This window comes from Thunnus albacares, chromosome 8 (assembly GCF_914725855.1).
Source record: "Thunnus albacares chromosome 8, fThuAlb1.1, whole genome shotgun sequence".
Classification (NCBI taxonomy): domain Eukaryota; kingdom Metazoa; phylum Chordata; class Actinopteri; order Scombriformes; family Scombridae; genus Thunnus; species Thunnus albacares.
The window spans coordinates 15,770,559-15,885,346 of NC_058113.1; the positions used below are offsets into that span (position 1 = coordinate 15,770,559).

Consider the following 114,788-nt stretch of genomic DNA (forward strand, 5'->3'; position numbering starts at 1 on the left):
AGTCACACACACACATACAGACACCAACGCTGCCAAAAGAAAGGGAATATAGAGAACAAACAAAAGACTCCTGCAGAATCTTGTTAATAATGACATGAGACTGTATGTGGTGATTTAGAGTTGCAGTTTTTCAGTCTGTGTTGCTGTGAACTGCTGGTATTTATGGACGTTTTATTGATCTTAAACACACTGACTCACAGGCTGTTATGGCTGTAGCGCTGGGGTCAAAAGAGCGCTGGGTGTGTAAAAGGAACTGTGTTGGACTGTTCTTTGAAATTGAGATGAATCACAGTTTAGGCCAAATGGTGTCAGTTCCTTGTGAAATAAAATAAATAGCTGCATTGACCTGAAAACACATCATAGCAGAATTTTTTTAGTGAAACTACCTTTTACAGTTTTGAATAGTCAACTGCAGTTCTCAAAGAGCTTCACAACCCTGATTTTAAGATGAAACAAAAAATCAGGCTCCATTATGTATAAAGAAAACCACTGATGGAACGTAACTAAGTATATATTTACTCAAGTTTTATCAGTTATAACCCATTAGTAACAATTTGGGGGTTGCCACAAAGAAAAATCTCTTTGGTTGGTGTTTATTCTCCTTCACTGTGATACTTACTTTGTCCTTTTAGTTCCTGAGGAAAACCCTTCCAATGGACAATTTGACCACTTATCATCTGGAAAAGAGGAGCACAACATTCAAACTAAAACCCATTTGACTGGACTTGATAGATTATGGTAAAAACAACTCTTTATTGATGACCTACTAACATTTGGAACTGCAGATTTTGATGGCGTATTGGAGAGTGAGAAACTCACGAGTATTTATTAATGAAGTACCAACATTTATAACTGCATTATTGCTAAAAAATAAAAATAAAAAAGCGGTGGTGGAAAGTACATATACTCAAGTTATGTCTCTAAGTACAGTTTGGCACGTTTATGTGGGCAGATAAACCCAAAAGCAGAAGCAACAGGCAGGCAACAGGAACTGAAGAAACAATATTTATTACCAGACTCAGGTTGCAGGCAGATGAATGCAACAGAACTGACTGGCTTGAAACACAAGGAGCATAACACAAGGAACAAAAACAACAACTGCAAACACTGGGATACATCAACCATGAACTGACAAAGAACAGAGAGGTATAAATAAACAAGGAACTAATCACAGAACAAGACACAGCTGAGTGGGGCAGGAGCTGGAATAAAGAGGGAAACACAAGGATTGTTTAACAATGAAGACAATGAGGGTGTGGCAGGCAACAAACAGGGTAAGGCTAACAAGACTAAACACAGAACAGGTGTGCAGGGGAAAACAGCCTGAGCAGGACGACGGCAACACATGAGGAACATAGGAAGTTACAAACTGACAAGAATAAAACCAAAGCAAGGCAGAGCTAAAGCCAAAGAAAACCCTGCAGTCAGAGGAAAAAAACAACACCAAGTTCAAGCACTACACAAAGAAACAGAAATGGCTAATGCAGTTATTACAAACAACTTGTAAACCAGAGCACAGAAAACACACACGGAGCGACACTAAAAAAACACAAAACACAAAAAGTCCAGAAACACAGAGTCAATGACACAGTTTTAAGGTACTTATAATTTACTTGAGTATTTTCACTTTAAACAGGGAAATATTGCGTATTTTACTCCATAATTATCTGGCAGCTATGGTCAGTAGATACATTGCAGATTAATTTTATTGTATATTTTTCATTTACATTTTACCTTCAAACCATGTGATTCATTTATAAGAACAATGCTAAAGATGAGACTTGGAGTATATTCAGTACATAAATGCATAGGCTTATAATAATCCAATAATAGGCTATAATATAAAAATTTTACATGAGGAAAGGATTTATTCTGCATAGTGAGTCTTTACTTTTCATACTCTCCATTCATTTTGATCATGATACTTCAGAACTTTCACATATACCAAATTTTGAATGCAGGATTATTTTTTGTTAGCGGCCTGGTTTTATTGATGGCGATGCTGATCTGTTGGTCTGACGACCGCTTTGGACCAGATTCAAATATCTCAACAACTACTGGATGGATTGCCATGAAATTTTGTACTGACATTTATGGTTCCCAGAGGACGAATCTGGGAACCATAAATGAGTGTAATGTGTGTGTGTGTGTGTGTGTGTGTGTGTAGTCTGTCCCTTTTCTGTCCTGTCTGTTTGGTGGTACAAGGAAGTTGCTTTATGTCCTCCTGATCATATTCTTTATATATGTTATTGGTTTATTTATAATTTTGTTGTTCTGTTTGTCCATACTGTAATTTTTGGTATTCTGTACATACAACATCTATTGCATGTCTGTCCAAATGAAGAAGTGGAAGAGTGAGTGATCCCTCCCCTGTTGCTCTTCCTGAGGTTTCTTCCATTTCAACTTTTCCCTGTTAATTATTTTTTGGGAGGGGGGGGCTCTAAGAATAGAAGATGTTGTATATTGGTCAGACTGTAAATCCCCTTGAGGCAAGTTTGTGACTCCTAAAAACTTTGGTGTTCCCCTTACTTTTCCTCTAGCAAACCATAACATTTGTGCTTGTGAGTGAAACCTCTGGACAACTATTAGATGGATTTCCATGAAATATAGTACAGAATCAGGCACTAATTGGCCCCCTTGTTTATGAATAATCATAAATATGATGACTTTTCCTTTAGGGCCATCATCAGGTTGAAAGTTTTAACTTGAGCCAATGACATTCCTGTCAGCCTGAGGTGTAACCTACTTTCTGTTATAATCAGAATGAGATCATAATCATCTTTATTGGCCAAGTATGTTAATGCATACAAGGAATTTAACTCTGGCTCTCAATGAACTTAAACACAACACAACAATCTTCAGAGACATACACAAGGAACCATTCTTAACATGCTAAACTAAGATAGTGAAGTAAACATTATGCCTGCTAAACATCAGCATGTTAACAAAGATTGTCTTGTATTATGGTACCGTATACATTACTTTTAGTTACATTTACATTGCTTTTTTACGTTATCAGAGTTCTTCCTCAAGTGCTAATAACAAGCAAAAGGATTTTTTCACAATCTGAAAATCAAAATGATTGAAAGAACCAGTGTGTAGGATTTAGTAGCATGTAGCAGTGAGGTTGCAGATTGCAACCAAATGAATACACTTCCCCTCCCCCTTCCGTTCCAAGCGTGTAGGAGAACCTACGATGGCCATGAAATACGCGAAAAATGCAAAAGGCCCTCTGTAGAGCCATCTGCTCTGGGCTACTGTACAAACATGGCGGTGTAATATGCTGTGCTCTGTTGGAAGAGGACCCACTCCCTATATAGATATAAAGGGCTCATTCTAAGATAACAAAAACACAACAATTCTTATATACAGGAGATAATGCACTAATGAAAACATACGTATGAATATTATATTCCATTTCCACAAATAGATACCCCTAAATCCTACACAATGGTTCTTTAAATTGAATGTCAAACCTTTAATTAAGGAATGAATTAGCCTGCAACAGAGGTTTTCAAAGTGGGAGGCAGGCCTCCAAACAGTTTCAGGTGAAGCTCAGTGAATGGAAATGAAAAAATATTACATTAGTTATTACATTACTTATCAAAAGGAGCTCACATAGAATAGCCTAAATGTTTGTGGCTTGGTAAAAGAAATAGTTCAGAGATACAGTAGTTTTGGTGAATTTTACTGTTTTTCCCACTTTCACAGAGTCAGAAAGTAATAAATGCCTTCAGAAAGACCTTTTTTATTTATTTGGTGTAGTCTGAAGTAGGCCTATATCAAAAAGCAATATCAGGCTATCTTGCCTCAACTGTTGAGTGTCTATGGGATCAAATAACATAATCATGATCCCATAGGTATCCAGGAATTGAGCGAAACTGAGCAAGTAAACTAAAAGAGGGTCCTTTGTCTTTGAGAAAGGGTAACCAAAATAGGTAAGAACAATAGGGTCGCCTTACTGTTGCTCGCTATATCTGTCACAGACAACCCTCTGACAAAAATAGCTTATTAAAAAGTTACAAAAAGTCACAACAACACTAGTATTACATCGGATGTCATCACCGGACGGTAAAATGATAACTGATTAGTAGGAATTGGTGAACAATAAACAGTTGTGCTATGTTGAAATCCCCCAGTCAGCTGTTTACCTTGACTGACCATATTTGGGCCAGGCGGGGTGTCGCTCTCCCCGGCAGCCAGTCAGTTCTTGCTCACGCCGCGATGAGTAAAGGAAGTGAGTCACGCTGACGGTAATGTTACGTCTCCGTTGCAGCAGCAGAGAACAAGAGAGAACAAGGAAGCAACATGTGCTGACCATAAACTCCCAACACATCAGCACAGACAGGCAGGCAGCTACGATAAGAGACAAGAAGCCGAGGACTGAAGACTGGACTCTTTTAGTTTTTAAACTGTGAGTCACTGTTTGTTAACTTTGTAGTGAATTTAACATGATTTAAATCACTTTTACTGGGTTGTTAATCGAGCTCGTGTTTGTTACATTGTCACAGTTTTGATAGGGGTTATAATTATAAATCTGCTACTCGCTTTTATATCTTAAGGTTCATTTATTGTATTCCTATATTTTATTTTAACAGTGTGTTTATTTGACCCGCAACAAAAACTTTTTCTTGCTGCTTCTAACTATTTTAAAATGGGGCTTAATTTTTAATGTATGACCTACAAAATAATAGAAAATTGCCTTGTCAAGTTGGGCTAATCCACAGTCTTTTCTACCGAAATTTTAACAGTCATGGCCTGTTGCTACTAACTTTCTAAATTTCCACTCGGGGCTTTCCGCGCTGTTAGAAAAACCAAATGCGTTATTTCCAGCCTGCCGCGTGAAGTTTCCTTCATCACAGCAAAGACCGAGAAACAGACTTGGGGGTGAAGAATAAATTAGCTGTAGTTTGATCTTTTTGTTATTTTTCTATCCACGACCAGGCATACGCTAACACGTGTCCCCTCCTTGGATCACACAGCTCTGTCTTTACTGCTTTGTTGTGTCCTTTGTTTCAAGCAGATGCGAAAACAAGGTGGTTTCGTTGTCGCTTAAATTAAATATCGACGAAACCACGGGAAAGACCTCAACATGTTTCACTTGAAACTGTCTGTCAATCACATTTGGAAATCTGTTCTGACCTGATTCCACTTATTGGTATGTGACAGGGTGTTTGGGATAAATATGTGGTGTTATGGGAGAAACATCAACATGCTGTCAAGTAACATACAGAAGTAAAAGCTCCAGTCTGCCCTCGCATACAAGACCAACACTCAGGTAGTTTTCGGGTATGAAAAAAACTGACACTACAGGACACATTCATGCTGTGTAAGCAGAAGTGGGGGCAATTCTGTTTGCAAAATGGGTCAAGTTGTTGTCTTCACATGTAGGATCCAAAACAGTATCTGCAGAGCCTGTGATAATGGCAGTGTATCACTGTTCAGTGAAAAGACAGTAAACAGGGTTTGCAGATTGAGAAGCTGCTGCTTGTCACGTTTGGAAGCTTTTGTATGGTATCACTCACCCTCTGATTAGATCAAAGAAATGACACTTAGAGAATCAGTGAAAACGAGCACCATCAGTCATGTGAATTTCTTTGAGTTTCTCTAGTATCTACATACATGTATCATTAATTTGGTATGATGCAAGCCAGTTGAAATCATGACTCATGGCTGTTTACAGTAAAATACATTACACTGAGTCAGTAGTGACACAGTTACATGCTGGCACTGAACACCTGGCCATATGGGCAAAAAGTGACCTCACGATAATCTGAAGAAATCATTTTAACAATGTTACATGTTGTTATTGTTGAGTGAACTGATTTAAAAAAATATTTATGTCAATTTTTAGGCAAAGTGCCAATTTGTTTGCTGGATTTCTTTGCACTCTATGATAGTAAACTGGATACCTTTTGGGTTTTGGACTGTTAATTAGACAAAACACAGAGGTTTAAGAAAGTGAGTTTGTAATTTTTTACTATTTTCTAACATTTTTAAAACCAAATGAGTCATTGATTAATCAAGAAAATAAGGGTCAGATTAAATAATGAAAATATTTATCATTTCTTGCAGCTCCACTTCAGTTTAACTGAAAACTTTAGCAAATTTGGATATCCTTGGGTTTCACTTTACAGCAACGATGTGCTAACATGCAAAATAACACCTTAAATATAAAAATTAATGTCATGCCATTAAAGGGGACCCATTATGCTTTTCTTTATTTTCAGTCATATATATATATATATATATATATATATATATATATATATATATATATATATATATATTACAATGTCGGATGTTCATATTAAACGTAGCCAAAGTTTCAAATAATGAGGTAAACGTATGTAGAAGTAAATCCTGCAACATGGTGGCCTCCGTGGAAGAGGACCTGCTCCCTATGTAGATATAAAGATCATTCTAAGGTAACGAAAACACAATGATTCTTATTTTCAGGTGATTATACGCTATTAAAAACATACTCATATTATATTCCATTTCACTGCACCTTTAAATTATTTCCTGAAACCTTTGAAGTAGCATTTGCTTTTCATCACATATTTAGATCAAACAAATGTGGATCATGTCAAGTCAGTATCATTTTTCTGTCAAAAAAACAATTCTGCTGAAAGACAAACACTGAGTTTTGAAAATCAAGAAGGAAAAAAATAGTACGAGAGTAATATTCATAAACAATTTATTAAGCTTTAATGTCTTCTAAACCCAGAATGCTTCGAGACATCTGCTAAAAGCTCTGCCAGCTAAAACACCTTATCTGTTTTCAATTCCTGTGGCCTCTTTAACACAGCATTAAGAGGAATTCATGTCCAAGGCCGCTCAAACATTCTTCAGAGTCATAGCAAAAATCTGAAACGGGAAAACCTACCAGAAAAACCTGTGTTCATGTATGAGTGTCAGACGAAGGGACAGGCTAGAAGTTGCAAGATATATAACCTAGTGGCGGTGGAGACTGTTGGAATGAACATATTTAGTTTCTGGGTGAGTGATGGAGAACAGCATAACTGAAGAAGCAACAACAATAGCCTGAGGAATACATACTATTTGACTCTGTTTACCTTGCAGACTAATAACTAAGTGTGATATCCAAGTAGCTGTTTGAACATAAAAACATAGTATTGAAAACACACAGCTCATGTAATGGCAAAACATATTTGTAAGGGATTTGAAGTTACTACTGCTTTGGATGGTTGTGTCACTGGCTGCTCTGAAGAGGTGTGGCTATGTCTACCAGAGCAAATAATAATTTTCTCTCACAACACATTACACAGACTGAGGCAACGGTGGTGTGTTTCAAGCCACAATAACAAATGACTGTCTGCACCTCAAACTTCGAGGCGTGACTTTCTCGTCAGGGACATCAGCCGCAACATTTGCCAGCTCAGCTGCAAAGTTTAAATTGCCTTGGCCTTTATTAAACACACTCTTCTTTTCTGGTCAGGCTGACATTGGCACCCAACTCAAACAGGCATGCTATCGGAAGATAAACAGCACAGTGAGCTCATTGGATTTGCATGTTGAAAAAGTCAACATGCCAGTGCTAGTTTGCATCTTGTTTGCCTGTATACAAACTCTTTCCTTTTGTCAACACGGAGCCATGTAGCTGTAAAATGCCTGGCACTCTTTTACACACATTTAACACTTAGCCGCCCTCAAGGTAATAAAAATAGAAGGCTCAGGGGCAACTGAACAGGGAAATGCTGTTATCGCTGCAACTGAAGTCCCCCCCCCCCCCCCCCCCCCCCCCCCCCCCACATCTCAGTGAAGGGAAGTCAGAGTCTGTTACCAAAAACTAAAATCACCTCAGACTTTGGTTTACAGAAAAAAAAATGTGAGTGCAGTTATTACAGATGAAAGCTGACAGCGATGTGCGATTACAGAACCACATATTCATATAGACACACAAAATCACAGATACATGTGTTGATGACCTCATCCCCCCCCCCCCCCCTTCTTTTCTCTTCTGTTTGTATAGACATCATGAAAAGAGAGGTGAAGGCTGGAGTCAACTTCCTCAAACGCCTGGCTGTGGCACGTGGCAAGCTTGATGAAGCCAAAGCAGAATTATTTGCTGAGAAGCTGCAGAAACTTTTATGCGACAAATATGATGACCACTGGTACCCTGATTGCCCCAGTAAAGGCCAGGCATTCAGGTAGTTACCCATATGAAAACTCCACACATTTGCCACTGGATGTCTTTTTTGTTTTCTTTGCAAACATTATAAATAGTATCACTCTTTATTTTTATGACATTTTTATGAAAGCTGAAAGTTGAGATGCACATATAAAAACACTGAACCTTTATGGTTTAATCCTTTTACAGATGCATCAGGATAAATAATGGAGTACTCTGTGATGAAGTGCTACTGAAGGCATGTGAGGAGAGTAATCTCACCCCCAGTGAGCTGGGTCTCCCGTCTGAGGTCACACTGTGGATCGACCCACTGGAGGTGTGCGCAAGGTGAGTCACCGTCTGGCCTGCTGAGGCGAAGGCAAAGAATGACACAGACAGACACGCTTCAAAAACAAAGAGGCATTTCCCACTCTTGCCGGGACTTTGTGCGAGTCATCATGATGCATTTTACTAGATGATGAATAAAAAATATGTGGAAGGGGAGTACAAAAGAGGAGTATAAGCTGACGTGTGTGTGTGTGTGTGTGTTTGTTTGTTTGTGTGTGTGGTGTCCACAGATCTGGAGAGAACAGCAGGCCCTTCTTGATAGCCTGTTTCAAAGAGGAAGAGGCGGACGAAGAGGATGTGAAGGGAGAACAGGACTCCACGGACTCAATAAACCTGGACACCTCAGATTACCACTCTGCTACCTCTTCTGATTGTGGTTCCGCCGCGTCGAGCGACACAGAGGAGGAGACAAAGGATGGCGAGATGGAGGGGGAGCAAGAAAAAGAAGATAAAAATAAGAAGCAAGCGGCAGAAGGCGACACCTACACGGTCGTAATGGTGCCCAGGATTCGGAAGCGGCAAGGAGAAGGACCAAATAAGGTCAAATACGTCAGAAATATGGTAATTTTTTCTTCCTTTTTTTTAGCACCATCTGTTGGTATCTAACAATTAAAGGAAAATGCTGGCAATATTACAGTATATACATCTTACTGTCATCAAATTACATGACTAGAGCAAAACCAGCAATGAATTCTACAACTCCTCTGTGCCATAGGTTTCCATTGTTGTCCAAAAACCATTAACACATAAATGAGCCACACCATTGCACAGAGTGACATGCTCTTTCATTACCATAAACACAGGCCCTGTAGTCCCGCATTCACTGTCCAGCTGCTAGAGCATCAAATGTGTATTACTACACGGTTGGAAATAGTCCCCAACAAGTGCAACAAATATTCCTGTTAGTGTAACATTTGCTGGATACTACAGTAGGTACTACTTTCTTGCATGTCATACCCATCTCTGCTCTGTCTGCCACTTCACTATCCAATGAAGGCAAAAATGCCACACACACACACAAAGAAACTAAATATTTGTGACCCATTTTAAAAGCTGTATGCCTTTAATTGGAACAAATGGGCCAGAGTGTAGGGAATTCAGAGAGTTGAGAGACTAATATATTGTTGGTTTTGGTCTTTTCATGGATTTGTTGACAGTATGAAAATAAAATAACATCATTCTTATTCTTTACAGTTGTTCTCAAATGCTTTGGCACATTTCTCGAAACATTTTTAAAGTTCTCAGCAGTGAAGATGCATCTCCCAAAACAGCTCATACATGCAGCAAAACACTATAATTAACCTGCAAACATCTGTAACTCACCCAAACCCTTGAATTCATGTTTCAAAATTAAGTTGTTTGGCCACAGATTCTCATCGACCTCATACGTAATGCTCTCTCTTGCAAAACAACGGGGGAAGAATCGTCTTGTATGCCGCAGCATTCCTCTGCAGGCTTCTGCTATTATGTCATCACAAGCAGCATCCATTGCAGCAAAGACATTTGATTTTGTGGTCGATGATCTTATACTTTACACCTCCACTTTGCACCTCTGTTGCCCCTGTCCAGTGTTCATCTTAGCAGGCCATGTTCACAAATTGTAGTAACTCTGTCGCCCTCAAGCTCTATAAATGTGTTTTACAATATCCATACTCATGACTTACACCTGTAAGCTAACTGGACAGCACATGCCATTGGTTGACCGAAGATGTGAGTAACTCCTCATTCATAAGTTTCGCCTGACAACAAATTTATCAATTTAGCAGACTTTCAGACCACTCCATATCAGTGCAATTTAGGAAACGGGGGTTCAGCAGATTTTGACAGTTAGATGGACTATTCTGCATGTGATGACTTACTCAATGAAAAAAGTATTACATATTTTTGAAAATAAAACTATTCACCTGAGAAGAACAATCTATTTTGATCACAAAGACATATACAACCAATGATTGTTCAAATCGTAGGCATTTGCACTTAGTCATTTGCCTAAACTTGCTAAAACGTTAGCAAATGGTAACAAAGAATGAGAAATGCTCTCTCTGTTGTGCACAAGTAACAAAATATGAAGAATTTCACATATTGTTTGGACGACTTCAACTGTCATTCAAAAACTGAGCCAAAGCAACCGAGAAAAACTGTAAAGCAGTTATATAGAAGCACTACGGGTTCACAGAGTTCATGGTTTAATTCATAATGCTACTTTCATGGTTCAATACACATTTATATGAAGAGAAGGGAGTGTGTTTATAAATGTAGGTCATACTGATTTACAGGGATTTCTCAATATATGTAATACAAGAACAGCAGTGCTTTATAATATAACAAAACAGAAGATACCATTTCGACTCAGCAACCATATCACTGCATTGAGTTGATTTTTTTTTTTTAACAAATTATGTGGTGAATCATTTGATACATACTTATAGTGAATTAAGAATCTTGTTACACCCCTGGAAAGTACACCATGGATGTGTCTCTTCTGCATAATGTACAGTATTTGGTCACTATCAGTATTGCATGTTCTAGAAAGGAAAGCACCATCTAATCCTCCCATGTGGACTAACTGTGACTAACACTCATCCTGGAAAGTCTCCACCTCGCTAATCTCTTGCACTCCTTTCAATATTTCAGCTTCCTGCTAGCCTCCAGTACTACTACCACCCTGCACCAGTTTGGCCTCAGTACAAGAAGGGCGGTCCGGTGTTCCTCACCACAGTTTGTGCCCCTCCGGCACCGCCGCCTCCGCCTCAGCAGGTATTTGGCTACTACATCTTGCCGCAGCCGTCTCCACAGTTCATTCTGCCTCAAGCCACTCTGCAGCCATGGGGAGCTGCGCAGGGTTAGACCGTCCAGGAGCTGCGGCGTGAAGGTGGATAGAGCAATATAAGCTCCTTCAACTGAGCCATGATATCATGTCGGGTGTCTGAGCTAAACATGGGCCAAAAGAAGAACTTTTTTTTAAAAAACTGTATAGCTCAAAGTTATTCCTTGCACAACCTGTAATAACTCTTCTTTCCTTTTAATTGTGGTGACTTGTTATTGATGAATTGTACTCAGCACAGAGATGCCACTGTACTTAATAATGGAGTGAAAAAAAAGTTTGATTTCTTGGAATCTGTCAGGTCTGCACTGCTATTTTTTTTTTTTTTTTTTTTTTACATACTGTATGCATTATGAACGACTGCAGTCACTGGGTGCTTTGGCTAACTCAGGAACTCTCAGCAATATGCTTAATGCCAAATAACTGTCTTTTCAGGTGTTATTTCTCTTATTCATGTCTCTCACTTGTGCTGCAAAATAGCGGTCCACTATGTATACATCACAGTTAATCATTGTAAAATGTGATTCAGGGTTTTAATCTACTGTAGCTAGTGACAATATCTGTATATTAAGAAAACTATTTTTTACTAAACTGCTTGTAAATAACACAAAACTTGGATACCACAAACTGATGCACACTTTCTAATCTTACTGTCTTTTTGTTGTAATTTATTTGGCCACCAGTGGATGGCGCTGAACTCCCAGCTAATACATGAAATTGTGTATTTTTATATTAACAGTGTCTGCTGTATATTGCAAATCTAACTTCACAGAGCATACATGCTTTTAAACTTTCTCTGCTGTTAGTAAAATGTATAAAGAAATTCCTTATTTAGGGGTATCAGATTTATGGCTGCTTATAGCTATATGTTTTTTAAAAAAGTTTTTACTGTAAATATCCTCGCTATGAGAATCTGCTTTGTAAGGTCTGAACTCAAACATATGTCACACTGATTCTTACGTACTGTGATTATTTAATTATTTTTGATATTTATTTACTGTCCATGCAACTGCAAAGCTTTGTTTTGCTTCCACCTTTTGGATCAGCCATTTACTTTCTCATTGCAGAGGATTAAATCAACTCATACCTGAAATTCTAACGTGTGATTCCTTTGTCTTTTGGAGTAATATATATATATATATACTTTTGAGTGGAACATTTGGCAATTGTGTTGTCTTTGTTTTCTCTCATATAAATGTTCTGACTTGACCTAGAAAACACCTGTCAGTCTGAACACTCGCAGTGTCACACCATCTTAGCGTCAGCAGGATGCTCCAGCGGAAGGACTCCTTTGTGCGTCATTTAGCTCAAGGTCATGACGCTGTTCCTCCTCAAACAGGCCTAGTAAAGAGGGTGAGGGTAGAGATTGTGTTTCAGTGTTTTGGCTTAAGGAAGGAATTAAATTTCGAATTCATTTAGAGGAAATGAAGGGACATCTTAGCAGCCTATTCTTTTTAGAAATACTTCAGGATAAGATGGCAATCGATCCAAGAGAGCAAAGACGCAAATGAAAAGCACAATTATAAATAATAAAGAATGCCGTATAGGCCTATTTATAGGATTTTTTAAAGGTTACAAATGGATGAGTGAAGAATGAAGGCCGGTACAGTCATGAGTCATTGCCAATCTCGGTGAACCTTGACTAATGTTTTGAAAAAGACCACATCAAGGCGAAGGATGAATTTAGGCTACTCAACCACGAGATGTCACTCTGTAGCTGTTGGGTAACTTATGCTCAACACTGATACGTGTGTAACCACAAAATAAAAACATGTAACCCGAGGTTCCTCGTGGGTTCAGAAAAGTATTTTTTTTCTTCATAGTCTACCTTATTTTTGATCAGAATAGAAAAGCAAGTGGATTGTTCCCCGATTGTTACACTACAAAACATTTAAAGTAGTGATAAATCTGCGGCTTTTCACAAAATAGCATTTTGTCTGACCAGTCTTCAGCCGGATAAAGAAAGAAAAATAACCTCTTGTTTAATAACGTCTTGTAACTTGTCTTTTAAAAGTTCCGGAGCTTAAATGCAAATACTGTAGGCGTAGCAATTCCTTGAGAGCGCATCACGCATAATCAGATGAGCAGCCTACACACACACACACACACATACACACACACACACTCACACACACAAAGAATTCATCTGCGGCAGACTGACGCACAATCCTAAAATAATAACCAATGCAAATAAGATAACAAATGGCGCTGCGGTGTGCAAATGGCATCAGTGCGCGTAACCACGCCGCGCCGGTTGGTAGGAGTGTTAAGGTGAGGGTGTAGTATTATGAGGCCAAGTGTTTTGGTGAACCCGCTACTTCGATGAGCGACAAACGAGAGACGGGCCTGGTACACGGTGCGCCCATCGGACTATGCCTTCCCCAACTCGGGAGGGAAGCAAAGGGGACACCGGACAGGCAAAAGCCAGCGGAGAACGACGACAGGGAGAGCGGGACAGGCGACCGCCGTCTCCTGTGCGCGCTGGAGATGGAGCTGACAAACTGCAGCATGCACGGCGACTCCAAAGTGGATTGTGTAAATTGCGATGGCTTGATAAGTCGAAACGGCGGGGACTCGGCAGAAGTATCCGTGCCGCTGACACTTCCCGGGAAGCGGATTACTCCTATGGAGGGAGACAACCTCTACAGACTGCGGGACAGAAAGTTTTTATTAGAGGATAAAAAGCGACTGTGCGCGTTGGCTTTGGGCACCGCTCTGCTCGGGATAGTGCTCATGATAATCCACGCCGAGATATGTCCCTCCTTTTATGAACCGGTAGGTTTAAGAAATTAACCATATGTGTTGTCCAGTGACTGGTAATGTTTGAAACGTGACATTTTTTGTTGACATTTTGGAGCTGTAGCCTTAGCCTACAGTATATTCTCCATGTACCAGTTTCCACTATAAGTGTCATTATTAAGCCTTTTGGGAATATCACGAATCAAACCAAAACTTGAGCTAGTGAACTTGTGCATGTTGCAAAGAATTTAAGTTATAACCTACATCTGCAAAGTTACACAGCAGTGGATGCAGCCAAATCTTTAACACCAACATTACCTAAATTTACTTTGTATTGTAGTTGTTTAACACATTGTCATGTCGGCCTCTATTCTGTGCTCTTAATGGAATGATAAAACAATAAACAAAAGCAACACCTTGTTGCTTCAGCAACTGATTTGCTGCTACAGCTTCTGAACTCCTCTTCAATTCCTTATGTTGCAGTTAAATGGTCAAAACAGAGTTTCATTGACTCTGTGTAGAACTGATGCATAGAAATCAATAGATTGATATTGAACCATGTAGTCTTTTATTCAGGACATATTTCAGCACTTAAATTTACCACAATTAGTGCATAAAAAACACTCTTACACAACTGTCTCTATTTGTTGTCATAACAACTTCCTTGATTAGCAGACAGCACAAGCTCAGCAGAATCTGCACCTGGGCTTTGAACCTCCCTGACCTACTGATTAGTAAGTCCATTTCCAGACACACTATTTGGTAGCACAGCCTCATGACATTAACATGCAGATCTCAGTGGATAACAATGCCAGGCCACACAATCAACACATTATTAACTCCCCCTGGCTTCCTACAGCACACGCCAGTTCCACATGTGGAAAAAAGTTCTCATGCGTGCGGCAAAACATCAGACCACCTCCATGCTGTGAAGTCAGTGATTGATTACAATGTCAAAGAGCCCCACATTTCTGACTCACATCAGCTACAATCTTTTGAGAAACCTATGGAAATATGCTCTGACCTTCAAAAATATCCCTGGTGCATTCAGAGAGTGGGACCTTGGGAAACGTGGTGGTGAAATTAACGGCACTGGCACAAGTATGACATTACTATTCCAGTTTATAAATACGAACCAAGAACAGGTGTTGTCTGTCCATTCCTAACAACAGGCATCGGTACCATGGAAATGCTGATGCACTGGAAAAGTGTTCTCTGCTGCAGTTAAAGCTTATTATTTTGGAGAGGCTACATTGCTGATTTAACCGTAGTTTATATAACCATTGTCAGCATCTTTAAACTTCATGTGATGTCCGAATCATGAGTGTGAGTTGTGACATCTTCCTTCCCTGCTGGTCACATGGGGTCTTAACAACACACAACATCCTTGCAGTGGCCAGTAGTGCACTAAAGTGTTATTGGTTATTTTGAAAACCATTTTAAAGTATGCTGCAGGGTATTTTGGAGCTGCCTAACTTGTAGGCCTATCAAAGTTAACGCCAGTCTACAAAGTTATATTTTAAGCATACCTTTTCATGGTTATGCACGAAAACAGGGCTATTTATGGAAAGTTTTTCCACATTTCACCTCTTACCCTACAGCGAGATTGCTCGCAGTACTTCAGGCTATCTTTCCACATCATTTAGTGTATAATTAGAGTGTTTGCATGGCCAGTCTAAGAGTCTCTATGTCTTTAGTTTGGCTGTGCTGGAAGCCAGGAGTTTGCACTTTGACCTGGATGCAACCTCGTGTCCTCTTTTGTGCCGCTGACGACTGTCTGGAATGACTTTACTATCCAAAACGAGATTCACCTACTGGGACTGTAAAGCAGAGTATGATGTCCAATATTAGAAAGAGGGTACCCTGATATTTGAGCAGAGGGTTGCGTGGATAACTTTGATTCTCTCTATCATTGACTCTGGTTTGCAACTATGTGTGATGATAAGACTGCAGGTTTGCATTCCAAAAAATTAAGCATGTTGTGGCAAAAACCAAATTACAACTTCTGGTTTATTTGCAAATAAATTGCAAATATCTGACATCTGATAAGATTTATTTTAATCCATGATTCTCTCACTTATGGCATACTTTTTAACCACTTGGTCTCTCTCTCCTTTTTTAACCACTGATATAGTTACAAAAACTTTAAAATCTGTGTTTAAACAAGCTCTTGAGGTCCTGGACAATAAACATAAAAGCTACCATCTTCGGAATATATTTCCTATACGTCCTTTGCTGGAAAAATCTAAATCTAAATTTAAATCTCACAATGCTTGTTAAATACACAAAATACTTAACAGATTAGCACCTCAGCCACTTAGCACATTCATAAATCAGGAAAATGTTGGGGATAGACTAACCAGGAGGACGTTGTTGTACCAAGGAGGAAAATATCTTTTGGACTTGTTTCCATTGTCCTTTTCATGCTGTGTCTTGATCATTTCACCTATGTCTTCTGTATGTTGTCATGTTTTAACTGCTATTTCCTACTTTCGATGTCACTTACCTCACTCGTTGCTTTTTATTCCCTGTTCAGCTACTTCATGCCTGCTTTCTCCTGTTTTGTGTGTTATTTGTTTTGTTGTTTTAAAGTAACTTCTGGCCAAGGACAACAGCTGAAAATTGTTGGATGAAAGGGGCCGATGTATAATGGATGACGATTTCCTTGAGCGCTAGTTATGAGTCATTCATTTTATGTTCCTCTCAGTAGCTAAATCAACACCTGTAGAGCGCAGATGTGTTCTGCCTGGACTCACGCCACTGCAATTATCTAAAAATTCTGAAAATTCAGCAAAAAAAGTATATTCATTTTCCTTCCTTTTTATATTTTAAATGTTTAAAAACAATAAATCTTTCACATTTCACCTCAGTAATAGAGTAATGGAAATTTAAAATTGGATCAGCATACAGTAATAGCCTATAACCTCAGAGCACCTAAGCATGTAGAATTGTAGCTATGTGTTCTTAGTTTTTGTTAAAATAAAGGTCTTTATACATTGATATGAGGCTGTTGTGTTGTGGCCCACATTTTCTGTGTAGTGACTGGGATTTAAATTGGGTTTTTTTTGGTTTTTTGACAGCATGCTCTAATGTGGTCAAGACTCGCCCTCAAAACAAAAATGTCTTGCCATGTATCACTTATATGTGGCCCATTTTCAAATAGGCAAAACTTACCCACAAACCAGTATGCTGTTTGGACTGTATCTGGCCTTTTTGATTCACATGGCAAGTCATCCTAAAACCAGCATGCAGTGTATTGGCCACATCTGGCCCATAAGCAACCCAAAGCTGAAACTCACCCACAAACTGTTTCCATTGCTGGAACAGATCAGTGATTACCCGCAGTGGCCCAGATCTGGCCCAAATGTGTACGTTATCTGGGTTTCACTGATTAACACATCCATAACCAGAGAGCAGGAATTGTTGAAATGAGCTGCTGTGGTGATTTGTTGGAATGAAAACCTGCAGACTGTTGGGTCATGAACCAGATCAATGTAGTATTTATGTAGGGCAGTGGTTAGTTCTAATCACAGACATCTGATCCGGGGCTGATCTATAGAAAACTATAGAAGACCAGCAGTACAATGAGTCACAATGGGAAAAGGACAGAAAAACCCATTCTACAGGGTGCAGTGAACTGATATCCTACTCTTGTGGTCTTGAGGGCAAGTGATCGGCAAGTTTTTGTTCCTCCCTGATAGCTAATCAGCCACACCTGTCCTGTGCGATGTCTACCTGAAGCTAGTTAAACATCAGGGGATCTGACTCATCAGCATACAACAGAATTTTAAGTGATGTCTCATTTCCTGTCTGACTGCATCACTATCAATGCCATTTGTAAGCCTATCCTGACGTTTTTTTTCAGGATACCTCCAGTTCCATGACCTATAGCACAAGAATCTACATGAAAGCTAATGAAACCACATAGACTAACAAACCAAATTAGAAAACTAAAGTCAGATGCATGTATTATTGGTTTGGCTAGTATTTATTTATTGCAGTACTTACAAACCTTTTGCATTGGATTCATTGATTGATTTATTTATTTTTTCCTTGCAATGCCTTGGGTGGCCTGGTGATGGTGGTTCACTGTCCGTCCAAGACTATGAGAAACAATCCGTGTTAAGGTTAACCCAAATTAGGCTCACCGGGCTTGAATTTACTGTTTCCAAGCATGTTGTTGAACTCTCTGTTATGGAATGTGGTGAAATGTTAAACCTTTGTGGAGTCTCCTAATTAGCCCTTGACGAAATACAGACATGATGTGGATGCTACGGGAGAAACTGTGGAAAACGATGTACCATGCCAACGGGCGTCACACCATACCACCTACACGCTCAAGTTTCCTCAAGTTTGAAAGTTTGTAATTATCTTTTTAACTGTAAACCACATTAAACTGCACTTCCCGTTAAAAACTTCCAATGACGTTGCATTAGATGCATTGAGATGCATGAACGAAAGGTATAGGTGCTCTTTAACCTGCTGAGACCAAGGTGGCGTGGCAGAGGCTTATGCTTAGTTGTTAATTCAGTTTGTGAAAACATGTCAGACAACTTGGTGCAAACCATCATAGTGTGTGTATCTGTGTCTCCAGCTGTCAGGTCTCATGAGTGGAAAGTATTTAATTACAAGCACTCTGGTTACTGTAATTGAGTGGCTTCTTATGTACTTTTTTGGAGTACATTACAAGTCAGTAATTCCACTTTCATTAGGCCACTTTCTTAGTACTGTAAAGTTCTAATGAAGCTACTTTTAGAAAGGCAAGAATGACAGAATAGCCTACAGTTATGCTGTTACAACACAATCAACAGGATATTTAATTAAATTAGCTAGTTAGCTATAATCACTTTTTATGGAAAGGGAACCTCTGACAAATCCTTTACCATAAAGAAAATGATTAACATGGTTTTGAGAGCATCACTGAGGTGGAGAGAGTTGATTGATTTATCATTTTGAACATTCACACTAGAAGATAGAGATATATAAAATAAATTTTCCATAGATGTATCATAACATAATTCCCCATCTGTATACTATCTGATCCTCCATATGCATACAAGGTAGAAGGGCTGCAACTAACTACTATTTTCATGATCGATCAATCTGCCAATTATTTTCCAATTAATTGATGATCATTTAGTCTATGAAGTGTCACAACATGGTGTTTGACCAACTGTCCAAAACCCAGGAGTATTCAATTTGCAGTGACATAAACTGTGAACAGCAGCAAATCTTAACATTTGATAAGGTGAAAATGGTGAATGTTTGCATTTTTTATCAATGAATGTCTTAAAGAGTTATCAAAATTGCCGGTGATTCATCAACTAATTATTATAGCACTAAAGTAGTTTTGATATTTGACTGAAATTTGTACCAATGGTGACCACTACCAAAGAGACCCTTGTTTAATGTTTGGCACAATGGCAGTGTTCCTGGGTGGGAAGCTGGTGAGGGATAAAGTCCCGCTTGCAGTCTAACAACTCCTGTTTGTTGGCTCATCCACAATGTCTCGGAGAAAATGGCCATTCTGAATTGTGATAAAAATGGACAAAAAGTTTTTCTTATCTCATCATAAATAATAATAATCTCAAGAAAATAGAAAATGTGTTTTGTTTTATATTGTCCTTTTTACTGAAAACCACACAATATTATGTTAAGTAAGATAAAAACAGATATTAGATTTAAACACGGATAATCCACAAAGACTGAGTTGACTATTCACATATAAACCATTAAAGTTAGCCAGTTAATTGAAGAGAGCCTGGAAGATGAGGGAAACAGCCCCTTACCATGATGAAGTTCAGACTTGACATGACATGAGTGTGGTAACAGTCAGGACACAACAACTACAATAACCATATCCTAAGTAGCAGTCTATGGTTATTGTGGGCTGTTTTTATTTGAGTAATTTTTAGTACTCTTTCCACCCAGACCCAACAATTCAGGAGCTATTTCATAAAACTGCGATAATGGAGAACATTAATGGAAAGAAATAAAATCTTGGCTGTTACGGAAAGCCCTCCTTTTATGCCTTATCTCCCATGTCTCCATTTCCTTCCCAGGGCTCAAACATTGCCTTATTCATCAACTGTTCCATCAGCCTGTCCACTGGGTGTCTCCTGATCCTCATTATAGCTTTCCATTATAAGGACATCAGGGTGAGTATGCCTTTTCCCCTTTGTTTCCAACAATTTGGATGCCCTAACAGTGATGTGGTGTGTGTGAGTATGTAATTTGGATGCCCTAACAGTGGTGTGGTGTGCGACTTGCCTTATTTTTGTGCATTGTACATTTTATACCAGTAATGCTTTTTTCCAAATCAGCTTGGTTGAAATTATACTGTGTTAGAGGTACTTGAGAGCAATTGTTTTAGAAGGAGCCCTGAGCCCATCAATGGCAGCCTCAACACTGATTATCTGTGTTATATTTGCTGTGTGCGTAAAAAACCCTGGACGAAAACCCTGGCCCACACAGGCATGCATGATGTTGCAGCTGCAAAATTTTTCCAATCCACATGGCTCGCTGCCGTTGTGTGTGAATTCAATATACATGAAGGGATTTGGTTGAAATTGAACAGAGTAAACATTCTTTCATCTCCCCTCTTCCACATTCACAGCATGCATATTCAATTAAGTGCAGTATGAACAACAAGTGCAGAAAGTACTGTGTGCATAGTAGCAGTAAACCTTGAACTATATTGTAGTTCTCATGCTTTCCCATGCTGTTTTTTGGTTGGGATGCTGACTTAATACTCTCACCTACAATGTTTTTAGTTTGAGTGCAAGTACTGTGTGTCTGATACAAGGAGGGGTCCATGCAAGTGTTCAGAGTAGATAAGAAAGGGCAGGTTTAGGGTGGAGACTAACACACAGGCAGTGGAACTTTAATTCTTTAGTGTCAGAGGTGACAAACTAAATCATGCCAAGAACATTGAGGTGCTTCCAGCTTCAGTGGAGAAAGGAAATGTTTTTTTTTTAACAAATAGAAGAGGAGAAAGTTATGCTTTGCTTTTTTAACTGCTTCAGGTATGATAAAGCTTTATAGTCAGAAGGAGATGAACATGTATTCTCACTTCCTTACATGTGAACGACACATACAAGCATCCCCCAGTTTCCGTCTTAGTTGGATATCTGCAGTTTCATATCTACAGAGGTTTTAAGAACATTTCTCTTCACCACAGCCATTTACAAGCATGGTGTACTACAGAGAACTATCTATTAGCATTTTTGACATTGCTGCTTGTGATAGAAAGCACATTTACACATGCACACACACACACACACAAATATGCATATCCTAAAATGCCACATAATGAGAATAAATTTAGGTTTTTTACATTTTTGTCAAACTAAAAATTGTCCAGACCAAATTATTAAATCTGTTTACTCTAAAGTAATAAAATATATAAATGAATATTATTATAACTATTGCAGAACAGTTTGAATTGAAGTCATATTATGTGTTCTTTATGTAAGATATTTACTTGAATGGAACAAAGTGGAATTTGGTTATTTGGATAACCAAATAAAAGAGGATATATCCCGTACAACTCCACATCCTTATAAAGATAATTTAGATATAATACTTTCCAAACATTATGTCTTTTAAGGTGTGTCTGTATTTTCCCTATTCTCCATCTCATACAGTTCTTTCACAATGTTTATCTTCTGCCCTCGCTCTCTGTCTTTCAGCTGTTCATCATTGACCACAACCAGGTGGACTGGCGTATTGCCATGACCAGCCACAGGGTTCTTGTGATCACTCTTGAGCTGTTGGTCTGCGCCATCCATCCTGTTGGCACATACTGGGAGGTGGGCCCCCCTGTCAACTCCTCTTCCTCAGCTCCGCTCTCTGATTCCAACCGCCATGTTCATGCCCTGATGGACATAGAGCTGCTGTTATCAGTGCTGATGTTCCTCCGCTTGTACTTGGTGCACAGAGCCGTCCTGCTGCACAGCAAAGTGCTGCTGAGTGCCTCCTACAGGAGTATCGGCTCACTCAACAACATCAACTTTACCTTCCGCTTTGTTCTCAAGGTACTGATGAACAAATACCCAGCACGCACACTGCTGGCCTTCATCCTCCTCTTCTGGCTCACTGCGTCCTGGATGCTAACTCTGTGTGAGAGGTACAGTAGCAAATGTATCCCCCTGTATACTGTGTAATTACAACATGTTCACAAATAAGAGACAAATGAACACCAACCTTGGAGAATGACTGTTGATATTATGATGGACATCCATCAAAAATTGGAATTGTAGGCTATTAATGAGAAATAATAAACAACCTACCCTGAATCATACGGTAATTCATAAAAAATGCTACAGATTTAATCTGGAGCAGTTAAATTAAAAAAGAAAGTGGACAGTATTCTTAAAGGAATAGTCTGGCTCTGTCCAAAGGCAATAAAATCCATTGAGTTTAGTAGCACCTCTAAAGCTCAATTAACACATTGTATCTTGTTTGTTTAATCTGTGCTAAAAGTGAAGTGTAAAAACTAAACGTTGTGGTTTCATGGCTGGTTATGTGCTGACCTACTTCATGAGAGATGTAGAGATGTTCAGTACATACAAACAAAATCTTGAAACTCAGCTGACAATACTGAATCACCAATGTCGCTAACAGTCACATTGTTGAATCAGTAGCTTTTAGCAGTACAGTTCTCCTCACTGGTTCAAACAAATGCTGGTTGTAGCTTTATAGATAGTGCACAGATACGAGAGTGGTATCAAACTTCTTATCGTCTTTCCCAAAATGTCGAACTATTCCCCTCTTAAATATAATATGTGTAAATATACAACATGGGTACATTTTTCTTTCAGACTTGTAAGCAGAACAATAGAATAGAGTACATTTGTTTTTAAAAGCTCAACTTTAAATTGCAAATGAATTGCAAATGAAATATCAGACCAGTGTTTGTACCTTTTATGCGAGTCATTCCTGCTCAACACATATTGACACACAGAAAAAGTAACCGTGAAAGAATGCAAGTTGTTTGCTTTCCAAATTCCAGGTTTTTATTTCTCTTTCAATGGAAGACTTGTCAGGATTTCAGTCATTGAAGGCTTCTGTGCAAAACAGTGAAAAGATCTTTGAAATCTTGATTTCTGAAAAAAAAACAGACAAAAATGTTTCTGAATGGTGTTGCAGAGTCCTAAAATTATACGGTAAACAATCATTTGTGATAATTACATACTGTATTCATCACAAATGAAAGAACCTGCAATCAAATCAAAAGAACCTGCAAGATTAATTAACACAAATGATTGATGTTTTACTGCTTTCACTCTTACTTGCTATTAGGAAAGTAACACACACACACACACACACACACACACACACACACACACACACACACACACACATATACACTACAACTCTGTTTGTTACTATAGTACCTTCCCCCAAACTTCCACGTCCCCAACACACACTTGCACATTAAAACAAAAAAAACAAAAGGCCTCGGTAGTTTAACATTCCTCCTCAAACCTTGATGGTCAATTTGACTTTCCTATTCAGAATGGATTTCCAATTGATTTGATAATCATCATTCTTGATTTTGTTACTCTAACAAATTGCTCTTTAACATGAGCCAACTAAACGTCAACCTGATCCTCTACAATCTGTTTGGCTGTTTGAACACTGTGAGATCATTTGCTCATTTGAACCTTAATGGGAGGTTTCACATGTCTCGGCTTTGTATGTTTTGATTTGTCAAAAGTAATAAAAGAGCTTATGACTGAAGGCTGATAAGACCACCAAACCTTTTCACACTGAACTGCTTCAACAGCCATTTTTATGTTAGTTGTAACTGGATTACCACATCCAGAAGACAGATGAATGACACACACTGAATGACCTCTTCGTGTGGTTTCTGCCAAGTGTGCAGTAGACTCTTAAATGTTTTACAAGTTTGCATTGGTACCCATGTCCTGTACTGTACTGTGGAGCATCAGCACTGATAACACATTAACAGACCACACCTTTATCAAACTCATAAGAATTACTGTGCACAGGAAATGGTTGTTATGTTTGTTGCTGTTTCTAAGACACAGAATTATGGATCCAAAGGGGTTCAAGCCAGTTCAATTTATACACTTCCAATTACTTAGAGTTATTCCGATGAATTGCTAGTGTCACGGCACAAGTTTTACTTGAGAAATTATTGTTTTTACATCTAGGGAACTTAATTAACACTAAACCTTGTAGCTATGCAAACTACTAACAGGCCACAACAAATATGAGTGCCTGTGATTGCCGAAGCCTAAGGGTATTTTCAAATCTGCATTTTGTCCAGTCTAATTGGACTCTAATTCGTTTTCTCTCTTAGTACAATTTGTTTGGGCAGATCTGAACACAGCAATCATACTCTGTTTCGGACCAATACAACCACACTGAGACCCTTTCAGTTAGTGGTCTCAGTCTGGACCTTTTTTGGGACCTTCTTCCTGTGTTTACGTTCTTGCTCCTGCCCCAGACACAACATTGCTTTTTGTGATGGATTTTGGTTCACTTGATTTTTTTCTGTGTGAAAAGAAACAGAACCATTGGGAAAACACATCAAGTTTACCAACCTTTCCACTGATTCGAATTAGAACAATGTGTGTCATACCTGAACCTCATTGAGTTTGTCTTGTCTCCGGTGGCGTTGCTGCCCTTGATTGGGTGGTGGGATCAGGCACTGCGACTTCTTGTGTCACCATCAGTTCATTTAGGTTAACATATGAATGCAAAAAGAAACTAAACCAAAATACCTCAGGGATGAGGGTTATTATTTGTTGCCCATGACTGTCCTGGAGTTCCTCACTTTCCTTGTTTTCCAACTTTCCAACTTTCTTGTCTAGGAAATTTCATTTCCTACTCTCTCCTCTCTCTTTCTCTCTCTGGCATCTGCCCCCTGACAGGTTCATATTAGATAAGACCAACCTTCCTGACGTTTGGCAACCAATCAATAGGACAAATGACAACCATGTGACTGTGACACTAGCGTAGGAGAGTCTTTATAAGTCAGTGCACAACAGGTAAAATTAAGATGCAAAAATTTGAAATTTGTATTCAGCTAAGCATACAAATAAAAATAAATCAAAAAATTCAGTTTGGGTAAGGTTATGGTTAACACTGCGGTAAGAATGTGGATTGTACTTCCGCCTTTGTCCATTTCTACATGGGGATCAATAAGAATGTATTGAAAGCGTTTTGTTTCAAAGGCTCAGTCCTGCTTTCTCTCCCCTGCAGGCAGATCCAAGCATCGACAGGCCACATGGAAAAGGCGCTGTGGCTCATAGCCATCACCTTCCTCACAGTGGGCTATGGGGACGAGGCGCCCAAAACCTGCTGTGGCAAGGCAGTGTGTCTCTTCACTGGAGTCATGGTAATTATAGGTTGGGTTTCTTGTTGAGAAAACTAAACTGATCACTTCTGTGCATGTCTGCGAAGTATATAAAACACATAATACTTGTGTGAAATGTTATTTCAGTTTCAAGTGGTTGTTTTCACTTCTTATCAGAGAATTATATAGACAGCACAGCATAAGTGTTTTTAATACAAAAGACATTTAATGCTTGACTCGATAAGCGCTAAAAATGGACAATGTCATATCTCTGTTTCACTTCTGTATTTGTTCCCAATCAAACCACCTAATATTTCTCAGTGTGAACTACACAACATGTTCTCTTGCTGTTCATAACATTTTCATTTCATTTTGTTCTTTTGTGTTCCTTTCTGTGAAGATTTAATTTCTCCCTACCTTTCCTTTTATTCATTTTCCCTGTCTTCTATTCTATTCCATTCCATGCAGATCTGCTCTATTAACTCATATTCTGTTCTGCTTTACCCAATTTATTTTCCACTTTGTTCCATTCTGTTCTATTTCACTCTGTTCTGTTCTGTTCCACTCTGGTCCCTTCTCTTCCATCCCATTATATTCGGTTCTGATTTGTTCTATTTTATTGCAATCTGTTCTGTGTTATTTAGTTCTTATCTATTCAGTTCCATCTTCCTTTCTGGTTTGTTTCATCCCTTTCCATTTCTGTTACGTTCCAATCCAGCAACTATTCCCCTATTTTCCTATTTAATTTTTCCCATTTAATTTCAGGTCAGTTCAATTTGGTTCACTTCTCTCCCATGCCTTTTGCATTGTAGTTATCTTGGACACATTAGACCCCTTTGCCTGGCTGTACAACCTAACTGTGCTGACAGACTTGAATGCCTTCATTCCCCTGTGTTTGTGTGATTAAGATCACAGCTGTAAATTGAGGCACGGTGCTCCTGCAGGAACGTAGCGGTACCAGGCACTCTTTCACACCACACGAAAAGATGTGAAGGAAAGCCGGACAGGGAGGGAAACTGTCAGCATACTGAGGGTGCTCTGCAGGCCACACAAAACATCTGTATGGAGAGTGATGTTTCTGCTGAGTGATGACATTGTTTTGCTGTGCTCACTGACTTCTCTCTTCATCATTGGTTGTGGAGACATCATGAAATGTAGACATTGGTAGTTAAATTTTGCATTGCAATTCATAGATTAAAAGTAAGGAATGTAAGTAGAGAGAGAAAGTACCTCAGAGCTTGACGAGTTGCTTACTTGGGCCTAAAGTTCAAACTGTCAGACTGAGAGATAAAGGGTTAAAGGAATGGGGAAATTATACTTTATATAAAACACAAAAGTTACAGTGAAGTAAGATAAACAGTAAGTCAAGACCCAAGAGTCAAGGAGTGGCTGCATGTTTGAATAGGCAATAGACTTTGGTTCACTACCTCACCTCTGCTCTGTTAATTTCTGGTACAAGCAGATAAGAGTCACTGCCACAGTGCTGGATGTGGGCACAAGTCCGGTTTAGACACCTCTGTGACAGAGTGGAAAACAACCTTTTCCTCCTCTATTTCTCCATCTCCCTTGTTTTTATAAGCTTCTCCCCTTATATGGGAAAACTTTCCACCATATCCATTTTTAGGTGGTTTATTGCCTTTGGCACCGCTACAACAGGAGGGTGTGCCAACCTGTGCCCATGATTTGGAAAAAAATAAAATTCCTACTCCCATCAGGGCAGTTGTGGGAGCCAGTGAATGGAGTGATGCTCACACCTGTAATATGGCTGAAAGCCTCCATGGTCAGCACTTCTTCTGCTCAGCCTGAGCCAGCCATAACTCAATTTGCAGCTGTGTTCAGGGGTTGACAACACTGTTTGGTGTTGTCAACCCCTGACAACACTGTACAGAGGAATCCAAGGAAAGAGTGTGTACTTCCCAGGTTTCACAGACGGTGTAATGATAGATATTTTGTGGCTGGTTGGAATGAAAGATAAATATATCTTTTAAAACTCTGTCAAATGGGTGCTAGCTCTCTTATGCTCATGCTTGTACTTACTCTCTCCTTCTTTCTCTCTGTTTCGAATGCAAGCTGAAAAGAGGAAAACAGGTAAAAAACTGGTTATCTTTAATCAATATTTTGTGGTGGACATGGGATCAGTGCAGTGTTTTGTACGTGTGTCCTGTGACGTGTGTATTTTTGTGACTATGTGGATGTAATTCGCTCTGTGGGCCAATCTGAGTCTTCACCATCACTCTAGTTTGCTGTCCAGCAATAGCACAAATCTATTCTCAGAGGAAATCCACACTATTATAGCTGTGCCACAAAGGCTTGTTTTTAACCATTGGCCCTCTATAAATATAACTTTGATTTATTGGACAAAACCATATGAGGTATGAAGATCAACATTCAGTTTTCTGAATAAGTGCTTTCCCATAGGGGGAATGGTGGAGCAAAAGGCACAAGACATACTGCTAGATTTAGGAGTGAGACAAAATCAGATTGTAAAAACAAGTTAAGTTAACATCAGTTCTGTCTTGTTGAGCTCACTTCAGTATTCAGGATCAATCTTTAACGCTTACATGATCTGTGAGAATCTGTTGAGATGACAGGCAGATGGTGAATATATCAGTAACCATGCCAACAGCTGTATGTGTTTGTGTGTTGGATTTTAGGGAGTAGCCTGCACTGCCATGCTGGTAGCAGTTGTTACTAAGAAGCTGGCGTTGAACAAAGGAGAGAAACATGTGCATTTCTTCATGCTGGACATCCAGATCTCAAAAAGGGTAAGAGCAATACACTCCGTTATTCAGCAAAGTATTCTGTAATGTTATAGTTTATTTTATAAAAACTCTGGAATATGAAAAAAAAAAACTACGAAACATACACACTTTGTGGTTTATTCTTTGCAACAGTTTCGTGGTTTTCTTCATCAGGTATATGGAGGAGTTGTTTTGAATCCTTAACATCATACTGACAGTCAAAGTGTCACTTTAAAGACCATACTAGGCTTTTTTTGTGCATGTTTTGGCCCATTTACTACAAAAAATATGCATACTCTTTACATTACTGAGAACTTGCTTTCAACATGTGCTGTGGTATTTTAGATTTCTGAATGTACCTTTCCTTCTTTCTAGGCAGCTATTTGTTTCTATTTATCCAATTGTATGAAAATCACTATGCAGAGACTTGAAACTTCTTTAAATTAGATAATCCATCAACACTATGTCTGTGTTTGTTGTTTTCAAAGTCACTGGAACATTGTTTGGTAATGCTGTTGAAAGTGCAGGATGATTTGAAAAATCTGTGCTGCATTGCCAGACGACAATGAAGTAATTCAATAAAAAAAATGAAGACACTTTTGTTTGCTTTGGAAAAAAGTTGGCAGTTATGTAGAATATTTTATTCATACTAAAAGGGCCAAATTTTTTTAGACTCTGATATGGACCTCTAAAAAGAAAACAAGCATAATTCAGAGGCTTTTTTAATGAGCTTAGAATTGGGCTGACTATTTGAGGCCTCTATTTATAAATGTTAATATTTTACTATAACAGCTCCATACAGGTCAGATATTGGCCCCTACCTAAAAAATCATCTTGGGGTAAGTGTTGTCATGTGACACTTTCAAGTGAAACACAGAACACACACAGACCTGAACATAAAACATGATAAAATACATAAAACAAATAAGGAAAATATGTAAAACATATGTTAAAACACAACACACAATCTCACATAAAACAATGTACATCAGTTACAGCTGGTGTACATCCAGCCAACATCATCCCTTCTAATCATAACCACCGCCATCAGCCACCAATATGGAAGAAGAAAATGCAAAATTGCAGCTTAAGCCCCTGGAAGATTTATCTTTTAAAAATACATACAAATATAAATTAAAATGTCTAATAAACAGGTATAATACATAGATATTTTAAGTACAGTTTCTACATAGGAAAGTTGTCTAATGGGAACGGTACAAGCTGAAAATTGTGACTTCATTTTTGCTGAATTTTGTGATAACCTTGGTCTTACAGTCAAATAAACTTCCTATAAACTTCCTACACATTTACTAAACAGTCTACTACACTTCCATCCATCAGAGGTTACTACAGAGTAGCAAGACAAACAAGAAAGATGATAAAGCAGATAGAGCTGTCAGGATGGAAGCGTCACTATACTTTCCATGTCACAGGAATGTTTTGGTTTTTCAGTCTTTTTATAATTATGTTGTTCTTTAAATAAGAGCCACAGAGGACAGGATAGTGTGGGAAAAGAGTAGGGAGATGAGGTCTGCCAACCTCTTTACAGCCTTTTCAAGGCGTCAAACAAAGGAAATAATCTTATCTCTGTCAGGAAAGAAACTTGTGTCAGTTCAGGACGGTGCAGCACTGGGCAGGAAACTGGTTGAGCTAACATGTATGTAGGTGTGTAAGTGGCTTGCAGAGGAGTCACTCTTTTTGCAGGATTAGACAGGATTTAAGTGTTTACTTATTGATGTGAAGAAGGGGGTGCCTGATAAATAAGAGATTCAAAAGAAACATTGCCATAAAATATAATAAAGAATAAACATAAATGTGTAATGACTGACAGAGTTTCCCACAATCTTAGATTCAATTTGTGCTTCGTATGCAGTGTTACAGCTTCTCACCACACTGTAAAGCAGTGCCTGTCTGCAGAAGGTGCACGCTTTGGAGGATACAACCATTTCCTTTCTTCTGGTGGCTGCATCCTGTCACTAGGTGCATCTTCTCGTCTTGCTCATGGTTGTTTTGGTCTGCGTGTGTGTTTTTGTGTGTGTGCGTGCATCCTTCTGAGCTATCTGGTGCAGTCCAGATTTACGCTGATGGGAACAAGGGAAGACATCTGGATGCAGACACTGACAGCCTCTATTAATAACCCTCACAACAGGGCCAGAGTGACATCATCACAGGGCAGTTACAGTGATTTGGGCAGGAAGACAAACAGACATGAATAGAATCAAAGAGAAAAGTGCAAAAAGGTGATTTCTGGAGAAATCCTGGAATGTCCAAACCCCAGTTCCAGTCAGTAGGGCCTGTTCTCTGAATTCATGTATGTAAAGCTCTCAAAAATAAGACCTTCATAGTTCAGTTTTATCTGAAATCAGTTTCATAGAGCAAAAGGGCAGAACAGGAAAGACTATCAAGATTTAATCAGCTGGCTTGGATGACAACTTTTTTTAACTTCCTGATCTAAAATGATTGATATGAACCGGATTCTGTCTAAAAAATATGATAAATTGGTGGTTTTGTCAGTCAAGCTTGCAAGTTTGATTGACTTTATCTTGATGGTCTTATCACCACGCTTCTGTTCTTGGAACCTCCATGTTTGTTTGATTGTTTATTTTTTTATGCTTCTGTATCAGATCCGCCACGCTGCTGCTAATGTGCTTAGGGAGTGCTGGCTCCTGCACCGCACAAACCTCACAAAGGGCAACCGCAGTGAGCACCGAAGACACCAGCGATGCCTTCTGGAAGCCATCAGAGTGTAAGTTACTGTATCGCAAAATGATACCTTCAGGCAGGATGTCTGTACATTTGTGTCTGGACGAGGGATGTAAAAGTGGGAGGTGGTCTTTGTGCCTTACATGTGTATTTTACGAGTCATTAACTTAGTGTCAACATGCTTAACCACAGAGTCACAATTTTTAATGGTTAATTTAGATGACTAATTAGAGTTGTTTGCCTCTTCTATGTGGGCAGGGCATGTGTGAACAAGGGTCCACCCTTTTATTATACAGCATTCTAGGCAAAGTTCTTGCTGATAAATAACTGATTAAATGACCCCCACCCTCCTTTTTTAACTAATCACAGTATAATTTGACAGTAATCCACAAAATATCTTGTTCTGAGACACCCATCAAGAAAGAGAACATGGAAACCATTACAAAGAAGAGCCATCTTTATACGTTCTGCACATTTTTCCATTTGAGTTGTTTGTTTCTTTTATTGAGCTCCTCTTCCAAGAACAAGTGGATTGCACAAGACAGGAAGTCCAGAAGTGTGATTGTATGGTTCATTATCCTGACAACAGGATTATGAGTGCATGTGTGTTAGCATGGGTGGAGGGATTGTACTTCCTGCTTTACACCAGGCAGAACCACTATTAATAAATACACAGTGAAAAGTTAGAGCAGGAGAACAGCAGACCATAATCAGGCCATGCTGTGCTATGTCCATCTCTGTGATGCTTGTCGTGTCTTCAGAGACTGGTTGCTTGATTGCTATATTGGTTTCTGTATTTCTTTTTTGGTGGTACTTCTGGTTTCATCCATCTAATCAAAATCAATCAAAATGTAGCCCTTTCCACGTTTACATATCAAGAAGCTTCTTGAAATACAATCACAACTTCAGAATTATTAGTGATGATTTAAACCCTGAATTCTAAACATACTAACTTGCATCAGTACATTGAATTACTGTGATCTGTAACCCTTTCTGTGTCTCAGCATAACATCCGTTTTAACAACTAGTAAAAGGCCCAACTAAGATTGCAAAATGCTCCAGCACACAAATTGGTCTGATATTTACTAACAAGCCAGAAAGAATAACTAGAAGTTATAATTAAATCACTGGCTTATCAGATCATAACCTAACTGTATGTGCAAGAAAACTGACTAAAAATAGATTTAGGACCACAGCAACTAAGACAATGATCCTTCAGTGCATACCCAGAGCTAAGCAAGAAGAATTTGTCAGTGAAATTAATAGCTTGAACTGGGATGATGTACTGTCCTCTGATGATCTGAACTATGGCTGTGATTCTTTTACTCAGAATCAACTCAGATTTAATGTGAGGCTACAGATAAAATCTAAAAGTGAAAACAATTTACTTTGGTTTAATGAAAATTTGTGGAAACTAATGAAATATAGAGATGCTGCACTAAGGAAGGCAATTAAAACTAGGAGAGACACTGACATGCTGATTTATAAAGGTTTAAGGAACAAAGTTATCCAAGAGCTAAGAGAAGCTAAATTTAGTTTTTGTCTCAACATATTGAATGAGGCAAAAGGCAACATTAAATTGGTATGGAAAAACATTGATAATCTCACAAGGAGGGATCCTAAATTCTTGGGAGATTTTAAACTCAAAGTACAGGGAAAGCTAATTGAGGATCATCTTGCTGTTGCTTCTGTCTTTAACAATTATTTTCTTGAGCCTGTATATGAGCTAGGAAAAACATTTACGAAAAGGAAACTGGATATTGTTCCTATAGATGCTACAGGCCAAGTTTTCAAGCTGGTGGAGCCTAAAGAGTTACAAGTAAACAAATTCATCAGGTCTTTAAAAAGCTCCAAAAGTAGAGATGCTTTCCAATTTGACACCATATTTGTTAAATCACACAAAGATATTTTAACTTCTCCCATTGCTCGTTTAATTAACTAAAGCTCCTTTCCTGATGACTGGAAATGCACCATTGTGACGCCTACTTTTAAATCTGGAGACCACCTTGAAGCCAGTAACTACAGACCAACAAGTATACTGCCAATACTCTCTAAGGTTGCTGAGAAAGTTGTCATTGAACAACATTTCTTAATACAAGCAATTTTGGTCTACATTGTATGCAATTTGTCTTTAGAGGAAATCATTCCACCAAAACTGCTACCTTGTACTTAATAGAGCAAATTAAATCAAGACTTGATAAAGCAGGAGTAGTTGGTGCATAAAGCATTTGACACAATCAATCATGATGTTTTAATATTGAAACTCTCTAAATGTAACTTCTCATCTAGAACGTTGGCATGGATGTCTTCACATTTATCTAATAGGATACAATGTGTTAAAGTTTGTGACACACTGTCCAGTAACATGAAGTGCACAGTGGGTGTTCCACAAGGGTCAGTGTTAGGTCCCCTGTTATTTAGCCTACATATTAATGATCTCCCTCAACAGTGTCATGATGTAGAACTGCAAATGTATGCAGATGACACTGTTGTCTACGCACATGCAAAAACAGCTGAGTTAGCAGCTGCTAAATGGACAATTGTGTTGGAAAGGATCACACATTGGCTTGATCAATCATGTCTGAGTCTTAATGTAAACAAGACAAAAGGTATGTTTTTCTCTAAAACCATGGGACAACCTCCTAAAGTTGATATTCTCATCAAAGGTGAAAGGATTGACATAGTCACTGATTTTAAATATCTTGGTGTGACACTGGATCCAAATTTGAACTTTAAGAAACATGTTAAAAAATGGTTAAAACTATAAAGTACAACTTTATGCAGGCAAGATAATAATGCATGCTATGATTCTTTCCCATATGTCTTATTGCATTACATGTTGGGGACAGGCTAGAGAAACAGCCATAAGACCTCTCTCTAAAAAAAACTCCAGACAAAAAGCCAATGTATTTCTATCACGGTGTACTGGAGAAATAAAATTTACTGAGCTTTGATAAATTTAGATTATTTTCAAATTTGTGCCTGGTTTATAAAATATCAAATGGTTTGGCCCTCCTCTACTACGTGACTTTGTGTACACTTGCTCAATAAATTCAATTAGATCCTCCAGAATGTCCTCTGTACAAGATTGTACCATACCATTTTGTCGTACTGCATTTGGGCAGTCAGCATTCTCTGTGAAAGCCACAACTCAGTGGATTGCCCTACCTGCTGACATGAAGAGCTGCAGCTCCATCAGTACGTTTACAACCAAATTAAAAGGGCTGCTAAAAGCTACTCTGCTCTGTAACCACTGACTTTACATTTTATCTCATGGCCTTCTCATAAATGCAAATAATCTTGCCTTTAATTTGATGAGCATATAATTTCCAGTTGACATTGTGGGTGTATATGATGTGCTATTGTGTGTAGATTTGTATTTTGTAGTATGTGTCTTATGTGTTTTTTCCTTTGTACTGTTTTTTATTGTGCTGTTATATGTTTTATTTGTGACCTGCTGAAGGGACTGAAGATGAAAATTTGCTTTAAGCTAACTCTGGTACAGTACATCAAATGGTGACATTTATGTTTAACACTGTACATGGTCCCAATAAATAAATAAATAAGATAATAATGTAATTAAAATGCCATTGTGTTTCAAATACTTCCACATAACTGAGATCTATCAAACCTTTTTCTCAACAGATTTCGGCATTTACGCCTCAAACAGAGAAAATTGAGAGATTATGCCAATGAGATGGTGGACCTACCTAAGGTAAACTATAGCTGTCGTTGGAATATTTTGTACATGTTTCATTGGAAAGGTAAATGCCAAATCTGATGACAAAGATCCCCCTTAAAAACACTCACTACTTACAGACTATTAGGCAGTATTTTACAGTCTGCTGTTTATCACTAGGTGTTCAGACACATTAAATGCTTGTTAAAAAATCTCCATAAAATGTCTCAGGATTCATTTGTGTCAGGAATTCATAGGCCCAGAAAAGTTTTCCATGTGGAATAAACCCAAGATAAAGACATTACCCAGTGAGAGGCACTGATGTGTAATTTAAAGTGCATTTTAAAATGCATTTTTTTCTTGATTGATTTATGTGGAAAACAAGCCTATTTTTTCCACAGTGCAAGTGTAGCCTCTTGGTAAATGTGAAAAGTAGAAAACACCACGGTCACTTTGCAATTAGTGAGTTACCTGTTTCAGTCTGACTGTCCTGCACTATATTGACCATGCCGCTCTGTCTTACTGACTGAATGCAGCTGAGCCACAGCCAGTGAGCATTAAGGACTTCAGACTGTCTGAGTGATGTCTGCAACCCTCTCCAAATTAATGTCTGCCTGAAAAGTCACTGGATTTGTTGCTGTTGGCTGCCATTTTTAAATAAAGTTGCAAAGAGGGTATTAAAGGTTGTATCTGTTTGGAGTTGTTTCAAGAAATACCCCAGTGAGTTAGCTTGAAACTGTCACACATGCAAATTGAAACAAAGTGTGTTAGTAACTCTATAAAGTTGCAACGCCTCTGAAGTCTGGCAAAGAGATCCATACACAACATACAGTTATACTGAAAAGTGATTGCACAGCATACAGTAATATTAGAAAGATTTATGGATTTAGTTTGACCCCCTAGTGTTTTGCCCCCATAAATACAAATATCTCTCCATTTGCTTTGTGTGGCTGATTTTAACAGATGCAGATGATTATGTGCGACCTCAGTGCCAATTGGAATAACTCCTATCGGGAGCTGGAGCAGCGTATCCTCTCCATGGAGCAGAAGCTCGAAGAGCTGAGTCTCTGCTTCCAACAAACCTCTGAGCTGCTGTCTCAGGTCCTGCGTAATCGGAACCCAGAGATCAGGTAAACAACACTTACCAGTAACGCTGTGCAGATCTGCTAACAACACAGTGCAGGACGTGGTATCTAAGCTGAGTCAGGACATGTCTGCTAAGGGGAATAACAGGCAATTTTTTGTTTATTTTTTTGCAGGTGACATGGCTATACATACTTGATGAAAAAACTTAATGGTCTTCAGTGTATTCATCTACAGTATCCATGAAAATGAGACGGTAACCCTCTCCACCCAGAGCTGCTCCAGACTCTTAACATGCTGAACCACTTGGAGGACTGGCATAACCCACTAAAGATCTCATCTTCTGGCCCGGTGCTGAGTGCACTGCACAATGACTCATAGCTGTAAAATTATACAGATAGAATGAGACTTCATTTAACTGTGGAGTAATCACAGTGCATTTTGACAGATCTGTTGTGCTTTCAGTACTTCTGTTTGTGACTGTGCACAAAAAACAGAATTAATCTCGAACAAGATGTGTGGAGAGACTTATTATCCACACTGTCAAAGGTTCCAGGACTTGCTCTCTTAACTGCTAATTGTAAGCTTTCATTGATGGACTCCATCACTGCCTTATTCCTGTGGAATAAGATATAAGTTTTGTTAATTTTACATGTTAATTTTATTTTAAATTTAATGCAATATTGTACAGTGTCTAATCAGTTTTTATAAAAACCTCTTGCGAATCTTCTTGTTCATTAGCAGAAGGTTTAATGGTTATCAGCTGATTATTTTTTTTGCAAACAGGCTTAATGAATTTGTCTGTAAAACAATAACAATTCCTCATCATTCTGCTTTCTCATAACCCACCAAGTGAATCATGAATGAAATGTGTTCTCACTCTCAAACATGAAAAAAAAAAAACAACTAAATTTCAATTCAGGTGTTGTGGGAAGAAACACTTATTTCCACAGGATTTTAACTGATGTCATAGATTATTGATCATTGATTGATCTACATCTGAGGTTGTAGACAGAAATACATCTAACACCTACACCTGTTCTGAGAACAGTGAAACTTTGGTGTAAGTTGCCTTTTAGGCTCAGCTGTTCTTTTAGCAACCCAACAGCTCCATCTAGTGGAAATGCATTCAGTAAACGTCATAATATTTAGAACTGTTAACATTAAAATCATAAACATTATAAAACAATCACAGAAATGTCATTTGCTACTTTTCAACCTGAATACCAAGACCCCGACAGTCTCACATAGGGGCCTAACATTTGAATCATCTGTGCTTAGACAATATCTGAAAAAACAGAAAACAAGAGGACTCAGAAATCCTCAAAGGTCACCAAACCTCATTGTTAAGAAAGCACTTTGTGAGAAATATTGCAAAACTGGACTAATTCTCTCTCTGGAGAATAAACTGGAGTTTCAATGTTTTAACTTAATACAATACGGGAAAAAAAGTTCCTTGTGGGTTTATTTGTATTCTGTTATGTTGTCAAAAGAAGAACAAAAGAGGAGTTTCTAACCCTGTTTACTGTGTATCATTTGCACAAAAACCATGTTAACAACTATCCAGGACATGCTTATAATTAAAAGCCATTAAGACTGAATGTGCATATGATTTTGCTTTGATTTTGTCACTTGTGAACACAATACATCTTACAAAGAAATGCGTGAATCAATGTGTAAAAAAATCCCCTTTGATTAAACTCTTTAGTTGTGGGCCTTGGAACGCCAGCCCGTGCTCATCAAAGCCACCTCTTGGCTGTCATTCTCAAACATGGCCATAATAATAGGAATTGGTGGGGAGGCAGGGTGAGAGACCGGGGTGGCTGAAGTTGTGTCAGTGGCACTAGGAAGGAAAAATAATGGTGCAGAAAGACATGAAGGCTGGTTGGTTAGATGACCCGATCTGGCAGGTGCAGCACCAGAAGTCATGCTGGGGGTCTGCCTTTGTGGGAAGAGGATGTCGAAAGAGAGGAAGGGCTGGACTTCACAACAGTGGACAGGGACCCAGCATATTTTTGGCTGACAGAGAGCTTTCCATTAACGACCTGTTTTACTGCACTGGGATTTGACATGTGGCACTGCTGGAGACCAGGACGCACCCAGAACTACTGGTGGCTGACCAGGCAGCTCTGCCAGAGACACCTTGTGAAAGCTTTTTATTAGTTAACACAGGTGGATTGGTAATAATGCACAACTTGGTGCTGGACACTGAAAAAGAGCTAACAAAGTTTTCTCAAAGATAAAAAAAAAACGCTCTGCATATGTTACATGCTTTTGGCATTGACTCAGGGCAAAAGAAGACAAAAGGTGAGTTGCCTCCTTTGGGACACTGGTGGAGACTGTACGAGTGGTCATGGGAGAAAACCTGGTCACGTGTGGGATCTTTTTCTATATTTTTCTTTCAGTAGCAGCCTGCTTCATAGCATGTTTTCATCTGTATGCCTGAGCTTCAGAATGTTTAGATTTTAGTTTTGCCCTGTCTTGTTTTCGGATCCATGTTGTAATGGGCTTGGCAAGTTTTATATTTCTGCAAGTGTATTTGCAAATTTCTAAACTGCTTGTGACAGATCTTACACACATTCTGCATACTTTCAGTGTATTGATCAAATAGACTATCTTTATACTCCTGCCATAGTCATAGGTGATTTGGTTTTGAGATTGTTGTCATTTAAGTTGTAGGTGTCAAGTATATAGGAATTTTATATGACTTTTGTTTAAATGCCTATACCAAATCAATTGTTTGTTCAATAACTTTGTCAGATACTGGAATCAAACTTTCAAAATAATTGCCATTGTGAGCTTTCACCAAAGGAATGTTGGTGTCTCTAACATTAGATAAATCTAATGCATTAACATAAATCACATTTATTGAGCCATCAGCACTGGCATTTTCTATTTGCCAAGGTATATTGATGTCTTTTTTTATGGAATGGGCACAATTAAGAATAGCCAAATCACCAAAATATTCCAAGACATATTGGTTTGTTGTTTTGAGGATGTGAAATGCATCTTTCCATTGATTTTCTGAATAGTTAGCAGGGTGGTATGGACTTGAATTTACTCTATCTTCTCCCACAGTATTCCACATAATTCTGTAATGTGCTGGTGATTCTGTAAGGTTTTAAATGAAGCAATTCATTTAATTAATGTTAATCATTATAGATTCATATAGGCAGTTACCATCAACCTTGTTGGGGTTGCCACTTTTAAGCCGGATATTATGTTTTGCACTTAAAGAAATAGCAGTACGAAATATAGAACTATCCTACTACTTTGTTGTGTGTAATTGATGTTGGTAGTTCCTGTGTGTGTTAGCAGTATAACATTCAGTTTGACAGTATTCTCCTTCAGACCCACAACATCCAAAAGCCTGCCAATCACACACTCCTGATCAACAGAACTTCCTTCATGGACATGTAAGGTTGTTCTTGTGTTGTCACTTGTGTGAGGTGAAGGCTCATGAACAGTCTTGAATGGCAGTGAATGACACACACGAACGTACTCTCCCTGTCAACATAATTTAACATTGTTAAGTAATTTAATTCCAGATAAGAGTAGCATAATTTCACATAGGAGGGAAAAGTAAAGGTCATAAACCACATAAATGTGCAGAATGTGTGTCCTCGAAAGAAATGTACCTCACAACTGTCAATGACCATCTCTTCAGATGTTTGTGCTGGTAAACATGGATGTTGTTCCCGATGCGCCATTCATTCTTTCATCTAGAAACATGTAAGAAAGAAAGAAAGAAGAAAATGGAAATGCTGAGCTGGATGCTGTATTCTGTATATTTGTATAGTATTACTCATTAAATTATTATAGTCACCACAGTAGTCACCTGGAGCTGGAAAAGCAGATATGGAAGGGTGGCAGATTTGAGGTTGAGGACTGTGCTGTACTGTTTTTTGGCATTATGTTGGATGTTTGTGTACTTTAACAGGATGACTAGGTCTTCTGGGTCAGGTAATGTTGTCAGTGGCTCCTCAACAGCCATGAAAGATAATGGGTAGTACATGGGAATAGCTTCACCCTGTGAATAGAGTTGAACTACGTTAGATGATTACATGTTGCAAAACATAAGTGAAGAATCCATGTAAAAATGAAAGATCTGAATTTGTGTCCTTGCAAGAAATGTACCTAGAAAATATCAATGAACGTCTTTTTAGCCAAATGTGCTGGTAATCATCGCCATCTATCCCAATATCTCCTTCTTGTATCTAGAAACATGCAGAATTAGTAAGAAAATGGAAACACTGAGTTCTTGTTATTTGTTAAATAGCAGTGATCAAAGTAATCATGACTAGGTACATAGTAATAACAAACAATCTTAAGCAGTTGTAACAGTAATCACTTGGAGCTGAACAAGCACATGTGGAAGGGCGGCAGGTGGGAGGCCGACTTTTGGGCTCTGGCTGAGGGCTGTAGCGCTTTGGTTTGCCATATTTTGTTCAGCGATGTTGGTGCACAGGATGTACATGACAGGCACGTATAATACAGAGTATGACACCTGCCATATCAAATTAGCCAGTATGTCCATCCCATAGTCATCACTGAGGTGAACACTATCCTGATACTACAGTTGCCTGTATTAAAAACAAAAGTTGGGCAAATATATGTAAGAAATGTTATTTACAGTACAGATATGCATAGACAACATGACAAAATTTGTTTGGCTATGGTACAGTAATAACACATGAAGCAACATGAATTACAACATATTTTCATACCTATTACATAATGGAAAGAAAGCTTCTGTTGAACAGTAGTGGAGATTGAGCTGAGCAGCCACTTGATGGTGTTCTTCCTTTAAGATGAATTTGGTACTCCAGAAAAATATCTCCATGACGAATAGAAAAATCCAATACAAAAAGCTTTAAAGAATAAACAAGTGTTACATCACAGTAGACAGAAGTTTGTGCACTCAGGAATTGAGGATACATATATGTTTATCTCACATTGGATTAGAAAGTCTACCTGGGGTCAGTGATACAAAGCAGCCATCTCAGTGGTGCAGCTTGACTTCAAGTGTTTGCTTGGAACAAGTAGGCAAACTACATCAGGAGTGAGAGGAGGGCCATCAGCATGGTATGGTTCCTTTCGCAAAGCATTAGCGTCTCCCCAGGTGTAGAACAAAGCCAAAGCTGAACCGGTCCCCTGGCATGTCAACAGAGCCATCCACAAAAGATCTCAAACACTAGTCAAGGACAAACTGGAATAGAATATAACAGGTTGTTCATTAATGCATAAAAAAAAAAAAAAATTAAAATACTAATGTGTTTTTCAAGCTAACACATGGGACAAATGAGTGATCAGAGCATCTTTACAAAAGTGTCAAAGAACAGTATAGACTTATCGCTTTCATTGGATCGCATTTAATCTGAGTAAACAGTCTTGTGCACATAACCACTGATCTCAATCAGAGGCCACTGCAAGACCTTATGGCACAACCCGTACCCTGCCATGGCTGTAAAAAACAAGCTCTATCACCACAGCACCTCTGGATAGGTTGAGCTCCCTTCTCCCTGATGATCAGAAAAACAAGCTTATTTCCCAGGCATATGCAGCCGGGTGGGAAAACGTGACTGTAGCTATTAAAGCCACTAGATGGCACTGTCTAAATTTGGAAAATCCCTGTGATGGAAAAGGATGTTGGGAAACGGTTTAGAGAGGAAACTGGAAGAGAAAAGCCATCTTGTTTACCATGATGTGAGCATGCAATGTCATCCGGTTATTATAGACTGTTTCTGAAGGTAAATATCATGTAAAATGTGACTGTTGATATGAAATATCAAATGATACACATTTAAGAGTTATGGATACCTACAAATTGTAAGATGTTGTACGCTGATGTTTCTGTATTTGTTGGATGTTGACAGACATGCAGACAGTGTATAGAGCGTAGTCATGTGGGGAACCCGAGGTAATTGTGTCCCGCCATCACTTTTGTTTGTGCTCCTGGACAGATGCACAAGTCAGTATGTATTTTAGTTTACACATTCATTGTAGATTTCAACAACTGTGTATGTATGACTGATAATTGTGAATTTGTGGGCTCTGTGTGTTATAGGGATGAGTTATAGCACATTAGTGTGCTAGAGTGTAAAAAATAACTGTAGTGGCAGCGACCCACGGCACCTAGAGTTGAAGAAGATCTGCGATGGTGAGGCCTTCCTGCAGGTGCAGTTGGGGACCTGGGACAAGGCCGCTTGAGACCAGTCAATGACAGCGTGGGTGGAAGATCTTCACAGGAGAGGTGGAGGACATTAACACAACCCGGCTGCGCAGGCTTCTAAGTGACTTTTTGTATCCTGACGTTGAGTAAAGCTACACACAGACAGACAGTGATAATGAACAGGGCTCAGAGGAAGATACGGCGATGAACCCTGTTGCTGAGCTTCATGCCAAATTATTTAAACTGAGTAATAAGCATGACCAAGCCATGGCCAAGATAACTGCTCTGAGTAGTGGTGCTAATAGGTCGTATGTGTATTTGCCAAGAGAACGCCACATCCAACCTTTTAGTGGTGACACTATAGTTGATGGCCGTTCTGTTGATGAGTTCCTGGATGAAGTACAGATGGCTGTCAGAGCTAGGGGCCTAGGTCAAGATGATCAGGTTGACTTTATTTTCTCTCTCCTTAGAGGTTAAGCACTTGAAGAGGTCAGTTTGTGCACAGATGGTGAATTAAAGGAACCTGATGAAATTTTCAGTTTTCTCAGAGAAGCTTATAGAGAGAAACGCAGTGTAGCCCAGTTCTTACAGACTTTCTGTAGTCGTCACCAACTGGAGGGTGAAGATTTCTTTCAGTAATCCCACGCACTGTCCCAAATCTTTCGCTCTGCCCTTACGCAAAAGTCAGATGTGGTATCTGATGCAAAAATGGCAGTCAGAGACCAGTTTATGGAGGGAGTCAAAGATTCCACTCTCAGAAGGGAGCTTCGCAAAATGGTGAGGGAGAAGCCAGAGTCCTCACTTTTTTATGTACGTCAGGAGGCTATTGCTTGGTCTCTAGAAGACACACCCAGTAGCACTAAAGTAGTAATGAGTAGGAGCATATCATGTGATAATGGGGCTAATGGAGGCAAATGTACAGGTAGTGCACAAGATGAGATTCTTAAAGTGGTTTCTGAGCAAGGCAAGGCTATTGGGTAGTTAGTCAATGTGGTGAAGGAGGCAGTTGCTTTCAGTGAAAACTCATACAAAGGTGGAAAAGCTAGACCAAAGTTTCAGTTTGCAGAGGATGGAAGGCCTATCTGTTTTAAATGCAAGGGAGTAGGACACATTGCCAGGGAGTGCAGACCACGCCAACCAGAGGCTCAGTCCACTGCCTGTGAGGCACCTTCTCAGGGAAACTAGCTTCCTCGGTTGCTGAGAGCAGAGCAATCCGAGGTGAGACTAAAGGCTCCCAGACCCTTACTCGTGAGAGATTTTTTGAACGAGCAGTAGGTACGTGTCCAGAAGTTGATGTTGAGGTGGGCAGAGTTCTGGCCAAGGCCCTGTTAGATACTGGGAGCCAGGTTAGCACCATCTCTGAGGCATTTTTCCAACAACACGTACTAGGTGAGAATGAGGACATAACCTCTACAGCTAAATGGCTTAAGCTAACTGCAGCTAACTCATTGCCAATCCCTTACATAGGTTACATTGAGCTGGATGTGCAGGCTATGGGGTTAATTGTACCTGAGTGTGGGTTTCTGGTAGTCAGGGATCCTGTCACATAACAGGCAGGGTCAGGGGACCAAGAGCTTGTTTCAGATGAATCTAAGGCAGAAGAGAAAAACACAGAGCAGCAGAACAAAGAGAAAGATCTCAGACCTGAAAAACCTCCCTCAGTGCTCATTGAAATGAATATAGTTAAGAGATGCAGGGAGTTGGCTATTGCCAGTTTTGACTCAACCTTTGGAGAAGAGTTAAACTCTGCTTGGAGAGAAGCTTTTCAGAGTGCAGACATGCAAAGTGTTGGAAAAGTCATCGACAGCCAGGATAGCAGTTAGAGGTACCATGCATGTGCCAGCAGCTTCAGTTGCCACAGTGTATGCGAAAGGGCTCAAGAGACTCTCTGCTGATCAGACTTTGATGCTATTAGAGCCTACCAACACACCCTTATCTAATGGCCTTGTTCTGGTTCCTACCCTGGTAGAGTCTAACAAGCATTTTTTCACAGTCCAAGTGGTGAATTTCTCACAGGAAGATCTGTGGTTGCCGCCCAGAGCCAGACTTGGTGTACTTAGCACAGTTGAGTGTGTTGAAGAAGCTACAGAGGTGCACTTCAATCGCATCTCTGCTGACCATGAGAAAGTGTCCGTGGACAGGAAAGAGGCTGGGGTATCTGACTGTGAACTGCAGTTCATGTTGGAGAGCCTAAATATCGGTGGCTTCCCAGACGAACAGGCTAAGTTAGCTGTGCTTCTGGCTCAGTATGCAGATGTTTTTGCCTTTAAGGATCTAGGCTATACTGATAAGGTCCAACATGAGATACACCTAGTCGATGATATCCCAGTCACCCAGCTCTATTGACGTGTACCTCCAACGCAGTACAAAGAGGTTAGAGAGCACATAACCCAACTTCTCAAAAAAGGTGTCATCAAAGAGAGCAGTAGTGCCAATGCATCACCCGTTGTACTTGTGAGGAAGGCCGATAACAGCTTGAGACTCTGTGTAGATTACAGACGACTAAACTCCAAGACCAGATGTGACGCATTTCCTTTGCCACGCATTGACGAGTGTTTAGATGCCCTGCATGGCGCCAGGTTTTTCTCAACCATTGACCTTGCCAGTGGCTATCATCAGGTGGCAGTACACGACAGGGGCAGACACAAGACAGCCCTCACGACCCCTTTTGGGTTGTTTGAGTACACTAGACTGCCTTTTGGTGTTTTCAATGGGCCAGCGACTTTCCAAAGACTCATACAGGCAACAATGAGTGATTTAGTGTTTCAGATCATGCTGGTGTATTTGGATGACATTCTAGTCTATTCACCGACTTTTGACATCCACCTGACGTGGCTTCAGACTGTGTTACAGAGACTCAGGGAGATGGGGTTAAGGGTAAAGGTGGAAAAATGTCACTCCCTCCAGTCTAGCGTGCACTTTCTTGGTCATCAGATCTCGGCAGAGGACATAGGTATGGATCCAGACAAGGTAGCTGCAGTGGAACAGTGGCCAGTCCCCACCACAGTTAAAGACTTGAGGTCATTTCTAGGATTCTGTAGCTATTACAGGAGGTTTCTGCAGGGATTTTCCCAGCTGGCAGGTCTCTTACATGATGTAGTCAATGTATGCATCAAAGAAAACAGCCCTGCCAGGTCCAAAAACCTGTTGTCCAGTCTATGGACACAAGCATGTACGGAGTCCTTTGATCAACTTAAAGAGAGACTTACCAGCGCCCCTTTACTTGTTTATGCTGATTTCTCCCTTCCATTTATTGTAGAGACCGACGCCAGCTTTAGGGCTAGGTGCAATCCTCTATCAAGTGCACGGAGGAAAAAAACGTGTAATAGCATATGCCAGTAGGAGGTTAAGAAGTGCAGAAAAAAATGACAGAAACTACAGCAGTATGAAACTAGAGCTCCTTGCTCTCAAATGGGCTGTGTCAGAGAAATTTAGAGGGTACCTGTTGGGGTCTGAGTTCACTGTAGTAACCAATAACAACCCTCTGTGTCACCTAAATTCAGCAAGGCTAGGAGCTATTGAACAGTGCTGGGTAGCCCAGCTAGCTCCATTTGACTTTGAAGTCCAGTACTGCCCTGGTCGATGTAACACAGCAGCGGACACACTCTCTAGGCAGCCATTAGCAGGGGAGCCCCAGCCAAATGGTAACGAGGAGTTTGATGGGTGTATATCCATCTGCAATGTGGTCAGGAAAGGAACAGCTTTAGAGCCAGACCTAGTCAGTGCAGGTGTCAAGTGTTGTCAGGTTACGCAGGCTCGTATCACAGCAGTTGAGCAGGATACTGTGGTCGCTGACTCCCAAGGTAATACACCAACTCTGCCAGGTTATTCTAAAGATGAGTTGCGACAGTTTCAGAACACTGACCCTATACTTAAGTCCTTTTGACACTTTTGGGAAAAATCCCTCCTATCAGCAGAGGAAAAGTTTGGCAAAAACCGTTATCTCTCTGCTCAGACAGTGGCCCAGTGTTAGGGAGGTTGATGGGTTGCTATATCGTGTCATAGATGATGGACACATTGGTGAGTGCCAGCAGCTCATTTTGTCAGCATGTTTAAAAGAGACTGTGCTTGAAAGTGTCCATAACAATATGGTGCATCAGGGAATAGAACGCACACATAACCTATTGAGACAGAGGTGTTTCTGGGTTGGGATGCATGAGGATGTGGAGCAGTGGTTTAAACAGTGCCAGAGATGTGTGCTCACCAAGTTGCCGCTGCCCAAAATACGTGCCCCTATGAAACCCTTTCTTGCCACCCGGCCTCTTGAAGTTGTTGCAGTAGACTTTAGTGTGTTGGAGCCCGCCTCTGATGGCCGAGAAAATGTGTTGGTGGTTACAGATGTTTTCACCAAGTTCTCACAGGCATTCCTGACTCTTGACCAGAAAGCTGATACCACTGCCAAGGTCCTCCTCCTGGAGTGGTTTATGAAGTATGGGGTGCCTGAGAGGTTACATTCAGATCAGGGCAGAAACTTTGAGAGCGAGGTCATTCAGGAGCTGTGCAAATTATATGGGGTTAGGAAAACACGCACCACACCACATCACCCTCAGGGTAACGCACAATGTGAGCGTTTCAACAGGACGTTACATGACCTCTTGCGTACACTGCCGCCAGAAAAGAAACGCCAGTGGCCTGAGTTTTTTCCAGAGCTAGTCTATGCATACAATGTAACTCCCCATGCCACGACAGGTCACTCACCATACTACCTCATGTTTGGGGTACACCCACATCTCCCTGTGGACGCTTTGCTGGGTCAGGAACAAGGGCTGGATAAGAAACATGATTGGCTAGTGTTTCATCAGGAGCGTTTAAAGGAGGCACATAACAGCGCAAGACTGTATGCTGAGCAAAAAGCTGCAGAAAGACTTGAACATGAGAAGGGCAAGGTGCACTGTCCCCCTGTAGAAGTAGGTCAGCTAGTTTACCTATGTCACTGGCCCCAGGGTAGAAACAAAATTCAAGATGCCTGGAGTCCTACTATTTACAGGGTTCTTGAGGTTCAGGGCAGCACACATACAGTAGAACCAGTGGAGAGTGGCCCGACTAAAAGGATTCACAGAGCCAACCTCAGGCCATGTGTTGGTCCAGTTCCTACACCCAGGAAACGCAAAGGCAGCATCCCAACTGCTATAGAGACCCCTTCTTCCAAAGTTGCAGAAGACCACCCAGATCCAGACCCTGAGTATGTAGTCCTGGAAGAAACCACATACCTGAGTCTAGACCAGAGACAGGAGAGAGACAGAGTTGAAGTTCCTGATCAGAACAGTGGGTTCTCAGAGCCTGTGGACAATGAGCCCGTTGTGGCTGCACCGTCTATAACTGAGCATGTGTTGGAACCAGAGCCTGTGACTCGCAGTAGATCCGCTGCACCTACTCCAGCACCTCGTTGGAGCCAGATAGCAAATGCTGGGGTGCATTCAAACCCACATCACATCCCTGTGTCAGCCTGTAATGCTATTACATTAAGTCCACTGTCTCAGCTGTTGACCAGTATGGGTGCTATGTTCTTTAGAGAAGCAATTAATGAAGTTAAGTGTGTGAATTAAGTCACCGAGGACGTTGCCTTTATAGCAGGGGAGAATGTAGCCAGGTGGGAAAATGTGACTGTAGCTATTAATGCCACCAGATGGCACTGTGTAAATTTGGAAAATCCCTGTGAGGGAAAAGGATGTTGGGAAACGGTTTAGAGAGGGAACCGGAAGAGAAAAGCCATCTTCTTTACCGTGATGTGAGCATGCAAAGTTTTCCGGTTATTATGGACTGTTTCTGAAGGTAAGTATCATGTAAAATGTGACTGTTGATACGAAATATCAAATGATACACATTTAAGAGTTATGGATACCTACAAATTGTAAGATGTTGTACGCTGATGTTTCTGTATTTGTTGGATGTTGACAGACATGCAGACAGTGTATAGAGCGTAGTCGTGTGGGGAACCCAAGGTAATTGTGTCCCGCCATCACTTTTGTTTGTGCTCCTGGACAGATGCACAAGTCAGCATGCATTTTAGTTTACACATTCATTGTAGAATTTCAACAACTGTGAATGTATGACTATAATTGTGAATTTGTGGGCTCTGTGTGTTATAGGGATGAGCCACTATAGTTATTTTTGCACTCTTTTGTACTAGCCTACATATTTGTAGTTATTTTTGCACTCTTTTGTACTAGCCTACTTGTTTCTGCAGTATTTGGCAGTGGGTGATTTAACATCAGCAGTTCATGGTTATTGATACTACGACTGTACGACTGTACAGTGAAGAGCCTAGGTCTCTCAAGCGACTAGATAGGTTTAAGTGTTACAGTGGATAGAGGAGAGTCCTCCGCTGGTACTGATTTTGGTTATATAAAAGGACTGCAATTACAGCAGAAAACCTTCTGCTTGTTTTATATTAAAGCTTTTATTTTATTATTTTTTTTTTTTTATCTTAGCTGAACACCAAATTTTCCTGTTCAGAATAAAGACCCCAAAGAGATATTTCTGTGTCCTGTGCCGGTTTAATTTTCACCAGGCTACACATATGATAGTGCAAGTGTCATGAGAGGAGCCATAGGTGGTGTGCAGAAGAAGGTGCAACATGTGTATGTGAATGCAAAATTAACCTCTTCATGCAGCAGGTGACATCTCGCATATCAAGAGTTAGTCAGATCTTCTCTGACTTGGCTGGATTCTCTGGCTTTTTTTCAAGATCTCCCAAGTGAACCAGCATGCTTGGTAGAGTGCTGGCACACAGACTCCCAAGAGCAAGCACAGTAAGATAGAACTTCTACAGCCATCTGGTCCTTTGCTTGCTGTTTTACACACTACTCTTGCAATTTTACCAAAACACCTGGTCCTGCTCTTGCAGTTTTACCCAAACACCTGATGAGTGATTCATAGTCATATGAGTTTCTGGCTCATGATTTACTCCATTTCACATGAGTCATTACTTCAAAAAACACAACACATTAACTACAGGGATGAGATAGAAGCTAAATGTGTGGTGTTGGTCTTTAACAATGTTTTTAATTGTAGTAGTGCTGTATTATGCAGAAAAGCGGGCAACATGCCTTAAAGGTGCAATTTGTAGAATTTAGTTCAGAATGGACTTGGCAGAAATGGAATATAATATTCATATGTATGTTTTAATTAGTGTATAATCGCCTGAAAATAAGGATTGTTGTGTCGTTGTTCCCTTAGAATGAGCCCTTTATATCTACACAGGCCGCCATGTTGCACCACCATGTTTCTACAATAGCCCACACTGGACAAACCAAACACTGGCTCTAGAGAGGGCCTTTCGTGTTTTTCACGGCCACTGTAGGTTCTGCTACATGCTTGGAAGAGGAGGGTGAGGTGTATTCAGTGGGTTGCAGTCTGCAACCTCACCGCTAGATGCCACTAAATCCTACACACTGGTCCTTTAAAGTAGGCCATATAAAATATAATAGTCTAGTTTTATAGTGGTGCCATATTAATTTGAATTGTCCCTATCAAACGCATAGACTGATAAATACTTTAAATTTATTGTTATTATTATATATTGTAATGTTGACTTATATCTGTCTTAAGGCATGCCATGGCTGACACAGACTCACTAAATATTAATATTTTCCTGCAACTAACCTGTTTAATCTATTCTAATAGCATCAACATGGCAAACAATTCACCAGTATACACAGAATGCATCTCGACTATAATTGTAGACAGTATAGTTCTTATGATACATACATGAGTAGATATAGGAAGGAAAATAGGAGACTCTTTATTCGCTTGAATAATACTGTATACAATAAATAAATATACAATAAATATGTGTAACTGTCATCTGACATCCCAGGATGTGAACAACAATTTACTTTCGAGGCAAACAAAAAGGAGCAGAACTGAGAAGAAGAAAAACATGAAAGGAATATAGATGTCGTGTATCGCTCTCTATTCCTTTATACGTAAAATATAAAGTATGTCGAGGTTACACGAATTGTCTCTAAAGTGCGGAACCACTGATATCAACCCGGTGTTTCATAACGACTTCAATTACCAGACCGAACGAAATGCGCTTGATATGTAACAAATACAATTTCACGCGGGTGGAGTTTCTTACGGCGCGTCGAAATTCGCCAAACGTTCCGACGCCGCACAGCAGCGGTTGACACCGAGTTACGAAACAAGCAAACCAACGAAAAACAGAACCTAAGGAGATGTACGTTCCTTTATTTATACGCTGGAGGCTGAATTTAAATACCGTTACCCCAAGCAGTTAAAATATCTTTAAACGTCGACAAGAGCCATGGCCACAAAGTTGCTCGCTGAGGGCAAATTTCTCGTTTCGGAGATATTTCAGTGCAAGTAACACTATCTGGTGCTCGTCTCTGCTAACGTTAACTAGCTAGCTGACTGATGATATCTGTTGTGCTGCTGTGGTGTGCCGTTATTATCGGCGACATGTCAGAGTCCGGCCACAGTCAGCCCGGGATGTACGGGCAGTTACACAGGAGGAGGTGATGCTGGACCTCCGGGACAAAACCTCTCTGGAACCAGTCGGGACTGAGAATACCAACCGAGAGAATGAAGGGTAACACAAAAACCTACTCTAGTCCGCGTTGTTGTGACTGCTGGTGTAACTTTTGTACTTTAAGTCACTTTCATTTGTGTGTTGAGGATGGGAGCGAACATCCACCAGGCCCACCCATACAGAAGCTGAAAATGTCAGATTAAGGCGTACCCATTATTATCAACATCACCTTTATTAGTGACATCTGTGTCATGGCAAAATGGCAGGTTGATTAACTCCTGGTCATAATATGATGGGGTTTTTCGTGCTGGAGAAGTACCAAACATTTTCACTTTATTAGACATAACGAAAGAAAGGAAAGTGGGGTAGAGAGAGGGAATAAGAACCAACATATGACAGACTTGAATCCGTTATTAAGAGCCACCCGAACGCTTCTTTTGCTTGATCTAATTAGCTGAGCTATCAGACATGGAGAGGAGAAGACAGGAATTAACAAATAAGAATCAGCTCCATCAGTGATAAATCTCGTAATAAATTATCTTGTTTTCTTGAGAAATTGGCCTTTTGTTTTAGATTCGTGATCTCGAGATAAAGGCATTAAAGAAATTATGGCAAGCACTGTCGTTGTCGGCTTCCGTAGTTTTCGCCCACTTATTGTTAATTTTTGTGATCAAACTTTTTTACTTATTATGTTTATTTTCATCAGATCTTGTTTTGTTAAACACTTTTGGCTGCATCTTTGCATGAAAGGTGCCGTACAAATAAACCTATTATTATTATTTACATAATTATTTCCAGAATTTAGTGCTGCATTCACAATACTTAAAAATGAATCACAGTTGCAGAAAGTACAGGCCGTATCTGTTGAGTGATCTTTTGGCTTGTGCTGTTGAATGAATCTGTTTTAAGGCCAGGCCATCACAGAATGCATCCATCAGTGGACCTCCAGTCCTTAAGAAGCTCATCGTGCTGATGAAAGCCCGGGACGATGGAGTGAAGCCTGAGACCCCTCCAGAGGTGACCAACCCAACCCATATACCAGATCCAAAACAGAGGAATGGCCGCTTCTGCATCGAGCAGCACTTTGGACTGTGAGCAAGGTGAATTAGTTATTTATTTTATTAATTAACAATTAAATATACGTTTGCTCTTCGTTTGAGAAATATATTCAAGTGGAAAACAGAATAGTGACAGTACAGTGTTAATAAATGCCGATGAACATAAGGTGTTCTCATCATGACAAACCAATAAAATGTGTTCTTGATGCAAGTTTAATGTACAAGGAGGTAAATAAGACTAAATCTAGAAGGACTGAAATTTAAGTTCTGTAAAAATCTGCCAGTAAACATTACTGAGGATAGTCCCTTTACTAGAAATTGGTCTAAAACTACAGTATATTGGAACCAGTGTTGATTTGTCAATTGTTACAGCAGTGGCAGCACCAGCAACACAAATAATCCCCAAAAACTTGTTAAATGGGGCTAGAAGTAAACTGCCCTGATTTTTCATTCTGTTCATTTTGTATTGATAATTCTAAATTGAAATAGAAGCAGTGTTGCACAAGCAACTCATGTTCACATATTTCAAAATTAAAATAGCTCAAACAGGTAGCACAAATCAATAGTACATAAGTATTTTCTTTCCATATAATTTTAAGCTGCACATAAAAAGTGATGGTACACTTTATAAACACATGGAGGCGATATAGTAAACCTTTCTGCTTCTGTAGACGCTAGTGCAGATTCTAAGACATAACAATTTTTTGGCATTGTAGGCATACAATGAAATTATGTTTGGCAACTCTTAGAGACCAGCAGCAATAGAAAACAAGATAAAAACAAGTTAATAAAGTGCACAACAAATTAGTCAAAAAGAAAACAGAGACGTGAGCATAGAAGTAGTGTCTTTTATCTGTATATAATACATAAAAGGCACATGCATGGCAGGTAAATCGTGACAGTGCAGTATAACAGGGCTTTGCACAATGAATAAGGTACTTGTTATTACAACATTGATACAATGTAGTATGAATATACAGTACTGTGCTAAAGTTTTAGCAATAGTTTTACCATCTGTTGCAGGACTCCTTGCTCTTCTTGTCACTGCAAATAGATCTTTATGACTCTGGCTGTATGTTTGGGGTCGATGTCATGCAGCAGAATAAATTCGGAAGTGATCTGACGCCTCTCTGATGGAATTTCATGATGGATAAGAATTTAAACATCTAAAGTGCCTAAAACTTTTGCACAGTACAGTATATTACATATGTAATATATATTGTATGTAATAAAGTGTTGGAGTGCATTAGCAGCAATTGGTGGGTGGGGTGGGGGAGGCTAACTTTGTAATAGTCTTCAGTCCTCAACAGCTATGGGAGGATAGGGGGTAATGGAGGCTATAGCTGTGGGGAAGAAGCTGTTCTTTTGTCTGTTAGTTTGGGCTTTGATGACTCTGTATCTCTTGGCAAGGGGACAAACAGACTGTGACCTTGGTGGGTTGGGTGCTTACTGATGTTGCTAGCCTTCTTGTGTAGACGGCTAGCATACACTGTGTCCAGGTTTGGGAGCACAGTTCCCACAGTCTGAATTTTCTGTGCCGTTTTTACCACCAGGACCAAGTCCTTCTGGTTCTCGGCAGTGCAGCTGGCATACCACACTGTAGCACAGAGGGAAGTTGTTTGAGTTTTTGTAGGAGGAAAAGTAAAGAAAAATAAGTCCCACTTTAGTGGTGTTGTCAGCAAACTTCACAGTGGTGTTAGAGGAGTGGATGGAGGTGCAGTCATGGGTGAAGTGTTTGAAGAGGGCTGGACTAAGCACACAGCTCTGCGCTGCACCTGTGGTCAGGATGAGGGTCGAGGATGTGTGGTTGCCCATTCTGACATTTTGTGGTCTTTTATTTAAGAAGTCCATTATCCATAAGCAGAAAGAAGTGGGTAATCCCAGGTTGTTGAGTTTGTCTACCAGTTTATGGGGAGATTATAGTATTGAAAGTAAAGCTAAAGTCAACAAATAACATCCTGACGTATGTGTTTGTCACCATTTCTGATGACGGCGGCAGCTGATCACAGCTGGATTAGCTGTCAGTTGGCTTTAACAGCTGTAGCGACTTTTAATGGGGATTGTGTCTGCACACGTGTACTGTGCTAATACTAATAAAGTTGCACTGTTATCACTGTCAGAGCAGCTGTTTTCTCTGTAGCTTGTTAGTGTTTAACAAACACCTGCACATGAATAAAAACCAACATTCTTTATTTATACTGTGTACTGTGTCCTGCTCAGAGGCACATGAACCATTTCTACTGGCAGAATGAGTTTATATTGTTAGTTATTTGCATCTCTATTTATTGATATTCTGATTGTGAATTCATTGTTGATTGACCCAGAATATGATTAGGGTGCCTTTTGAACACTGGAAATTATTTATTAGGCTAAATGTTTCAGGAAAAATTTAAATGATGATCAAACCCGATGCTCAGGAGTTTTCAGCCTCACATGTGACTGAATGAAAATGAAGATAAATGATGCAAAATAAAAATGTGGTTAAAAAGTGTTTCTTGCTGACAGACAGACTCTCCTTTACTTTAATTTTATCCATAATAAAAGTTAATGGGGGAAATAACAGATCATGAAAAGAAAAAATCTTTCTAATAGATGAAAAGAGTTGTTTATGGTTCTTTTGTAAATGAGACTGACAACAGATGTTTAATTAAGATGGTGAATCAGGACACACATAAAATATAAAACACAAGCCCTTCGGTCTACACGTATGGTAGCTGACAAAGGCAAACATGCTGCAACTTAAGAAAACATCTTCATCAATTTGACAACACATGAGCAGCATTTAGAAACCACATTGCAAATACCACAAAACAAGTGTTTCCCCAGGAGACTTAAGAGCTCATGGCTCCTCAGAGATCCCTCCTCGATCCTCAGAGCAAAAATAAGAACTTTGAGACGGCCTTCAAAATAGCGGACCAGAACAACTAATGATTGAAGCAAGGATCGAGGAAATATCAATTAAGTAACTCGAGATATACCTCCCTGTCCGGTCCTATTGCTTTGGTGATGTCTACTTTCATCAGAGTGGATCGCACCTGGTGGCACATGCTCCTCCTTGGGCGGAGTCATTTAAGCTCTCACTGCTGATTTCTCTGAAATTGAAATTCTCTTCTAGTCTTACATTATGTTGTATTTAATAGTGCACACAACTTTTCAACCAGTCTAATGTGTGAGACTGTAAAGAAAATTTGCATTGTCAAGTTTTAGGTTCTCAAAACATCCATGACTTTCGGTGCCAGAGAGGTTAGGTGGAAGAATAAGTGATGAAGGACATGCTGTGTCCCTTGTTTTAATTTAGTATGTATTTGTGTTCATGTTTTTGTTTGCACAGGGGATATGTATTCAGAGCCCAGACTCAAGAAATTAAGGAAAGAGGAGGAAACCGGAGCACAGGGATCGATTTCTTCATCACACAGGAGAGAGTCATCTTCTTGGACACACAGGTAAGAGTCAAGTATTACGGATACAGTGACAGTTTCTCCCTCTTGTGCTGTACTTTGTTCAGTTTGATGTGAGAATGTAGGCATGTCTAAATTGTAATGTTACCTTGGACTATAAATCAGGTTTCTAGAAAGCTTCTAAATCAGTCTGGTTGGGGATTGATGAGCTCTGCAGCTGTGTGTCAATGTTTGTTTCTCCAGCCAATGCTCAGCCCGTCTATTCTCGACCATCTCATCAACAATGATCAGAAGTTACCTCCAGAGTACAATCTCCCTTACACATATGTTGAGATGCAGGTCAGTATCCAGTCTATAGGTATGGTGGCTGACGAGGGCAAATGTTCTGCAACTTAAGAAAACATCTTCATCAATTTGACAACACATGCGCAGCACTTAGAAAACACACTGCAAATACCACAACACATTACAGAAACAACAACAAAAGTGTTTCCAAAGGACACTTAAGAGTGACAAACACATCAATAACTCATAAGCAAAATGTTGTTAAAACACAAATGATGCCTCTTTCCTACTGTAGTAAGGGAGAAAATGAGCTACAACCTTATTTTCACCAAAACGAGCTGTCCTCCGAGCTGGACAAATAACATTGGTCTCTATGTACAGCTGGCTGAGAGACGATGATGCAGGGATTGTCTAAAAAGTGCAACACTAAAAAGAGATATTTCAAACAATATTCAATAACCCCTAACCCTTTTTTTCCCCCATTCTAAGTGTTGTAGTATAACCAACAAGAGACCATTGATGTGTGAAGTCATTTTGGGGACACTGCAATGTATAAGAGTGAAGTTATTGAATATTGTTTGAAGTATCTCTTTTTGTTGTCACAGTTTTTAGATGGTCCCTGCATCTTCGTCTCACAGTCAGCTGTACATAGAGACCAGTGTTATTTGTCCAGCTCGTTTTCAAATCAAATCAAATCAAATTTATTTATGAAGCACATTTAAAAACAACAGTTGACCAAAGTGCTGTACAATCTTGATAACAAAGGCCATGAAAACACAATTAAGACACAATTGGTGAAAATAAGGTTGTAGCTTGTTGCCTACCTTACTACAGTAGGAAAGAGGCCTCATTTGTGTTTTAACAACATTTCACTTATGAGTTATTGATGTGTTCATCACTCTAAAGTGTCCTCTGGAAACACTTTTGTTGTTGTTTCTGTAATGTGTTGTGTTGTATTTGCAGCGCATTTTGTTAATGTGTTGTGTTGTGGTAATGGCAGTGCATATTCTAAATACTGCACATGTGTTGTCAAATTGATGATCTTTTCTTAATTTGCTTGTTTTTTGTCTATTTGCATGTGTTTCTTAAGTTGCAGCGCATTTGCCCTTGTCGGCCACCGCATACAGGGGTTACAGAATGATAACACCAGTTGTTTATATGCATACCATTCGTAACATCTAGGGATCAATATTTACCTTTTATCCTCTGTTTCATTATTTAACAATGGTTTAATGGTGAGTCCCATGTAACCACATTAGATTTTTTCCTCTATCATCTGTCAACAGTCTCTTCAGATTGCTGCCTTCTTGTTTACAGTGTGCCATGTGGTCATTATGGTTCAAGACTGGTTCACTGACTTAAACCTCTACAGGTAGATACTTGTTTATCTTCTGTGGATCAGTGTTAAACTTACTGACAAGGTTCACTGCACAAAAGGAGAAGCTTGGCTCTGAGGATAATTTGAAAGTCAACTCCTCCCGCAAGAATGCTGAGCATTTCATCTTGTTTCGTGAGAGGATATTTGTTTTCTGCTTTTTCATAAGTTCAGTAACGTTCTTCTTTCAGTTGGTCTTGTAGACAACAAACGCGGGCAAAGCCGGACCTGTTGAAAATGACTGGCAATGTTCTCATGTAACATGTGCTGGTACTCATTCATCTTGTCTAGTGTACCATTATTGAATCAGGATACTCACATGCACAGCTGAACAATTATAATGGATGATCTGAACAACTCATTATGTTGGTGTATGCTAATATTTGCTTATAGCTTTGTAGTCAAAAGTTAGTTTCCAATGTTTAACTTGTCTTTCACTCTGCTAAAAAATATGCTGAAAACTCTGTAGTTGAAAGGAATTAATAGTTAAGGAATCTTCTAGAAAGTTCAATAAAACTAATTTTCCAATGCAGACACTGTTGGGTAATTTATGTGGACATAAATTCATATATTTGTTATAAAGAATGATATTTGGCTATGCAGTGATATGGCCTTTTTGATGGTTATATTGCACAAGTATGATCAGCACTCTTAACAAGCTTGGAGGACTGGCATAACCCACTAAAGATCTCATCTTCAGGCCCGGTGCTGAGTGCACTGCACAATGACTCATAGCCGTAAAATTATACAGATAGAATGACTTCATTTAACTGTGGAGTAATCACAGTGCATTTTGACAGATCTGTTGTGCTTTCAGTACTTCTGTTTGTGACTGTGCACAAAAAAACAGAATTAATCTCGTACAAGATGTGTGGAGAGACTTATTATCCACACTGTCAAAGGTTCCAGGACTTGCTCTCTTAACTGCTAATTATAAGCTTTCATTGATGGACTCCATCACTGCCTTATTCCTGTGGAATAAGATATAAGTTTTGTTAATTTCAAATGGTAATTTTATTTTAAATTTAATGCAATATTGTACAGTGTCTAATCAGTTTTTATAAAAACCTCTTGCGAATCTTCTTGTTCATTAGCAGAAGGTTTAATGGTTATCAGCTGATTATTTTTTTTTGCAAACAGGCTTAATGAATTTGTCTGTAAAACAACAACAATTCCTCATCATTCTGCTTTCTCATAACCCACCAAGTGAATCATGAATGAAATGTGTTCTCACTCTCAAACATGAAAAAAAACAAACAACTAAATTTCAATTCAGGTGTTGTGGGAAGAAACACTTATTTCCGCAGGATTTTAACTGATGTCATAGATTGATTGATCATTGATTGATCTACATCTGAGGTTGTAGACAGAAATACATCTAACACCTACACCTGTTCTGAGAACAGTGAAACTTTGGTGTAAGTTGCCTTTTAGGCTCAGCTGTTCTTTTAGCAACCCAACAGCTCCATCTAGTGGAAATGCATTCAGTAAACGTCATAATATTTAGAACTGTTAACATTAAAATCATAAACATTATAAAACAATCACAGAAATGTCATTTGCTACTTTTCAACCTGAATACCAAGACCCCGACAGTCTCACATAGGGGCCTAACATTTGAATCATCTGTGCTTAAACAATATCTGAAAAAACAGAAAACAAGAGGACTCAGAAATCCTCAAATGTCACCAAACCTCATTGTTAAGAAAGCACTTTGTGAGAAATATTGCAAAACTGGACTAATTCTCTCTCTGGAGAATAAACTGGAGTTTCGATGTTTTAACTTAATACAATACGGGAAAAAAAGTTCCTTGTGGGTTTATTTGTATTCTGTTATGTTGTCAAAAGAAGAACAAAAGAGGAGTTTCTAACCCTGTTTACTGTGTATCATTTGCACAAAAACCATGTTAACAACTATCCAGGACATGCTTATAATTAAAAGCCATTAAGACTGAATGTGCATATGATTTTGCTTTGATTTTGTCACTTGTGAACACAATACATCTTACAAAGAAATGCGACAATCAATGTGTAAAAAAAATCCCCTTTGATTAAACTCTTTGTTTGTGGGCCTTGGAACGCCAGCCCGTGCTCATCAAAGCCACCTTCTTCCATTGTTTGGTTTTTGTCTTGTTTTTAAGTTGATGCCATATGTAAGCAGAGGGTCTAAAAAACAGTTGTCCACAGTCACATGTAAAGGGCATTTTGCATTTTCTCTTTACTCTCCGTTTCCAAGTATGTCCTGAAGAACTGGATTTCTTCTGCGATTTGCCCTTCATGTGCTCAGCTAAGAGTTTTGCTCCTGTGAAACTCTCCCCACAGTTGACACAAATGTAGCTCATGGCCTCAGCATGCTGAACACAATGTCGCAGGAGGTGTAGCCGGTGCTTAAAGGCTCGGCCGCACTGGCACCGGTGTGAGCGGCGGCCTCTGTGGAGGTAGCGGTGGCTGATGATGAAGGAGGGCTGCCGTAAGACCGCACCACACTGCCTGCAGGGGTAAGGGGCCTTGGAACGCCAGCCTGTGCTCATACGTTTCATCAAAGCCACCTCTTGGCTGTCATTCTCAAACATGGCCATAATAGTAGGAATTGGTGGGGAGACAGGGTGAGAGACTGGGTTGGCTGGAGTTGTGTCAGTGGCACTAGGAGGGAAAAACAATGGTGCAGAAAGACGTGAAGGCTGGTTGGTCGGATGACCTGATCGAACAGGTCCAGCAGCAGAAGTCATGCATGTCGGGGCAGGGGGTCTGCCTTTGTGGAAAGAGGATGTTGAAAGACAGGAAGGGCTGGACTTCACAACAGTGGACAGGGTCCCAGCATAGTTTTGGCTGACAGAGAGCTTTCCATTAACGACCTGTTTGACTGCACTGGGACTTTGATATGTAGCACTGCTAGAGACCAGGACGTGCCTAGAACTACTGGTGGCTGACCGGGCAGCTGTGCCAGAGACACCTGGTGAAAGCTTTTTATTAGTCAATGCAGACGGATTGGTAATAATGGACAACTTGGTGCTGGACACTGACGTGTGAACTCTGGCGACATGGTTTAACAATGTTTTCTCCGAGGTAAAAAAAGATCTGCATATGTTACATACTTTTGGCATCGACTCAGTGCAAAAGAAGATGGTGGGTGAGTTGCCACCCTTGGGACACTGGTGTTGATTGTACGAGTGGTCGAGAGAGAAAACCTGGCCACAGATGTCACAGGAGTACAAAGGCATGTAGTGTTGGTTAAGTGACGTCTCCGTTGGGAAAAGCATCTTGCACAGTGAACACTGATATTTTACCCTTATACCACTACAGTGCAGCAAATGGACCTTAAGTGACCTGAATGGCCCTCTGCCACATGCAGAACAAACTGAACTATCAACATTATGGAGGGTTGCTGGTGTTTTTTTAGAGTGTGGACTGTTGGAAGAGTCACTGGAACAATCAGTCGCACATGAGTTCGAGTCACCATCTGATTCTGGATCATCTGAACACATGTCCGCAGGCTCAGAGCGCGTTTCATTCTCATCATCAGTGTAAGAGCTTGTTGAGTCATCCTCCTCCTCCCAACCGGTTTCATGGGGACTTTCAATATCTTTATCATCTTCACCCACTATATATTCCACGCTGTTTTCAGATGTGGCAGGCCTCATCTCAAATCTGTCTCGACGCATCGATTCTGACTCTGAGTCACGTAGCACTGAGTCTGCGCTTTGCTGTGCAGTCACCTTATTAGCAAGGCTGTCACTGTTCTGACTCTGACATATGACCGCAGAAGTCAGAGAGGGGGCTTCTTGAAATGGCGCTGAGCCCATGCAAAGCGTCTCTGCGTGCTTGTTCAACTCCCACACATTACTGAAAGACTGATGGCACTTTCTGCAGAGGGGTGGCGAATGTGCATTATCCAGGTGTGTGGAGAGTGACGTCAGACGTCGGAAAGTAACCTTGCAGATGTGGCAGGTAGCTTTGATATCGTGGCTTTTGTAGTGTGATATCAAGTTGGCTATGTTTCTGAATTTTTTGCCACATTCCCAACATTTTGCCTGCAGGTGTGCATTACCCATCTGTCTTTTTGTGAAAACACACCATTCATCGTCGCTGCTCGAGTCTTCAGACATAAGGAGCTGGTCCCGGCAATCTCTAGCTGGTCTGTGATTAAAAGCACAATGGAGAGCATCTCTTAAAATTTCTGTTTGTTAGAATATATTTATTACAGGTTTCATACAAGCATCACAGGAGATAGTTATTTCATTTTAATATAGTCAGCCAACCTACAGTAATTATGTATGTGGTTTACAGCTGAAACAATTACACTATATATTTTTAGTTGATCTCTAGAGAACTATTAAGAAAAACAATGATAAATGATAAAGAGTTTGAGTCTGTTACATGCCAAACATCATCTGCTCTGGTCCCAGCTTCTCAAATGTGAGGATTTTCTGTTTGTAGCCATGCTAACTGCATGGACAGCAATATCTAGTCCAGACTAAAATGTCTCAACGGCTATTATTTGGATTGCCATGAAATTCTGTACAGGCATTCGTGATTCCCAAAGGATGAATACTAATGACTTTGGTGATCCTCTGACCTTTCTTCTAGCTCCACCAGCAGGTCAAAGTTTTCACTTGTCCTATAAAATATCAAAACATCGACTAGATGGACTGTCACAACATTTGGTACAGACATTCATGATCCCCAGAGGATGAATCCTTCTGTCTTTGTTGAACTACTGTATGGATTGCTATGAAACTCGGTACACACATTCATGTTCCCCTTAGGAGGAATTGTAGTAACGGTGATCCTGACTTTTCAGGTCAAAGTTATAATTCGTCCAGTACTTTGGATTATGACTAAGTATCTGCAAATCTAGCTTGAGCTGCACTTTCACAGGGAGCTTTCACAGTTTTTTAGTCATATAATTATAATCATTGTTTTTACTGTAAATTAATTATCTGTGAAATTTGGACTAAACAAGTCATTTGAAGGAGTTACCTGAAGAACTGGAAAATTGTGAGAAAGCCAAAACCATTAATTGATTAATTGAAGAAGTTAACTCTACAGGCCACCATATGTGTTTTTGTGTAAGAAGTCAGTTGTAGTTGAGCCAGTACATTAACGTTAGACTTTAACCCACAGAGAGCAGTTTACTTACCTCTGTCCACAACAGGACCTGGACCAAAAACTGCTGCCAGCTGCACAGAACAACGGTGAAGTAATGTGTAGAAGGTGACAGCTGGTCCAGGTTACTATACTGTATGTTAAGGTTAACTTACTTCAAAAAATAGAAATAGCAAACGTTAACTTGTATCTTATGATGTGGGTTTTGGGCGAAATAAGCATCTTCTTCAAGATTTGTGTCTGAAGCGCACCAAATTGCACAGGTGTCGCAACTACTGAAATAATTAAACACATTAGCAAAAGAAACCCCGTGATGTTGTTGATGGCGTCCGCACACCGACCTCCTCCGTATCCTGTTTAAACCGGAAAGGGGTACGGCTACATCTCCCAGAATGCATCTCGACAGAAGAGTGTAATTGTAGGCAATAAGTTCAGAGTTTTTATAATATATCCATGAGTAGAATGATTTTTATACGGTCGTTCTTGAATTATCAACATCAAGGAAAATAGGAGACTCTTATTTCGCTTGAACAATACTGCATACAGTAAATATGTGTAACTATGTCTTTAAGAAACCTGACATCCCAGGATGTGATTAAGAACAATTTACTTTCGAGGCAAACAACAAGCAGCACAACTAAGCAAGAAAATCATGAATGGAATATAGATGTCGTGTATCGCTCCCTATTCCTTTATACGGTAAAATATAAAGTATGTCGAGGTTACACGAAGTGTCTCTAAAGTGGCGGAACCACTAATATCAACCCGATGTTTCATGACGACTTCATTTACCAGACCGAACGAAATGTGTTTGAAATGCATCAAACACTATTTCACGCGGGTGGGGCTTCTGTCGGCGCGTCGAAATTCGCCAATCGTTCCAACGCCGCACAGCAACGGTTAACGCCGAGTTAAGAAACAAGCACACCAGCGGGGAAACAGAAGCTACTGTGATGTACGTTCATTTTTTAAGCGCTAGAGGCTGGATTTAAATGTTTTTACCTCTAGCAGTTAAGATATCTTTAAACATCAACGAGAGTCATGGTTACAGAGTTGCTAGCTGAGTGCACATTTCTCGTTTCGGAGATATTTCAGTGCAAGTTACACTATCTGTAGCTCGCCTCTGCTAACGTCAACTAGCTAGCTGATTGTTGACATCTGTTGTCCTGCTGTAGTGTGTCGTTATTGTCGGCGACATGTCAGAGTCCGGCCACAGTCAGCCCGGAATGTACGGGCAGGGACGCAGGAGGAGGCGACGACGGGGCGACAGGGATGCTGGACCACCGGGACAAAACCTGTCCGGACCCAGTCGGGACCGAGAATACCAACCAAGAGAACGAAGGGTAACATAAAAACCTACTCTAGTCTGCGTTGTTGTGATTGCTGGTGTAACTTTTGCACTTAAAATGCCTTTCATTTGTGTGTTGAGGATGGGAGCGAGGATCCACCCGGCCCACTCATACAGAAGACCCCCATCATTTTGGCGAAGCCACCCGGGGAAAGGGTACGTTAGCTTGTCTCAGATATGAAGCTCTATTTTGTAATTCTCTTTATTGAACACAAATAATAATTGAAGACATGTGGTCAAAGACTTAATGTCCACATCACAGGATATATGTTTTCATTTGCTTTCTTATTATGAGAATATGAAATACCATTGATATTCTTTGCTTGCAGGATAGTCAGATTGACTAAAAAGTAAGCCGTTGCATTAATGTGATTGCAACGTGTGACATCAAACATCATATTTTAAGATATGAGAACAAAGTTTGGTAGAAATTTACATTCAGTTGCTTCTGTTCAAGGCAATGTACTTTTACATTTACATCATTATTTCCAGAATTTAGGACCGCATTCACATTACTTAAAGATCCCCTCCGGACATGTTTTAATATGTATCTAAAATCCTCTGCTTTGAATAATAATTTTTGAATGATATGGTTTTTGCATAAAAAAAAAAGTATAATTACCATGTTAAAACCTTTAAAATTACATCTACTCCTTCTCCCTCATTAAAAATTCCAGAATTTATAATTATGCAAATATGTTTAATGTCAGAAGTTTAACTGCTGGACACAAGATGTCTCCTACTTCACTGAAAAGTCAACTCTCAGTTTATGTGCACCGATGGTTTTAAGTTTACACATCACACTTCTAAGTTGAATATTGGATCGAGATTGGCTTCCAAACTATTTATTATGTCACAAATCATGCTCGAAGGCCCACCCTTAAAATCAGATTTTCAATGAGCACAGAGAAACTTTCCACTTTCAGTAGATGGGATGAATGTGAAAACAACCTTCTAGTGCTAAACTCTGCACATGCATCATTCTGTACAGTTACGCTCAAACATTCAACTTTAGTAACAAGAAGAAAAACACATTTTTTGAATGGATGGGGATTTTAAAAATGAATTACAGTTGCAGAAAGTACAATCTGTATCTGTTGAGTCATCTGTTGACTTGTGTTAATAAATGAATCTGTTTTAAGGCTAAGCCATCACAGAATGCACCCATCAGTGGAGCTCCAGTCCTTGAGAAGCCCATTATGCTGATGAAAGCCCGGGACGATGGAGCAAAACCTGGGACCCCTACGGAGTCGGCTGCTCAGCCCTCTGGTCCTGGGCCCTCCAAGATGGAGAGGGAAGGGCAGCGACCTACACAGCCTGTATACCAGATCCAAAACAGAGGAATGGCTGCTTCTGCGTCGAGCAGTGCTGTGGACCGTGAGTTATTATTGATGTCACACAGAGAACAATTGCTTTTTGTCCTGTAGATGTCAGTGAGAATTTAAGTCAAAAATATTGTTTGTATGCAGAGAACATAAAAGCAAGTTTTGAATCTATTCTTATGACTTCCAGCCATGGTTGGCCAGTCTAAACTCCTCCCTCCAGAGAAGATGAAGCACAGTATTAAGCTTGTGGATGATCAGATGAATTGGTGTGACAGTGCCATGGAGGTAAGTTAATATTTTATGAACCTAGTTGATTGAGGAGCTGTTGTTTTTTTTAAGGATTTAAAAATGTTATGTTTTGTTGTGATATGTTGCAGTTCTTGAGGGACCAGACAGATATGTTGGTGGTGGGAGTCATTGGCCTGCAGGGAACTGGGAAATCCACTGTCATGTCACTGTTATCTGCCAACACCGCTGAAGAAGATCAAAGGTAAATTTGGTAGGAACAACAAAAAGAAGATGAAGCTTTGAGATTGACCAGCTAGGTGAATTAGTTATTTATTTTATTTATCAATAATTAAATATACTTTTGCTCTTTTTTTTTTAAAAAAAGTTTGAGGAATAGATTCAAGTGGAAACAGAATAGTGACAATTGATCCGTGAAGAAGTCCAGTGTTAATAGATACTGAACAGGATGAGGTGCTCTCATAATTACAAACCAATATAATGTGTTCCCAATGCTAGTTTAGTGTACAGTTTTGTAAAAATCTGCCAGTTAAGGTTATTGAGGATAGTCCCCTTACTACACATTGGTCTAAAACTACAGTATATTGGGACCAGTGTTGATTTGTCAGTTGTTACAGCAGTGGCAGCACCAGCAAAATAAATAATCCTAATTCTGTTCATTTTATATTGATAATTAAAATATTTAAAATTAAAATAGCTCAAACAGGTAACACAAATCAATAGTAAATACATATTTTCTTTCCATATAATTTTAAGCTGCACATAAAAAGTGATGGTACCCTTTATAAACACATGGAGGCGATATAGTAAACCTTTCTGCTTCTGTAGACACTAGTGCAGATTCTCATCTAGTCTCACAGAATGTTTGAAACCAGTCTAATGGGTGAGACTAATTAACTAGCATAATCATTGTTTTGGAAAATCAAGAAAATTTGCATTGCCAGGTTTTAGGTTCTCAAAATATCCATGACTTTCGGTGCCAGAGAGGTTAGGTGGAAGAATAAGTGATGAAAGACATGCTGTATCCCTTGTTTTAATTTAGTATGTATTTGTGTTCATGTTTTTGTTTGCACAGGGGATATGTATTCAGAGCCCAGACTCAAGAAATTAAGGAAAGAGGAGGAAACCAGAGCACAGGGATCGATTTCTTCATCACACAGGAGAGAGTCATCTTCTTGGACACACAGGTGAAAGTGAAGTATTACGGATACAGTGACAGTTTCTCTTTCATGTACTGTACTTTGTTCAGTTTGATGCGAGAATGTAGGCAAGTCATGAACTGTCTAAATTGTAATGTTACCGCGGAATATAAATAAAGTTTCTAGAAAGCTTCTAAATCAGTCTGGTTGGGGATTGATGAGCTCTGAAGCTGTGTGTCAATGTTTGTTTCTCCAGCCAATGCTCAGCCCGTCTATTCTCGACCATCTCATCAACAACGATCGGAAGTTGCCTCCAGAGTACAACCTCCCTTACACATATGTTGAGATGCAGGTCAGTGTCTGGCCTACAGGGGTTACTGACTGATAACACTAGTTGTGTATATGAACACCGTCAGTTATATCTAGGGATCAATATTTACCTTAAGTCCTCTGAGTCATTATTTAACAAAGGTTTAATGGTCGATCTTGTATAACCGCATTGGAATCTTTCTCTATCATCTGTCAACAGTCTCTTCAGATTGCTGCCTTCCTGTTCACAGTGTGCCATGTGGTTATTGTGGTTCAAGACTGGTTCACTGACTTAAACCTCTACAGGTAGACACTTGTTTATCTTCTGTGGATCAGTGCTAAACTTACTGACAAGGTTCACTGCACAAAAGGAGAAGCATGGCTCTGAGTCAACTCCTCCTGCAAGAATGCTGAGCATTTCATCTTGTTTCGTGAGAGGATATTTGTTTTCTGCTTTTTCATAAGTTCAGTAACGTTCTCCTTTCATTTGGTCTTGTAGACAACCAATGCAGGCAAAGCCGGATCTGTTGAAAATGACTGGCAATGTTCTCATGTAACATGTGCTGGCACTCACTGCTGATTGCTCTGTAATCTACATTTAGTTTTCAATGTTTAACATGTCTTTCACACTACTGAAAAATATGCTGAAAACTCTGTAGTTGAAAAGAATTATAGAAAGTTCAAGAAAACTCATTTTCCAATGCAGACAGAGTTGGACATTTTATGTGGATGTAAATTCATGTATTTGTTATAAAGAATGATATTTGACTATAGAGTGATATGACCTTTTTGACTGTTTGATGTGTGTGAAAAAAACACCACAAGCACAAGTAGTGAAACATCAGGCTGAAGATAGTTTTATAATCACAGACTGGACATGTTTTACTTGTCTGCATCAAGTTGGATTAAAAAAATAGTTTAGAGTTAGTTAGTTTGATATTGATCATCTGGTCCATTTGCATCAATGACTCTGATCAGAGAGTTATTTTATGAGCTGTGCTAGTTACACCTCCTGTTTCTCACACTTTTTTTTGTTCTTGTGTAGATTTCTTCAGACTGCTGAGATGCTGAAACCTTCCACTCCATCTGCTAGCCATGACAGCACTGGTTCTTCAGGCAATGACGATGGAGCTGAGTACTATCCCCATATAGGTGATTGTTTAATACGGAAACACACACACACATACACGTCAATCAGGTTTAATGATATCAAAATGAAAGTGTTTATTCTTCCTTCATCCAGTGTTCCTGCAGAATAAGGCTAGACGGGATGATTTCTGCCCAAGGAATCTGAAGAATATGCATATGGCGGTGGACAAACTAATGGCCCACTCTCATCTCAAATACAAAGGTTAAAAAGTAGAAGAATCTTTTTTTCATAGATCAATGCATTCTGTTGATGCCATGGCTGTTTTTAAGGGACAACATGTTTCATGTTAAAAGCTGAGTTTAGATAATACCATGGCTATTATCTGTGTTTTGTTTAGACATGTGATTACAAAATTGCTTCAGCATTCATGCCATCCCTGCAGTCTTCCCATAACATGTGGTGTGTTTTCAGGTACATTGTCCATGCTAGACTGCAATATCTTCCCCGGCCTGGGGCAGGACTATCTGGACACTGAAGTCAACATGTTCCTGCTTCCCGTGCAGGAGAATGACGGGGAGGATAATCTGACTAAAGCAGGTCATAGAGAATTTAACTTGATCACATACATTTTCCTCCTTCATGTAAGGTGAGAAGTGAATTAATCATTGTACACTGTTTAGGCCCGGGAACATACCCCCTGTTCTCTCTGCTCCCGGGGTACAGAGGACACCCTGCCTTCTCCACCATGGTTTCCAAGCTCCGCAGCCAAATACTGGCCATGCCCCGCTGTCAGCTGTCACACACCATCCTCACTGAGAAGAACTGGTAAACATCACATTCTATGCACACTTCCCATTTAGAAGAATATTCAATTCATTCTTATACCACTAATCACAAACAGGGTGCCTTACGGGACAAAAACAAATTAAAACAACCAAACCCAAACACCAAGGGTGTAATTTTCATGATGTCCTCCTCACTTTTTAAAATTAAATTTTTGCCCCCCACACTTTGAGTTTCATGATGTTGATACTGCTTATCTGAGGCAATTAGTTAGACTGCGGGCAGCTCTGGTAGTACTCCCTAATACCTGTACACAGTTTTTGATGTGTAAAAACAAATAATAATAATCCAGAGATAGCAATTTCATTTTTTTTGTTTTGTTACCATTATGGCATGATAACTAATTTTGTCATAATTGATTTGCTAGATTGATACAGATATACAGTAAATATATATATTTATGTAATATATTTATACAGTATATAAATTCACACTTTTTGATTTTGTTGTTGCTGATGAACCTCTGACATTGTGTGTCCCCTGCTTCTGAAACCAAATTTACACCCTTGTATAACACGATTAAAAATTGGACAAAAATCAAAATCAAAATTTAAGAACTGAAATAATTAAAAAAATAAGTAAGAAGTTTTTTTAAAAATTTTTTATTTCATTCTTGTTAGTGAAGGTGCTACCCCGATCTTGGGGATGGCTTCCCAGAGTCTTTATAGCAAAGACATAGTCAGTCTGAGTTTTTAAGGTAGATGTGATCTGCATCTGCACTTAAGAATAACCACAGAATCTTCTTGCATAACATCCCTTTCTCACTCTTTCTACCCACATTTCCTGCCTGCCCCTCTACTTTACACTCATCAGTGTTAAAAGCAAAATACCCGAAAACATTATCTTAAAATAACAAACTAACAAACAAGGACTATTAATTGGGACAAAAACAGACAAAAAAAAAGACATTTGAAGATGTTGTCATCATTTTTCACAATTTTATGAGATTTTATAACGATTCATACGGTTAGCTGCAGCCCTAAATCACAGTGGTTTTATCGAGGTGAACAGAGTTTGTTTTGTGTTTGCTGTGTTATTACAGGTTTCACTATGCAGCTCGTATCTGGGATGGGGTTAAAAAATCCTCGGCACTCTCCGAATACAGCCGTCTCCTCTGCTAACACCAGGGTTGATCTGCTTTTGTATAGAAGTGCAACCTCGTACGTTCAAAAATCAAGCCTCATAATGAAAAAATGTGGCCCTGGAGATGGAGGCTATCATTTGTGCCCTGCTGGAGGGACAAGTGAAACTGGAAGCCCGGTTGGTGGTGAAAAGTAACATAGGATGAAACCACTTGCTGTAGACTTTGGTGGGAATTAAAAAACCTGCAGACTCCTGGAGCTCCATGTCGGAAAGGTGCCTATCCCTGCCCTCAGGAAATTTGATGTTCAACAGGCACAGCTGCACCCTGTACAGCAGTGGTGAGAACGAGAGAGAATAGTTGTCTGCACATGTCCAAGCAAGATGGGATGACATTTTTATTAATGCAAGCCGTTATTGACTATGTGATGTAACTACAGTTTTGTTGTACAGGTGGTACAGACATATTTTCTGTGATGATAAAAATACCATAATCAGTTATTTTTTATTTTCTTGAAAACATCTTTTAAAAGAGTAATTGTGACATACTCAGAAATAAAAGGAAACACCAGTGAAAAGATTTTGACTGTGGTTCTTCATCTGCAGGGTGCTTTTCATTGCACAGGCTTGTTTCAGTCTTTACTTAAAGGTCAAGTGCCCACTGGCATATTGTGAATCTTTCCCAAGTCATGATATTTACAGCAACATTATAACCAGGGCGTGATTCACAAATCACACCCTGGTTATAGTCACACATGGTGTCATCTCTACAGTCATACAAATGCTGACAGTGAAACTCATCACCACCCCACCAGCTATAATCGTTGACAGCCAACAGGAAATGTTTCCACAGACAAATTTACATGTGGCATGCTTGTGGTTTTGCTATAAGAACAAAATGTTTTATTTGCTGCTTGATTTGAGAACACAGAAATGAAACCTAAGTTTTGGTGCTGATGGCAAACACTTACATAGCAACCAAGCAATCTTAACATGCTGAGTGTTGAGAGTTTTAAGATATTTGACATGTTAAGACATGTCAAATATGCCAACATTAAGATAGCATGCATAGGTCATAATAAAGATAAGAGTGGGGAATTCCTGTTGTATATATGTTTAGAATTCACCATCATCATCATTTTCTGTTGCTTAACAACAGAGGATTACTGCAACACCATGAGGTCATTCAATATTATATTACCAGAAGTTTTTGGAGAATTGCCATAGAGTTTATATTTCTAAAAACTGAAAACAAGAAGTTGATTGATTTTACAGAAAAAGGAGAATTTGTCCCTTCTTTCATCTGCTGATGCACAAAGTATGAAGATGTCAAGTGAGGCTTGAAAGATGCTGCCTTTCATATGAAAAGTTCTGTACATGTGTCTTATCCAACTACCTTTAAAGTAAGACTAGAAATGCTGACTTTTGCTGTGTTGAGCTAATTTAAATAAACAAAACATTAAATGTAAATTCCATCCTTCATTGTAGAATTGAAGGCCTTTGTTGGGGAGATGAAGGTCATCCTGTGACATTTCCTCAACCTCAAGTCCACACTGATTCATAGCAATGTGCTTCCACTCAAAGGCAGGTTTATCTTGTTGAATTCATCTCTAGTTATCTCTTCATTTTTAAAAAACTTTTTTTTTTTTAGCAGGTATCAATATAGGCTAACTGGAGCAACTACGTTCCCTAAAACCACTAAAATATTGCGTTGACTGACTTGTTATCAGGGTTAATGCTAATAAATAACTTTCCTAATACCATATTACAAATTAAATGTGAGCAAAAAATGTATATGCAATACGTGAATTTGTAAAAAGTTCAATTAAGATGAGCTTTTTTTTCTTTACAATATAGGTTCACTGTTGTTTAAGTCTGTCTTAAAACAACAGTCGAGTGCTCATATGAATGTTGAAATAGGTTTTGCTTGCTCTCATCATCCCTCCTGTTAATACTGACCATTAGAAGATCCTGTTCAAAATCCACAGACCCTCTTTTGAGTAAAAATGTTTGTAAAAGTTTATCTGATTCTAATATGTTAACCTTGCCGTCTACAGTAAAGGCTGTGCAGATGAGGAACCAGAGTTTCTCTTAGTTGGGGACTCTATCATCAGGTTTGTGGAAATGCCAAATGGAATTACATAATGCTGGCCTGGTGCCAAGAATAATGGACATGATTAAACTCATCCCTGTTCTTACTGACATCCACCCAACTGCCCATACTATTATTGTTCATGTGGGCACAAATTATATTAGACTTAAACAGTCAATTAAGCTCCAACAAGACTATGAGACACTAACTGATAGTATTCAGAGCCATGGAAAGCTCTGTATTCTTTCAGGCCCCATTTCCTCTCAGAGGAAAAGTTGTGGGAATTTCAGTTGTCTCTTCAGTGCTCACCAATGGCTATTGAACTTTTGTATTGCCACTGGAATTGGGTTTGTTAATAATTTTGACTATTTCTGGACCCAAAAGAACCTGTACAGGAGTGATAACCATCCAAACGATAGAGGCACCAGACTGTTCACCAAAAACACTGTCCTCCATTTGCAGTCTCTATGATGTGTTTGGAGGATAGGTGGCATCAGTAATATCCCCCACCACAATGACCCACAGACTGTATCCCTATACCATCCCATCATGCCTATTCAAGTTGTTGAAGGTAGGTGATCCTATTTTATCATACAGAAAACTGTACACAGGTCAGCCAACCATCAAACTTTGACTCAGATTAACGCCTCTCTCTGACAGACTGCAGTCTCAGCTACTGGGCTGAATGAGACAACATTAAAATTTGCTTTATTAAATGTGAGATCTTTCACAGGAAAGGCTGCACTGGTTAGTGACCTAATTACAGATCATAAGCTGGACATATTGCTTTTAACTGAAACTTGGCCGGACTCTAGTGCTAGTTTTACACTAACAGGTATCACCACTGAAATTTAACTTTTTTAAAAATGTTTTTAATAATACTAATAATAACTTCATCTGTATAGCACCTTTCATACAAAAAAAATGCAGCTCAAAGTGCTTTACAACAAAATAATTTACACGCACCAAGTTCTTCACATCAAAAAAGACATAAAACTAATATAAAAACATGTATATGTACATAAGATGGAAAATAAACCCACTTGATAATGTTAATAAACATAAGATAAGATAAAGTTAGGTTTTATATTTTAAGTTTTAGGTGTGATAGAAGAGATGGTGGTGTAGTAGTACTCTTCTCTGATATGTTTTTATGCAGGCAACTCACCTGATGTCCAAAGTGCCCTTTTGTCAAGGTGTATTTGAACATTGTTCTTCTCACTCTTTATTCTTTTTCCGTCTTCCCTACGTTTTTTGCCGCGTTTCAACTGCTGCATACTTTGTGCTATAAAAACCATTCAACTGTCAGTCTGTGCAACTCATTCAGCAGATGTGTGCCTTGTATTTTTCTGAAATGTAACGTGTTTCAGCAATTTTACATAATTTTTTAAAACATTAAAATTTATAATGGCAGTCTATGGGACGAACTGTCCAACTGAGTTGGAACCTTGGTCACTTTGACACTCTACTGCTCAGAGGTCCCTTATCGTACAGACGCCATTCAAACTGTAAAATGTTCACAAAACTTTGAACTTTCAAAGTTATCAGATTGTTTTGTAGTTTTTCAGCAATTTAAGCCCAAAAGTTTTGCAGACTTTGTCAGGTCTCACCAGTGTATCATGTGATCAGGCACAGTGGAGAGCACAGATAATTTTAGACCAGAATTTTTTTTCTGAACAGCTGTCACTTCCACAATTTTAACTCCTCACGCACATATCAGTATGTTGCCACAAGCCTCCTCTCTCTCAAAATGTAAATACATTTCACATAGGACTTATAGTTTTTGAGATCTGAACCTTAATTGATAGAGAGTCGCTGTAATGTTCTCATTGACTGCAATACAGTTTGCAGGATGTGTGTTTTCTCTCACTGCAGTTTCTTAAACTTACAGATTCTCTCTTCCTTCAAACACTTTTTACACATATTATTCATTCTCATGTTAAACTAGTCTTGCTTTCACTAATGATGTACAAATCTCTGGGCTTCAAGCTCTGGTTTGAGACAAACACATTTTCCTCATCAAAATGGAGATTTTTTCCTCTTGTTTTTGTGAATGACTGTTGGCTCAGTGGTTTATAACACTGCTCTCATGATCAGCTTCACCTTAAATGACAAGGTTGTGTGTTCGATAGCTGCTCACTGCAGTGCTCCTCATAATATTGCTCTCATGTACAAAGTAGCCTTGCATCTTTATCCTGTACCAGAATTCAATTCCTCTCTAGCTTACCTTAACATTACTACCTAAAATATGGATTGATATGCTTGTTAAATACATCTTTTCCTGTGCTAAACAGCATGTGTGAGTAGTCCAATGATTTAAGGTCATGTCATTTCTGTACTCCTTTTAGATCCAAAGACTGTGAGTTCGAGCCCCGCTTAGGGCAGAACTCAGTAGAGTTGTAGGATGAAGGAGTCCAGGTGATGTCAATCTGCTTAATGAGACTGCTTTTTTGTCAATTTCATGCAATTGACAGAGTAAACACCAGAATCTGGCCTGACATTGCTGTGTGACATGTTAGCTCAGTGCATAGCATGTCTGTCTTAAAAACATGAGAGTGTAGGTTCAACTTTACCCATTGCTGATTTCAATCTTGCTAGATTTTTCAATAGTGTTCAGCTTCCAGTTATGCAATCTAAATCCACTTTCAGCAACCACACGCAATTCCTACAGAAATTGCATTTTCTAGTTTATGTTTAGTCTTATGCAGACTGTTCATCACTTTACATTTGAAGAGACACAAATGACTATTTTTTAAAATATATTTACACACACACACACACACACACACACACACACACACACACACATATATATATACACACATATATATATTGTCTCAGGCGGTGTTCCCCAGGGGTCAATTTTAGGCCCATTATTGTTCAGTTTGTACTTGTTGCCTCTAGGCCAACTTATCAAGAAACTCAATGTGTGTTACAATAATTATGCTGATAACATGCAGCCATATATTTCCCTGTCCCCCGGTAACCTGAGCCCTTTTTTACAGTTAAACAGTGACAAGACAGAAATCCTGGTTATTGGGGGAAAAGCTAACAGACAGGATACCTCTTTTAAATTGTCACAAATGTCTCTGGAAAGTGTCACACAGGTCAGAATCCTTGGCGTCATCCTGGACGCTGACCTCACTTTCCAGAGCAACATTGATAGCATATTTAAAATTATCCAGGAGGATGCTGAAAATGCTCTGAGCGCCATCTAGTGGGCCGCGAAAGCAGTGGTACTGCCAAATAGTTAAAATGATTTTTTCTGATAATTTACAAAGTTTATAAAACCAGTCATTTTTATATCTAAATAAATAAAAACATCAAATTAAAATGCATAATTTAAATGACCAGTTACATTTTAATATCACCACGCCAAACACGACACATCATTAGGGAGAGACAAACTTGTTTTGCCACTGTTAGCCAGCTAGCTTTCTCTGTGGATTCTGCTTCAGAAGACATGGCTCTATCCACTGTGTTGGAAAATTAATTGATGGAACTATCTGCAAACAGCAGCTTGAAGCTTCAGCTCACACAAGTTGACCTTGCTTCATTCAGGATAATGGCTGCCAGTCAGTATCTCTCTCTGTCAAAATGGGCAATCAAATTTCTGTTGCCTTTCACCACCACCTATTTATGTGAGTCAGAGTTTTCCATTGTGACACAAAGTGTCACAAAATCAAAGGCAAGGAGCAAACTGAAAGCAACTTGGATGCTACTCTGCATGTCAGCCTCTCACCACATCTTGATTTTTCCCAGAGGCAAACCCAAGTGTCTCACTGAGGGTAAACAGAATATTTACAGCCCAGTTTTTTGTCATGTTATGGTTTTTTTTGTTTGTTTGTTTGATTTTTTTTCATTTATTTAGGAAGGTGGTCCTTTTTTTCAATTTTTCAACAATCAGAAGTGGGCCTTAAGTTACAAAAGATTGAGAACCCCTGAGCTAGACTACTTGACTGCAGCAAGTACAAAATGCAGCTGCTAGAGTTTTAACTAGTAAAAGGAAGTACGACCACATAACACAGATGCTGAGGTTGTTACACTGGCGTCTGATAAATTCCGCCCACATCCTTGAGCGTTTTCAGGGTATGCCTTAGTACACATTGATGAGATGCCCTTGTGCAATCAATGTAGAGAAGTGGAAGTGACTATTTTTTAGTTATGTTTTGAGCATCTATATTTATACTGCAGAGAGAGACTGCCAGTACCTGCCACTGTGCACTCTTGATAAAACATTTTGAAAATGCTCCTAAAATGGTAATAAGCTCAATTGATAAGATGATTCAGAAAAGAGGCCTGAGATTTTACAGACTGCTGAATGTCAATGAGAAGTGATACTAATAAATGTTCAGGGGAAAAGGAGTCTTCATACTGGGTTGTGCACACATTTAGGTATGTGTGCATAGGTTGCTTTTAGCTTTGTGTGCAGGCATCCAGAAGGCTGATTTGAACTGCATAAAGCTAATCACACTGGGTGGATCCTGGCTGCTCAGCATGAAAGGAGCTGTAAAACATGGAAAGTAAATGCCTTTTATTCTGCATTTTATTGGTTCTGCAGTTGGTCTATCTGTACAGTAGGTACCAGTTTTTGTATCTATATTTTTGTATCTATTTTTATGTCTTTGTTGTAGCCATAGACTTTATATGGCTTTATGACTTTAAAATCTACAAAACATGAATACAAAAACATAAATAAATGCACTAAAACACATACATTTCCACATTCAAGTAAATGTACAAGCCTTTTTTTAAGAATCACATCTTGTCACTACTGAAGAGGAGGAATGAAGGAGGAGGCTTCGCGATGAAGTCCACTCCTTCTCAGAAACACTATAAAGCCGTAACAGCTAACAACAACTAAAAGTCATTTGCTTCCCACCATCACAAAATGCATCTCCTTACGCTGATCTTTGGGATTGTGCTTCTTCCTAAAGGCAAGTTTTCATTTTGTTCTCTTGTTCATCTTTATGTCATTTTGAAATGCCAAATTTGCCTGTACAAATGTGTCAAAAATAGCAGTGTCCAAACCTGATATGTTATTTTGCCATTGGTCACTGCTATTCCTCTCAGTTCCATCTCACCTACAGCTTGTGCTAAGATGTTTCGGCCCCTTTTCAATTGTGCTGCCAGTGTAACTTCAGAGTTAATGCATTGAAATTATTTTGTCTACCCTTTGTGGATGAGAAAAACTGTTTGAAGTTTTTTTTTTCTTTTTTTAAACTCATCTGAGTTTGTATTTTAGCAGCCTACACCCTGATGTGCTATGACTGTGAAAAGACAATGTCAGGAAGCTGCACAGAGACAAAAGAATGCCCCTTGCAGTGTGGTGCAATGAGAATGCTTGCATATGCAGGTATGGTGTTTAGTGGTACATTATTTTAATTTCTGAAAATACTGCAAAACTGATTCAAGCTGGCTCAGTCTACATAAACTGCTCTTTTTGTTGCAGGTGGTAAAAAAGTGTCAGATGTCTCAATGAAAAGTTGTGTCACCGCTGATCAGTGTGGTGAGATGTCAGTCAACTTCGGAGTGGCCAGAACTGTAATTGCCAGCAAGTGTTGCACCACTGACCTCTGCAACAAGGAACCCGTCCCTGGTAACTTACCTGTATTGTCTTTTGATATTTACTTGCTTCTTAGCACTGAGTCCTGCATTGTTTGAAAATTGGCATTTAGCTGCCTGAGCAAAAACTTTAAATGGTATCGCAATAAATGGTTGAACTTTTCATGTTTGAAATTTTAAAAAGAATCTGTTGTTTCAGGCTAAAACATAAAATTCAGATTTTCTTTTGTTTATATTGACATATGAATGTAGGTATTGTGGACTCTAGAGGCCAGTCCCATGTATTCAAACCTGAGACAAAAGGTTTGGAGCAGACAATGTTCGAGGAACAAGCCTTAAATTCCAAGACACGACAAAGAAAATTACTTTTCCTTCCATCACCATCTGCTATAGAGGAGCCTAAGGGCACGATACCCCCAACTGCCACAGTGGAGCGTTTTGTGTGTGTGTGTGTCTGTCTGTCTGTAAGAGAGAGGGTTTGTATTTATCTCCAGGTCTAGTTTTTTGCATTGGCAATGGGCCAGTCATGATCTCATGATCACATCTTGACAGACAATAAACAAATGACAGATCTCTACATTTTATTTATCTCTAAGTTAATACGATTTTATTTACACTTTAATCTGCAGGGTAATATTAAGAAATATCCACAGAATAGCCTGCTAGACAAAAACCCTCCCTAAGCAATGTGAACAATGTCTGTTCTATGTTACAGAGCCCAGTAAATCCAATCCCAATGGTAAAAAGTGCTATCATTGCAATGGACAAACGTGCACTGCAACTCTAAACTGTGAGGGGAATGAGGACTACTGCATCTCAACATCAGGTAATTGGCCTACAGCATTATCTCTACCTCTGCCCCACGTATTTCTTCTGCTCTGAGGAATGTTATGTGGTTCTGATTTTTAACTTGAAGCTCACTCACAAACATTATGTCTTCATTCTCTCAGTGAATGCAGGAGGCCAAAAGACAACCGTGAAGGGCTGTGCATCCAAGCTCATATGCTCTGATGCATTAGCTGCACAAATAACAGGGACCGTTGGAGCAGAAGTTAGCTGCTGTCTGGGCGATTACTGCAACAGTGCCAGCAGCACAAGTGCTGGCCTTCTGCTCCTGGTGGCCCCGCTGGTCTCTTTGGTTCTGTTCTCTTAACTGATTCGCTCTTCAGTTTTCCTCTTCATCTTCACATAGCCTCTTGTCGCTCACACCCCTTTGTTTATCTTTTCAACCGATGAGTGAGAAAGTAGAAAGTATAGCAAGCGAAATATGACAATACTAGTTAGTAAAGTTATGTTTTTCCTCTGTTTCCTGCTTCATACAGTTTCCAACTGGTTGATTCCTTTTTTGCATGATGCCCATAAAGATATTAGTAACTGTCTTACATAGAGTAATTGTCAGCAACAGCCCTCTCTGTTTTTTTTTAAAGTAAAACAAGGAGAAAGTGTGTTAATGTATAATTTTGGTGTTTTTGAGTGCTATCATCAACCTTAAAACTTTTATATAATTAGAAATGAATAAATGTCTTTAATTTCTGCTCTGATTTCTGCTGTATTTCTGTTGTGAGTTTTCCAAATCCTTTCTCAGTCTCATTCAAAAGTTTAAAATGTAAAATTTACTTCCCAATTTTGTGTTATAAAACAAGGATACAAAGTTGGTAGAATGAAGGTCATTTGGATAAGATTCATAATGAGCAAACTGCTAATCTGCTAAGATCCCTAATTATATTTGCATAAATGCACCAGTATGACTGACAAGATCAGACAATTTGGTGTGTACTGTCTTGGGTGTTCACGGTAAAATTAAGTCAGAACTTGAGTGATTAATAAGTGATTGTAACTGAGCCAACACCCAGTGGTGAAATGCCCACAAGCAAGAATTAGGATAATAAAGGCTGTGGTTGTTGTAGAGACATAGAGACATAACTAGAGGTTTTTCCCTTGTAAAAGCCTCCAGACATGTGTTTCAGTGATCTTTGTTGTTTAGTCTTCAAAATATTATATAAATTTATATAAAAATGTATTTATTTAAATTTAAGATTTTCAACTAGAAATAGCTATTGTAATTCACTGTGTCAAATGAGATGCCTGATAGGTTCTAAATGTTATCTGCTTTGTATGAGAGACACAATGACCAACTTTGGATCTGAACTGACTAAACAGGTTAAATCAAACATTGAGATTTTTTGATGAGAAACAAATGAGGAAGTGCTTCTGAGAACAATGTGACACAAATCAAGTGCTCTTGATGCATGTGTAAGCAGTCAATGCGTGTTGGTCTTGTTTTTATCATGTAACCGCTTATAATAAATGCTTTTTAAATTTTTGTACCTTTTTTGTGGACATTATGATTTTTTTGTTTTGTCCGTTCACAGTCTATTTATTATATGACAAAAAATTACATTAATATCAAAGTGACAGGATAAATATGTATAGAATTATGAATGGACTATCCTACTGATGGCTTTAATTTGATCATTCCAGAGAATGATTCAGAAGAAATGTATGTTGTTGTTTTTTAATGTTAAATGTCATTTAGTGCAGGCAGGATCTTGGCCCATTTGAGAGTGTGTACTGTATTAGTTTTCATAGTTTTTGTAAAAGATGACAGCCCCCCATCAAAATTTTCATAGCTGTTGATGATGTCTGCATCTATAGATCGTCCTCAGATATTGATCAGCCTGTCCCCAATCTTTAACTGTGTCTTTGTCATGTAAAACTGAGAGTACAGTTGAAGAGAGTAGAGGAACGCTTTATGGGAAACAATTATCAAAAGTCTACCCCCATCAAGTGGACAAAGTTTTCATAACAGGCAGTTAATACAGGTTTGTATTTGTGACACAGTACATTCACACATAGCTTACAGCCAAGGCTTGGTATCATAGGTGCATAACTATTGCATAAAGAATATTATATATAAATATTTATTTATGTTATTGTGTTAATTATTAAGTGCTGAGCCAAATGGGAATAAGTAAGGCCTATGGATCACAAAAAAGCTTGGACTATATAGCAACTACAGAGATGATTAAATGTACATTTTTCCAGTCCAGTGGCACAGCGAACTTTATCAGCGCATTTTCACACAATAACATATGTGGTTCTTTAGAAGTAGAGATTATTTGTATGGCTAGTTGATGAAGTAGCTGGGAATATGCTAGCACTAATCAGCCACAAAAGCTCTTGGGGTTCTTTCTATTTTGTCTGTACTGGGCCGTCTACTCCTCATTGGCATTTGTTCCAAGCATTGGAAGTCATCTCATGCAAGAGAGTTATTTTAGAGTTATTTTAACTCATTCCTGTCTTGCAAACCATGCCTCTTTTGTGGAACAGTTTATACTCAAACAGAGGAGGTTAAATAAAGTGGATGGTACACAGCTAATAAGCTACAATAACTTTCTCCATTTTGGATTGTCTGGCTCTCCCTTCCCTCAAAGGTCAGTACTTTCAAGACGGCTTGACATTGATCAAAGGGTCAAATTTCAGTTTATGCATATTAAAGCTCGCATTCATCTATTGTGGTGATTCAATTAAGTGATTTTCACTGGTTTAAATTCTCATGTGACCAAGCCTTTACCAACTGGGCAAACATACCACTGTCATGGGGGCTTATGCCCCCAAGGGTCCAAAAAGCCTCTTAACTGTACAACAGTTGATCTGCAGTAATTATATTAATTTAAATTTCGAAATAGGAAACTTTGAATATTGGAATATGCTCCACCAAAGCCTAACATTAAGAGCTTTAAGTTGGGTCCTGCATTAGTTCCTGATCTTGAGGCCCTGAGCATCAAAGTGTTAAAATCTATAGTACACAATGACATCACTTAATCCTTTGTTTAATAACTCACATCAACAACTGAAAACCTTCATGTTTAAATGTAGTGTATTATTCTTTCTTTTTCCTACCTTATTTCTTTTCAGTTATTAGAACAATAACCTTGCATATGTTCTTCCATTTACAGTATTACACTGTACTTGTGACAGGAATTATTGAACTTCAATATGACAACCCAATTTAGCTAGGACAATTAGGTTCAAGCCCAGTGTACTTCAACCTCAATTCTTAAGCCTCGGGTCCCAACAAGAACAATAAAAACAAAACAAAACAAACAAACCGAGATCTCGGAACAAAAAAGTTTTTGCCTTTCATAGAAATAATAATAATAATAATAATAATAAGTAATATGAAATCATTTTTTTTGTATTATATTTATTGACACATTATACATAGCAACATATAAACCTCATAGAAATCAATACCCAAAACCAAACTTAAACCTGTAAACACACAGCGGGGGGGAGGGGAGGGGGGGGGGCGTATATAAATGTAAAATAATAACAGCAACATCATCGTGGAGCACAAGATATCTTGAAGAACTCAAATATTGCCATATACTTGGTAATCCTGCAATAAATTAGAAGAAAATTGAGATTAATTACAATCTCAAATTGTTCTCTGTAGCTTTGCAGAAAAACAGCAATAAGTCAGGTCAGGAAACATCATGTAACCACATTGTTTTCAACAAGCATTTGGGTCAGATGAAACCAAAAGTTTCTGTGTGGTGTAAACAGAGGAAACCAGGCACATTTTCTTTATGGAACAGCTTTGACATGTTAGTTATTAACAGCACAAACTGTGGTTGTAACACTTCTCACGCAAAAAAAAAAAAATTTTTGCAGAAAGGTGAGCATTGTTGAAAAACCAGCGATTGAGTTATTGGTTGGATGTCTTATTCTTAATGGTTGGTGGTGAAACATGAAATGACTAGCTTGTGTCCAGAAAGTAAAAGTAATGGCAAAAGTTAATTTTCTTTTCATGTACATGTGATTTGGGCATTTCCACTCACCACTGCATAGTTAACCTCAGGCTTGGCAGGGCGAGGAGGTCTCCGATTACTTGATCAAACACAAATATAAGAGGAATAATAAATAACACATAACAATATAAAGAACAATGGAAAGGCATTTAAAACAGAAAGAAATAGAAGTGACTTAAAACTCACTCCTTTGGGGAAGGAAAACGTTTGGAGATTGGAGGATCGTAATTTATAGTGGTGGTGTTGTTTCTAGGAGGAGGGAATCCACATGAACAATATTAGTTTTGGTCTTTGCTTTTCGGACTGTTTGATGTAACAGTGTAGCATAGTTTAACATGTATGAATAGCCAACACCAAGGTTCACACTGTTGCCTTGGTGTCTGCAAGGGTAATTAATGTTAATTATGTAATTGATACTTTAAATTTATGTTTAAGATTTCTTACTGTAACTGCATTAAACAGAAGGTTGAAGAATTCCTATGAGAACAGTGTCAATTCAATTTAAAACAGACAGCCACTTTAACAGTGAGAGCGGAAACTAAAACCAACATTTGAGAGCACCTACTTGGGTTTTCTCTCAGCTTGCCAACCAATGCGACCATCATCTGCTCTACTGAAGAGGATAGAAATGTAAACATGAGGCAATTGTGGATTAAAAGTGAATTAAAGTGGATTAAAAGTGTTCTTACCGGGAAAATCTGCTCCAAATGGAGTGCCTGTATGGAGAGCAAAGTGTTACTATTTGCTAGAAGACTATAGGTCTACCGTATTTGGCCACTTTGTAAAGAAAGCTGCCTGTAGAGGAATTATTTTAAGTGACACAAGTTTAAAAGGCTGTACATAGATTACAGTTAATCATTGTTTTTATCTGGCATGATGTGGGACCAACAAAAGGCAGTTATTAAACAAGCTTACCTGGATAATCTACCCCATAGCGATCTCCTGTGAATGTTTGAATGGCAGAAACAGATATTTAAAATGCTTTTTGGTGGAAATACAGGACATGTGGGTTCAGTCACAATTAAGATCAAGTTTTCAGTATGTGGAGCATACAGTTAGCATTAGCTGGTTTACATTTTTCACAATCTCTGGCTCATTCACAAACAGTTTGGCTATCAGCTGACTATTAAAAAGACAATTACATCTGATTGACAAGAGCCGTGACACTGTTTACATAAAAGTTGGTAAACTCTTCAAGTAAAGCTGACTAGTTGTGTCCAATCATAGGCCTACTCATGCACCACCATTAGGCCCTGAACCCTCTCACTATTAAGGTATAGTCGCATTACACCTTCATCCGATGAATACTCTCTCCATTTCCGATTTGCTTCTGCTGAAGATGCTCTCATACACTGTTCACAGTTTGTGATCGCTCAGATCAATATTTGTTTATTGCAAGTATCAGAAACATTACATAATGTCCTTTGTCAGAGCCGACTGCCAGCAAATTTTGTTGAACAGATGTAATGAAACCGTACCTTTACTCTGTTGCTGTTTTCTGTCGCAACTCCCTCCACCACCCGAACCTCCTTCTCATGTGCTGTATTTTTAGTATTGTTGATTTAATGAGTGTGTTTTAAGGGGGATTAATTCTCCCAGCAGAATCATTGATGCTTCTCCAATTCTTTGAGACCTCTCTCAAACAGCAAAGCCTTTTCTGTCAAATCTAATTGTATAATTTATGTTATAAATGTTAAATTCCTTGATGTAAGTGTGTCTAACTGAAATCTAGTTGTCAATAATGTCATCATTCTGCACATTTGGGTTTAAAGGATAAGTTCACAAGTTTTCAAGTCTGCCCTAAAACAACAGTCAGTTGCCCAAATTAACATTGACACATGTTTTTCTTGCTGTATTTATTCCTCCTGTTCACACTGACCATTAAGAGATCCCTTCATAATGCACTTTCAATGTAAGTGATGGGGGCCAGAATCCAAAATGTACCTTCTGTGCAAAAATGTATTTAGGTTTATTTGAAGCTAAAATGCAGCCATCCAAATAAGTCAAATCAAGACGATATCTTTCAAAGTTACCATCTTTTTGGTGCCAAATTCACTCTTTTTATTATGATTGTTCCACTGCCACTGAACAGGAAAACACTGTGTGTCGAGTCTCCCCTCGACAGACAGTGTGGATCTTCTAATGGTCAGTATGAGCAGGAGGAATGATGACAGCAAACAAAACATGTTTCAGTGATCATATGGGAACCTAACTGTTGTCTTAAGACAGACTTGAAAAATTGTGAACCTATCCTTTAACTACATACCTTTTCTCTGGTCGAGGAGGTGGTCTCATAGAATCATCAGTATGCCTCCTGTTGGTTAGAAAAAAATACTGTAAAAATCTGTCATGTTTTCACTCTAGAGCCAATACACTAGTAAATACTGACTTTTGCATTCTAAAATAGACAAGTACCACCATCAGTGTATTGCTGATCTTATCACTATATCAGCACATTCTGAATCGACACCTACCTTCTCCTATAGATGACCACTCCAAACACTGCAGCTAAGGTGATAATAATCAGAACTAGAATTGAGACTGGAGTAGCTACTGGGAGACTTCTTCTCAACTGGTACATCAGGGATCCTGGTGATGAAGGAACATTTGAGTCTCATGCAAATGTATTAAGGAAATAACACAACTCAGTATATGATAATATTACAACATGACAGATGAATTTTTTTACTCTAACCCTTCACATTCAGTTTGACTGTGCTGGCTTGTTGCTTTCCACGCCAGAACATGGCAGTGCAAGTTAGGTCTTGGGGTCCGTCTCCTCCAGCAGCTGTGAAAGTGATTGTGGAAGTTGTCTCCCAGATGCCTTGCGGCGTCCAGGTGTGTGTGACCTCAGTGGTGAGTTCATGGACACTCCATGAGAACACTGGAGGATGTGAGGAACATGTGTGCGTTACAGAACACGAGACAGTGATTGTAGAGCCAGCATCGACTTCTGCTGGGACTGGGGTCATCACTGGTTTGTCTGGGGAAGCTGAGCAAATGAGACACAAAGAAGAGTACTTTTTTTTCTAGATTAGAAGCAAACAGATGAATAGCTTGACATATTTCACTAAGCTAAATAGTTAGTGTTGACTCCAGACCTTTCATAACAATAAAAACACAGCTGTTGTTGAATTTGTATCCATCGTTTCCTCTCTCTGCATGGAAACAGAAGGGCCCATTGTCAAAGGGCTTGATGTCATCAATCTCTAGTGAGCAGTTTCCCTCCTGCAGATGTCCTAATAGTTTGGTGCGATCCTTGAAATGGTCAAGCACATTGCTCTTGCCATTATGATAGACAACACCCCCGGCTTTTTTGGACCAGATCCCACGTGTCATAGGCAGAACCTCGTGGTGCTCGAAGCTGCAGGGAATCACCACACAGGAGCGGGTAAGGGCGGTGAATCTGAAAGGAACGTCAGCAGCCAGATTGCTCAACACTGTAAAAGGAGAAAAGGCCATGTTGGATTGCTTGTAAAGATGAGTCCACTTGGGTTGTAATATGGCAATGAAATTAATTAAATGAGATGTACACCCACTGTCTCTTTCATGTGGATCTGTTTCTTCAATTGGTTTTTCATATTCTGGAAAAAATGACAACAAGGCACTGTCAATAAAATCTTCCTCTAATGTTCTCCCATTTTTTATTGACTACAATGTATGACATGTAGAAACTCACTTTTTATATGAAGTGTTACAGAGTCTGAAGTCTCCCCAGTGATAAACCGAGCAGTGCAGGTCAAAGATTTACCATCATCCTCTAGAGAGCCAATGAAGGTTAGATTTGACACTGTTTTGTAGGTGTTGCTAGAGATTTCTTCAGTGTGTAATGAATACTGCATGTCTTTGTAATTCCACACAATGTTTGGTGTATTTTTCTCGCACTTGTAGGAAACAGAGCAAATCACACTCTTTGCCACACCCTCTGTCGCCTCGCCTTGCCACTCATCCATCCTGATGTCGTCATACGGACCTGAGCAGAAATGCGAAAGTGATGCTGACCTCTAAACAACAGCATTTTCATTTGAATTCAAATACCACATCGCCTCAAGTTGTACTCACATTGGACATTGAGCTTGAGCTCACTTGTGGCTTTCTGACCACCATGGTAACTAACAGTACACTTCACACCCTGGTTTTCCTCTGTTACACTCCATGTTCGCTCCACTTTCCTCTCCCAAATCTCATCAGATACCAGAGTGTCCATAACATGGTCGGTTCCAGGTATGCCAGTTAGACTCAGGATGGGTGGAAGAGAGAGACATGTATGCTGCACACTGCAGGACACTGTGCTCTGCTCTCCCACCCTGGGGATACCATTGAGACTCAGCTGTGGGTCCTGGGCATGGTCTAGAAAATCAAAGCATCAATAGGTATTTGAATAACTGCGTTTTTGAAATTTGGAATATAATAAGAGGATGGAGAACATGCACCCAGATACTTACCTGAAACAATAAGTTGAGTCGTTTTATCATAAAATGTGAAACCTTGGGTGTGGTAGGAGGTAATTGGGTTCTTATCCACCCATGGATAAAGTCTCTCCTGGTTGTGTGACATCTCTAGGCTCTCAATCTTAAGACTACAATTCCCCTCGCTCACAGATCCAGTCAAGCTGGTTATCCCACGAAACTTACTAATAACATTCTGTCTTTGGCTAAATACAGGTGGGTATCCATTGCTCTGGTACAAGAACCATATAACTTGGAGGTCAGCAGGTTGAGAGGTACTGTAAGTGAATCTGCAAGGAATGATGACACAGGAACCTCTCATACCTGTGATGCTGCCAGGGGTGGTGAAGGACCAACCCCGGGACAGCATATTTCCTTTAAGAAAATAGAAAGAAATATTTTATGTGAAGAACCAATTTGTTAAACCAAGTAAATAAAGTTCAGTTGTTAAAGATTATTATTATTTCTACTCACTCTTAACTCGTAGGGTAATGCTTGTTTGCTGCGTCTCTCGTCCAATGAAGCGTGCATAGCATGTCAGAGATCTTCCATGGTCATTAGTTGATGCTGTGAATGTCAGCGTGGAGACAGTTTGCCACTGAGCATTTCCACTCTTGATGTCAGTAGTGGAGGCTGGCATGCTACCATCGTTCCATGTGAGAGTTGGTTTATGTTGAGAGCATGTGTATGAGGAAGTGCAGGTTATTTTTTTGGGATATCCCTCAAGAAATTCTTCTGATGTATCGCTGATAGTCAGTGGTAAAATGGAGCCTGAGATATAAAAGGTAAAAGGTTTAAATTTTCAGGTCAACATTAAAGGAAAACTGGTTTTATTTTTGCACACCCATCACTTACACTGAGCATTAAAGGTTCGAGACGCTTTTGCAGTGCGACCACCAGTGTGTCGAACGTCACACTCCACAGTTTGCTGGTCTTTCACTATGTTCAACTTGATTGTCAAGGTGGTTTTGGATGTGCCATCAGACAGGGAACTATGAGTGAGACGGGTGCGTCCTGGGATGTTGAGACTCAGCTTTGGTGGATATGTGGGACAGGTGTGATAAACACTGCATTGCACTGTCACAGACTGTCCCACCTTCATGTCTCCAGAAATCGTAATTACTGGTTTCTCTGCCCTGTCTTTACAAAGAAAATGTGAAGATGTGTTAATGAAAATAAATATAATCCACCTAAATTTTTAATTTTTTATGAGCTCACCCTGACAACTTACCCACTACTTCAATTGTTACAGTTGTATCATAGAATCGGTAGGTACTCTTCCCAACATTCTCTGGATCTACCCAGGGGTAGATCTTCTGTCTGTGGTGATGCCAATCCACTGGGTTGATTTGAAGACTGCAGTCTTTGCCATATGTAGAGGGATATTTACTTGTTTTGCCGTTAAATATCCAAATGACAGCATTTGGATACCAATTGTCATAAACCAAAGGATATCCGTGGTTCACATACTGGTACCAAACCACACGGTCTGGTCTCATGGGTGGGTATTGATAGTAGTCAAATGTGCAAGGGATGACAAGGCAGGAACCCTTCATCCCTTTGATATGGCTTGGCATCTTTACAACCCAAGCCCTGGCATTGCAGAAAATGTATCCTGCAAGAGGAGCATTATGCAAAGAGAGAATTACAAATGTGAAGACCAGGTCAGTTTTTATATGTCTGATAAACAAATGTTAGAGAGAACAGCACACTACAAAGTTGTAGTACCTAGAACACAGAAGCTCAGGAGGAAATGGCCAGACATCTTATGACCTAAAACATATGAGAAATGTCCATCTTAGTATTATGCATTGAAAGTTTACACCCAGAAATAAAACATATTCTTAGGATACACATCTGTGGTTCCTTTTTCATATTTCTCAGAAGTGCCTTCTCCAGAAAAGACAGATTTCACCCTAAAAACAATTAAAAAGCTGTTTGTTCCCGGAATGACACCTGTCAAAATCACCTGCTGAAACACTGAAGGCACAGCATTGTGAATCACTGAACTAAGGAGCATCAAATAAAAACAGTTAATGATATGAAAGCAACAGCAGTGAGCGACCACATAAAGTGCTGCAGCTGGCAGAAAACTTCAGTATTTTGTTGATGCAGAAGTCAGTTCCTGTCTGTCGAAATCCTGTTTAGACCATCCTGCCGCAACAGATTCACACTGAGATCCTCTGTGTGGATATTGTCGAAGATACTTTATGATACTTAGATATTATATTTATAAATAGGACAATATAGGAAAACAAGCATGTTTCTTAATTATCTTAATATGTAATTCTGCTGTAAAACATATCTAAGTTACTTTACTCATTTTAATGCATGCCTGAAGTGCGCTGTGTAGGTTGTATAATGAGGGGAAAAACTGAATTAAAATAAATATTGTGGCCAGAGGAGCCAGAAGTGAAAGTCTCATACAGAAAATACTTGCACCACAGTACAGAAATGACAGAAAATATTCTGAAATAATCTTCCTCGTTCTCTTAGATCTATTACCGTTTTCCATCGCTTCAGGATGTATGTTTATTATGTAACAATGTCTCTGTATGTATGTGTTATATTTTGTATTTTGTGTTTTTAGGAACCCCTTGAAAATGAGATGCTGCATCTCAAGGGGCTGTCCTAATAATAAATTCAAAATATAATGAAAGGATTGATTACCTCAGAGGCGCCAGACATCTCACCAAGGGCACTAAAATGCCCAGAAACAGTCCCGGCTAGGGCAGTCAAGTTCTAGACACTAGTCCCTGCCCTGAGACTTTTGATGGAAACGCAGCTAAAGCAGTACAAGCCAAAGTATCCTTGCTTGTATGTGTTAAGGTCCAAAAGCCACCTTTCAAGACTACAGAGAGTTCCTCTTTGTACATTGATTTTGGAGAAGAATCATTTTAAGGGCCCCACCCATAATCTCTAACGTACAGACTATTCAACCAGAATGGGTTTTTTGTGACAGAAAAAAAGTCCAAAAAACAATGAAAAACCTCATACTAAAAAGGGAGATCACACATGCATGTTACAGCAGGTGTGTACATGAACAGCCCAAATGATTTTGTATGGACTGCTTGTAAAATAGTAATAACACAATAACACAGCGCCTGCCTGCTACATTATGTACATGTACTGAAAAAAAAAATCACATTTAATCTCTTTATTTCTTTATTCTTAATTTAATTAAACATATTTTAATAGGTAAACATGATGATTTAATGATTTAAACATACTGGTAAATATAGGCAGCAATGACAAAGATGTGCAGACAAACAGTATATTAAGTATATTAATAACAAATAACATAACAGCAAATAACATAATGAGATACATGTTTTGTTTTTGTTTTTTATCACAGAAATGCCATAGAAAACACACAATCTAAAGGCACTTAAAAAAAACAAACCACATTATGTTACATCTAAAAACATACACCAATTTTGTAAATAGACTGAGATAATTTCACTTCTTTCTAAAGCGGTTAAACTGCTTTACTTAAAATTTGAGTGTTCTAAGTTCAGGCCAGTTATTGCCATAGGCAATATGGTATAAAAAAGAAAAACAGGCAGAGAAAACTCCTGAGACACTCATGGTTACAAGCAAAATGATCTCAGGCTATTAAGAAATATTATTTTGTGCATTTCTCCCCCACAGGAATCAGAATTTTACATTTTGTTTTTGAATTGTAAGACAGAGACAGATATTTTTGTAACATGCAAGTCTGTGATTTCTTGAGCTTGGCTGCGCTTAAATTTAGTCTAAACTGTGTCAGATTTCTAATAAAAACCAGTCTGTGCTACTTTTTGTCACTATGCAGAAGCAATGATATCACAAAAAAATAGATACATGAATTTGATCAAATGCTTTAAAATACAGTGTTTCAGCATATTAACTAATAACACTTTAAGAATGCTGAAAATTTTCTTTTATGTAGCTTTTTTTAAAAGACTAAAATGACTTACCACTAGAGTTGAATGTTTATGAAGAGTTCCACCACCTTTAGCAAAAGTCCCTGGCCACGCATCATTTTAAGTAGCCTAACTTCCCCAAAAACATGGGTGGAGGATATGTGCCACAAGGAGGGTTTTTAAATTCTATAATGAAATCCATGTATCTGACCAAACTTGGTTTACATTGCTAGTACATGGAAACATTCTTGCAAATGATTGTGAAATATAAAATACACTAGCAATAGCACTAGCAAATAGATATTAATGGAGCTCAGCCAGGCATAAAAACAGCTGTAAACAGCTAACTGCCTTCCAGCTCTTTAAAATATATCTAATTAACAGCATGTTAACAATGAGTGTAAGATGTGCTTGTTGGCTAAGATGCTGGCTGTGGCCTTACATTTAACAGACAGCCAGAAGAGTGGTATCAATCTCCTCATTTTATTATCAGATTATTTAATTCAAAATCACTGTGGCATTTTGATTAGGACCAACATTGGTGACACCATGCCTAAACATGGCATACTTACAGTTATGCAGAAACATAATGGCAGCCATTCAAAAACATTCTATATATAATATTATATATTTAAACATAAAGTTACAGTGACAGAATTAGATATATTGTGCTTAATGTAAATTACTTTGTGCATGTAATTTCCTTTGCTGTGAAGCACTTTGAGCTGCATTTTTTTTGTATGAAAGGTGCTATACAAATAAAGCTATTATTATAATTAATGGAAGAGAACAAAACTGCAAGCAGTAAATGGACTTAATACAAATGATCATTGTAAGCGTGATTAGGTTTGTTGGTTGCTGTGGGTACAAATGCTTTTCTTTTTTTCAGAGGTTTCCATACACGTTGAGGTCGGCAGTATTTATGTAATCATCACCATCATCAAGTTCCTGTGAGAGATAAAAGTTATTAGTGTGACATATGTCGATAGTGCCAGTGTATTGTATATCATTTTTGAATAGAAATAATTGGTAGTCCACCAATACCTCTTTGTAATTGTAGGATTTTGGCTGGCTGAGGCCCATTAACAACAGCAACAACACAAAAAGACAGAGAAAAAGAATGGCATTAGAAAAAAACCCAATTTTTGCTGTATATGATGTCTATATTTTGCCAAGGTTCAAGAGAAGTGAGCCAGGTACCTTTTGGGGGATGGGAAACGAGGCTTGGAGGTTTTCTGGTAGGCACCGGATTTTGAACTTTCGTTATTGGGCCTGTGGGTTAAAATGTATTCCACTACATAATTACAAAAAAACAATTAGCTATTAAAAATTCTTTACTTTTTTTTTTTTTTTTAAACACACTTACATATGATCCAAATCTGACCTGTCAGCATTAGGCCTTCTGTAAAAGAAGTAGATTTATTGTTTTTTTTTTTTTTTTTTGTATATAATGTAGTAAAAAGAATTAACATATTAATGCAGAGAATAAAATACAGAGATGTACTTTCAACAGAACAAAAAAAGTTTCTTCAAGTGTGTTTGAACTGTAAAAACTACCAAGCAATGAAGAAACTTGTGAAACTTCTCAGTTGAAGCGAGCGTGCTACCATCAAAGTTTTTCATGTCTTACCTCGAAAATCTGCTCCAAATAGATCTTCTGCACAAAAAAAAGAGAACAGAAAGTAAGCAAATGATGTGAGGCATATAAATAAAAGCAAAGATCTTATCCTTCCTTAAACCAAATAAAAACTGCACTACACTTCTGCACTTGTATGCAAATCACAGAGGGACCACCATTCTGTGGTCTGTACAAAGCTGCAGAAGGGACAGTACAAAATGAGTCAATAAAATTACATTCTGTACCGCACTTAGAGAGATAAAGACATTAAAATGCCTCTTGCCTTCGATCAGTATGAGATGGTCCTGGGCCATCAGAACGAATCCTGAAATTTCCACAGATCAAATGTGTCATTATTAAAGTTACTAAGTTACTAAGATAACACTGTCCTTGGCAACTCTTAAGGATGAAAAAAGAAAAAGACTCCAAAATCACAGTTTTCTCTCACCTGCGAGACATCCTGGAAAGCCGGTTCCACATGCTAAAATAACAGACAGAAAATAACATTAAAGTAATCACAGAAAATAAAGATATTCAGATTCAGCTTCATATTTCAGATTAAGAAAACTATTGTCTGTTGTGACAGAAAATTGTCTTAGACGTGGTTCAGCATACAGCGTACTGTACAAAACTCTACTAAAATATACAATACCTATACCTAAAACAAAATAAAATATACAACACAAATTACTTTGACAGAGTAAAAAACATGGTACTTGTGTGTGCAAAGTGGCATAGTGCATATGTAAGAGTTCATTGTTGTTTCAAGGTTTGTTTAAAATGCCTATGGCAGTGGGAATGAAGGAGTTCCAGTGTTTCTTTTTTTTGGTCAGGGGGACTTTATAGTGACGTCTGATGGTAGATATCAGTGTAGACTACAAATGGAATCTGATCTACAACCTTTTTGTACTTACCTGCCTTCCTGACTTTGGAGCTCTGCAATGCGATTCCTTGAGCAGACAGGAAAAAAAATTACTTTTTATTGTGGAGCACATACTGAACATAAACTTCACAAACTTTCATGTGTTAAAAATGAAACAGGGTTGAGAGGAGAGATGCTATTGCTGATCTGATGTGCTCTTGCTATCAGTTTATGTCTGTAAAATGAATTAACTCACTTGTATTTTTTCATCATGAAAATGCAGAGGCCTCCAAAGATCACAGCAGTGCCGATCCCCACTACTGCAGGAATGATGATGTGGTTATAGTTTTCTTTACCTGCAAACAGACAGAATTCATATATGAGCAATTCATCCTTTATTGCACAAATAGAGCAGAGACAACATCCAGTATATGCTTCAAAATAATAGACATTCTAAAAATTCAATACAGCTAATGTTAGTATGAGATTATATGTGGATATTATGATGAGCTACACTAAAGCTGATATCAGTATCCTCAGTGTCATGCTTATTAAGCCAATGATCGACTGTTCATGTAATAAATAGCAGCAGGACTCTGTCATCATGGACCAGTGTAACCTTCAATATGACCACTCCCATTATTAAGCTTAAAAGATTCACAAATATTCTCTGTTGGACAAATGAACAAATGAGATCTTACGTTTTATATAAAGTGTCATTTTTTCAGTGGATGTCTTCGGTCCATTAAATTTGGCTGTGCAGGTGATGTCTGTGTGGTCGTCCTTCTCTTCAGGGATGACAATCAGAGTGGACTGAACCTCCCAGAAGCCACCATGAATTTCTCTGTGAAGTTCATTGATATCATCTGCAGTGCCTCTGCTCCATGTGAGTTTAGGTATATGGGAGGGGCAGGTATGGCGGACTGAACAGGTGATGGTGTAGGGACGACCTTGAACTGCTGTCTTTGGGTGAATCAGAGTTGGTTTTGGAGTTTCAGCTATGAATGAAAAAAGGACAAGGCAGAGATAAAGAAAGAGGTACATTGTTGTTACATAGAAAACTGGTATGGATTTAAGAATTGTTGGAAAGTTTGTGACATACTGATCATTTTAAAGAGGACGCAATTGTCAACAAAGGAGAACTTGTCAATTTTGGATGTTTCAGTCCCTGTTGGTACTAATTCAATCCGAAAACAGAAAGGGCCATTATCATGATCTTTAATTTCAGTCATTAGCAAGGTGCAGTTTCCTTCGCCCAAATTTCCCAACAACTGTGTGCGGCCCCGAAAGTTTTCCACGATCTGCGTCTGATCCTCATGATAGATGCAGTCATCTGGCTTTGCTTGACGATGCCAGATCCCCCTGAGTCTGGAGTGGGGCAGCCTTTCTTTAGCATGGGTGAATGAACAGGGTATCACGACACAGGATGTAACCAGGGCATCAAGGTCTTTTGGAATAGTTGCCGTCCACTCTCCAGTAAACACAGGGCTGCAAAGAGCTGAAAGAGAGTAACGAAGATACAAAGAAACAAATAACTTCCTGGAGTTTAACTGGGGTGTATATAGGAAAGAAATTTGAAACAAAGGGGCAACTAATCATGTTACCTGCCAAAAGCAGACAGAATATCATCATCTTTCTCTCGTTCTCCATACTTCTCTGACTTGTTGCAAGTGTGTTGTACTGTGGGATGTTTAAGTGACATCCACGCAAACAAAATATAACATATTAAATCACCACATACAAGTTACAACATAGTTATGAAACACATCCTAAACAACACGATACATGAACCATTTAAAATTCCTCATCAGAAATATTTCCTTTTCACGTGATTGTGTGTATTGCCAGCACTCTCTTATATTTTCCTTCTAACCAATCAGTCAGCCAAACAAACAACAATGATAAATAAAATCCTGTGGTGGTGCCTATATATCAAACCCAAATATCCAGAATTGCTCAACTGAATTATTACCGAGCACAAAGAAAATATACTGACCAATGTACATTGTATAATGTAGCGCTACCCAAATCTTACCTGGTGAAGCTGCTGTCTGGCTGGTCAGAGCTGTTTGTACGGACTAAAAATACTTCCCTCAGAGTGATGACCTGTGGTGTGCTTTTTTGGATTTGACAAAGATACGAACTCTAAAGGCAACAGAAAAAACTGCAAGCTGAATTGCAAGAAGAATACCTTTATGTTTCCTTGTGTGGGGAGTGTGCCACTTCCTCTGAAAACCGAGACAATAGCAGTAGAGTTAATGGTGCAGAAATCAAGGGGTGGACTCTTCTCTGTGTACATGATATCAGAGTTGTGGCATTGAGTTTATGAGGATATGACCTCTGGGGGTAACAGACAAAATTGCAGGTAAAATAAGGGAAGTATACAAAAAAAAACAAAAAACAAGACTGCAAATGCAGAATGGAAATAAGTACATTCAGGCTGTCTTTCCTGGAAGACAGTTTCATACTGGGTTGTTCATGTGAAAAGTGACAGAAAGAGAAGTGAAAACCCTGGCTCTTTTCTCATCTCTGCATAGCTGGCCTGATGTGAAAGTTGGCTTCAGAACATTACAGAAATGGTACACAGGGCATTTGATTTTTGTTTAATAACTTTATTCAAACATAAAAGCCATTAACAATTATATAAACCAGGGATAATAAATGAATAAATAAATAAATATATCAAAACAGAGCAATTGTTCTAATAGCCTTCTTCTTATTTGATGAGGTGATTGTGTTAATGTGCTGTTTGGTTTCATCAGCGAGCAACAATAATAATGATCAAGAGCTAAATAGTGTAAGTAAAAACAGTGGTTTGTGAGCTCACATCACTATATGTTAACCAGCTAATGTTATTCTTGAGTTTAAAGCCTTTTTGCCAGCATTTTCTTGTTTAATATTGTAATTAAATGCAATATAGCATTAATAATAAGTGTCATTCAATTATAGTTACTGATAGAATTGCAATAAACATAGAAGCCAAAGCAGATAATTACTGGTAACAACGTGATTTGGTGGGAACATTAATATATACATTGTGAAACTGTGCCCCTTCAAAAAATCTCACTGCATGATGCTCTTGGCATATTTTTGAGGTGTAAGTGGTACCTTAAACTTTTGAAGGAATTCTATATGACCTGGGGTCCCCAGACATGAAGTCTGTAGTTGGACCCTCTGGCACATAAATGTCATGTATTAAACTCCATGTAAAAAAAAATCAGAGATTACTTTTAAACACATTATACATGTTAGGAAAATAATTGCTGAAAACACGTGGAAAGACTGAACCATGTATTACTGAATTGTGGAGTTAGAGTGCTAAACTGTTTTTCTCCATTTCTGTGTTCAGGATTTTTTGGGCAGGCCTGAAATGGTGGCTCGATGAAGAGAGGGCTTACTAGCAAGACCTCTCTCCCTCTATATAGATACTGGAGTGCACATACTCATAGTTACTATTTTTACAAAGGGTAGTTATACAGACTCTTATTGGAGACAACTGGGATTCACTTTGGATAATCCGCTATCACTAGTCAATGGGGCCATTTTTGGTCAACATTACTGCTCAAGGGGTTATTTTAAACCCAACTGAAGCATCTGTTGACAGGTGGGGCTCCACCTGTCAACAGATGCTGCGGCTTTGGCTTCAGCCCCGGCTACGTGGCGAGGAGGTCCCTGGCCAGAGAGTATTTGCTGGGCAGCATTTCACCAAAAAGCATAGCATGAGAGGCAGTTGCTCCAAGGGTGACGGCCCCAATCAAACCACCAGGGACTTTTCAACAGAGAAGTGAGTAACATCAAGTGCACCGAACAAAAATATGTCCCCATTTACCTACAAAATATGTGCCAAATTAGACAAATTAAACATCTTCTTACGAAAGCCTTTCACACTACCATCCCTATTAACCTGTTTGTAAAGATACAGAGTAAAACACTTAATGACAGATCTTCTTTTACTATAACAGTTTCAATATCCAGAACATTCAGTACATTGACTTGCCAGATATGCTGGTTAACAAAATTTCTTCATTACGTTGATGTGAAACATAACCCAGTTGTAGCCTTTAAAAACGTAATCTTTGGGAGACTGAGTTGCAGAAAGAATAGACCCTTTCACAGCAGACATTTTGACTTGTCAAAGCAGGAAAAGCATATGGATAAATAATAACGTTAATAATGGCTTGTGGACTGAAAATCATGCACCAAATTATTTAACTGATCATTTTAAGATGCCAAACTGTAAACAGCCAATCAGCATGTTACACTTAAAGTCACTGAGAAAGAAGAAAACTGAAAACTGACACCGTTGTGAGTCATGACATAAAAATACAAATTGTGCCATTCTATTTTGCTACTTCCTTTTTCCACTACCCTCTTCTACACTTAGCCTCCTTGTGATTGTCTATCTGCTCCCAAGTCCCCCGTACTTTCCCATCATTAAGAGTTTCATTTTCACTGAACAGTACATTTATGGTCAACTCTTCATATAGTCATTCTAAGACACATGATTATAAAAGAGATTTTTAACATTAATCAACATAATCATAGAAAGTTCTTAAACCATAATTCAACATTGAGAGTAAGAGTAAGCTCTAAGCATTTCAAATCATCTTTTTTATTTTTTATTTTCTCCTGCATGTCAGATATTGGAGACATGAAGGTCTGTCCCTATCCTATCCCTATTCTTCATTCCTTCCTTTTTTCCTATTTTTTCTACTAGATCTATTGTCTTAGAATGGGCCTATTGTGGCTCCCTTGTGTAGCCTTTTCCCTTGAGCTGTCCAAAAACTAAAAACAAATCAAACCACACCGTTGCACTGGGTGACATTTTCCTTTGTCCCTGTAGACAGTGGTTACTGTAGTTTGTTTAGAAACTACAGTAAAAAGAGCAATAACCCTTAAACAGGCAAGAGTGGAAAATTAGTTGTAAAAAAATATTACTTATCTCATTTGCACCTAAGTAAAGCATTGTCACACTTTTTTTTTTTTTTTTTTTTTTTAAATATTTTGTATATTTTGGATTTTTGATTGTATCTCCCAGGATATTTTGCCCTATTAAGGTATAAAAATGATCATAATGGTAAACATTTTAATGTTTTATTTGATGAAGAGAAGTGATACATTTTTGTTTTCCCTGGTTCCCCAAAATACTGAAGCTCAATGCTATGTTCTTGGGACCAGAACCTTTGCATGCAGTGTCCCACCTGACCAACCAAAAGCAACTGAGGTTAGCAAAATATCAGACATAACTACCAACACCTTGCCAACATCATGGCACCAAGATGAACTTTTGGCCCAATGAAAACTACTTGACTACTTCCACTACTGCAAACAAATATTGCCCACAGGTAGTTCCAGCTGGGCTCCCAGTCCTCCCAATAAGCTGAAATCACTGGCACTCTAATCACACTCCAACTGGCCGTGGCATGGGGTTTCAAAATGCTTGTAAATTGCATTGACTTCAACTATATGTGTCTCAGTTCTTCCTGCCAACTACCTCTGTGGAAGCGCAATGGCTTCATGACTTTAAACAGAATAACAGTCAAACACAAAGAGCTGTTTGTGACCTGTAATCGCTTGGTGGAAACACACGATATGCAGATATACTGGAAGATATACTGGAAGACAGAGGCCACCAGTTTTATTTTACACACACACACATACCCGCCTTTATGTATTACAAGGACATTTTTTTCAAACAAGTTTTTTGCTTTATTAGATGGACCCCCCTTTCCACTTGCTCCACAAAGACGTGGTCAGTATCAAAAAATCTATTTTGAGCCATACTACCAGAATCTCACTTCAAAAGTTGAATACACACAAAGCAACTGAAAATATAACAACCTGACAACACGCATCCTTGTAAGGACATAGATAATTAGGTGCATAAGCCCCGCCTATCACAAAAATGGAAACTATAAGGACCTAGTCAGTTTATAAGGACAGTGGTTATATACACACACACAAACGTGTCACTGAAGTGACTTGAAGGGTCTAACATGACTTAATGGAACTTGGCTTCACACAAACACTGAAATGAAGGCAGTGTGCATTAAAAGGACACACCTAATATATGAGGACAAATTGTTTTACACAACAGCACTGAGAAATGGAAAGACATACCTGATCTGTGAGGACCATTTTATAACAAAGGGCTAATACTGGCATGTTACTAAAACACGTGATGCTTTTTATGTGAACTGGTTATCTACATCAGGTACAGCCTTGTAATGGATAGATGATAGATAAGGAAATTAAACCACATGCAGAAGTCAGTGAACAAGGCCTTAAATTTAATTGTGTTTTTTGTCAGAGCATGACAATTCTATAATTCAGATATAAACCTTTAGCTTTAACTATAAGGAGATCTTCACAAATGAAAACAAAAATGGCGGCTGTTCAGTCACCACTTTTCTTCTTTAAGGATATGCCACGATTTCTGACAAAGTCTCTTATGTTTTGAACTGTGCGATTGGCTAGAGCAGGATGCTCAGCAGTCTTGCACTGCTGACACTCAATCACTGTCGCTAGTTTCTCGTTGTTGATGAGACCTTTGAAATGTCTCAGCGCTGCTGCAACCTCAGGTGGAGACCACTGCTGCTTTTGTTTCCTCCTGGGATCAAGCCCTTCATCAGCATTTTTGAGACACGCTATAAAAAAAAGAAACCAGATTGTAAATAGAAACCCAAACTCTAGGTCAAAAATTCAATTTCTCCACATTTATAATATGACTTATTACAACTTTGAAACCATGTTAAGTATGGCTGCACTGATCTGATGGTTTCTTCTGCTTGTACCAAATCTGCATCCCAACTCACAATATTTGCAAGATTTGTAAAAGGTGTTTGCCGGTGTATGGCTCACAGATCACTCATTTATTTGCATATTTAACATTTTAGTTGAAAAGATTTATACATGTAAATATTAAGGGAATACCTTGCATATTACCACAGCATTATGGGGGTTTTAAAATAGTTAGTGTGGGCCAATTAAAAAAGCTTTGTTATTGTTTATTGGCTTAAAGATTCCTTTAATATTGGCAGGAGGAAAACAATTGACTATCTTTCCCTTACCAAGGCGTTCATGTGGTTTTGTTTTCCTCCTGGGCTTTTTGCACCTGTTCTGCCCTGCAAAAACAAAAGTTAACAAAAACAATGTCAGTGTCAACCAAACCTCTGATGTTAATGTTTAATTGTTATGCCACTTGCAGCTTATAAATCAACAACTCCAAAGAAATGTTAATTAATTTTCAATAACTTCAGAAAATTCTACAGCAAGTGGCTATAAACTATCCAGAAAGGGAATCTCTATATGTCTGTATGTCCTTCACATATCTCTTAAACTGTTCATCCGATCAACTCCACCTTTCCTCAATTTACCTTTTACTCTCAGAAGCACAAATTAAAACCAAAAGCACTTGCTGACCTCTGTGAAAATATGTGCTGTAACTACTTTGTGAATAGAACATTTTGTTTTTTTAAAGTTTTAGAATTTAAAAAAATAAGGATATTTGTGAACTTAAGACAGCTGCTGTTATTTCACAATGTGCTTTCAGTTCATGAAAGTTAATCATAACATTTTCGTCACCTATAAATAGTGTTATAGTTCAGCATTTGGTTGTACTAAAAGACTCCCTTAGGAATCAGCTTTCTGTTTCTCTGGTAAGTATATTTAGTTTGATTGGTTTCTGGCCTGTTTTTTGCAAGCAGAAATTAATATTATTATTAACATGATCACAGTTAACCATAGACTGCAAATGAGCTCAGGTCAGCTCCATCCTGTCATCCAAATATAGTCACTTCTGGCTCCAAAAATCAAACATGGCGAAGCTCAAATCCAAGTTGGTGATGGTCAAAACGCTAAACTCGAGGATTCAAAACTGCAGTCCACAAAGCGATGGGTGACATCACAGCGACTATGTCCATATTTTTTAAAGTCTATGGCTGAAACCACACAGCTGCATGTTATTTGAATCATTGTCTTTGCATAGTGTAATAATTATTTGAGCTGTTATGTAATTTGTGTTATTTTATGTAACTCTTTGATGATGATCTTTCAATAAAAAAACATAGATTTAAGAGTGCCCCGGGGATGAATTGGATTTTGAATCCAGAATTTGAAGCTTTGTGATTGGCTGGCTGGAGGACTCACCTGCATGACGTGTTTTTAATAGTTTTTGGACAACAGAGGTCTATGGCACAGAGGAATATGACACATCAGACTTTGGATACATGCACAGTACTTGTAAGTAGAATGAGTTCATTTTTGGTTTGGCTCTGACGTGAGATTTGTTGACACTAAGAAAAATAAAGAAAATCACCAGCTAAATCCTTTAAAGCTGAAAGTCACTTAAACATCACACACTGGTTCATTTTAAATCCAGTGTGCCAGTGTAGAGCCAAAACAACTTTCTGACTTCACTGTCAGAATGTCCATGAAATTAGAGCCAGGGGTTTCTGTCTTAAAGATGCACTCATGGGAATCATGGATCATCACACATTATCCACCAGAGTGCTGTTGATTTTAAAACCCAAGATCTAAGTCAAGAAAAAAGTATATACAACACCAAGGGATAGGTCTTGTGTATTACTGTAGTATGCACATAGAGAAGAGACAACCTCCTGCCTTCTAGACCATGAACTCTACTGCCACTGCCTCTACAATACAGTACTGTAGCTGCTCTAACCCTCCCACCGCACACAAGAAGATTTTTTTAGTTGTTTTGCCCACAGTGTTTCCTGAAACCCCTTCAGTTCATGTCTTCATGAACTGAACTCCAGGATAGCAGACACAAACAGCTGTGATCATCCAGACAACAGCGGTATCAGGTAAGATTCTGATAACACCACATTTTACTTAAATATAGTAGGGAGAACGGGGTAACATGAGCCACTTTTTACATTTGATGATTTTACTGCAAAATGAAAGTGTATTTGTTTCAAATAATAGTTACTATATATACCTCAGGTTGTTGTGTACCCACAGAAATTAAAACAAGTTATCTAATTATTATGGTTTTAGGACAATGAGCCATCAAAAAAAGTTAGTCCTATGGCACAACTTACCCCAAGGTAGGTGTAAAATGAGCATGGGGATGGGGTAAATTGAGTGCTCTAGGGGTAATTAGTGCTACCATTAAATACTGATATAAAAATTACATAAAATCAAACAAATTTGAGATAATTCTGAGCTTTATTAATGCAATCAATTTAACAAAGGCAAAAACTCATAGTTTTAAGTAAAATGATATGTTTGTGTCCAGTTGTTCAACATGTTACCTCAACACTTTCAGTAAAGATTAAACTGTGAGTGTTAGTTACAGAAAGAATGTGTGTGTAAGTGTGCTTTTGTGTAAACAGACAGGTGACAAATTAAAGGAAAAACTGGTACAGGTCTGAATGCTTGACCCCTACAGTGAGGGGGTCTGGGGGCTCTGTTATGCTGTGGGGGGCACTTTGCTGGCATTGTTTTGGTCCACTTATTGCCTTAGAGGGAAGAGTCACTGCTGATTAATACAAAGTTGTTCTGAGTGATCATCTTTATCCTATGATGAAAGATTTCTATCCTGATGGGAGTGGTCTCTTCCAGGATGACAATGCCCCCATCCATAGGGCACAAGGGGTCACTGAATGGTTTGATGATTATGAAAATGATGTGAATCATATGCTATGGCCTTCACAGTCACCAGATCTCAACCCAACTGAACACTTAAGGGAGATGTGGACTGACGTGTTAGACAGCACTCTCCACCACCGTCATCTAAACACCACATCAGGGAATATCTTTTGGATAAATGGTGTTCATCCCTCCAGTAGAGTTCAGAGACTTGTAGATTCAATGTCAAGGTGTATTGATGCTGTTCTGGTGGCCCAACACCTTACTAAGACACTTTATGTTGGCTTTTCCTTTAATTTAAACTTAACATTAGTCAACAATTAGGTATTTATTCATCAACATTGTAACACTTGTAACAATGATCAAACATTAACATGAACAGGGTCTCTAGTCTCTAGAATATCAGAAAATATTTTGGGGGGTAAATTGAGCCATTGACTCAACTTGCCCCAACATCACTGGCACATTTTACCCCACAACCTCCATTTTGACAAAACTGTTTCACACAGTGGCTCAGATCCACAATTATGCTGAGTTTATTACCTTGTTTTGTAGCTTACACTGACTTAAATTAACATGTAATAATGTCCAAAACTTATCTTTTTTAATTAAGATACAAGACTGATAACTTTAGTAACATGATGAATTTACTTGGCATGACAAAAAGCATTTTTTTGCTCTGTTTTGCTTACCACTCTAATGTGAACTATACCTTTTTAATTTGTTGTCACATGATTACCTGTTCACATAATGAGATAATAAATATTTTCACTTTTGATTATTTAATATAAATATATCTTATATGAGGATATTATTAATGTCCATATTTGTGATATGAATCCAATACCCTTTCAAGAGATTTCACCTTTGCAACTTTATTGTAATTTGCATGTCATCTTGCTTGAAAATCATCCACTTCATTTTGATCATTATCATTTGAACATCCCACAGTGTAATACACCAGCAACAAGTCGGAGAAGTATGGAGAACGAGAGAAAGATGATGATATTCTGTCTGCTTTTGGCAGGTAACATGATTAGTTGCCCCTTTGTTTCAAATTTCTTTCCTATATACACCCCAGTTAAACTCCAAGAAGTTATTGTTTCTTTGTATCTTCTGTTACTCTCTTTCAGCTCTTTGCAGCCCTGTGTTAACTGGAGAGTGGACGGCAACTGTTCCAAAAAACCTTGACGCCCTGGTTACATCCTGTGTCGTGATACCCTGTTCATTCACCCATGCTAAAGAAAGGCTGCCCCACTCCAGACTCAGGGGGATCTGGCATCGTCAAGCAAAGCCAGATGACTGCATCTATCATGAGGATCAGACGCAGATCGTGGAAAACTTTCGGGGCCGCACACAGTTGTTGGGAAATTTGGGCGAAGGAAACTGCACCTTGCTAATGACTGAAATTAAAGATCATGATAATGGCCCTTTCTGTTTTCGGATTGAATTAGTACCAACAGGGACTGAAACATCCAAAATTGACAAGTTCTCCTTTGTTGACAATTGCGTCCTCTTTAAAATGATCAGTATGTCACAAACTTTCCAACAATTCTTAAATCCATACCAGTTTTCTATGTAACAACAATGTACCTCTTTCTTTATCTCTGCCTTGTCCTTTTTTCATTCATAGCTGAACCTCCAAAACCAACTCTGATTCACCCAAAGGCAGCAGTTCAAGGTCGTTCCTACACCATCACCTGTTCAGTCCGCCATACCTGCCCCTCCCATGTACCTAAACTCACATGGAGCAGAGGCACTGCAGATGATATCAATGAACTTCACAGAGAAATTCATGGTGGCTTCTGGGAGGTTCAGTCCACTCTGATTGTCATCCCTGAGGAGAAGGACGACCACACAGACATCACCTGCACAGCCAAATTTAATGGCCTGAAGACATCCACTGAAAAAATGACACTTTATATAAAACGTGAGATCTCATTTGTTCATTTGTCCAATAGAGAATATTTGTGAATCTTTTAAGCTTAATAGTGGGAGTGGTCATATTGAAGGTAACATTGGTCCATGATGATAAAGTCCTGCTGCTATTTATTACATGAACAGTCGATCATTGGCTTAATAAGCATGACACTGAGGATACTGATATCAGCTTTAGTGTAGCTCATCATAATATCCACATATAATCTCATACTAACATTAGCTGTATTGAATTTTTAGAATGTCTATTATTTTGAAGCATATACTGGATGTTGTCTCTGCTCTGTTTGTGCAATAAAGGATGAATTGCTCATATATGAATTCTGTCTGTTTGCAGGTAAAGAAAACTATAACCACATCATCATTCCTGCAGTAGTGGGGATCGGCACTGCTGTGATCTTTGGAGGCCTCTGCATTTTCATGATGAAAAAATACAAGTGAGTTATTTCATTTTACAGACATAAACTGATAGCAAGAGCACATCAGATCAGCAATAGCATCTCTCCTCTCAACCCTGTTTCATTTTTAACACATGAAAGTTTGTGAAGTTTATGTTCAGTATGTGCTCCACAATAAAAAGTAATTTTTTTTCCTGTCTGCTCAAGGAATCGCATTGCAGAGCTCCAAAATCAGGAAGGCAGGTAAGTACAAAAAGGTTGTGGATCAGATTCAGTGTGTGGTGCTTCACTGATGTGCATTTTCAATTCTTCTACATTATTATGAGAATGTGATTTATGTATTGTTTTAATTTTTGGTCACATTTAGCATGTGGAACCGGCTTTCCAGACTGTCTCGGAGGTGAGAAAAACTGGCTTTTGATTTTGGGGAGTGAGATGCTACAGAAAGATCAATAAACAATTGATTTATTTTACATTTAATTACTGTCGGCCATTCTTACTAAAGGCAAGAGGCAGTGTAAGGGTTTTGTATCTTCACACATATTTTAGCAACTAGTTCTGTACTGTTCCAACTGCAAACCTTCACACATCAATGCATCACTGATCTGATGGGTGTATTCTTGTTATTTTTGATAAAATACGTGCTTGTATTTATGTCAGATAACATCCTGTTGTTTTTTGTTCCCCTTTTTATATGTACGAATCAGGAGAGTCTAAACATGAGAAGTGAAAAACAGAACTTCACTGCTATAGGTGAGAAGTTTCCTTCATTAATTGTGTAGAATTTACACTTTAACCACATTTCACTCAGACATGCATTTTTTAATTATTCAGTCGCATTGATACTTTTTTGGCCACAATAAGGCAGAAGAAATCTAAGACAAGCTGGTCCACACACAGTTGTTTGCTTACACAACTAGCAGACACAGAGCAACTTTGACTCATTGGACATCTGATCGCAGGCTTTTGCATTTAATAAGCATTATTTCATTAATCAATAATTCTGCTGTCATTGTGATTGGACCTCAGTATGCAGTCCACACATTTAAAACAATTAGCTAAAAGACGCTACAAAGGTCTGAGAGTGGCAGAGAGTTGTGTGATTTTTGTGGGTTTGTTGCTACAAGTGACCCTTTTCACATTACATTAAATAATGATAATAATTTTAATTATATTGCACAGTTTAAAACAAAAATTAAAAAGTGATTTACAGTAAAAACAAACAAAGAAAAATTAAATTGAAAATTGTTACTCAAACTATTAGAAGCCATAAGATAAAAAACAGTTAAGAAGAGATTTAAAAGTGGATACTATGTTTGCTGGTCATAATTTGACTCAAAGTTAATATACTATTGCTTAATTCAGCTTTAAACATCAAACATGTTTTAAAAAAATCTAATTGCATCAAATGTTTATAATAATAATAATAATAATAATAATAATAATAATAATAATAATAATAATTATTATTATTATTATTATTATTATTATTATTATTATTATTATCATCATCATCATCATCATCATCATCATCATCATCATCATTATTATTATTATTATTATTATTATTATTATTATTATTATTATTATTATTATTATTATTATTTTCCTCTTCTTTCAGATGATCAAAGGAAACTATAAAAGGCAGTGACCAAACTTCAGGAAACACCAGCTGGTAGCTCCAGATGCCACCAGTGAGGGGCACCAAACTTCTGAAATGTTCAAATCTTACTAATCTTACTTGCATCCTACAGTTTGTTTAAAAGTAATATATATATATGTATTTGTTTTCTTAAACCAAGAAGAAATAAATTTGTTTGACAAACTTGTTTTTATATTATTCACATATCAGCTTCAGAGAAACACCATTACCTTAAATAAAAGATATAAAATTCTGTTAACACAGCTTGAATGTTTTGGCTGCACTAGTTCCCTGAAAAGCAACATTTTGTAGAAGTTGCTAATTATCCCTCCTTAGTATTGATGTTGGTTTGTTATGTCAACACACAAGTTCAGCTTATGAGGATAAAATACAGGTTTTAGTTGTTAAGGTCATATGCTACCAAGAAACCTCGGTAATGAGTGATGATGGGATGTGCTGTCTTGTGTGTAGGTGTGATTTTCACTGAACCGTCATAAGCCTTGACATCGAAATGAAAAATGTTTTTAATCTCCAACTGCATGAAATGAGGAATGTTGTAAACCTGTTTTTCCATCTAATAATGACTGTTTCAGTATTGTAAACCTTGATTCTTGTACATTAAATCTTGGATTGTTTCATCATTGATCAATTGTGATGCCTTTGTCATCTATGGGGGAGGGAAGGTACTGAATGACAAACTATTGTCATTCAGTAAACTTTGAGTGATGGCTATACTCGAGTTTCATGAAAATTTCACAGTCTGACATATTTACCCTTAGTTATTAGTTATATTAGCCCATAGTTTTTTTAAATTCCACAGCCTTTTGACTACCAGAAATAATACAACGTATTCTTGGAACTAGTGAAATTTGATCATTTCAAGCAAGAAAATGTGCCAATGGGGTAAGAAAAAATGACTTAATAAGTTCTTGAAACTAGCATAATAATCTAGCCACTATCAAACACTACCAAACCTTAAACTAGTGCTTCATATACGGTACGCAATGAACTGTCAGAAATTCAAGTTAAAGATGCTTGACACTAGATTTTTTTGTCTTTGAAGTCACCTCAGTTAATGAGTTGTGCCATGCGTCTCAATCAGAAGTCTACCAGGGCCTACCTTTTAATTTGGCTCAGTTTAGGAATTAATATCTTCAAGCACTTCAGTTTGTGGTCTAATTTTTTAAATAAGCAAAGCAATCTTGTTTTCTTATAATAGAGATAGTAGTGTGATAACTGTACAATCCACTTTTCAGACTTGTTTCTTGTCAGCTCCAGCTGAAAAATACCCTGAATACCTTACTAAGACAAATTAAGACCAGTTACCTTGAATTAAGTCTATTATCTATAGTGCATATGATACTTGACAAGATTATTTGTCTTTGACAAGAAAAATAAGTAATAATTAATAATTATAATTAATAATGATTAATAATTTAATCATCCATAACCTATATACCTATAAAATAACCTATAATCCTACAACTTTCCTAAATTTCCTTTTTGCAGTGTGGGAAATGAGATGCAATTCACCCTGATTGCCATACACTGTAATAAACTGCTGTAGAAAATACAGCCAAATTCTAGCAGTAAGGTACTGTTCTTCCTAAATACGCTAAAATAATGTAAATTTTGATGCTTTTTGGAGCCAAAACCAAGAACGGACATTTACAATAGGCTACTGTAAGATTTGACAGTAAAATACAGTATTTTCATTTTCTCTGCTGCAGTAATGGAGGGACAGAAGCCACATGTAACCATCAACATCATCATCATATAATCATCATTCATCCTCCTTTGTGGAATCGAAACCAAAAGTTCAGTAACATCTTACTCAGAAAATAGAACTACATTTGTGCATCTGGTTAACCAATTAGTGGCTGATAAGTTTAATTTTCGCAGGCAGAAGAGAGCATTTTCAGGTATTGTCTTCAGCAGTTGGAAGTTTGACTTTATGGTATTTAAACATTATTTTCACTGCTGCTTGCAAGTCTAGTTTAAAGATTATTTTTGGATGACTGTTTTCTGTTGAACTATACATCAGTGAATGCTAATGTTAGTCCGGCCTTGTCTATACCTACACCTTGTTTATCCTACTTCAATTTCATAATTAATAATAGCCTACTATCTAAAGCACACAACAATTGAAGTTTTTTCAAATATGTAAGATATCTAAGATATGTTTGCTGTTGAGCCCCAAAAGACAGAGTGGTCATATTGGTTATCTTAGCTCAACCCAAATGTGTTTCTGAGCTGTAGCTAGGCTACTGCAAAGAAACTGTAGTTTTTTGCCAAGCTGTGGTAAAACCTGGGACTTAATAGGTGATTTCCAGGTAATATTGTTTACTCATACAAGTTTTACATGTTCTTTTCAGGTACTTCATTGTGAGCTGTGAGCCTGGAAGCCTGAATGTCGACCTTCTGCCAATTATAACAGAGGACATTTGAAGGCATTACAAATTGTGTATCTTGTAATCTGTTTATTTGCTATTTTTCAACAGTAGTTTGCAAAGCAGTTGCTGTTTAGACTCAAGACTAAGTTTTACTGGCAGCTCATGATATTGTAATTAACAGATTTACATTGACCCCCTGTGAAAGGGCATGCACCTTGAGAATTATTTTTTCAAACATGCATACTTGAATATACTTAGCGTATGGAAAACTAAATGTTCAGTTCCATAAAACTATCACTTTTCTCATCCTCTTTTGTGCTAGATGTTAAGAATTACATGTTTTTAAATGTAAAACTGAGCTGATCTCATTACTGGACCACTAAGATTGAGGACACATTGCTATTTACAGTCTGTTATTGTTATTTACATGTCTGCAATTTATAGTTGTTTTTATTAATATGACTAAGAATAAAACTTTTCAGTTGTTTATTGTAACATTTACAGTAAGAAACTGTTCATGTAGATTACAATAGCCTCACTCTAAAAATACAGTATATTACTGCAGGCCTGGCTACAGTATCAAACTGTAAACCTCACATTCTACAGCTGAACACTGTAATCATTTTACATGTAATCATTTAACACGTCTACATGTCAATACTGAGTCATAGTCACTTTTGAAACTTTATTGTGTAGGAGTATTAATACTTTATTATTTAATTACCTCGTTATTGGGAGCACCACCTCCTTTTTGGTTAGGATTTGTTAGTGCCAGGAGGAAGCACCAACTCTTGAACTCTTGTTCAATTTAATTAATGAATCACTCTCATTTGAAAATTAGAACTCTTTTCCCAGCCAGTGACCTGTCTCACCACTATTCAGAAGAATGCAAACAACTTCTTGATTAAGACAGACATGTATTATCTAGCCAAATGCCTGAAGAGTACATGATATACATAGAATAATACACAAAATAATAATAAATAAACAGAGTAATAAGGCCTATAAATGATAGTGAAAATAAAATAAAGAAATATTCAATAAGAGTGGCTCGAAGTGTGTGACTCGAGCTAACATATTGCAACGGGAAAGCTAATTCAACTTCTCTAAAGAAATCATCTTTTTAATATAAATGTTATTCAGCATCAACCCTTGATCACAAAGCCGTGTTATGCCTTACTGTTGACGTGTTTCGCTGTGGTAGAGGTGTCATCTCGGCAGGTCCGGTGTTGTTTTGGTAGTTGGCTGCAAGTGCCAGCTTGGCAGTGCAGAGTGGTCCATGTTGCAGATGAGTCTTCATAGGTGCAGAGGTCTTTTACACTGGTGGATGGGAGTCAAGCCATTTCAGGCTGCTCGAGAGTGAGTCTTTGAGTCAGCTAAACTCTCATTTGCCATACTGCTCTCTCAAGTAAGCAGAGGTCCAGTTAGAGCGTTGTTTTCTTCTTCAGGAGTTTAAGTTGAGGATTCAGGCTTTGGTTGGCTTGTAGTAATCTGAGCTGAATGCCAAATAAAGTTTAACCTGACTACACTCAAATCTTCAGCAGTGTTTACTTGAAAAATAAAATGCTGTATGTGGAAACATGAGACTTAATGTTACAAATAAAACAAAAACAAAACAAACAACAAAACAACAACAAAAACTTCTGAAATACAAGGAATTTTTGGGGAAGTCTAATTCTGAGTGTCTACATGCAAAACTCACACTTCAACATTGAAGTTGTAAACACATTCCTTTCATAATGCTCAAATATTTCATAATATTTTCTGATAATAACCGTCCTGCTGTAATAGAGTGAATAACAGAGTTAAAGCAGCAATTCAGTGAGCTTAAAAGAACATTCAGAAAAAAAAAAAATATATATATATTTAAAAAAAAAAAAAAAAAATATATATATATATGTATATATATATATATTCAAATATAAATTCAACACAACTCTTACCTCATAAGATGAAACATTCAATATAACTATTGTTTGATAATAAAAGAAAACTTCAAACTGAAATCCTTCAAACATTACATCTTTACATTCCTGTTACTATAGAAAATTCACTCTTTCAATACACTCTTTCAACACAACTATGAAAGTTATACAATTCTTCATGTATTTATATGACAAATAACATTACATAACTTGCATAATGATTAGACATTTAATTTACATGAAATTCAGGTTTGGCTCAGATTTGCAGGGAGGCTTCACAAAAGTCCTCAGCATGGCTTTGGTCTGGTGAGATAAGAGAGTCTGTGTCCCATTTAAGGTGGGAGCTGTTTGGTTTTTCTCCAGTCCAAGTGGCCTTAGGGTCAGCTTATGCTTTAGTTCAGGCCATAATTCAAATAATGATCAGAAATGGTTTCTTATTTTTTCACAGTGTTTAAATTATGGGTAATGTCCTGACACCCACTCTGCAAAGAGGTCAGTTCAGGGTCATTTTGATCATTATCATTTAAACATCCCACAGTTTAATACACCAGCAACAAGTCAGAGAGGTATGGAGAATCAGAGAAATATGATATTCTGTTTGCTTTTGGCAGGTAACATGATTAGTCACCCCTTTGTTTCAAATCTCTCTCACCCCGGTTAAACTCCCAGAATTAATGTGTTTCTTTGCATCTTCCGTTACTCTCTTTCAGATATTAGCAGCCCTGTGTTTACTGGAGAGTGGACCGCCACTGTTGCCAAAAATCTTAACGCCCTGGTTACATCCTGTGATATCATGATATCCTGTTCATTCACCCAAGTTAAAGAAAGGCTGCCCCACAAATGCAAATGATTGAAATTAAAGATCATGATGATGAAATATCTCATACACACATATATATATACATATCTCAGACAAAAACTCAAATCCTGTGTTTCATAAAGTCCATAAGGTTCGATAGTATTCAATTCATAAATCCAAAATGCCTCCCTTCTTAAGAGTTGGTTAATCAAGTTACCAAGTTACTAGGTTACAAGTTACTACTCAGCAGTTGTACTGAGCGAACCTGAAGAAGCTACAGGCAAAACGCGTTGTTCGCTCTTAATAAAGTCACAGTAAAGTCATTACAGTGTGCGGTGGTTAATTTTGATTTTCATAATTATAACTCATTTAAAAGCCTTGTTCTTAGTCTTTCACACCCAACCTGGAAAACTTTACAGCTAATTCTATTTGTTATAGTATACCACCCTCCTGGCCTGTACTCTGAACTTTTATCTGAATTCTAAGAGTTTTTATCAAACTTTGTCCTAGTAAAGGTAAAATAATTATAGTAGGTGACTTTAATATTCAAGTTGATGTCGATAATGGTGTGTTAGCACAGCATTTATCTCGTTATTTGACTCAATTGACTTCTCTCAGAGTGTAAATAAACCCACTCACTGTCTTAACCACACCCCCGACCTTGATCTGACATATGGCATCAATATTGAACATTTAATAGTCTTTCCACAAAATCCTATTTTAATCAGACCATTATTTAATAACTTTTCAATTTCTATTACTAGACTACATGCCATTAGACAAAAATTTCTTCACTAAATGTCTATCTGATAGTGCTATAGCTAAATTTAAGGAAGCAAACCATCAGTACTGAATTCAATGCCATGTCTCAATACTAAAGAGGTTACTCATGCTAACTTTAGTCCCTCCCATATTGATAATGTTGTTGATAGTGCTGCAGGCTCACTGCGATTGACACTTGACCTCCACAATAATGCAAGGTGTTATTGTGCTTGCACAGTGTGCAAGTGAAAATTATTAGTAGCCCATTGATATTATTGATCGTCTGAAATTTTAGCAGTGGTGCTCATAATTTTGCAGCAGTGCGCCGCTGCTGAATGAATATAGGGGAAACACTGCCGTCTTTAATGATAAAATTCTAACTATTAGAGACAAAATGAATCACCTTTTGCCCTCAACAAGCACAGATCTATCTCCAAACACAGGAACCTTAGAAACAGCTGTAAAACCTGATGTACATTTAGACTGTTTTTCCCCTATTGGTCACCCTGAACTAACTTCAATCAGGCATTTTAGCCAACTATAGACACACTCACGTACACGCACACACACTCACATACACACACACACACACTCACATATTTTTCAGTCAGGATTTAGAGAGCATCATAACAGATATAGCACTGGTGAAAGTTACAAATGATCTCCTAATTGCATCAGACAAAGGACTTCTCTTTGTACTTGTCTTGTTAGATCTTAGTGCTGCATTCGACATCACTGACCATCACATTCTCTTACAGAGACTGTCCCCAGTCCACCAGGAGATGCAAGCTAGTAGCCTAGCGACCCCTGGTGATGCAGTCCCCGACCTCAGTCCAGATGACTGCCAAGTGCCTCCATTGGCCCACTCGGTAGAAGCAGGTGCCCCTCACTCTGATGGTGCACCCCTCTCATGTTCAGATCAAACGGGGGAGGATTACTCCCAAGAGGAGAGCGGCGTGAATGCCTCCAGTGAGCTGAACGCATCGCAGAGCTTGCACCAACTCCATCACAGAACTCCATCACCACCACGAAGAGGAAGAAGTCATCCTCATCGCCATGGCAACCTGAGCGACTCTGGAGTCTCTGATGTTGCAGACAGTCCGCCGCCACATCGACGCCAACGCTTGCGCACTCGACAGCTTGAGTCCCTCACAAGCGACGTCGAATGCTTCGACTCTGATAGTCAAGATTCAGACATCGACAACTATCTCCAGGAAGTTGAACGCTACCAGGGTGAGTCACCTCACCTCACCTCACGCGTCCTGCTAGAGGGCAAGAAGACGACGCCGGAGTCCTGTGGATCCACACCTCAGGAAATGCCAACCTAGCGCTGGAAGGCAACAAGATGCCTCGCGCCAAGATGGATGGCAGAACAGGACCTCCCAGGCGCCGACCACCTCGCTGGCAGGGTGGGAAACAAAACCACAAGGGTGATGACCAGACCTTCCCCCTGACTGAGCTTTTTCAGCCATTTCCACTCCCTAGACGCATGGAGCAGCCTCCACATCGAAGGGGGGTGGACTGTACCCCCAACCCCAGCATGACTTTGCCTCAAACTTTGCCTCAGATTTCCCTCAGTAGCTGCCCAGACAAGCCTCTGAACTCTGAACTCTGTGAACTGTATGGACTGTTTCAACCTTTTCTTGTTCTCAGGAAATACGGACTGTTCCAGCCTTCCACCTGTCCCTGGAGCACATGGACTGTGTGACAACCAGGTTACTTCTAACCCACAGGGACTGCTTGGCCCTTGGGTTGCTCTGAAGATTGTGGCCAGCACCCCACTCTTCAGACCAAAGGGGGGATGTCACACGAGACGTGACGTGACTTCCTCCCATAGTCACGTCCACGTCGCAGACCGACGACGTCATCACGTCAGGCCCTGTCGCCATCTTTTTGCGCGCGCACACACACACACACACACACACACACATACATGCATTCCCCTGCATGTGTCCAACCCTGTACGTAGCTGTTGTGTTTTGTTTGGTAGGATTAGATTTTAGGATAGTTGTTTATTGAATGAAGCATTTGTTAACTTTGTTAATTTTGCTAAGTTTAATAAACACTGTTATATCTTTAAAGAGAAGTTCTTTTGTCATTATTGTGTGTAACATATTGTGGAAAGTGGCTGATTGAAGGAGTCAGAGCTCTAATTCAACCCTTCTTTGTTCACCCTTGAATGTTGATATCTCTGATATTAACATTCTAGGTGAACTCCCTTTTATGAGAATACCTTGTTTGGTTATTGGTCCCGGTTTCCGGGTGGTGCTCCGTATTTGTTAATTCATATTAATAATTCTATTAATCGTTATAATTAGTTAATTATCTTTGATAATTGATAATTATTGCAAATAATCAACTGTGTTCCTCACAGATCCAACAGTTGGTGCCCGAATTATTGATTAAGGTTAACAATATCTTGATTTCATAATTATCTATGATAATTATGAATTATTGCTAATAACCAAACGCACTACTGCCTGTCCCAACACTAGTTATATCTCTATTATTATTATCACTGTTTTTGTTATTATGCTTCTCTGTGTCTCTCTCTCCCCTCTCCCCCTCCCTCGTTCTTTCTCTCTCAACCCAACCAGTCAAGGCAGATGGCTGCCCACCTAGAGCCCAGTTCTGCTTGACGTTTCTTCCTGTTAAAGGGGAGATTTTCCTTGCCGCTGTGGTCAAGTGCTTGCTCATTTGGGAATTGTTGGGTCTCTGTAAATTAAAGAGCATGGTCTAGACCTGCTCTATGTGAAAAGTGCCCCGAGATAACTTTTATGATTTGGCGCTATATAAATAAAATTGAACTGAATTGACAAACTTACAGACAGAGCAGATCAGATCCGCAATAACATCTCTTCTCTCACCCCGGATTCATTTTTAACACATGGAAGTTTGTGTTCAGTATGTGCTCCTCAATATAAGGCACATTCTTTTTTCTGTCTGCTTGAGGAATCGAATTGCAGAGCTCCAAAGTTAGGAAGGCAGGTGTGAGAGAAAATACATGAGAAGAATGCTCATTTGTGAAGGAGATGTTCAAATTTTCTATGTTTTATGTTCTGGGCGTTAGTATATGAGATAAGGTGCTAGCATTGGATGGGTAACAAAGCTATCTTCATTATTTACAATTAAAGTTGTTGGGCCTTATGCTCCAGTGCATGAGACAA

The 114,788-nt window shown here is 38.7% G+C and overlaps 8 protein-coding genes and 2 long non-coding RNA genes across 22 annotated transcripts; 6 read left to right on the plus strand and 4 right to left on the minus strand.

The window, feature by feature from the left end:
* The first annotated feature begins 4,242 nt into the window (after nt 1-4,242).
* si:dkey-79d12.5 (maternal B9.15 protein) lies at nt 4,243-12,399 on the plus strand. Its single transcript, XM_044358744.1, has 5 exons — nt 4,243-4,414; nt 7,997-8,174; nt 8,345-8,482; nt 8,713-9,043; nt 11,117-12,399. Exons 2-5 carry the CDS (start codon nt 8,002-8,004, stop codon nt 11,327-11,329), a joined length of 855 nt encoding a protein of 284 aa, XP_044214679.1. The 5' UTR covers nt 4,243-4,414; nt 7,997-8,001; the 3' UTR covers nt 11,330-12,399.
* Nucleotides 12,400-13,316: 917 nt separating this feature from the next.
* kcnn4 (potassium intermediate/small conductance calcium-activated channel, subfamily N, member 4) lies at nt 13,317-36,389 on the plus strand. 3 transcript variants are annotated; one of them, XM_044358704.1, is made up of 10 exons: nt 13,323-14,081; nt 20,108-20,203; nt 21,737-22,173; nt 25,281-25,416; nt 27,445-27,462; nt 28,029-28,139; nt 30,740-30,861; nt 34,464-34,533; nt 35,461-35,627; nt 35,757-36,389. In XM_044358704.1, the coding sequence occupies exons 1-10, from the start codon at nt 13,629-13,631 to the stop codon at nt 35,758-35,760; spliced, it is 1,614 nt and encodes a 537-aa protein (XP_044214639.1). In that variant the 5' UTR covers nt 13,323-13,628; the 3' UTR covers nt 35,761-36,389. The 3 variants fall into 3 exon arrangements, with proteins under 3 accessions (XP_044214641.1, XP_044214639.1, XP_044214640.1); XM_044358705.1 differs by lacking the exon at nt 27,445-27,462 and having other exon boundaries at nt 13,324-14,081; XM_044358706.1 differs by lacking the exons at nt 30,740-30,861; nt 34,464-34,533; nt 35,461-35,627; nt 35,757-36,389 and adding an exon at nt 28,269-30,727 and having other exon boundaries at nt 13,317-14,081.
* Nucleotides 36,390-37,027: 638 nt separating this feature from the next.
* LOC122987105 lies at nt 37,028-40,935 on the minus strand. The gene is made up of 6 exons (XR_006404454.1): nt 40,555-40,935; nt 40,308-40,451; nt 39,718-39,797; nt 39,419-39,610; nt 39,219-39,302; nt 37,028-39,087 (listed from the first exon to the last, which is right to left on the minus strand). It is a non-coding gene; the product is annotated as an uncharacterized LOC122987105 (long non-coding RNA).
* Nucleotides 40,936-41,172: 237 nt separating this feature from the next.
* On the plus strand, nt 41,173-43,791 carry LOC122987106. The gene is made up of 3 exons (XR_006404455.1): nt 41,173-41,330; nt 41,457-41,551; nt 41,648-43,791. It is a non-coding gene; the product is annotated as an uncharacterized LOC122987106 (long non-coding RNA).
* A 6,097-nt stretch (nt 43,792-49,888) lies between these two features.
* Nucleotides 49,889-69,428, plus strand: smg9 (SMG9 nonsense mediated mRNA decay factor). 4 transcript variants are annotated; one of them, XM_044358700.1, is made up of 17 exons: nt 49,889-50,306; nt 51,156-51,346; nt 54,636-54,747; nt 54,920-55,041; nt 62,644-62,811; nt 62,898-62,972; nt 63,959-64,193; nt 64,329-64,426; nt 64,519-64,631; nt 65,463-65,574; nt 65,783-65,878; nt 66,056-66,141; nt 66,881-66,987; nt 67,079-67,186; nt 67,397-67,522; nt 67,606-67,750; nt 68,811-69,428. In XM_044358700.1, exons 4-17 carry the CDS (start codon nt 54,949-54,951, stop codon nt 68,887-68,889), a joined length of 1,641 nt encoding a protein of 546 aa, XP_044214635.1. In that variant the 5' UTR covers nt 49,889-50,306; nt 51,156-51,346; nt 54,636-54,747; nt 54,920-54,948; the 3' UTR covers nt 68,890-69,428. The 4 variants fall into 4 exon arrangements, with proteins under 4 accessions (XP_044214635.1, XP_044214634.1, XP_044214636.1 ...); XM_044358699.1 differs by having other exon boundaries at nt 54,946-55,041; XM_044358701.1 differs by lacking the exon at nt 54,920-55,041.
* si:dkey-79d12.4 (zinc finger protein 585B) lies at nt 58,165-61,886 on the minus strand. The gene is made up of 2 exons (XM_044358685.1): nt 61,503-61,886; nt 58,165-60,499 (listed from the first exon to the last, which is right to left on the minus strand). The coding sequence occupies exon 2, from the start codon at nt 60,466-60,468 to the stop codon at nt 58,414-58,416; it is 2,055 nt and encodes a 684-aa protein (XP_044214620.1). The 5' UTR covers nt 60,469-60,499; nt 61,503-61,886; the 3' UTR covers nt 58,165-58,413.
* Nucleotides 69,429-75,688: 6,260 nt separating the features above from the next.
* Nucleotides 75,689-78,832, plus strand: LOC122987096 (urokinase plasminogen activator surface receptor-like). 2 transcript variants are annotated; one of them, XM_044358753.1, is made up of 5 exons: nt 75,689-75,877; nt 76,189-76,296; nt 76,393-76,539; nt 77,221-77,331; nt 77,456-78,832. In XM_044358753.1, exons 1-5 carry the CDS (start codon nt 75,832-75,834, stop codon nt 77,656-77,658), a joined length of 615 nt encoding a protein of 204 aa, XP_044214688.1. In that variant the 5' UTR covers nt 75,689-75,831; the 3' UTR covers nt 77,659-78,832. The 2 variants fall into 2 exon arrangements, with proteins under 2 accessions (XP_044214688.1, XP_044214687.1); XM_044358752.1 differs by having other exon boundaries at nt 75,692-75,877; nt 76,186-76,296.
* Nucleotides 78,833-80,723: 1,891 nt separating this feature from the next.
* LOC122987050 (myelin-associated glycoprotein) lies at nt 80,724-89,778 on the minus strand. Of its 7 annotated transcripts, none has more exons than XM_044358676.1 (19): nt 89,727-89,778; nt 87,496-87,540; nt 86,999-87,382; nt 86,623-86,907; nt 86,242-86,538; nt 85,765-86,142; nt 85,382-85,669; nt 84,999-85,292; nt 84,859-84,903; nt 84,421-84,759; nt 84,015-84,311; nt 83,794-83,908; nt 83,586-83,633; nt 82,235-82,261; nt 82,009-82,035; nt 81,885-81,929; nt 81,506-81,568; nt 81,350-81,398; nt 80,724-80,907 (listed from the first exon to the last, which is right to left on the minus strand). In XM_044358676.1, the coding sequence occupies exons 2-19, from the start codon at nt 87,530-87,532 to the stop codon at nt 80,881-80,883; spliced, it is 3,045 nt and encodes a 1,014-aa protein (XP_044214611.1). In that variant the 5' UTR covers nt 87,533-87,540; nt 89,727-89,778; the 3' UTR covers nt 80,724-80,880. The 7 variants fall into 7 exon arrangements, 3 of the variants coding, with proteins under 3 accessions (XP_044214611.1, XP_044214607.1, XP_044214608.1); XM_044358672.1 differs by having other exon boundaries at nt 81,885-81,932; XM_044358673.1 differs by lacking the exon at nt 89,727-89,778 and adding an exon at nt 88,438-88,533 and having other exon boundaries at nt 81,885-81,932.
* On the minus strand, nt 89,028-94,479 carry LOC122987074 (myelin-associated glycoprotein). The gene is made up of 13 exons (XM_044358721.1): nt 94,188-94,479; nt 93,757-93,832; nt 93,255-93,650; nt 92,854-93,150; nt 92,409-92,508; nt 92,205-92,240; nt 91,739-91,771; nt 91,574-91,615; nt 91,303-91,329; nt 91,039-91,074; nt 90,873-90,944; nt 90,717-90,744; nt 89,028-90,620 (listed from the first exon to the last, which is right to left on the minus strand). The coding sequence occupies exons 2-13, from the start codon at nt 93,800-93,802 to the stop codon at nt 90,558-90,560; spliced, it is 1,176 nt and encodes a 391-aa protein (XP_044214656.1). The 5' UTR covers nt 93,803-93,832; nt 94,188-94,479; the 3' UTR covers nt 89,028-90,557.
* A 6,331-nt stretch (nt 94,480-100,810) lies between these two features.
* Nucleotides 100,811-106,387, plus strand: LOC122987088 (myelin-associated glycoprotein-like). Its single transcript, XM_044358743.1, has 9 exons — nt 100,811-100,977; nt 102,716-102,791; nt 102,898-103,293; nt 103,398-103,694; nt 104,040-104,139; nt 104,308-104,343; nt 104,468-104,500; nt 104,808-104,853; nt 105,722-106,387. The coding sequence occupies exons 2-8, from the start codon at nt 102,746-102,748 to the stop codon at nt 104,815-104,817; spliced, it is 918 nt and encodes a 305-aa protein (XP_044214678.1). The 5' UTR covers nt 100,811-100,977; nt 102,716-102,745; the 3' UTR covers nt 104,818-104,853; nt 105,722-106,387.
* The last annotated feature ends 8,401 nt before the right edge of the window (nt 106,388-114,788 follow it).

What these genes read in the sequence shown, in the direction of transcription:
- si:dkey-79d12.5 (XM_044358744.1), top strand. Translation starts at nt 8,002, where the DNA reads ATGAAAAGAGAGGTGAAGGCTGGAGTCAACTTCCTCAAACGCCTGGCT. An exon ending in AGTAAAGGCCAGGCATTCAG is followed by an intron (nt 8,175 to 8,344) that starts GTAGTTACCCAT and finishes ATCCTTTTACAG; the next exon opens with ATGCATCAGGATAAATAATG. An exon ending in CCACTGGAGGTGTGCGCAAG is followed by an intron (nt 8,483 to 8,712) that starts GTGAGTCACCGT and finishes TGGTGTCCACAG; the next exon opens with ATCTGGAGAGAACAGCAGGC.
- kcnn4 (XM_044358704.1), top strand. Translation starts at nt 13,629, where the DNA reads ATGAGCGACAAACGAGAGACGGGCCTGGTACACGGTGCGCCCATCGGA. An exon ending in ACATCCAGATCTCAAAAAGG is followed by an intron (nt 28,140 to 30,739) that starts GTAAGAGCAATA and finishes CTTCTGTATCAG; the next exon opens with ATCCGCCACGCTGCTGCTAA. An exon ending in AGATGGTGGACCTACCTAAG is followed by an intron (nt 34,534 to 35,460) that starts GTAAACTATAGC and finishes TGATTTTAACAG; the next exon opens with ATGCAGATGATTATGTGCGA.
- smg9 (XM_044358700.1), top strand. Translation starts at nt 54,949, where the DNA reads ATGCTCAGCCCGTCTATTCTCGACCATCTCATCAACAATGATCAGAAG. An exon ending in ACTGACTTAAACCTCTACAG is followed by an intron (nt 66,142 to 66,880) that starts GTAGACACTTGT and finishes GTTCTTGTGTAG; the next exon opens with ATTTCTTCAGACTGCTGAGA. An exon ending in GGATAATCTGACTAAAGCAG is followed by an intron (nt 67,523 to 67,605) that starts GTCATAGAGAAT and finishes TACACTGTTTAG; the next exon opens with GCCCGGGAACATACCCCCTG.
- si:dkey-79d12.4 (XM_044358685.1), bottom strand. Translation starts at nt 60,468, where the DNA reads ATGTCTGAAGACTCGAGCAGCGACGATGAATGGTGTGTTTTCACAAAA.
- LOC122987096 (XM_044358752.1), top strand. Translation starts at nt 75,832, where the DNA reads ATGCATCTCCTTACGCTGATCTTTGGGATTGTGCTTCTTCCTAAAG. An exon ending in GAGAATGCTTGCATATGCAG is followed by an intron (nt 76,297 to 76,392) that starts GTATGGTGTTTA and finishes TTTTTGTTGCAG; the next exon opens with GTGGTAAAAAAGTGTCAGAT. An exon ending in CTACTGCATCTCAACATCAG is followed by an intron (nt 77,332 to 77,455) that starts GTAATTGGCCTA and finishes TCATTCTCTCAG; the next exon opens with TGAATGCAGGAGGCCAAAAG.
- LOC122987050 (XM_044358672.1), bottom strand. Translation starts at nt 87,532, where the DNA reads ATGTCTGGCCATTTCCTCCTGAGCTTCTGTGTTCTAG. An exon ending in TCGAACCTTTAATGCTCAGT is followed by an intron (nt 86,539 to 86,622) that starts GTAAGTGATGGG and finishes TTTATATCTCAG; the next exon opens with GCTCCATTTTACCACTGACT. An exon ending in GTGGTCATCTATAGGAGAAG is followed by an intron (nt 83,634 to 83,793) that starts GTAGGTGTCGAT and finishes TCTAACCAACAG; the next exon opens with GAGGCATACTGATGATTCTA.
- LOC122987074 (XM_044358721.1), bottom strand. Translation starts at nt 93,802, where the DNA reads ATGGAGAACGAGAGAAAGATGATGATATTCTGTCTGCTTTTGGCAG. An exon ending in AATGACACTTTATATAAAAC is followed by an intron (nt 92,509 to 92,853) that starts GTAAGATCTCAT and finishes GTCTGTTTGCAG; the next exon opens with GTAAAGAAAACTATAACCAC. An exon ending in CCATCTCATACTGATCGAAG is followed by an intron (nt 91,330 to 91,573) that starts GCAAGAGGCATT and finishes TTTTTTGTGCAG; the next exon opens with AAGATCTATTTGGAGCAGAT.
- LOC122987088 (XM_044358743.1), top strand. Translation starts at nt 102,746, where the DNA reads ATGGAGAACGAGAGAAAGATGATGATATTCTGTCTGCTTTTGGCAG. An exon ending in ATTCTGTCTGCTTTTGGCAG is followed by an intron (nt 102,792 to 102,897) that starts GTAACATGATTA and finishes ACTCTCTTTCAG; the next exon opens with CTCTTTGCAGCCCTGTGTTA. An exon ending in TTCATGATGAAAAAATACAA is followed by an intron (nt 104,140 to 104,307) that starts GTGAGTTATTTC and finishes TGTCTGCTCAAG; the next exon opens with GAATCGCATTGCAGAGCTCC.